The 104,311-nt window shown below is 42.6% G+C and overlaps 10 protein-coding genes, 1 long non-coding RNA gene, 2 other non-coding genes and 1 pseudogene across 19 annotated transcripts; 9 read left to right on the top strand and 5 right to left on the bottom strand.

Annotated features, from left to right (window-relative positions):
• Nucleotides 1–19,422: 19,422 nt before the first annotated feature.
• On the top strand, nucleotides 19,423–21,046 carry LOC133906997 (uncharacterized). Of its 2 annotated transcripts, XR_009907892.1 has the most exons (4): nucleotides 19,423–19,592; nucleotides 19,706–19,838; nucleotides 19,995–20,885; nucleotides 20,973–21,046. It is a non-coding gene; the product is annotated as an uncharacterized LOC133906997 (long non-coding RNA). The 2 variants fall into 2 exon arrangements; XR_009907891.1 differs by lacking the exon at nucleotides 20,973–21,046 and having other exon boundaries at nucleotides 19,995–20,908.
• Nucleotides 21,047–23,221: 2,175 nt separating this feature from the next.
• On the top strand, nucleotides 23,222–25,524 carry LOC133907332 (uncharacterized). Its single transcript, XM_062349350.1, has 2 exons — nucleotides 23,222–24,101; nucleotides 25,317–25,524. Exons 1-2 carry the CDS (start codon nucleotides 23,579–23,581, stop codon nucleotides 25,502–25,504), a joined length of 711 nt encoding a protein of 236 aa, XP_062205334.1. The 5' UTR covers nucleotides 23,222–23,578; the 3' UTR covers nucleotides 25,505–25,524.
• Nucleotides 25,525–27,687: 2,163 nt separating this feature from the next.
• Nucleotides 27,688–29,843, bottom strand: LOC133907330 (haloacid dehalogenase-like hydrolase domain-containing protein Sgpp). Of its 3 annotated transcripts, none has more exons than XM_062349348.1 (5): nucleotides 29,416–29,843; nucleotides 29,192–29,300; nucleotides 28,906–29,060; nucleotides 28,173–28,434; nucleotides 27,688–28,074 (listed from the first exon to the last, which is right to left on the bottom strand). In XM_062349348.1, the coding sequence occupies exons 1-5, from the start codon at nucleotides 29,604–29,606 to the stop codon at nucleotides 27,886–27,888; spliced, it is 906 nt and encodes a 301-aa protein (XP_062205332.1). In that variant the 5' UTR covers nucleotides 29,607–29,843; the 3' UTR covers nucleotides 27,688–27,885. The 3 variants fall into 3 exon arrangements, with proteins under 3 accessions (XP_062205332.1, XP_062205333.1, XP_062205331.1); XM_062349349.1 differs by having other exon boundaries at nucleotides 28,165–28,434; nucleotides 29,192–29,306; nucleotides 29,416–29,838; XM_062349347.1 differs by having other exon boundaries at nucleotides 29,192–29,306; nucleotides 29,416–29,838.
• Nucleotides 29,844–34,711: 4,868 nt separating this feature from the next.
• Nucleotides 34,712–36,993, top strand: LOC133907834 (uncharacterized). The gene is made up of 4 exons (XM_062349928.1): nucleotides 34,712–35,156; nucleotides 35,248–35,301; nucleotides 35,973–36,098; nucleotides 36,671–36,993. The coding sequence occupies exons 1-4, from the start codon at nucleotides 34,782–34,784 to the stop codon at nucleotides 36,839–36,841; spliced, it is 726 nt and encodes a 241-aa protein (XP_062205912.1). The 5' UTR covers nucleotides 34,712–34,781; the 3' UTR covers nucleotides 36,842–36,993.
• A 1,313-nt stretch (nucleotides 36,994–38,306) lies between these two features.
• Nucleotides 38,307–42,865, bottom strand: LOC133907339 (eukaryotic translation initiation factor 3 subunit B-like). Its single transcript, XM_062349361.1, has 11 exons — nucleotides 42,596–42,865; nucleotides 41,661–41,901; nucleotides 41,103–41,249; nucleotides 40,866–40,994; nucleotides 40,624–40,752; nucleotides 40,472–40,555; nucleotides 40,243–40,367; nucleotides 39,951–40,149; nucleotides 39,336–39,868; nucleotides 38,961–39,069; nucleotides 38,307–38,860 (listed from the first exon to the last, which is right to left on the bottom strand). The coding sequence occupies exons 1-11, from the start codon at nucleotides 42,715–42,717 to the stop codon at nucleotides 38,516–38,518; spliced, it is 2,163 nt and encodes a 720-aa protein (XP_062205345.1). The 5' UTR covers nucleotides 42,718–42,865; the 3' UTR covers nucleotides 38,307–38,515.
• Nucleotides 42,866–46,838: 3,973 nt separating this feature from the next.
• On the top strand, nucleotides 46,839–50,048 carry LOC133907975 (uncharacterized; annotated as a pseudogene).
• Nucleotides 50,049–50,709: 661 nt separating this feature from the next.
• LOC133907760 (probable methyltransferase PMT2) lies at nucleotides 50,710–55,220 on the top strand. Its single transcript, XM_062349841.1, has 7 exons — nucleotides 50,710–50,952; nucleotides 52,089–52,734; nucleotides 53,003–53,213; nucleotides 53,307–53,598; nucleotides 54,030–54,395; nucleotides 54,497–54,574; nucleotides 54,660–55,220. The coding sequence occupies exons 2-7, from the start codon at nucleotides 52,093–52,095 to the stop codon at nucleotides 54,886–54,888; spliced, it is 1,818 nt and encodes a 605-aa protein (XP_062205825.1). The 5' UTR covers nucleotides 50,710–50,952; nucleotides 52,089–52,092; the 3' UTR covers nucleotides 54,889–55,220.
• Nucleotides 55,221–58,923: 3,703 nt separating this feature from the next.
• LOC133907761 (tobamovirus multiplication protein 2A) lies at nucleotides 58,924–61,909 on the top strand. Of its 3 annotated transcripts, none has more exons than XM_062349843.1 (7): nucleotides 58,924–59,092; nucleotides 59,227–59,476; nucleotides 59,918–60,017; nucleotides 60,352–60,432; nucleotides 60,534–60,638; nucleotides 61,113–61,325; nucleotides 61,420–61,909. In XM_062349843.1, exons 2-7 carry the CDS (start codon nucleotides 59,244–59,246, stop codon nucleotides 61,525–61,527), a joined length of 840 nt encoding a protein of 279 aa, XP_062205827.1. In that variant the 5' UTR covers nucleotides 58,924–59,092; nucleotides 59,227–59,243; the 3' UTR covers nucleotides 61,528–61,909. The 3 variants fall into 3 exon arrangements, with proteins under 3 accessions (XP_062205827.1, XP_062205826.1, XP_062205828.1); XM_062349842.1 differs by having other exon boundaries at nucleotides 58,925–59,092; nucleotides 59,231–59,476; XM_062349844.1 differs by lacking the exon at nucleotides 58,924–59,092 and adding an exon at nucleotides 59,122–59,141 and having other exon boundaries at nucleotides 59,231–59,476.
• A 1,951-nt stretch (nucleotides 61,910–63,860) lies between these two features.
• LOC133908125 (small nucleolar RNA snoR14) lies at nucleotides 63,861–63,949 on the bottom strand. The gene has a single exon (XR_009908096.1). It is a non-coding gene; the product is annotated as a small nucleolar RNA snoR14 (small nucleolar RNA).
• A 126-nt stretch (nucleotides 63,950–64,075) lies between these two features.
• LOC133908123 (small nucleolar RNA U61) lies at nucleotides 64,076–64,155 on the bottom strand. The gene has a single exon (XR_009908094.1). It is a non-coding gene; the product is annotated as a small nucleolar RNA U61 (small nucleolar RNA).
• An 11,053-nt stretch (nucleotides 64,156–75,208) lies between these two features.
• On the bottom strand, nucleotides 75,209–77,510 carry LOC133907665 (tobamovirus multiplication protein 2B). Its single transcript, XM_062349733.1, has 4 exons — nucleotides 77,298–77,510; nucleotides 76,467–76,532; nucleotides 76,331–76,395; nucleotides 75,209–75,655 (listed from the first exon to the last, which is right to left on the bottom strand). Exons 1-4 carry the CDS (start codon nucleotides 77,430–77,432, stop codon nucleotides 75,523–75,525), a joined length of 399 nt encoding a protein of 132 aa, XP_062205717.1. The 5' UTR covers nucleotides 77,433–77,510; the 3' UTR covers nucleotides 75,209–75,522.
• Nucleotides 77,511–77,558: 48 nt separating this feature from the next.
• Nucleotides 77,559–81,110, top strand: LOC133907973 (uncharacterized; the record flags this gene model as incomplete). Its single annotated transcript, XM_062350116.1, has 6 exons — nucleotides 77,559–77,779; nucleotides 77,884–77,955; nucleotides 79,815–79,931; nucleotides 80,126–80,160; nucleotides 80,524–80,624; nucleotides 80,793–81,110. Coding segments are annotated over 6 exons (633 nt in total), but the record flags the coding sequence as incomplete, so codon positions are not given.
• Nucleotides 81,111–81,954: 844 nt separating this feature from the next.
• LOC133907663 (pyruvate kinase isozyme G, chloroplastic-like) lies at nucleotides 81,955–86,409 on the top strand. The gene is made up of 12 exons (XM_062349731.1): nucleotides 81,955–82,321; nucleotides 82,907–83,173; nucleotides 83,240–83,405; nucleotides 83,717–83,851; nucleotides 83,930–84,040; nucleotides 84,135–84,223; nucleotides 84,591–84,653; nucleotides 84,787–84,962; nucleotides 85,180–85,282; nucleotides 85,484–85,659; nucleotides 85,808–85,916; nucleotides 86,046–86,409. Exons 1-12 carry the CDS (start codon nucleotides 82,121–82,123, stop codon nucleotides 86,157–86,159), a joined length of 1,710 nt encoding a protein of 569 aa, XP_062205715.1. The 5' UTR covers nucleotides 81,955–82,120; the 3' UTR covers nucleotides 86,160–86,409.
• Nucleotides 86,410–90,860: 4,451 nt separating this feature from the next.
• LOC133907664 (serine/threonine-protein kinase BSK2-like) lies at nucleotides 90,861–96,004 on the top strand. 2 transcript variants are annotated; one of them, XR_009908000.1, is made up of 11 exons: nucleotides 90,861–91,086; nucleotides 91,199–91,455; nucleotides 91,547–91,682; nucleotides 91,908–92,041; nucleotides 92,239–92,344; nucleotides 92,678–92,763; nucleotides 93,111–93,299; nucleotides 93,392–93,550; nucleotides 94,736–94,849; nucleotides 95,168–95,474; nucleotides 95,546–96,004. XR_009908000.1 is itself a non-coding variant. In XM_062349732.1 (10 exons), exons 1-10 carry the CDS (start codon nucleotides 91,002–91,004, stop codon nucleotides 95,417–95,419), a joined length of 1,518 nt encoding a protein of 505 aa, XP_062205716.1. In that variant the 5' UTR covers nucleotides 90,861–91,001; the 3' UTR covers nucleotides 95,420–96,004. The 2 variants fall into 2 exon arrangements, 1 of the variants encoding a protein (XP_062205716.1); XM_062349732.1 differs by having other exon boundaries at nucleotides 95,168–96,004.
• Nucleotides 96,005–104,311: the final 8,307 nt, after the last annotated feature.

The raw sequence follows: 104,311 nt of genomic DNA, 5'->3' as shown, positions 1-104,311 counted from the left end.
CGAAAAGAGAGACTTGGCTCTGATACCAATTGAAAGGACAATGATGTCGCCTAGAGGGGGGGGGTGAATAGGCGTTTTTACAAAAATTCAACCCTTTCTACCGTTGGCCTAAACTTGCAGCGGAATATAAACTAACGAGTTTTTCACAAGAGAAAAACCTAAATATGCTAGGCTCAACTAGTGCACAATCACCCTAAAGAAGTGTGGAAATTACAATCCTAAGGTGACAAAAATTACTCAATTCTAGCAAGAGATATGCAATAAAACATAAATTGAAAAAGGCTGAAAATACTGTTCATATGCCTGGAATTACTGTTCACCCCGGAGTCTCCGGTGTAGTCCGGATACTCCGGTGTGTACAGGTCCGGAAACTCCGGTAAAGTCCGGATTCTCCGGTTTCTGTACAGAACAGAGCCCGAAACTGAATAAAATTAATGAGTGGAGAGTTCTAGCTCAAACCAAGTGATGTCGTATGTTCCCGGAGATGATTCCAAGTAGATTCACGAAGAACCTACACTCAAATACACACAAACAAGTAGATCGAGCAATATGCACAAAGATTTGAGCAAGAACATAAAAGTAAGGAAACAATAGAGGAGACACAAAGATTTATTTCCCGAAGTTCGGATTCACCACCGTGAATCCTACGTCTCCGTTGAGGAAGCTCCAACGAGCCGGGTCTCTTTCAACCGCTTTCCTCGATCCACTAGCTTTATCTCTTCCCTTTCGGAGGCGAGATCGACCTTCACAAACTTTCCCGCGGCTCACCACACGCGCGGGAGCTCACCGGGCAACACCTAGCCGGCTAGGAGGCTTCACCTCCAAGAGTAACAAACGCTTCGAGAACTTCTTGTCAAGAACTCAAGTGCTCAAGATTGGATTTTAGCTCACTTGCACTCAATCTTCCAATCTCTCAACCCAACTCACTTTTCTTCTCAAATCACACACTAGAATGGAGTGGGATGGAGTTCTTTTGGCTCTAAAAAGTGTTTCTTTCGTGCCCTTTGCAGCAGCCCCAAAGGATAGGGTGAGTGGGGTATAAATAGCCCACTCCAAACAACTAGCCGTTACTGTTTTTGACAGAACTGGCCGGAGTATCCGGTGAACACCGGAGTATCCGGCCCTAAATCCAAATACGGCGTCAGAACGGTCACAGAATGTGTCAGAACTAGCCGTTACGCTCTTTTCTGGACTTTTACCGGAGTATCCGGCCTACACCGGAGTCTCCGGTCGACACTTAACCCAGAAAACACCCCCGGAGACTTCCCGGAGTCTCCGGCCACTCCAGGTACCGGAGTATCCGGACTTCACCGGAGTATCCGGACTACACCGGAGTCTCCGGCCTTTCCAGGTACCGGAGAATCCGGTCTTCACCGGAGTCTCCGAGTACAGCACAGCTGACCTCCGAAAAACGGCGATAACTTTTGATCCCGGAGTCCGATTTCGACGATTTTGGACTCTATGGAAAGCTTATTCAGAGGGCTACTCATCCCAACTGAATTCATGACCTAAAACACAAAGGATCAAATTAGGAACACTCCAAAACCCATTTTGGACACTTCCCCACTTTCCGCTCCGGACTCTTAACAACAAACTCTCACTTTGGGTTTGGTTGGGAACTCTTGAGCACTGAGACGCGACAATTTGCTCACGTTGCATCCCTCTTAATAGTGCGGCATACCTATACTCAAATTCAAAGATAAAACTCGTTTGAACCACTTTGAGCATTTGAAAACTTTCAAGTACCGCTTCTTTTTCTTTCAAACCTTGAGGGTTACCAACTTCCATATATTCTTCACTCCATCTCTTCTTGATTCTTCATATGATTGATGTGAATCATCCATAGCTTCCCATAGCCTCGTACGGTCCATCGGCGCAAAGCCTTCACTCGCTCTTCACCACCGCCTTGGTCCTTCGGCGCCAAGCCATTTGCTTGCCCTTCACCACGGATAGTCCATCGCAGCCGAGTCTTGCTTGCCCTTCACCGTCTTGCCATAGAAAACCACTTTGTATTCGACATCTTCAATGAATTCACTTTTTCATATATGGAGTCCACTCTTGTTCTTCACTCTTGGCATATATGATTTCAATTCAACTTATTCCTTTTTATGGATCCTAACCCCAACTCACTCTCAAGCACAAAGTACATGGGTTAGTCCATAAAACCTAAATGACAACATTTATACCTTAAGTTACTTGATCACCACAAGTAACTTATTAGCCTTCATGCATATTGTCAATCTTCATATAGAACCTAACCCCACTCATTCTTAAACACATAGCACACGGGTTAGTCCATAAAACTCTATTGACAAGTCATACCTTTAGTTACTTGATCTCCACAAGTAACTTAGCCTTCAAGCTTATTGCTAATCTTATTGAGCTTATTCTTCTTCTCATGAGCATCACTAAAAGCTCATTTACTTTTGATGCAATTCTTTGAACTCATGGCATTTCTCAAAGAATCCATGCTTCATCATTTATGCATCTCCTATGGAATAACCTAATAGCAATTCTCAATATGTTTGTTAGTCCATAGGCATTGTCATCACTCAAGCTTCTTCTTCTTTTTATGAGCATCACCAAGAGCTCATTTATCTAGATGCATATTTCTCCTCCATGCATCACATCCGAGCATCACCTAGAGCTCGTTCATCTCGATGTACTTTCAATCTTCCCATTCACCTAGAGTTCATGCATGTCTCTTCACCTAGGCTTCACCTATTGAACAACCTACTAACAATCTCAACAACATTGTTAGTCCATATGTATTGTCATTAATTACCAAAACCACACATAGGGGCTAGATGCACTTTCAGTCCCATCCCGTGCCATCCGGCCTGTCTCGGGATAACGTCGTAAGGGCCGAGGCGTTCCGTCTGCCGCGTTGCTGTGGCAGGAGAACAAGACAGGACGGGCACACCGGGCCCTCCGCGGCTGCCTGGTAGGCCCTCTCCACGGCGCCCGTTGCCAGTGCATTTATGGTGACGGGTGACCGGGCGTGGGACGTATTTTCCACCCCCGGTCACTTCGCACAGAGGCTATGATGACGCCCATTCCATTTATGGTATCTTGAAACTCGTGCCCTCCTCCTATTCGGGGCTCGCTACTGCCGGTGGGTATTTAAAGTCGCCGGCAGCACGGACAAAGAGAGAGTTTTTTTTCCGGAGGTTTGGAAATCCCTGAGAAAGCTCTCCGAGGTGAAGAAGAGAAGAGAAGATCGAGAGCACCCAAGGCCAGCAGATACACGCAGACTGAAGTACAAGGAGCCCCAGGCTCTAAGATAGAAAAACATCCTTGTAACCAGCAACATCCTTGAGGGACATTCTCAAGGTATTTATAGTATCCACACAGGAGTAGGTTGTTACGCCTCCGTGCGGCCCGAACCTGTCTAAACACCAGCGCATTCACTCCGTTCCGCATTAGATCATTCCACTCCACCGGTTATCGCATTCATACCCATTTATTTCTCCGGCGAACATATTCAGGATCATCCCCCCGGCCGAATCTCTAAAAAGGGGTCCCTAAAGATCCCTGCGACAGGAGTTAACCCTCCGACACATACTGTATATTATAAACCTTGGAGGCCTAGATGCACTTTCAGGCTATAGGACAGTGGCGGCGCACTAGTGGGGATGGTGGTTGGCACAAGGGTGGCAGCTAGCAGGGCTTCATGGTGGCTGGACTTCGTAGCAGCAGGGCTCCGCCCACCTCTTCCATCTGCGTCCCCCTGGTTGATCTCTCCTCTATAGCTTATACAGGCCGGCAATTGGGAAAACCCATGAGAGATATGCACGAGATTGGGTTGGGATTTGATGCGCTAGAGGTAGAGGGGATTTAATTTTCAGGAGTTGTGGATAAAGAGAAGGGGTGCTCGAGTTGTGATCGATGGAGGCGGCTTGACTACTGTGCCTCTCGATTGGAGGAAGACGATAGGCATCGTGGGTTGCTGCAAAGACGATAGGCATCGTGGGTTGTTGCAGAGAGAAAAGAGGAAAAAGAAAACAAGGAGGAGGGCAATGGCCCGTGAAGTGAACTAGCCCAAAGAGCAGAGGGAAGAGCGGTGGCGCATGGGCCGACCTGGGTGGAAAAAAGAATGGGCCCAAGACAGCCCTTTCTCTTTTCTAGCTGCCCCCTTTCTTTTTTTAATTATATATGTATTCTACGCGAATATGTGAATTTCATGTATACTTGCGACAAAACTTCGTCCTATACTAGAAATGTTTCTTCAATGGTCAAGTTTTGGATGCATATGAGCAGTTTGTGGACCATAAAAAAATTGTTCATACATCGTAGACTTGAGTTCAAATCAGATTGGTTCACTGAATCACTGCAGATGTAGATCGGGACTGAGCAGCGTGTGTGTTTGATGGTTTGAGTTTGCGTTGTGCTTTGTATATGTGTGTGTTCTTTTGGGTTTGAATTATCGATTTCCGATCGATAGCGGTATGTTGCTGTTCCGATAACACCGTTTTCGGTTTTCTCGTATTATCGACGTCATATTCGTTTCTGGCATTATCGTTATCGACTTCGTTTCCAAACAAAAATGTGAAGCTAAAAATGGTTTAGGCTATTTCCGATTGTTTTTTAATGTTTTCATCCCTAATTCTAATTCGGGATTCTAGCCTCAAAAGAAAAGGCAAAAACAAATGGTCGTAATATAAAAGTTGATTTTCACAGTCTACAAATCAAGTTGTACTTTAAATTCCACAATTCATAATCTGGTGGGAATGAGCGTACATATATTCTATGGAATGAATTGTATTAGATACTATAAAAGCAGCGCGCCTTACCGGCCAGTCGCAGCGTCCGCGTCGGCCAGAATGTTACTGGTCGCCCGATGCGCATCGTGGGGCTCGTCTTGCGCGCGGCGCGTTCCGCGGCGCGCGCCTGTGCGCCGGGCCTGCGTGTCGGCGGCTGTGTGCGCGCGGGCTCGCCTTGCGCGCGGCGTGCTCCGCAGCGCACGCCTGCGCTGGACCTGCGTGTCGGTGCCTGCTTGGTCGCGACGTTTCCAGAGGTTGTCCGCTCCTGCGCCTCGCGCGTAACGCCGCCCCTCGCCACGCGCCGGTCGGCTATGTCTGGTCCACCGGTTACTTTTTGGTCAAGAGGTCCTGGCAGCCGGTGTGGTGTGTTGCGCCGTGGCTTCGGTATGCGTGTCCTCCGGTGGCCATCTGCCCGGCCGATAGAGTCCAGGCTCCTCCTCCTTGCTCCTTTCTCCTCCCCTTTTCGTTGCCTTGCTGAGCTTACTTTCCTGTGATTGCGGTCTTCCTTGTTTTGGTCAGTGCCTGTTCTTGCGTTTCGGATCTGTTGCGATGGTGATTTTTGCCTTGCTCTGCTCGGTGCCGTGGTGACATCGCGTTGCTTGCTTTTGTTGGCGCTTTTCTTTCTGCTGGGTTTCTTCGCCGGTTGTTTTCAGTATTGCTAGATCCACACGCTCTGGCCTGAGTCACTCTGCCGGTTGCTTTGAGTATTGCTAGATCCATGGCCCTTTCCCTTCCAGGCTTCGGATTTGTTTTCCGTTTAGGTTTGTGCTTTTGTATGGCGATGTGGTCGGCAGATGGCGTGCTTCGTTGTTTTACACCCCCCCTCCTTCGCCTCTACGCAACACTTCCCGACACTTCCTTTTGTTGATTTGCAGTACCTATTGATTGCGTTTTGTTTGTTCGCGTGGTAAAGGCCATAAGCAGCGACCTGGAGCTTTTCCCCTTTCGCTTTCTCCCATGCCATTTGGTGGTTGCGCTCTTGGACGAATTTATTTTGTTTATTTTCACGCTATTTTAGCCATCGCTTTCCATTCCACCCGGAGCTTTTCCCCCTTTTGCTTTCACCCGTGCCATTTTTTCCACCCTTTGCCGCTTTTTGCCTGCACGTGTTCTTTCGATTGCGGATTTCCTCTTCACCCCTTCCCTCCTTTGTCTAAGTGCACGCTTGTTTCTTTCTCATTGTGATCCCATTCATATGCTCTAATGTTGCTTCTTTGTTATTGTTTGTCGGTTCTATGTGAAGCTTTAATTTCCCACGGCTTCACGTTGTTTCTGTGTGCAAGATTGGAGGAGCGAGAGAGGTAAAGAAGAAGAGAATAAAAGGAGATGGAAAAAATGCCGCTAACCAATGAAACACATTTTTGATCCAAATCTTTTTGCTCCTGTCTATATTTGCGTGTCTATTGCAGCCAAGGAGTTTCGAGCGTGACACTACCTCAGTCTGGTGTTGCTCGTGGCTTCTGGTTTGCTTGCTCCCTTTTTTTTTTTATGTTCCTATCATGTTTGATGCTTCAGATCTTTTTTTGAAGAATGCTTGTACTTCTATTTCTTGCAGTTCTTTCCCTTATTTGGAGCGGAGGTAGATTGTTGCAAGATTCAGTGTCTTTCCTGGTAAGTTGTAGGTCCCTCCCCCCCCTCCTTTTTTGTTGCTCTTATGTTAATTGACCCGTGCTTATCTTATATAAAAAAAAATTCCTTGTGTTTCAATTTATGGACAGCATTGTCACCAGCTTTTTTTTGTTCCTGCTGTCCCACCTTAGTCTGATTCACAGCAAGAGCGCTTTTTGATATCATTGATGCAGTGATTTGTACTTATTAAACTGATGGGTGGCCTCTCTTGCATATAGGTTTTTCATCTCTTTCAGGTCATTCAGCTGTTTCACTCGCACCGAGCTCATCACTGAATCGAAAGCATTGCTTTTGGTAAGATATAACCCCCTCTCTCATATTGCTTCTAGGTCATATGTTTGTGCGTATATTATGTGAGGACCAGATTTATTGTACGAGAATTTTTAATCTTCCTATTATGCTGTGCCGCAATTATCTTATGATCTGTTTTTTTACAGTTCCTATTAAAATAAAAAGGATGGGTTTAACAGAATATTGCTTATAATCAATTACTTTACGCATAGAGTTATTAGTTAGATTTATATTATGCTTGTTACATTATGCCATTATGCAGAATGCAGCAACTGATATATTATCCTCTTATTTTTTATTTTTTATTTTCTTTCAGCTCCTTTTCCCTCCTTTTTCCATATTTTCTCCTTCCCTATTTTTACTTCATATTCTGTTCTTTTCCCTTACATGATGGGGCGCTGCCTTTGGCAAGATATAACCCCCTCTGTCCTTCTATTGCTTCCATGTAATATGTTCGTGTGTTTATTATCTGGATACGAAATTGATGTTTAATTTATGTGTAACATTGCTGGCTGTATATTTTTTAGGGAAAAAAACAAGGAAAAAAAACATGCATCATGACATCATGCATTGTATAGCAACCACCGCATTAGTTCCGGACATTATACTGTGCCATATTTTAAATCTTCCTATTATGTTGTGCCGTGATTGCCTCATGATATCTTTTTTACATCTTTTTTTGGGAAAAAAAGGAAAACAAAATATTATTAATAGAATGTGCTTCCCTTTTGTTATTTTCCTTGAATGATTCATACATGCCCTTTTTTTCATTGCTGCTGTCCCACCATAATCTGATTCACAGCGTATTATTAATAGAATGTGCTTCCCTTTTGTTATTTTCCTCGAATGATTCATACATGCCCTTTTTTTCATTGCTGCTGTCCCACCATAATCTGATTCACAGCGAGAGCGCTTTTTGATATCACTGATACACTGATTTGTGCTTATTAAACTGATGGGTGCTCTCTCTTGGATATAGGTTTTTCATCTCTTTCAGGTGATTCAACTGTTTCGCTCGCACCGAGCTGATCACCAAATCGAAAGCATTGGCTTTGGTAAGATATAACCCCCTCTCTCATGTTGTTTCTACATCATATGTTTGTGCGTATATTACACTGATACACTGATTTGTGCTTATTAAACTGATGCGCTCTCTCTCTTGTATATAGGTTTTTCATCTCTTTCAGGTGATTCAACTGTTTCGCTCGCACCGAGCTCATCACCAAATCGAAAGCATTGCTTTTGGTAAGATATAACCCCCTCTCTCATGTTGTTTCTACATCATATGTTTGTGCGTATATTATGTGGGGACGAGATTTGTGTTTAGTTTATGTGTGACATTGTTGGCTGTATTTTAAAAAAAAAGGAAAAAGAAAAAAAACATATCCCCCCTGCATCATGGCACTATGCATTATATAGCAGCCATCACATTAGACCTGGATATTATACTGTGCCAGAATTTTTAGTCTACCTATTATGCTGTGCCGCAGTTCTTTTATGCCCTGTATTTTTACAGCTCCTATTAAAATAAAAAGGATGGATTTAACAGAATGTACCTCGTTTTTCGTTATTTTCCTCGAATGATTCATACATGCTTATAATATACAGGCTTTTTTTTATTTGCCACCTTAACACCTTATGTGTGTCGTTATGAAACATCTTATTTGTCGACTCTATTGCACTATCCATATAAGCATGGTATAGTATCTGACATGCTGCTCCCACCCACCACATTATCACCTATTTTTATTGCTCCTTCGTGTTGAATACAGTATTGTGTATTAAACTGGCAGGGTTTCTCCCTTTGTGTTGTTTGATCCGGAAGAAATTGGTGCCGAACCAAATTTGCTATTTGCGGTAAGATATGTTCCCCTGCTGTCCTTGATTAATTCATTGTTACCCATATTATGAGGTCATTTTACTTTCAATTGCTTTACACATAGAATTATTAGCTGGATTTATATTGTGCCTGTTACATTATGCCATTATGCAGAATGCAGCAACTGATATATTAGCCTCTTATTTTTTGTATTTTTTAATTTCCTTCGCCCTCTTTTCCCTCCTTTTTCCATATTTTCTCCTTTCCTATTTTTACTTCATTTTCTGTTCTTTTCCCTTACATGATGGGGCGCTGCCTTTGGCAAGATATAACCCCTTCTGTCCTTCTATTGCTTCTACGTAATATGTTCGTGCGTGCATTATCTGGGGGCCAAATTGATATTTGATTTATGTGTGATATTGCCGGCTGGTCTCTTTTTTACATCTTTTTTTAAGGGAAAAACCGAAAACAAAATGCTATTAATAGAATGTGCTTCCTTTTTGTTATTTTCCTCGAATGATTCATACATGCCTATAATATATAGATGTTTTTTCAGTTTGCCACCTTATGCGCACCGTTATGAAACGTATTATTTCTTGACTTTATTACGGGAATTGTTTATGCATGGTATAGTATGTAAAACGCTTCTCTCACGTATTGCACCATGTTGTATTTTTATAGGCCCTTCATGTTGAATGCGACGTTGTGTGTTAAACTGATAGGCATTCTTCATTACCATACAGGTTTTTTTTTAAAAAAAAACAGAAAAATAACCTTGCATCATAGCACCATGCATTGTATAGCAACTGGCACATTAATTCCAGTCATTATGCTGTACTATATTTTTAACCTTCCTGTTATGTTGTACCACCATTCCCTTGTGGTCTCTTTTGTTTTACGTTTTTTTTATAAAAAAAAAGAGAAACAAAACGGTGTTAATAGAATGTGCCTGCCTTTTGTTATTTTCCTCAAATGATTCATACATGCCTATAACATGCAGATATTTTTTCAGTCTGTCACCTTATACGTGCCATTACAGGTTTTTACAAATTGAAGCCCTTTGTGTTGTTTCATTCGAAGGAATTGGTACCAAACCAGATTTGCTATTTACGGTAAGATATATTCTCCTTTCTCTCCTTGCTTAATTTATTGTTGCCTGTATTATGAGAGCAACAAAGTTGTTATTATTCTCTTCTCCTACACATAAAGTTATTAATTATATTTATATTATGCTTGTTACAATATGCCATTATGCAGAGTGTAGTAACTGATATATTATCCTTTTGCCTTTTTTATTTTTTTTATTTTCCCCCTCCCCCCCCCCCCTCTTCTTGCTTTCCCGCCCTTTTTCCCCCTATTTTTGTTTCATATTCTGTTATTTTTGCTTGCATGGTGGAAAAAAATAAGCAGCATAACCAGTAGTGACCATATGTTTGTCATTAGGGCCTCCTACATCTCCCTTTTGCAAGCTGCCGCGGCTAGATGTCACTTGCCATACGTTTCACTCCTCTGTGAAATTATGGACGATGGAACCACCCTTTGTGGAGTAGAGATTGAGTTGCCTCTGTTGAGCTTCCAGAATACCCCGCGGCAGCTCTTTTTCTGGTCACCTTGTGAGGCAGAGTGCATGGCTGCTTATGAACAAGCTGCACTACAGGCTATTGTCTGCCTTCAAAGCATATATGGTTTTGTTGTGATTGATTACACTTTTGGAAGCTTAGTTCTATGTAAAAAAAAATGCCCATGTTTTCCCCGCTAGCCCGTATGTCCACCGTGTATGCATGTGCACATTAGGACATTTTATTTCTTAGATCTTGCTAATTCCTATAGTCCCCCGCCCCCCTCCTCTTTTTTTCATGTAAGGAGCTTTCATGGCTAATTTTGTTTATTCAGTTACTCCTTTGAATTGACAGTTTTCTTGATTCATTTCCATAATTGTCTGTATCTTTTCTTTTCTCAACCTTGCACTGTTAATTAATAAGTATATATCAGTATTGCTATGTGCTATTCCCTCCCCCCCCCCCCCTGCCTCAACCCACCAAGAACAAAAAAAAACGAGAGAGACACACAGAGAGAGATTTCTCCCTGTATGATTATCCTAAATAACTTGCTGTTGCCTCTTTTTTTGTTGTTTGTTTTGCTGTCTCATTGATGCTATGTAGACGCATCTTTTACGCATTTGGTAGCTAATGGAGCCACGCTCATCCCAACCGAGTGATGCCAGTGATCCTCTCCCATGTGCATCCATCAACCTTTACCTTTGGTTTTGCATCTATTTATTCTACATTTGATATGTGTCCATTCCAATCTCACCAAGTAGACACCGTTCTATACCTTTCTGCTTCTTCTCCTTGCCCTGCTCTCTACACCTACTATTTTCATATCGCCCAGCGTCTTCATCTACTCACCACACATGCTCTAGAAGTGGAACTCGCAGAAGACAAAGTATGTTTCTTTCCTGACTGTTCCTAAATTTAAAACGCACAGTCCTACAGGACTAAACATCCCTGTTCATTATTTGATAAATAGGAATCCCTGGAGAAGGCGCTGCATATCACTGCCCTTTAACTCTTAGCCCAGCTGAGTGTCGTCGTAAACGGCGCAGATTACTAGATCAGCAAAGACTAAGACTATCAGGTGATTGATACCAACTTATGGCATTGATAATAGGTGCTTCTTACCATTGATAATAATCTTTGCCTGCCCTGTCTAAGCCACGTTTTCCTCCATGCTTTTCTAGGAGCGTTAGATAGTAACAGTTCATCTATAGAATTTGGTCGTTTCAGCCAGGATTATATCGACGCGTTGAAAGGTATGCGTGCTTACATACTACACTAGAATCTCCCATAGTATCGCTACATATTCTAATTCGTTACTGCTCCTCCCTTTTTGCGATTCTTTCGCCTATTCTGTTCCTCTCTCTCCACCTAATGCAAATAAATAATTAGCCACATACAATTATAGTGTTCTTATAACTTAACTAACTATTTTTCCCCCTCTTCCTTCGTGGCTATGGCAAAACCTGTTCCCTATCACAACACACGAAATATTCTAATTCAAACATATCGCTATATAGCTTCTTATCCTCATCGCTCCTACTTTGGGTCACCCGACTATGAGTGCAGATATTGTCATGCTATATTTTGGTTTGGAGAAAGGGTTAAATCTGATTCATCCATTAGAAATAATAGAATTATTTACAATTCTTGATGTAAAGGAGGCAAGATTTCCATACCACCCTTTACAACCCGACCTGAACCCCTCAATACCTTGGCTAAATTCAATAGCGACGCTCATTCCAAGAAATTTATAAAACATATCCGTCAATATAATTGTTTATTCACCTTTACATCAATGGGAGCAAAGATAGACCGATCTATGAATGATGGACGAGGCCCCCCCGTTTTCAAAATCAATGGCCAGGTTCACCACCGCATTGGGTCCTTGCTTCCAGACAATGGAATGCCTCCTAAGTTCATTCAGCTATACATATACGATACTGCTAATGAAATTAAAAACAGGCTGCACGCTTTAGATCCAAACGAAATACCCACAAATCTTTTGGATACAAGAATAATTAAAGATTTAACAGAGATGCTGGATAACCACAACCCATTTGCAAGAAAATTTAGGCTTGCAAGAGATAGACTGAAAGATCATGGCAATGAAGAATTCATCATTAGAATCATAGGCGCGAGGGAAGGTGATCCAGTGCAATACAATTTACCCACGACTGATCAACTTGCCATGCTTGTTGTTGGCGACTTCACATTAGACACATTCAAACGAGACATAGTGATAGAGACACATGCTGGCCAACTTCACCAAATATCTGTGTTACACCCCGCATTCATGGCACTTCAATATCCTCTTCTATTTCCATATGGTGAGCGTGGTTTCCAAGTTGGAATACCCTATAATGATACAGACACAACTCATAACAGAGGCCATACTAAAATGACAATGCAGGACTACTATCGCTATATGTTACACTATAAAAAAGATCAGCCAAATCCCTATCTATGTTACGGGCCTTTATCAAGCCAGGCGAAGATTGATGCTCGCGCTTGCATAGACGAAATAAGGTTGTGGTTCATCCTTCAAAATCAAACTAAGCTTAGAATAGAGAATTTACAAGGTATAGCAGACGCTGTCAGCCGCGGTTGTATAGATGGCAATGAAATCGGCAAAACAGTCTTACCGGCTTCACACACGGGCGGTAGACGATACATGATCCAAAATTACCATGACAGTATAGCGATATGCAGAGTATATGGTCCACCAGACTTCTTTACGACATTTACATGTGATCCCAAGTGGCCAGAAATTACTGAAGTTGTAAGTATCGAGCCAGGACAGAAAGCAACAGATAGAGCTGATATTGTCGTACGAGTATACAACATGAAACTTGAGGAGCTTTTACAGGACATTAAAAATGGTGTAGCCTTTGGGCCCATTGTTGCAAGTATGTCCTTCTATTCAAAATATCTTTTAGCCTCAAGTTTTCCCATAACAAATTAGTTTGCACCGGTGCTAACATTGATTTTCGTTGTTTTATTGTCCCCTTGCCTTCCTGCACACTACATCAGTCCTCCATACCGTCGAGTTCCAAAAGCGTGGCCTCCCTCATGCACACATTATTCTATGGGTTTCCCAAGACACCTCTCAACCAACATCTACATTCATTGACTCATTCATAAGTGCAGAAATTCCTGACCCCAAAATTGATCCTCTAGGATATGCATTAGTCGCTGAGCACATGACACATGGCCCATGTGGTAAAAATTACCGTGATAGCCCCTGCATGAAAAATGGCAAATGTTCCAAAGGGTATCCTAAAGCCTTGCAATCTGAAACTACAGTTGAGTCCAATGGCTTCGCAGCGTACAAAAGATCCATCAATGACAGATACATTCGAAAAGGAAACGCAAAACTAAACAATCAATGGATAGTTCCGTATAATATGTATTTGCTGAAAAAATTCCAGGCCCATATAAATGTAGAATGGTGCAACAAAGGCGTCTTTATCAAGTATCTATTCAAATACATAACAAAAGGTCCAGACTGTGGCAAAGTCTATATCGAGAGAATAAAAAATGGTCATGATGCACCATACGATAATGAAACTCAAACTATAAATGAAGTTAAAGAATATTTAGATTGCCGCTATATCTGTGAACAAGACGCATGTTGGCGCATATTCGGATTTGATATCCATAGACATTTCCCAGCAGTGGAACGACTCCCTGTCCATTTACCACATGAGAATAACATAACATATAACACTGATGCTAACTTATCTGTAATAACTTCGCAAGAATTCCTGCGCAAGACAATGTTAACTGAATGGTTCATCGCTAACCAAATATACCCTCAAGGAAGAAACCTAACATATTGCGAATTCCCTTCAAAGTGGCGATGGGATGAGACTCTACGAAAATGGCAGCCTAGACAAATAGGATCAAAAATAGGCCGTTTATACTATGTGCATCCATCTGTTGGCGAACGTTATTACCTCAGAATGCTACTAATGATAGTTAAAGGTGCACAAAGTTATGATGATGTCAAAACATATAACACTATTACATATCCAACATTTAAAGACGCATGCAACTCTCGTGGCCTACTTGGTAATGATCAAGAATGGTTCAATGCTTTCGACGAAGCAGCAGCTTGGGCTACTTCCACACAACTAAGACAACTATTTGTAACAATGTTGCTTTTTTGTGAGGTGAATGACGAGTATACTTTCTTCGAAAAAGTTTGGCGAACACTAGCTGATGATATCCAATATAGATTTAGACAGGCCATCAACAATCAGAACTACCAAATGCCTGATCCTGATTTACGCAACTATTTGCTAGATGACCTTTCAACCATATTTGCAAAAAATGGAGGTAGAATTAGAGACTACAATTTGCCACAAAGATCAGGAAACTTTGAGGCAACATGCGCCAATCGATTTATAGACGAAGAGTTATCGTACAACACCGAACAACTAATTATCGAATCAGATCACTTGGTTTCAAATCTTAACGATGAGCAACACCATGCCTTCGAACGCATAACCAATGCAGTTCTTAACAATACTCCTGGCTTCTTTTTTGTTTCCGGTTATGGAGGTACTGGTAAAACCTACTTATGGAACGCTATAGTCACACACCTACGAGCACGAAAGAAAATTGTCCTTACTGTTGCTTCCTCTGGAGTTGCATCATTGTTATTGCCAGGTGGAAGAACAGCACATTCTCGATTTAAAATTCCTTGCGACATAGACGAGGCCACTATTTGTGATATCAAACGAGGAACCATGCTCGCTGATCTTATTGAGGCAACTTCATTAATAATTTGGGATGAAGCCCTTATGACACATAGAATGGCATTTGAAACCCTTGATAGAACACTTCGTGATTTATTGTCGTTCCAATCACCGGCAATGGGACATATTCCCTTTGGTGGCAAGAATGTTGTTTTAGGAGGCGATTTTAGGCAAATTCTACCAGTTATTGAGGGTGGTTCCAGAGCTCACATTGTAAATGCGACAATAATAAACTCACCTCTTTGGAATAATATATCTATCTTAACATTAAAGAAAAATATGAGGCTCCTTTCTCCAGGTTTAAATTCACTAGCCCAGCAAGAAATCGCTAATTTCAGCAAATGGGTGCTAGATCTAGGTGAAGGTAAACTAGAAGCAACTGCACATGAAGGTGAATTAGAACCCACGTGGATAAAAATACCTCATGACCTACTGCTCTTCACCAGTGATGACAAAATTGCTTGTTTAGTTGATGCTATATACCCAGATTTAAAAATAAATTTTTCTGATATATCATACCTTCGTGCAAGAGCCATACTAACTCCAACAAACGACTTGGCTGATGAAATAAATACATATATAGTATCTCTTATTCCTGCGAATCAAAAAGAGTATCTTAGTTGTGACAAAATATCAAAAGCGCAAAGTGTCCATCATTCATACGACTTGCTATATCCAATTGAATTTTTAAATTCGTTAAATGGAAATAATTTCCCCCCTCATAGACTGCATCTTAAAAAAGGAGTTCCTATAATGCTACTTCGTAATTTAAACCAATCTGGTGGCTTATGCAATGGAACGCGCTTGATAGTTACAGCTATGGGCGATATGATTATCGAAGCACAAATAATCACAGGCACTCATACATCCCAAATCGTTTATATTCCCCGCATTTGTTTAACACTAAAGAACTCCAAATTACCTTTCATACTTGAACGCCGTCAATTTCCTGTAAAGATATGCTATGCTATGACCATTAATAAAAGCCAAGGGCAGACGCTAGATAAAGTAGGTGTGTATTTAAAGAAACCAGTTTTCAGCCATGGTCAGTTATATGTCGCAGTATCCCGTGTTACCTCAAAAAGTGGCCTCAAATTCTTAATACAAGATGACAACGAAAATTGTGCTGATACAACACGCAACATAGTTTATAAGGAAGTCCTGCAATGTATCGTACCTCCATGTACCTTATCATAGAATTAACATACATTCTCCATAGGAAAACAGAAGAAATAGAAAAACCAGGAGCAAAAAAAGAGAGAGAGAGAGAGACATTACTATCATTCCCATGATACACATCGAAAGAAAAAACCTGTCACGACATGGGAATTCCCTACGTTTATCGTTTACTCCTACGTATTGCAACATCACACACTAAGTATCAATATTACTTTTCCCGTTACAATATTCAGATACCCTATATATGCCTGAACAGTTATTTCTAAAACACAAGGTACAGTTGACTAATTATTTATACAATGATGTTTTCCATCAGTGCCAATTATTTATATCTACTTCATACAGCTGGTTTACATTCATAAACCAATGTAGTACCCCTGGTGTTATCTAATATTTCCAATTGATCTAGAATCTACAGGTTTCCAATATGGCATTTGATTTGCTACCCACACTACACCCAAAATCCAAACACTGGGTTATTTGTGTGCGTGTTTCACGCAAATGGGAGTACCGTGGTGGCACAGATAATGGGCCAATAGCGCACATGGATCTTGTCCTTGCAGATGAAAAGGTATTAAATCGCTTCTCCATGCATCTTGCGCACTATTCTGTCCTACATTTTACTATATCTTCCACTCAAAGTTTCGGTCCATTTTCACACAGTCTAAAATACATGCTTCACCACACAAAACACTGCTCTTCAGCTTAAAAAGACTTATACTGCTTTGCAAATGTACACCTTATTCTTTCACGTATGAAGATGTTAAATCTACTCAATTTTCACACATACTACAAAACACTTGCTTACTTTTTCACTAATCTTCAGTTCCAGAAACACAAAAGCAAATCACATATACTCAAACACGCAGATTTCAGGTAAATACTAAAATTACTTCCACACAAAAACATACCATAGATGCTAAAATATCCAGGTTCAAAACAAATACTAAAATTACTTCGCACATCCACACCTTATCCTTGCACATCCAAATATACAAACACACTTATTTACGTCTTTTGCACGATAGACCATCGTACATCCTAGCATCCCTTCCATCCATATAACTCTTATCGAACTTACACACATAGCTCTAAAATACTTGCTTAATAACGCAAACTACTAGCCGCCAGTTCGAAAAAAACACAGCCACATATCACATAGTCTAAAATATCCACCTCTGAAATAAATATCGATATTACTTTGCAAACATGCACCTTGTTCTTGCACATACAGATACAATAACATGCTTCTTTATATATTTCACACACTGTGTCCTCATGCATCTTAGCATATTAGCCATTCATATAATTCTTATCACATTTCCACACTTAACTCTAAGATACTTGATTCATACTGCAAATCACTAAACTTAACCTTCAAAAACACAGAGCCACATCCCATGTATCGAAATAACAAACTTTCAAATAAATAGTAAACTTACTTTGCAGATATACATCTTCTTTTTCCACAAATAGATATCCTAACATACTACTTTACATCTCTTACACACTATGCTATCATGTATCTTATATATTTTTCACCTATATGATTCCCACCGAATTTGCATACATACCCCTAAAATAGTTGCCTAATGCTCTAAAACACTTACCTTCAGAACACAAATACATATCACATATATTAACACGCTAACTTTGAAGTAACTACTATATCACATAGTCTAAAATATCCACCTCTGAAATAAATATCGATATTACTTTGCAAACATGCACCTTATTCTTGCACATACAGATACAATAACATGCTTCTTTATATATTTCACACGCTGTGTTCTCATGCATCTTAGCATATTAGCCATTCATATAATTCTTATCAGATTTACACATTTAGCCCTAAGATACTTGCTTCATACTGCAAATCACTAAACTTAACCTTGAAAAACACAGAGACACATCCCATGTATCGAAATAACAGATTTCCAAATAAATAGTAAACTTATTTTGCAGATATACATCTTCTTCTTCCACAAATAGATATCCTAACATACTACTTTACATCTCTTACATACTATACTGTCATGTATCTTATATATTTTCTACCCATATGATTCCCACCAGATTTGCATACATAGCTCTAAAATAGTAGCCTAATGCCCTAGAACACTTACCTTCAAAACACAAATACATACCACATATATTAACACGGTAACTTTGAAGTAACTACTATAACTACTTTACAAATATGCGCTTTACTCTTATAAATACACTCGACTTTCAAATAAATACTACAACTGCTTTGCCAACATACACCCTATTCTTATACATACAGATATACTAATACACTCATTTACATCTTCCACCCACTATGCTGTCATGCATTTTGTCGTATTTTCCATCATATGATTCTTACCGAGTTCACCCACGTATCTCCAAAATACTTGCTTGATGATGCAAAACACTAACCTTTAATTTGCAAAACACAAAAGCACAGCACATACACTGAAATAGTCAACTTTCAAATAAATATTAAAATTACTTTGCAAATATACAGTTTGTTGTTGCACATACAGATATCCTACCACATCACTTTATATTTTTTTTACACGCTATACCGTCATGCATCTTACTGTATTATCCATCCATACCACTCTCACCAAATTCATAGACACATCTATAAAATAATTGCTTGATGATTTAAAACACTTACATTGAATCTGAAACTGCAGGGAAATGCCATTTATGCTGAGATACCCAGTTCTGAAATTGACACTAAAAGCCCATTGATTCAGGAGGGGGGCATCTACATCATCAGCCGTTTTAGAGTATCAAAAGCTAAATCCCTCTATAGGCCAGTTGATGAGCATTTCATGATAGAATTTACTTGCTACACAAAAATAACTCCAGCAAAAGACATGCCAGAAACATTTCCAACATACATCTACAAGCTTACACCTTTTATTGATCTTTCAAAACACGCTGGCGAGAATAGAAATTTCCTAGGTTAACACCATTGCACCTTCTAACTCAATAATTATATTTTTCCACTTCTCAACTAGAAGATTAACACGTGCTGATCTAACACTTGCAGATGTCCTTGCCATAATCACCGAAGTTTCTAGCACCCGCTTGGTCCAACTTCCAAATCAACCAACACCAACCCTAAACAGACATCTTGTCCTTAAAGATCTCAGGTAATCAATATATCTCTGCAATATTACATACTGCTATCTACTACACTCCAACAACCAATATTTTTCAATGTTATCTGCTGATGCTCACAATACCTTAACACACATAATACCAATTAAATTTTATACAAACCTGACCATTTTTTACCCATAGCAATCTTCAAGTTAGACTAACTTTATGGGGGCAGCGAGCCACTGAATTTACCATCGATGACATTTACAATGAAGAAGAAGCTAGGCCAATTGTTATACTCATTGTTGGCAGCCTCATGAAAACCTATGCAGGTAATCATAGCCATAGACATAACAACAACAGCTGCTTCATAATCACACATCACCATTTCTAGCTCCTTTATTTAAATAGGTGAAGAATATTTGAGTGGAAACACTGCATGTCGATGGTATTTTAACCCCGCAATTCCAGAGGCTGAAGACTTCTACAACGCGTAAGCACTACTAAGACTCCTCCACACCAACCCATAACATCCATATTTCGCTCTCTATTTCATTTTTTCTTCCATTCTTACTGTATAATTTACTCATCAGCATTCATATGCAGCCTGCACAATCAACGTCTGTCAATCAGACGTGTCACTGTTCCTGCAGAACAAACAGCACCACTGCAAACAGCACTTTCCCTCGAAGACAAGTGTCTCAGCGACTTGGAGAAAATGGACCCATACGACTTCCCGGTATAAAAAACTCATCCTATCATTCCTGGTGCATATTGACCCATTTATTTTCCCAGCCATAATTCTACCCTCTATCTCTGAATAACAAAGTAAAATCAATTATTCTTTAATTATTACCTGCATCTCCTAACAATCGCTATACAAACTCAATAATAGGATGGTGGATGCCGATGTACTGTTACTATAACCCGTGTACTGCTAACCACCCCATGGTGGTTCCCATCATGCAATAGATGCAGCAGAAGTTGCACACCAGATGGTGATGGCTATAAGTGTAACACATGCTCCTGCACAGGCTACCGGTTCAAGTAAAAACTACTTTCTCCTTCCTTACCATACAACTGCAGCTACACTGACTAATACCCCATACAAATTCACTTACACAGATACAAATTGTGCTTCATCGGAAGTGATGGAACTGCCGAAGCTGAAATGATAGCTTTTGGCGATGTTGGTCGCCGTATTGTGGGCAAGCCTGTCCAACAAGTCTTGCGGACATCAAGATTTGCGAATGACACTCCACCAGATATCGCAGCCATTGTATCCTTAAAATTTGTTTTTGCAATCACTTTAACAGAACAAAGCTACTACAACCCTCAAAAAACATATCAAGTCAACTCTGTGATTACTTCCTATGGAAGACAGCACGCACTTCCACATACAAGAGATGAGCAGCATAAACAACCAGAAACTTCCCTCACACCAGTTCATGCACTCACATACCCAACATCTTCAACCAGCCGTGCAACATCCCGCACAGTGACCTCTCCTATAGATCCTTATGCCACTACACCCAATCCTAGCATACCATCTGGATCCAAAAACATCACTCCATCATCAAAACCAGAATTTCAAAAAGCGGCTACCAAAAACATGCCAGCAGATATTGTAAGACTGCTCTCCCCCTTGTAGCCTATTGAATAGCACATAAACACAACCAGCACCTTTATACTGTGACTGCATACCAATATATATTGAATTTATATTGCAGACCCCTCCACCTTCACTGGAGCATGATGAAACACCGTTGAAGAAAACTGAACTCCCGTAACCATCCATCAACATTGCAAACAAAATAAACACTCTTACTATTCCACTATACAGAATAATAAATGATTATCTCTATGACCACAGGCATGATGTTGCTTCATCAAAACAGCCCACTGCTCAAAAGAGATTATTCCAGGATATTATAGATACTGCAAAGGCAAGCATTCATTGTTCTCCTCTTTACATAATCATTTGTGCATATAAGGCATCATCTTACTGACTCAATTTTACACAAATATACTTTTCTATTTATACAGGAGGACACTACCACTCACAAAAAAACCAAAAGCAACTCTCCTGCAACAGCAACCAGTGCATCAGCCAACCTCACGACACAGTATCAGAATAGACTTTCTTCTACCTTACAATTTATATAACACCATTTACAGTCAATTCTAATATTGATATTGTTACACCATTATATATTCACACAGACCTGCTTCCCAACAAAGCACAAGTGGAGCCACAAAAGTGCCTGATCTTAAAACTCCACGTACACAGAAAAACAAATAATGGAGGTAGCTTCAATCATATATTACTTTTCTATCTATTGCCTCTACAACCATAGCAGAAACTTGCTAATTGTTTCCCTCTCTTCTACCTGCAGGCAGCCAAAAAAACTGACCATATTTTGATTTTGGAACACTACTTGCCTTTTGCCACAGGAACGAATCTGATCTTCTCCCCTTTTGTTTTTGTGATCGTGCCTTTTGAAACTGTGATGACCACGCTGTTAGCACACCAGCCACACCTCCAGAAGAAACAACCTGCTCTGCCCTTTTTCTTTTGCTGAAACTTCCTTTTGCAGCTGTAACAGACCTCTTAGCTCATCCCCCTGTACATACAGAAACTATCAGTCCTCTTTCTATAATATTATATGTACATATATATCTGCTAGAAGACCAAACAAATTGAAGGAGCTAATCCTAACCACGTACTACTACTGTACTCTCTTCATACTGCCTGCTGTGAACAAATAAGAATGAAGCTCCCTGATCTTGCTCATGTATAAATCAACAATGTATATATCAGTATCCATCAACATGTAAACTCTAGATAACCAATATATAAACATATTCAGTGGCATCTCTAACGCTGTTACCTATAATTGCTACCTTTCTCTCAATGTAACTTATCACACTTTTAGTTACTTCAGCCAGTTGTTGAATAACCTCGCATGGGTCCACATCTACCTTGCTTTGTGAACTACAAAGCTCCACTGCAGCTCCTCACTTTGCTTTCAAAGAGCTTCATCAAAAGACAAATTTGCATAAAAACATAACAGCATCTTATTCAACACTATCGTAGTATTCATGCAACAATTACAATTTAAAAGAACATCCTGAACCTTCTTATCCTCCTCGCCAAAAAAAATACTCACATTGGTTCCTCCCAATATAATTACTCCTTTTCTTCTCTCTTCATTTCGCAATTAAAACAAAAATAAAAAACTTGCTCCACAAAACATAATTTTACACTTTACAATACTATTATCGTCCGCGCGCAAGGCGCGCGCAATTCACTAGTTATTATAATATGAAGCTAAAACAAACAGGTCCGTGATACGGTAAATCGTAGCAATGGAGAAGAAAGGATGGACTTGAAGAGGAAGATGAAGGGTTTGGGGTGAAGTTTCAGTCAAGTTCAGGGGCTTCCATGGTTAAATAATTTACAGCAGCTTCCATGGTTTTCCCATAATGGAGAGAGTCACATGAGGGTGCAGTGTTCTTGCTTCTGACGAGTACTACCTTCAAGGTTTCGACTCAGTTTCCTCGGCGCGAACACCAAGGCTGATCTCGTTCGATGATCGCATCTAAAGATGGCCAAATGGGCCGTGCTTATTGGGCCGGCCCGAGGCACGGAACTGTAGGCACGGCCCAGGCACGGCCCGGCCCGAGCCGAGATGGGCCGGGCCGGCACGGCACGAGGCCACGGGCCGTGCCTGGGCCGAGCGCGCGGCACGGCGGGCCGGCACGGCACGGCCCGGCTGAGACGGGCCGGCACGGCACGGCCCGGCCCACGGGCGGCACGGGCACGGCACGGCCCGGCACGGTTGGCCCAGGAGGCACGGCCGGGCCGGGCCGGCACGGCACGCGGCGGCCCATCACGGCACGGCACGGCCCACCGTGCCGGCTCGGCACGCGGCGGCCCACGGCACGGCCGGGCCGGCACGGCACGGCACGGCCCACCGCGGGGGGCACGGCCCGGCCGGCACGTGGGGCACGATGGGCCGGCGGGGGCACGCGGGTTAACGGGTTAAACGGGCCGGGAACGGCCCGTTTAACCCGTTAACCCGATATTTTTGAATTTTATAGCCGTTTTGTGACCGTTTGAGCTCCAAAAAATTCGAAAAAAATTGCAAAAATTACCATTTTTCACCTATAAATAGAGGAGCACCTTGCCCTTCCATTCCACACCAGCAACACCATTTTCTCTCTTGTTTCCTCCTCTCATTCTTGTCTCAAAGTTCGTGAGAATTAGCGATAATTTGGCAAAATTAGTTTGAATTATTGCAAAAAAATCCGAGCAATTCCAAAATCGTCATCCTGCTGATTTGCTATCTTGAAGTTGAAGAAATCTTGGTGATTTTTTTGCATCGTTGTTGAGTCTTATTTTATTATTAGTTTTATTATTTGATTATTTCTAACTCTGAATATTTGCAATTTTTGTAGTGTCATTCGACATTGATCATGGATGCCGGTGATCATGATACATCCATAGATCATGATTTTTTTCTCCAAGGACTCACAGGGGACTACGGCCCCTTTGATACTAGTGCTGCAGGTGATGATGGACCCGACGGTGAACCTCCGGTTGGTTCACATCCAGATCCAGGTGATGCAGCAGGAGTGCCATCGTCAGGCTCTACAAGTGCGCACACATTAGCAAGCAGCGGGTCTAAAAGATCAAGAGCCGGTACTTCCGATGTTTGGCAAGACTTTGAAAGGATCTACAAAGAGAAAGATGGGGTAAGTGTCAGGTATGCTAAGTGTTATATTTGTAAAAATGAATTATCTGCAAAGCCCTCGGGTGGAACGGGGCACTTGAAGAGGCACGCCATAAGTTGCAAGCGAAAGAGTGGAGCAGCCATGAAGCAGACGGTGTTGCAGTACAACCCCGACGGCTCTGTTCATCATTGGGAGTACGACTCTGCCAATGCTCGAAAAGAGCTATGTCGCTTCATTGCAAGAGCGGATCTACCACTCAATATCGGTGAGTCTGCTGCATTTGAAGATTACATTAAGCAAGCTCATAATCCTAGGTTCACGCATGTTTCTAGACAGACAACTAGTAGGGATATGGTAAAATACTACAATACGTGTCGTAGCAAACTTAAAGAAATGTTGCAAACATGTACATTTTCAGTTGCTTTGACCTCGGACATATGGGCAGGTAGGGCTAGAGAGGATTATCTTAGTGTGGTTGCTCATTTTGTTAATAATAATTGGGAATTAGAAAAGAGAATAATAGGTTTTCGCTTGATTGACAACGCGCATACCGGTGAAAATATTGCTGAAAAAATATCTCAAGTAGTTGCAGACTTTGGCCTCACGAATAAAATATTTTCTATCACTTTAGATAATGCCGGTGCAAATTCTAGAGCAATGGATATTCTTACTCCGTTGTTTAGTACTTATGCTGAATCTTTCTTGTTACATCAACGTTGTGCTTGTCATATTATCAATCTTATAGTAAAATTCGGTTTGAAGAGGTTATCGCGATACTTAGAAGATTTTCGTACTGCAATATCTTTTGTGAACTCCTCTAACCAACGAATTGCAGCATATAAACAGTATTGTGTTGCAATAGGTGTGCGTCCACGTAAGTTTGCTCTGGACATGCCGGTGAGATGGAACTCTACTTTCTTGATGCTTAAAAATTTGATACCATATAAGAGCACATTTGGTGTGTTTATTCATACACATTACCATCAGCATGGGGGTCAAACTTTACTCACGGAAGCGCATTGGTATGTTGCTGAAAGGATACTGGAGTTTCTTGAATTTTTTTATGATTCAACTGTGAGTTTATCAGGAGTTTATTATCCAACATCTTGTTTAGTAGTGCATAATATTGTTGAAATTGCTACTCATTTAAACAACTATGAAAATGACAATCTTTTAAGAGATTGTGTAGTTCCTATGAAATCTAAATTCTTAAAGTATTGGAAAGAAATTCCTTTGTTATACGCTTTTGCCTTTATTTTAGATCCTAGAGCTAAAATTGCAGCTTTCTGTAGAGTTCTCGCAATTCTAGGTGATGCTCTTGGCCATGATTATTCTAATTATTATACTAATGTTCGTTCTAAGTTATTCGAAGTTTATAGTAAATATGAAACAAAGTATGGCGGAGTTCGCCTGCAACGACCTCCACTAGCACCCACAACAAGTAAGAAGACGACAACGTGGGGAAAAATATTTGGTGCAGGTTCTTCATCAAGAAGTTCAGACTCTTCGTCACGATCGTCTACGGGCACCGGAATTCCAACATCCGGAGGGGAGCTAACTACCTTCATCGACAGTGACGTTATCAGCCACGAACAAGAAAACTTCAACATACTGCAATGGTGGCATGAGCACAAGACGAATTATCCAGTTCTTTCACTGTTAGCGTGAGATTTGTTAACGGTTCCTGTATCTACAGTTTCTTCTGAGGCTGCCTTCAGTCTTACAGGAAGGATAATCGAAGAGAGAAGAACAAATCTGTCAAGTGAGATGGTTGAAATACTCACCATAGTAAAGGATTGGGAACAAGCTGAAGCACGAATGCAACACACTGCAGAAAATACTGAGCTTGAAGAATCATTCCAAAATTTGTATCTAGATGCTGATGAGAACGTGTAATTTTAATTTTTCTGAGCTAGGTTGTACTCTTTTTTCCTTTGCTAGAAAGGTTTTTAATGAGGCAACCTATCAATAAAGCTCATTTTTAGAATTAATCATGTGCCCCTATTATTTCTAAGTTTTTTTATTCATGTTTTTTGTTTATTTTTTTAAAATACCCCCCGCGGCCCCACCCCCACCTACCTCTCCTCTCATCCCTATAAATACCATCTACTCCATCTCAAACTCCACCCTGCCCACCCATCTCTCTTTTCCTATTTGCTAGCCAAGTAGCCAGTATTCACTTCACATCAAGAAACTAATTCCATATTTCAATTCATGGATCAAGGCGTCGAGAACTCAGGTGTATGGTCTCAAGTGTGGCAACATTTTGAAAAGGTCTTCAAAGAAATTAACGGGGAACAGGTAAGATTTGCTAAGTGTAATATATGCAGTATAGAAATAGGTGCCAGATCTTCACATGGAACGGGACACTTGAGGAAGCATATGAAAAATTGCAAGCAAAATTCTGGGGTTTCTAATGAAACCATGTAATTTTCGGAGCATAATCATTGGTTGTACTCTTTTTTCCTTCTAGTAGAAAGGTTTTTAACGAGGCAACCAATCAATAAAGATGTTATGTATTTATTTTCCATATTTTTTATTGTTTTTTTTGATTTTTTAGCTATTATTTTTGATTTTTTTCCTATTTTTTTGAGTGCTGACGGGCCCAACGTGCCTCCACCGTGCCGGCCGGGCCCGTCGTGCCTTCCCGTGCCGACCGGGCCCGTCGTGCCTTCCCGTGCCGACCTGGCCCGTCGTGCCTCCACCGTGCCGATCGGGCCCGTCGTGCCAAACGGGCCTATCGTGCCTCCACCGTGCCGAACGGGCCCATCGTGCCGAACGGGCCCATCGTGCCGGCCGGGCCCATCGTGCCGACCGTGCCGTGGGCCGGCCCGGCACGGCACGGTGACAGTTGGGCCGTGCTGTGGGCCGACGGCTCGGCACGCGGGCCGGCACGGCACGGCCCGTAACAGTAAATGGGCCAATCGGGCCGTGCCGATTTCGGGCCGTGCCGAGATGGGCCCGTGCCGGGCCGGCCCGATTGGCCCATTTGGCCATCTTTAATCGCATCTGATTTGATGCTGTCTGCAGCACGCAAGGAATATACGATGAAGATTGAATATGCGATGGAACTTCTGAACGGTTTCATGGTGTTTGCTGAACCCTTAGCACCGTCGGATCTTAAGTTTATAAATTAATATAAAGTAATTTAAGTATTTATCTTTAGATTAAAATAGAAATAAAATGTCTCCCTCAAACACCCTCTGTGTATCCACAGCTCTAGCTCATAAATTTTTAAAACAAAAAATACCCCGCCTCAAACACCCTCTGTGTATCCACAACTCTAGCTCATGAATTTTTAAACAAAAAATACCCCGTTTTAAAATTTTTTAAAGTTGTAACTCTGTCAAACATATCATGAATACTCACACTGCATTGAGATTAAAGAAATAGACGTTCTAGAGAGATGGCTATTCCAGTTTGCAAGGGGTGGTTTAATGTTCAGTTTAAGATGCTTTTTCCATCCAGAAAATGTAGCAATAAGTGAGTTGAACCTGGCACAAGAAGTTTAGAGATGAAAAGAGAACATTAGGCCCCTGTTTGACCATGCAAATTTTTCGAGATTCTTTCAGGAATTGAGCTATTTCCTGTCCAAACAGGATCTAAATCTTTGGTACCCATAAATCCGTTTAAAGGACATAAACCTTTAACATTAGTACATAAAAAATGGTTGCAATATTAGATGCTATCATATAGAGCAGGCAAGATGTTCTGCACAGATGGCTCACTTCCAATCAGGGATTAAAATTTCGCCAAAGTTTCTGTAAAATTTTATGAATTTCGGTAATTTCGGTGATGAACGAAATATTTTATTTCGAAAATTTCTTTTACTGACATGGAGAACCCATGAAGAAGAGGACGAAAAATGTTTCACGAATTTCGGTCTTTTCGCCGATGAACGAGAAAAATTATAAAACGAAATTGAAATCCCTGCTTCCAATTTCCAACCGGGAAACCAGAGTTATTCTATCGTGCAAGGTAACTGCAGAATCATTCATCTCTGTGAACGAACCGCTGAGTCGCTGACACTGGCAAAGGATATGCCCTTTCTACGTCTGCAACGATCCTGCAGCCGTGGGTTCGAGTTCTTCAAGCACGGACAGCAGCTTTGGATCCTGAAAATCTTTTATCAGCAAGCTCGCTCCTGCATCATTCAGCGCCTTCTCAGGGTTCCTCGTCGTGAGACCAACCACAGGCACGCCTGCAGCCACACCAGCTCGGATCCCCGACGCAGAGTCCTTGACAAATCAAATGAACACATCATTATTGCCATGGCCAGTCCAGTTACTTGTGACAGAAAAGCTTCAGATATTTGTTATGAAAAGAACCTGCATACTTCAAATATGAAGGTGTGCTCAGGCGATGCGTCGATGAGCTGAAGGGCTTTGAGGTAAGGATCAGGGAACGGCTTGGCCCTGTCGCACTCGCTTCCGATGATGAGCGCCGGGAAGAAGTCGGTGAGCCCAAGAAGCGATAGCATGAGCTCGGCGTTGGCCCTTGGAGCGTTTGTCACCGCTGCGCGCTTCAGGTTGCGGTCTTCTACCCATCTGCATAGATCGTGCAGTCCATCCACAGCCTTCAGCTGTCCTGGTGCCAACCTGTGTAGTTTTCAGCTAGAATCAGGTTTTCAGGAACAGGAAGCATCAAATAAGAAAAACATTGAGATCATGTTCAGTACTTTTGCAAGCCAAAGAATATGAATTTGATGCTTGTACAAAAAAAAACGAGAACACTGAGATTGCGCTAAAATACTAGAGATCTGTAAAATGCAATTGAGTTTGTATACTAGGGGTATTCAGATGTGTCAATCTATCTGCTGTACTGTCATGTATTCAGATTTATTTTTCCGAGAGCATATGTGTTCAAATTGACAAGACCAGATTCCTATGGGACAACTAAACCTGTAAATAATCCAGTTCATCACTTGATATGCTCAATCCTCAGTTTTCTCTCAATTTTCAGCACGGAAACTCTACACACACACTTCCATAGTGTAACCACAGTTGAAACAAAATCATGCTATTATGCTACAGTATGAAGGCGGCAATGGGGTAAGGTGAGTGGACTACTTTCTGAACAACGCTTCCTTGTCATCCATGAACTTCATCGCCTTCTCGTGATCCATGTCCGGGAACAGCGCCCTTGCAAGGTCGTCGTTGTGCCCCCCGCTGATGGTGGCGCTGTAGAACTCCTCGGTGATGGGAACGCCATCATTGAAACCAACCTGCCAGATCGGAGACGCTTGTTGAATCAGACACACTGAATCGCTCAAGCTAGCAAGAACAGTTCGTGTGTGGACAGAGATGCAGCGCACGAACAGAAGCCATGGCAGAGAAAGAATTGAGCGGCATGCACCTGCTGCAGGAGTTCGCGGAAGGCGCAGAAGTGGATGGGGTCGGAGTCGCAGAGGGTGCCGTCGATGTCGAACAGGATGGCTTCCAGCGGCGCCAGCTTCGACAGAGAGCTGCCACTTCGGAGTTGAGACAGAGAGAGATCAGCGTCAGCTTCTCCTGTCACAACAAAGGAGGCAGCCACAAACAAAAGGCAGGGAATGAAGCAAGAGTGTTTCTGTGGCTCACCTGCCGGCCGGCATGGCTGCCGGCGCTGGAGTAGCCGCGCTCATCCTCCAAGAAGTGCAGGTGCGCCTCTTCTTCCTCTCCTCTCTTCCGCTGAAGCCTACACTGTCGCTGGCGCTGGCGCTGGTGCTGCTGGTGCGTGAAGATGGCGCTGATATAGAGAGGAGGCGAGGACGAAACACGAAAGGCAGCATATACGCGATGCCGAATTGGATTCGTCCGTCCACCAGCGGGAGGAGAGGGAGACTGGACAACTTCCCCGTGCTCCCTGTTGGACGATGAATGGCTCAGCCAGCGGCGCTCGGAGATGGCTGATGCAAATGGGACGCGTGAGGCTGCGTACGACGACCGCGGAGGCGTTGGCGGCTTGTGCTCCTCTGCCTCCGGCCGGCCTGTGGCTGTAACAAGTGGCAACGGATGGTCTCTCTGCTGCCGCCGCGTTGCATCACGTTTCCTGGGACCAGGGCGACCAAAAGTCAAATGATCCAGCTTCCAAACAATTGCATGCCTGCTCCGGTTCCAGCACGTTCTCAACATGATCTGCTCTGCAGAAAGATCCTGATTAAGTGCGTCGTCGGTTACGTACCTGAGCTAACTTTTAGACTCAACACCGTAGGTAAACAATTTGTCACCGCCAAGCCCTTGAAAATTGTTTTCGTGCAAGAGTTTAGGTCTTTTGGAAATTTGCAAACAAAATCACAGGAAACGACGCAATTCATATAAACGGACACTCATTCAAGAGGAACACACCATAAAAGCAGGATCAATTCTAGAACACATGAAGAACCTCTTAACAAATGTCTCCACATCGAATGACGTCAACATCCAGTCTCAATTATGACACAAGCACAATGGACACTCATTCCGGTGTGACACTCCGAGGGGTTGATTCTTCCAGAATCCATGTCACTCTAGTAAGATGTAGCAGGCGAATTTTGACATTAGTTCTGTTATAGCAAATAAACAAAGTTACAAAATAGTAATTAATGAATTTTATAGAAGTAGTAAAATAAGAATTAGAGTTAATTTATGGCCATCCAAATAAATAGACAACCAAGTGCACTATTTCTCTCCCTCATTCATTTATATTTCTATTTCGATAAGACAATTGCTTGGTGTCCTTTACCGCGTTGCTGACAGAAGCCTCAAGTTATGAAAAAGAATTACATGTAAGATAGTAACATAGTAGAATAACATGTTCACAATATCTAGGCACTAAGATACTAATATAGTAGAATGGTATGTTCACAGTCGAATTGAAGTTTTATCTAGCTCTAAGTGTGATTTTGGTAATTAATGATAATAACTATGGACTAACAATTATGTTGAGAAATATTAATATGTTGTTCCATATGTGATGCGTGGAGAATTAAGTATGGATTTATTGAGGAATGTTATGTGATCAAGAGAAAGACATCAAGATGAATGAGCTCTAGGTGATACTCGGGTAAGTGATGATAATACCTATAAACTAACAATTATATTAAAAATTGTTAGTATGTTGTTCCGTAGAAGATGTATAAGTGATAAATTATGAATTCATTGAGGAATACCATGAGATCAAAGAGATGCATCAAAGTCATTGAGTTTTAGGTGTTGCTCATAAGAAGAGGAAGAAGCTAAAAAAAAGATTGACAGTAAACGTGAAAGCTAGGTCACTTGTGGAGATCAAGTGACTAAATGTATGAGATTGCCAATTGAGCTTTTATAAACTAACCAAATTATTATGTGCTTGAGTGAGTGGGGTTAGATTCTATATGAAGGCAAGTGTTGAATTAAGATATTCAATATACATAATTGGAAGGGCAAGATCAATACAAGCTTAATGGATAACTTGTATGCTTGATGCTTGCAGTTCGTATTTTGGCGGTGAATCGGATGAAGATGATGTGAAAAAGAGAAGTCTTGCATGGTTGGTGCATGGGAAGCAATCAAGTGAACTTCTTCAAGCTTCCAGAAGATCAAGAAAGGATCGTGATGGGAAGTGAGGATGAACATCATCATCAATCGCAAATGAAGAGCTGATGATAAGCCTAGAAAAAGCATCAGGACTCGGATGATGTGTTCGTCAAGTCCGACAGGATGGTTCAAGGCAAAGGTATTACTAGAATATGCTTTTTAGTTTTGTTCAGTCTCAAGGTGCTTGGTGGGAGACCGGATTATATGATTGATAGCCGTACTATCGAGAGGGGCTACCGGATGTGTAGCTCATATGATATCAAGTGCTAATGCCATATGCTCAGTGCATGGTGGGTGTGTGAGTAGGTCTTGCTCAGTGTGTTGAGGGTATCTAAACGGTTGTTTAGATTTAATCTTTTGTGTGGTTGTCACCTTTGTGCTGGGTGTGCCTTTGTCCATTCTTGTGTGATGTTCAGTGGGCCATGTGGTACATAGTTTAATCGTTGGTGATTAAGCTTAGTAAAATGGGGTAGAAATGTCCAAATTGGTTTCGGTAATATTCCTATATTTGCCAATGTGTTTGAGATCAAGCAATCAATTGGGATGCGTAACCTTTTGAATAAGCTTTTCGTAGAGTCCAAGATCACCGAAATCAGACATCAGGTTCAAAAGTTATCGTTATTTTTCGGAGTGTCAGCTGTGCTGATCGGATCTTTCGATGTGAGTATCAGAAGTTCCGATCCAAGTTCTGATGGTTAGATCGGAAGTTCCGATGTGTCGGAACCTTCGGTTTTCAGAAATATGGTGTTCTCGGGTTTGAGTTAGTTTTGGATCAGATATTCCAACCTATATATCGAAAGTTCTTATGTGTGCTTTTTAATAGGTTTGGGTGTGCTCTATGTACCAGATATGACCGTTGGGATTCATAGGACCAGAAGTTCCAATCAGTGTAGAATATGTTCAACAACTAGTTTTTAGAGTTTGAGTATTTATACCCCCTGCCCTCCTTGTGTGGGGCCAAGTCTATGGAGGGGTTCGAAGTTGTTTTGCTGGTGCTTGCAAATGCTTGAGAGGTGTTAGAACTTGATGTTCCACCTTTGAGTACTCTCTTATTCTCTCTTGGGTTGATTTGTGATATCAAAGCCTTTTGTAGCTTAGTGAAGATAGAGAGAGGTGTGAGGTGTGTGGTGCCTTAGTAGCCCACAGTTGGCGTGTTGGTTGCGTGTGTTGAGAACTTAGCTTAGTTTAAAGCATGCATCCGGGAGTTTGTTACTCTTGAAAAACACTGTCTCTTATACGGTTTAGTGGTGGATTACCGGTGATCTTCTCAAGTGAAGATTGTGAGGAGACCCAAAAGTGGTAGCGGAACTCATCATCTCTGGAGTGGATAAAGAGTTGGTCATATTAAAGACGAAGAGTGTATTATGCAACCTTGTGAGGAAAAAGGTTGAAAGAGACTCAACTCAAGTTTGATCAAGCTTCCTCAACGGAGACGTAGTATATCGGTGGATATACGAACATCGGTAACAAATCGTTTGTCTCTGTATCTTTTTACTCTTGGGCATTACATTGATTTAATTGGTTGTATGCTTATATGTATGTACCTTGAATTAATTTTGTGATATTCAATGTAGCTGTTTTTACCTGTATCAAAATATCTGATCAGTAGGATTAGAACATCCGATTGGCCTTGAATCTGAATATCCGATCAGTAGGATCAGAACTTTCGATTGGGGTTTTTTTTTGCATATCTGGATAGAATTGAATAATCTGTATCACCTTAGGATTATAATCTTTTATATTTGTTTAGGGTGATTGTGCACTAGTTGAGCTTAGCATATTTAGTTTTTTCACTTTTGAAAATCCGTTAGTTTATTTCTGCTGTTAGTTTAGGCTAACTATTCAAAAAGGGGACAATTTTTTTAAAACACCTATTTACCCCCTCTAGATGACATCAATGTCGTTTCAAGGATGTAATATACAAAGTATGCTCTAAAATCTGTCCTCGCTTTGGGTAGATCCCCCTATGCGTCCCAAGTCTGGGTGCCCTAGACCCTATTCTCTCACATGGTCTGCTAAGTACGTGAGAGGATTTGGTGGGGCAATTGTCCACAAAGGATGACCACTGGGAGCAGGCATTGCGTACTCATACTATGACAGTTACGTCGGTACGAGAGGTGTGTCGCCTAAGTGGGATTGGCTAATCACGTCGTGCGTACCACCCAAGTGGATGCATGCATCATTGTTGAGGTATAGATTGTGTCACAAGGAGCGCTCGATGAACCCAACCGCATCCTCATCACCCATGTCGGCGAACTCTGCACGTGCATTATGAAGTAATACATGTTAACACAACATGTAACCATGAAGTGCAAAATATATTATTTATGGAATTATCTAGGTAAATGGGAGGGTTGCGTGACGATGAGCCCCAACATCTACGTAAAGGGGAGGGAGCACCATGATGACCCCAACATTTGCGTATAAGGGAGGTAGCCACAACGATAGCCCAAACATCTGTGTAAAGGGGAGGGGCGTGACGATGGGCCACTGACCTCTGTGTAAAAAGTCCTGGAGGAATTGGTGCCGAGCTGTAGAGGCAGCATCTCTCTTTCCTTCCATCCTCTCCAGCAGGGCTTCGCAGATCCCCTATTTCCCTCCCCTCCTCTCCTCTCAGGAAGGGCTTCGCCGCTACCCCTCCTCTCCTTTTCTTTTGTTTCCTTCCTCCCCTCTCCCCTCCTCTTCTTTTCTTTTTCCCTTCATCCCCTCTCCTATACTCTTCTTTTATTTTCTTTTTTCCTTCCTCCCTCCTCTCTCCTCTTCTTTTCTTCTTTTTAGTTCCCCTCTCCTCATCTCTCTACTCTTAGCGAGTCATCTCAGCAAAGGAAAGTGATGTCTTAGCTATCTGGGTGCGCGTGGCTTTTATAGCCTAGTCTCCCGTCCTTCCAATGGGCTAGAGGTACTGCATAGTCGATGTTGCAACAGGGCCTGCCACTTTCTGCTCGTTAGAAGGGCAGGAGATAGGTGGGCGCTACGCAACACTGTGGGGCCTGCCACTCCTTGCCCATTGGAAGGGCAAGAGATTGGTACACTTTGGTGGCATCCGAGGATGCCATGGTAGCATGTCACTGTGACGTCATCCCATCCTTATATTTGGTGGGAAGAAAAATCGCCTAAGCAGAGAGTGATTTTTTATCTTCCCGTCTGTCCAGTGGGTGATTTTTACTTTCCACTCACTGAACTGACAGGAGGAGTCTAGTTTTGTCAAAATTGAAAACGGAATCATAGATTTGCAATTTAGTTTTTTAGGAAATATAAAATAACGCGGCAGAAGAAGTGGGGCTCAATCAGGCCTCGAAAAGTCGACTCGAGCAGAATAGGAGGCCCACGCAGCCCACGAAGCAAGCAAGCAACCCCATCCGCACAAAAATCTCGCGACGACCCCCTCGCACTCTCTCGCACGCGCCGGCATGGCGACTCTCGTGCGGTGGCATCCACCACCACCAACAGCCGCGGCCGCCGCTCCAGCTGCTCGCCCCCTTGTGGGGCCCGCCCGCCGGCGGCCGCGCCGGGCCGCGACGGTGGTCACCCCCCGCGCGTTCGGCCGCGCCGACTTCGACGGCTTCGCGAGGCGCGCGTGGCGGGGCGCCAACGCTGGGGCCGAGCGGCTCGCCTTCGAGGCCCGCCAGGCCGCGCAGCGGCTGGACGGGAGGTTCGCGATCTTGCGGAGGCTCTCCGAAGCCTCCCGCGCCGCCCGGGTGCGCGCCGCGGAGATCGACGCCGAGCTCGGCATCGGGCGGTGGTGGCGCTCCTTCTCTGTCGACTTCTCCCGCAACTGGCCAAGGGTTCCGATTCTCTACACTCCCTCAACATTTCCAGCTATATATTGACCTCCTGTCGCTCTAGGTTCTGATTAATTTGGATTTTGTTGTGCAGTATCGCAGGGAGCTGAATGACTTCATGGCCACTCCTATTGGGAGAACTTTATCTGTGAGTTCACTGATAGCTTAAATTCACTCGGATTAACTTGCTAACGTAGCTGTAGTTTCAGTGATTAACACTAGGTCATACAGATCATAGCTTAGATTCTTGTGGCATTTTGGTGATGTGCTACTGCTTACTAGCTCATTTCATATATCCCATCTGATGATGAATACACCTTTGCTCCGTGATCTAGCTCCTAGGTTTTGATTTAGTTCAGGAATATTTCGTGTTGTTACAACAGTATGTGTGCAATCAAGAACAAGTGGACAACAAATTCGCAGCCTTGCGATGATCAGTTTGATTGAGGGTTACTGGTACCCATCTTTGGGAGCTCTAAATTTCTTTGTATAGTTAGATGCCTGTGTAAATCGCAACATCATCATAAGAAGTATGTTTGATAAAAAGCTGCAAGAAATTTGCCATAACACAGACGTTAACTGTTCTGGGCCTAAAGTCTAGGAAATGGATCCTTGTAACTTTGGTGCGCAAACTCGAGTATTGCTTTAACTAACATATACCAGTACCATTCTGTTTAAGATCAGAATACTATTTATCATAGTGCTATTATGTTTTAAGATTAGAATATTATGTATCATAGTTATACATTTGACAGTTCTGTTACAAACAAAATATGTCATTTTCAGTATCCGATGTTTCTAACTATCCTTTTTATGCAGACACTATTTTTCCTTTGGCTTGCACTGTCAGGGTGGCTATTCAGAATTTTCATTTTCAGTACATTTGTGCTGCCTTTCGCTGCCCCTCTTCTCCTTGGGACCTTTGCTAACAGGGTTGCCATTGAGGTAACAACACACCTGTCTTTCTGAATTTAATCTGTTATTGTGCACTTCTTTCTTCACTGACTCACTTTAAAGGAGTCAGTCGCAGCAGGTTGCATGCGTGATCATGCTTTATATGCTTGCGAAGAAGTGTTAGAAAAATTCTCCAATCATCTTGCATTTTTGTTTCCGTGCTTTAAACTTTTGTTAGCTATTGTGTCTGTACTGACAACATGTGGAGTTAGAGTTTTGACCTACCTCTGAACATACTGATATTTGATTTGGATTTCTCGCTTCCCTGGCACTTAAGAGAGCTGTTGAACTTGAATGCAAATGGGATACCACATTTAGCCATTGGATGTGTAGCATAGAGTTTAATTATGTCGTTGGTCACAGCTCACTCTTAATTTGGGCTTGTTGTATGGTTTTTTTCAATGATTGAAGTAACCATATCTGCATCAACATGACCTTGGCCATTGTTACACAATTGCAGCATGACTATTCATAATGTCCTTGGTAGTAGTCAACTAGAAGCCGAGTATGATTTGAAGATACTAGTTTTCACTAGTTACTGATGTAACTGGTTTCATTTCCAGGGAACATGCCCAGCATGCAAAAGGCGGTTTGTGGGCTACCGTAACCAAGTCATTCGGTGCATGAATTGCCAAAACATTGTATGGCAACCAAATAACAGGTCCTCCGGAGGTGCTAGGAGTTCAAGAAGCTCAGAACCTGATGTAATTGACGTGGAATACGAGGAGAAGTAAGAACATTTTGTCCCACCCTGCATTGCACATCAAGGTGTTAGACTCAGGCTGCACACTTGTGAGCTGTTTGTAGATTTGGCTCCTTCGGTATCTGTGCTGTACATTATGTGTTCTTTATTTGGAATAAAACAAAATTTTGGTGTTGCACGTTATGAGATGATGTTTGCCTGTTTGGCATGTGGTGCCTTTCTACTTTACATTCTAGCGTAACCACAATTCTTGTTGTAGCATTGATGTTGAATTGTCGAATTGTAATTGTAATTGTAAAGTATGCAAGTATCACTTGAGTAACCATACTTAGAAGAAACTCTGTACACACACACAAAAAAAATCAGCAGAACACCAATTTGCACACCATGTTGATGTTGTTGATCAAAAGTTAAAACCAGGACAGTCTTTCACATGAAACGAATGAAGTGGTTTGGGTTTCAGCTCTTACCAGTTATCATCGATTGCCAAACATAAGATAGTTTATCTGGTCGATGCCGATATCAGCAATGGGCTCGATTGGCTTCTCTGCTCCCGTCCCACGAGCTGACGGCGTCGAGCGTTCCCGGGCATATCCGCATATTCATCTGAGATAGTAAGAAGGAACGGGGCACGTCTCGTCAGTGAGAAGCATCAGAGGCGAGGAGGAGCGACGGCGCCGCCAGCGCCCAGCACCTACGTCGCAGCGTTCTCAGTCTCTCAACCAGCGTTCACAAATTCGATAGATCCTGAAAACCACTGGTCGGTAACAATACAGTAATTTAGCGGAATGCGGTAGAATCTAGTTGAATTTTGTCAAACATTTTAATATTTTTGAATTATGAATTTAAGTTTGATCGATAACTACTCGATTTCTAAATACGGTGCAGATCGAATTAATCGGTAACCACGATAATCAAACAGTTACCGTCCTATTTTCGAACCCTGCTCTCAACCCGTGGGGTGCACTACTCTACTAACTCAGTAGAGCGAATCCGTCGTGAATTCGTGAAGAAAATGTGCCGTGCAGGCTGACTTGCTCGGGTAGTAGGCGATGCCGAGGGAACGCAGCCACGGCGCCGGCGCGTACGCCCACGGCGGCGATGGATCCCGCAAAGCCGTACGCCTCCGAGGACCCGTCGCGAGCGGAGCCGGGAGAGGCTGTGGGAATGGATGGGACCGGGACGGAGAAGGCGGCGACCCAACTGAAGATATCTACTAAATACAACTGTAATACAGGGGTGTTCTTTATAAGAGAGAAAACCGAGTAATTTTGGAATCCAACAACTAGCATTTCTTTGCATGTGACTTGTGTTTTAGATGGAACGATCAATCAATTTCAACACTAAATTCCATCTGAAGTACGGTTGCCTGGGACCTCCGGGCCACTTGGCTTTGATAAAACTCCGTCAAATTCACAGGTTTGACAACTTTATAATCTACCACCGTGTACCTGAACTGTGACCAAACACATTGGCACCTGAATGGAGTACTCTAATTGGCAGAACCAGACTAAGATAAGTATTCCAGCAGCAAAATTTGATATCTGAATACATGATCCTAAAATTTAAGGAGAAGTACAATCAACCAGTAGAACCATCAGCAAATTGTGCGCTTGATCACTAGACCTATTATGCAAAGCAACGGCGATTAACTTAAACACGATGGCAAACCAAGAAAAACTCAGCAGATACTATCATATGCCTTTCACTCCTGGTCCAGGTCGAATGCAAGAACTTCTTCAGTGACATCCACCACCTCCTCAACCTCAACCTCCTTGGCCTCGTACTCTTCCTCCTCGTCGCTGGCCTCCCCATCTCTGAGCTCCATCCTGTATGCTCGCTCCTCCTCATGCATCTGCTTCCACTTGGCGACCCATGCGTCCCATTCTTCTTGGAGCTGCGTCCGCCTCTTGCGCTCCTGCTCGCTCAGCTGGTTGAACGCATCCTGATCCTCTTGTTCGTACTTCTTGCTGTACTTCTTAAGGTTCCTCGAGATCTCCTCTTCCTTCTCAGGAGTCAGCAGCGATGGCGGTCTCGGGCGCCATATGAACTGTACCATTCAGTTCACGCAAAAGACAAAACGTTAAAACAAAGGGCAATCATATAGCATGGAAACATGTCCAAAAGAGCAAGTGAGATTGAACATTTACCTGATAGAAATGATCCTTCGACACCTTGTAAAGGTGCTTGCCATTGAAGGACCATATTTGAAAACCATTCTCCATCTCATGGACTGAGGTAACAGCAGTCGCAAGATATCTGAACGAAAACAGTTGCAAAATCATTTCAGATACATTAAATTACAAGGGATTACAGGTACCGAAGACACGGTATAATTATTGACTGTTTTGCCTAAATTAGAATTTCATGCATATAATGCTAAGGTGCAAGGTTTTTTGAGTTAACAAAAACATTTAATGATTTCTCCATGCCTAAGACTTGATTTTACCAATTTGACATAATTATAGTAACACCAGTGTCACTAAGTCGAATCAACAAATTTCTAAACCCAGTGATTGGCTCACCTTCCAGTAGGATCCCACATGATGTCAGTCGCCATAAAATGCTCTCCTGTTGCCATGGTCTCAAGCTCATCAACATTGTAGAACTCCAACTGTCCGTTGAAACCCTTCAACCCAGCAAGGACAATGAAACGCCCAGCAGGAGACCAGTACAATGCATTAGCTTGCTTGGACTTGAGAGTTGTGAGCTTGGACACACGGCTAGTGTTATTGGCTGTTCGCATGGTGTAGAAGCTAACATCAGGCCTAGGGCCATCACCATGAATGACAGCAAAGCGATGGCCTTTAGGCTCCCAGGCAAATGCAATGATCTTGTCATTCTTGTTCTCAAGTTCAAGGACCTCAATTGGGATGTCTCTTTCCTTTATTCTAAACAGCTCAAACCCAGTGTAGGTGCTCTTCTTTGTTTTTGTGTATCTATCAACCTGGACGGCAAGATATTCGCCACCGTTCTGCCAGTACATCTTGCAATCACTGACACTGAAAAGGTTTTTCTGCCGCACCTCCTCCTTGCCAGGAATTTGCACAAGACTCACCTTTTCAATAGAAAGAAAAAGTTTAGCCTTCCCCATTAAATATTGAACAAACATCGTAAAAGAAGTTCAGATTTCTGCTCACCCTTGCAGGCTGATTTCCGCCACCCATTTCAGGAACAAACAGGGATATAATAGGATCAGTGGGAGACCAGCTGAAGTCCACTACATTTTCTATCTTCAAGGACTTCTTATCAAGAAGGGAGAATGTATCAGTTTCATAGACAGATATAACATTCTTCCCAAGCCTCGCAAAATATTTATCATCCTTTCCACCGCCCCACCTTTGAGCACATAAAAATATAGTAAGCGTCACTCTGGGACAACTTAACAAAACATTGTGCACTAATTAACAAATGCAACACTGGCGTTTTCACCTGAAGATAGGCCATGAAACACCAGAAACGCCAGTATTCCCGCCAGTAGTAAATTCATCAGCACTTCCCTTAAAATCTCGCATCACTTTCCCAGTCCTTATATCAAAGATATTTAGGACAACCCTCTACAAGATTAAGAATGGAAGTCAGAAAAGGAAAAACTATTTCCTCGGAAAGAAAATGAAAGGAAAGCTATGAGCAGAGAAATAAATCTGTGACAGTTTCTTACATGTGTGTCTCTAGGGTTGCTGGGCTCATGGCTACTGTATGTGATCAAATACCTCTCACCAGGAGAGAAGTCAATCATTTTCACCTGTTACGAGCCACCGTCAGCGAGGGCATTAAATACTGGGTAGAATTTAGCGTGGTACAAACCAGTACCTGCGGATGAGCGAAACGCATTAAGCGCTCAAAGCCATCTTCACCGCCCCACACCTGCGCTCCCTGCCGATGAACTGTTGCCAGGTATGTTCCAAGAGGGGACCATTGAATGAAACTATCCGTCCAGTACTGACAAGAAAATGAAGTAAAAGGATAAGTACATACATGGGACTTGTTTCTAGTTAGGGAACTTTTTTTTTAATCAACTGTAGCAAGAAGTAAATGCAAGAAAATACAAGTACCTGCTTTTGATACACAAGCTCAGGTGTCAACTTCCTTGCATCATTCCAGTAAACTTCTGTGACTGTACCAGCACGGATGACAAATTGATCTCGCGCCTTCTCGTCAGTTAGCCACTTCAGAAGATTTTCCTGCGGCGCAAAGATGCGATATTAAAATATTAAGCAAGGCTGCATGACAAATCTTTTAAGCATTAAAAAGAAGTAGGCTTCCAGGGAGTAGAGAGGAAAAAGACTTACTCCGGGAGTGTATGGCTTAATTTCAGCAGGCGTCCATGTATCAGGAACTTTCATGTACTTATCAAAGTCATCAAACATATTAACTGCGAAGACGTGAGACTTGTCGAGTTTGTACCCATTGGTTTTCTCCCTGGCAAGTTCAGCTTCCTGGCAAGATGTAAAACAAAGATACATATCATTTAACTGCTATGAAGAAGACTTTTTTCTCTTTCAATCGTCTAAAATGGGCAAGAATAATTTGATGGAAATCAAAATGATTATAGAGGGAGGTAAAACAAACATGATGGTGGAAAAATAACGTTGTTCCAGTTATCATAACATTTTCTTAAATGTTTGTTTATACAGTATTCCAAAAGCATATGCACTGCATCCCAAAATGCAGGCAGTGTGAAAATGTTCCAATATGAAAATTATTCACTTGTATGTTTGGATAAAACAACCCTCACTAAGGCATCACTCAAACTATACAAATGGCAGCTAGGGCCTATGGATGAGTTGCAAAGGCAACAAAATCAAGCTATTGCTTCATTGAACTGCAACAGACAACAAGCAAACTACCTGAGGGGTATTATACTCAATGAAGCAGTAGCCATATGTCTTCTTCGTCTCTGGGTTTACAGGCATCCAAAGACCATTTTCTTTTATCACACCAATCTGGCTGTAGATCTTGCGTATGACGTTCTCAAGCTTCTCAAACTTTTCTGGAGGAACAACCGGCAGATTGTCCACGGCAATAATGTTGGATAAACCCATTTCAAGTTCTGGAGGTTCCTCATCCCGAAGTACCTCCTCGTCATCACTGTGTAAATTTATGATCAATCAGCAACAGAAAAGGCAAATCAAAGTCCGCAGACTTAGTTTCATGGTGTGGTACCAAATAAACATAGTATCCTAACAAGATTGATATTACTTTCATTGACTGCCAATCTGATTAACCTTTACGTAACTAGCGTACTATTTCATGGACTATGCTAGACTCCACAAAACGAGTAGCGTATAACTATAGTAGCACTGTATTAAACCAGAAGAGACCAATACATCTGCCCAAACCAATAGTCCAGCACAAATGTTTGCGGATGTGCACAATAAATTAACACTACATTGTTAGACACGGTACTAGATTCTTTTTCTGTTAGGCACACTCAATCACGTCAAATGAGACAGGTGGACAATTAACACCACAAAACATATAAATCTACAACAGATTTTGCTACTGCAACACAACTAACACACAAGTGCTAGTCCAACTGCGCCAAGAACAGATCAATCCCGCCGGTTAAGCTAAGAAAAAAAACTCAAATCTAGCCATCAACTACCACTGGAACCTACGACATAAACACAGTAATATTGCACGAAATCTACAATTCCAACCGCAGAGGCTTGCATCTAGATGAAACAAAATTAGAGCAACCAAGGCGGACAAATACTACAAGCGCGACGAGCTAGTGTTTGGGACAGATTCGGAGGCAGCGTGAGGAGGCGCGTGAGGTTACCTGAGGATACCGAAGTCCTCGCCGGCGGGGAGGGTGATAGAGTCCAGATCGACGGAGGAGAGGTCCACTCCGAGCTCCCGCGCCCGCGCCTCGATGCCTTCCATGGAGATTGCAAGCGCCATCTTCTCCTACATACACCTCAAATCCTCCGCGAGAACGAGAGGGGGGATGCCCTACTGCCCGCGCGGTGTGGCGGCGGTGAGGGGAGAAGCGGCGGCGCGCGAGGAGGCGAGGGTAGGATCGATGGAGCTGGGGTTTTGGTTGGAATCGCGACTCCTCTATTCTTATGACTCTAAACTGGCAGGTGGGCCCGAGAGAGGATCTCTCATTCTTGAGAAAGTTCAATAAAACCCCTTCTAGTTTTGCATTTTGCAAGTTATAAATTCGTGAAACCACTCCTATCCTCTTCCAAAAATACAATGGCTTAGAATCCGTTATATCTTCCTCTTACTCTACTCTTATCTAATAAAATTCTTTAAATTTAAATAATATATTTATTTTTTCATTCACTCTCATCCTACAGCATTCTCATCTTGCTACTAGCTACATATATGAGACACATCTTACTAATTAATATAAATAAAAATAGAAGTGAACTAGTAGATAATCTTTTTTTTCGAATCTCATCTGAAATCAAAGTATAGCATCGCTCCCGACATATTCAATCGATAACGCTCTTATATCATATTCATATATCTATACCTTAAATTTATGTTTAACATTACCGTATCTTATATTTATATTTTAATTGCAACGCACGGGTACTTATCTATTCTAGTTCTATGAATGTCCTTCAATAGTCCTCTTTGTTTGAAAATAGGAACATTGCATTCATTCGATAACGCTCTCATATCATATTCATATATCTATACTTAAATTTATGTTTAACATTACCGTATCTTATATTTATATTTTAATTGTAACGCACGGGTACTTATCTATTCTAGTTCTATGAATGTCCTTCAATAGCCCTCTTTGTTTGAAAATAGGAACATTGCATGCATAAGAGTGAAGATTTGAAATCAGTCGATGCATGCACCTGGAATCAAATGAGTTCAAGCCTAGGATGTATGAAATGTGGCCGAAGCGGCCAAGACATTGCTAGACGTCTTTGTACGCAAGAACAATGACTTTGTGGCTTTGCTGCAAGTTAGCATGAGAACATCTCGATTATGACCGTGGAAGAGCTTTTGTTGGTGGTGTAATTGCCCTTTAATCACGTCTAATATTTTACTGCCCGTTGATTCTGTCCTTTCAATGCAAATCGTGATGCCTACATTGTGTTGCATTTTGTTTGTTTTTTTTAAGGATATAGTGTTGCATTTGATGTTATATTCACTCTATTCGGTTGCATAGTGATATAAAGGGAAATGCAACATCCAAAGTCATTGTCGATCCGTAATCTCTTACTAGTCTCAAACTCGTCGCATTCTCGGCTTCCCAGGCTATCCACGTCGACTATTGATTCTGAGCTGTCCGATTAGATCACCAACAGGTTAGCATCGTCCGATATGGTGTGTGCGCCCCGCAGCGTCTCGTAGGCTTTGTGGCATCGGGTATCTTTCTCCGCTTGCTCCGCCGTTTTCCTCCCTCCACCAATCTTCCCCGATCTTGTGCCTCCTCCTCATGGCGTCCGTGGGCTCTGTCCCCGCCTACGACCTCCACATTGCCTCCGCTGCATACACGCGACTCGACAGGTCGCTGCCTCCGTGCCGCCCACCCCGTCCTCCCACGACACGCCACTGCCGGATCGATCCTTGCATGGTCCTCTCCCCCTCGTCATCGTCTCCCTCTCGTTGTTCTTGGCCCAGTCGTTGGCCTCTTCCTCACCCGGCACATGGAGAGGCGGTAGCCATGCCCCTCCAAGCGACGGAGCTCTAGTCTTTGAGCTGTGATGCTGTGGGGAGGTGGCCGTCGTAGTGCTGCGAACAAAGGGCTCCGCTCGCGCAGAGGGCCGTGCCGCATGCTACGCCAGCCGACGAATCCAGAAGATGCTGCTCTACGGTGGTTGTGTGGCTTCAATCAGATGTGGTTCCTTCCTTCTCATTACCATCAATTCATTTTTTTTCCTTTCAAAAATAAATTTATCCCCCACTAAGAATTTCTACTCTAATCCAATATTCCCGTTTTATGTCTGATGTTGTGCATATTTTAAATAGAGTCCGCTTTAATCACAAGATGCGTTCTGATAATCCGTGTCATGTCAATGAATTTTGACCGAGTCTTGCAGTATTGTTATGGTCAGGTTTACCCGAGGAGATCTTCTGCTATATTCTGATTTGTTCTGATCACGCCGGAGGAGGAGCACTACAGGCGATGGCGAAGCAATTGCAAGGGTATGTGATGCTGATGCTTGTCTTTGCCATAGGCAATGTGCTAGGTCATGAATCAACAACAACAGCACTCAACAAGGTAAGCCGTAAGCATTCATTAGACCTGGCGATTATTCCATCAAGTTTCTCAGATTAACTAATTTAGAGTTGCTATTTGCCTGCATATTATAATTGTGCTCACGGTCTATCAGGTGTATCATATTAGTGGTGCTCTTAAAGAATAATCACCAATACCTCTGCTCTAGCTTAATCTGGAGATTCATTCTTGAGTCAATGGATGGAACTGCCGCATTGGGCCTTGATTTGAGTTTTTGTGACACATGTTTTTCTCATGGTACCAATATGGGATAAGAGGTAATTTAATTGTTCAGATACTTCAAACAACTACAGATGCTACTGCATCAAATAGTTTCAGATTATTTACCAATCATGATGTTCGATAGGCTCTTAATCAAATGCGAATTTATCTACCAATGCTTTACACTTCTGTCTTGTTGCCTTACATATATCTCAGATTGGGTATTTTTTGTATTCCTATTGGCAGTTGGCAATTGACACTTTTGATAAGGATATTTCTTATCATGTCATTTTTATTTATGATTGATGATTGGACTGTCTTTTCTGTTTTTGATGAGTATGGAGGAACAAGTTATTAGTCGGGCACATCGAATGGGTGCTACTCGTCCAATACATATCGAAACTTTGGCTATGCATGGTACCATCGAAGAGCAAATTCTTAAACTTCTACAGGTTTGTGTGCATAACATGTTCATAACATTTTGATGCAAAAATATGTTCAATCCTGTGTGTTTTAAGTATTTGCTTTGCTTGCAGAAAAATGGTGAATGAAGGAACAAACAGCGCTGACAATGAAGGAGGCCGGTTTTATAGGAGTTTTCATGATTTTGCTGAAAACAGCTATCTGTCACAACTCAGCGTTGTGTAGACTGGATTTAACACATCACTTCTGTGACAGACAAAAGATCTCTTTGTATATTAATCGAATTGTTTTAGACAGAGTAGTTAGTGAATTGAATATGGTATATGTTGATAAGGGCTAGAATATTGGTAATACAAAAATGCATGGGGCCAACTCATTATACAGAACTTTATAGACTAAAATTGATTTTTTCTTTTTGTGTTCTTTTCTAGTATATGTTTAGTGTGGAGATCTTATCGACGTTCAGCTTTGTGTAGACTGGATCTAACACATCACTTTTGTAGCCTTGTGTAGACTTGATATTTTGGCTGCGGTAGTGTTTGATAGCATATTGTATGCAAGTGTAAATCCAAGCTCTTATATATCTATTTAAGCAACGAGTTAATATTGCACGTCAACGGCGTGCAACTTTTCTAGTTCACTCTATCCGGTTGTCTTTCACTGGTTTCTTTCATGATCTGCCTTACTGCTTGTCTCTAACTATGTCAACTAAACATCCTCATCCTGCACACCGCTTGCCCCTAACTACTTTTAACGAAACACCTCAATCTTGCACATCGCTTACAATGATACTCCTAAATTCTATATTCAATAGTCGAGAAAACTCTTCCCATCTTAACCTAAATATCATCTTCGTCAATGTTACCGGCAAAGGGTGGTGAGAGCAGCTGAAGTTGGAGGTGGCGTGGACGTGAATGTCTCCATCCCAAAATACCCGTACACTTCTCTAAACAAAATTCCTCATCCGTTTGCAAATAATTGTCTTTTATTATTTAAATTTTGACTGACAATATTTGTTATAATATTTAGTTAAGTAAAGCAGAAAAGATATCGTTAGATTTGTTATAAAAAAAATATCAAACTGCATATGCGAAAACAAATCCCAATCGGCTGGTCAATTCGAAATCCCAAATCCAGCGACGTTCCCTACTCCGCAAACCACCCCAAAATCTCCACACTCGACCCGTCCATGGCGCCGGTGCGCCTCGTGGCGGAGCTGATCCCCGGCGTCAGGTTCCGCCCGGACGGGGTCGACGTCCGCGCTGCGCGCCCGGAGGCGCTGCCCCACCTCGGCGGCGTAGCGGCGAGGCGTGGGGGTACTTCTTCACCACGCAGCGCCCCTCCTCGGCGGACGGTCTCTGGCGCGTGGAGGGCGGCGGGAGCGGTACGGCGGCGGTGTCGGCGATGCGGTCGCGTTCCACGACGACGGCGAGGTGCGGACGAAGGAGTTCCGCCTCAACGAGGGCGCCGCCGCCTTCCGCGGCGTCGAGGGCGTCTACACGAACCTGGTGGTGCGGAAGGTCTACAATGAGGTTCCCGGCAGCGACAACGACGAAGCCTCCGCCGCCGAGGCTGTCGGCGCCAACCCTAACCCCAACCCGGTCGTCGCCAAGGTTACCCAAAGTTAGAACCATGTTGCCTTCCACTTACTTCATGATATCTGCATGTATTTCGTCATCTCTATTTGCCTTAAATTCGTCGATAGACGATTTCGAAATCACTTGTTGGTGGTGGTGGCGTGAGTAGCAAATCATTGCTTGTCTACGTTTGGTGATTGTTGTGACTAAAATGATGGCTCGAGGTGGAGGGAGTACTACACCATCTAATAAGGTTCAATAGTTAGTAACTGCTTGCTAGCCAATATCACCAAATCATCTCCAGCATATATTTTTGATGCCAAATATGTTGCGTGGAAATTTATAATTTCTGAATTGCATTCTGAGATTTGGTGCACCCTACTTATGAAGGAACTGGAAGCCTAGCGACTTAGTTGCTTTTGGAGTCCTTAGGCCCCACTCGTGTGTTTAACTGGTAATTGGTATGGTCGAGGTGTTATTTACACATATTGGGCTGTTTATTGAACTGTGGAGGATGTTTCTATTAATATTCTGTACTATGTTGTCCTATTGACAATCCTGTCCTCTAGTTCTTTCTCCATGTAGCATGTATTGAACTATTTTCTTTTGTAAGTGTGTATGGTCTACAATTATTCTTTAAGCACCCAATTGATGTGTCGATTCCGCTATTAGTTCCCTCAATTTGTGTTTTGTTGGGGACTCTTGAAATTTTGCAGTCCCAAAAAAAAAACTTTTTAGCCATTTCACTTTGTGTGGTGACTTATGTCCTGTACCCCCATCAAGTAGCTGTTTCTGTAAGGCTAGCGTACTAGGGCCTGTTTGGATCACCACGTCTAACCTTAGGCAACCACAGTTTTAGTAGTCAGTGTTTGGTTGATGTCACACTTTAGTCTGCCTAACTCCTTAGCCTCTTGGTCCACTTGTCATAGACTCAAGTTTCTTGCCTAACTTTGCCTGAGGTTAGGTAGCCATTTTTCTTGCCACAAAAGTGTGGCAATACTAAGGTTAGCCATCTTAGTCAAGAATATGTGGCAAAATTAGTTGCCAACCAAATGTAAAGTTTTGGTTAGTGCATGATCATGCTATATGTCAGATATCCCATGTGTTTGGTCTCTCCAGGATATAATGTGGGCATTGACTTCATCATGTATGTAAGAAGGATAAAGATAACTAAAATTTGGCCATACTGTTTTACTTTTTCCTGCTGCCTTTAGAGGTCCTTGGTGCAAAATCTCCTCTATCACACATTATATGCAACATGTTTTCAACTGATATTGCCAGAACCATGCATTTATGTTTCGTTTTTGTGTCAGGTAGGCTTTATGTGTAAATTTTGAGGTTTGTTGTTAGCGCAAGTTGTTTAATCTGAATAACATACTAACGAGTTTTTTTCCTGTATCACACAATTGTGCCCCTACTTGTCACAGGGAAATTTTCTTGCGAAGGGATAATCAAGCGCAAATTTGACATGGAACCCAACAAAGAAATCCTTGCAGACTATGGAAAGTTATGGCGTGGGAGGACTAGGAAGTCCATGATTAAAACAAGAAAAGTGCAGGTGACGGATTTTATGATCATTGTTTACCTCTGGTGCGTCTATTTCTTAAGTGTTTCTGTATAAGTTGACCTTTTCTTCTTCACTGCTTGTAGGTACTTGAGAATGACCATGGAAGGAGTATGGGATCCATGCTTGGCATGGTTGGCCTGGCACCTTAAGGTTCAGAGGTAGTTGTTCTTTCTCAGCATATATGAAGCTATCCCCCCATTGTCCAATGCCTTGTTGCCTAGGCTGGTAGTATAAATACAATGGATGCTTTTTTCTGAAGTCATAATTTCTGTCTCGTGTCTAACGTATTTCTATGCTCAACACATAACTATTCTGGAAAAAAAAACATTTCCAGAATGCACATTAGTTAGCTCTTCTGGCAAAAACATTGCACTATCCACATTCTTTGAGTCGATCTTTCTTGTGAAAACATCCATTAGATTGTCTCATGACCATGCAAATAAGGTCTCAATACTTCTGATTTTATTGTTTCTCAGGAGAACATGGAACCAATACCAGCAAAAGCTTCTGATGTGAAAAGAACAAAAATGGGTCGCAGGGAGCTGGAAAATATCACATTCAAGCATTTTGAGAGGCACCCAAATCGGCCATTGAAGCAGCTAACACAAGAACCTGACCAACTTGAGGTATTTTGCTAACCTTTCCCAATTCTTCTCAAGGGAAGCATGGTTTCTTACTACAGTTACTGCCTTTCTGATGTCCAAGCCATTGGTTACCAATGGTCTGCCCTTGATTCTGTGCAGCAATTCCTGAAGGAGATACAGAATGATATGTGTGTCTACAACAAGGGAGGACCAAATCAGGGGAATGCCTGAGCAAGAGCCTGAATACAAGAAGTGTACATAGCAAAACTATGATCCCCGATGTGCTGAAGCTATACTGTACCTGAGCTAGAAGAAGCGTCAATCTTTTACGTACACTGCGCTATACTATACCTGAGCTAGAAGAACTTGTTGCCCTGATGTGCTGAAGATGTTCTCGAGCTTCGACCAACAGGAACTCCAAGCTGTTAGTTGCTGCATACAAGTAATCGCAGATGCTTCATCTGGTTGTCACTTAACGTACTTTGATTCATGACCCGATGCATCTTTTATGCCACTGGTAGCCATATCAAAGACCGAGTTTCGGCATGGGTTGTATCTCACTAGAAGTGAGGATTGACATTGTATGTATGTTAGCTGTTTTGGGCAAACTGGCATCGTAATTTGATAGCCATGATCATTTGAACGCAATATGAAATCCCCAGCTTCTCTTGCGCGCCTAGTAGTGTGTGTCAGTAATGTGATACTGTGCTAGAGTTATACTAAAACTTTTTTACAAGAGTGAAACTTCTGGAGTAACTGTTGATCTCTGAACATATATATTCGATTGCCAGGTGAACGTTACTGTTATGAACGAAGACCAGAACGGGCAAATCATAGTTCATTGACAGACGAACTGGTGCATGCGCAAAAGGGTGAGTTGAGAAGGTGCAGTGCCGGCAAGGCAAAGTTCAGGCTTCAGAGATGTGCGCTTTGCTGCAGTCTGGGCTCGCTGAAGAAACCGGTGCTGATGAAGGGGAGGCGAGGGAGCAGAAAGCAGATCTCTGGAAGAAGAGAATGGAATACTCGGTCAGCTGAGGCTCGGTCTGGAGTGCCGCTGTCAGAGGAGGACACCGGTGCATCCAACTCCAACCAATTCCAAATCTTGGACACCACCACACGTTGCTACAAGAGAGATCGACTTTTTTATAACGATGACACTTATGTTAATGAGATATGAAACTATCTAAGTTAATATTTATAGGTCAGAACAACGGCAAATAAACGAAGTTACTTCTTGATGGTTGAAAAAATCAATTGGCTCGGCTTTCTAATTCTCGCCCGACATATCTTTCCTCGGCAAAAGCACTTGTTGCCGCGCCGACGTCCCCCTCCCTTGCCCTTTCCGTCTTGCCCTTGTCTCGGAAGGGGAGCACGACTCGATGACGCCGCTGCAGCGAGCGATAACAAGTCAAAGCAGCAGCGGCGACCAAGCCCACCCAACTCCCAACCCAACCCCCGCTCCCGCCTGCCTCCACCCGGGTTAGAGGAGCGGCGATCCCGGCGGGCCGCAGCTGTGCCGCCTCCGTCGCGGCGAGCTCGAAGCTAACCCCTCCCGCGCCCCCTGCAGGGACAGAGGTTTGCTTCCTCCGAGCCTATCCTCAGCCCGCGCAGTTTGAATTCGATCCGGTTCGTTCCGCCAGCTCCTCGTTTGGAGCTCTGCTAGCGAGCTAGCTAGCACGGGCCTTGCCTCGGCGATTCACCTTGTTTTGGTTCTGTTGTTGCTTTGATCTGCTGCTGTGAAATCGCGGGAATGCAGTAGTCGCTTAGGCATTGCTGTGGTTGAGAACTAACTGTTGCGCTGTTGCCTTGTGTTGGAATCGATCCCCAGCCAAACAAGTATCCGCGATTTGGTGTATGTTTTCCTCCGATTCAAATTGCGCTGACCATCAATGGGTAGACTAGTTCGTGCTTTGCGAAAAGCTTCAGGGTGGACTGCTTGCTTCAGGACTAAACAAATCAGTTATGGATCTGAAATGGTTAGGCGTAGTCACATGATTGATGTTGATGCGCATGGCAAAGCGCCAAACATGGTGCTTAGAGCTAGTGTGCTGGCTGGGTAGATTATCAATTATCGTTACCCCAGGAAGCTTCTCTCTCGGAACTTGAGCATACATGGGACTCAGCATCTCAATTTATCACCTGATAATATGCATTCGATAGTACAATATTCTAATTCACTACTTTATTGGCATACCGATTCTGTTGGAACATGACTACAAGAGCATAGTCAAAGGGATCACGCCTCACCTAAAAATCAGATCTAGTACTTAGTTCATGCTTCATTTGATTCATCTGTCAATTGTGTTTTTGAAATCTCCTTCATAAGATGTCTCCTTCATAAGATTCCTGTAATAATATTCCTGTATACCACAAATGCCCAGTTTTCATTTGAATTGAATACTTAATAATATTCCTGTAATAATTTCAGATTCATGAGGGGCTCAAGCTATTGCCTGATAATATTACCGTTTGACACTACTAATCTAGTTCACCAATTTATTATTAGGCTCATTCTGTTGGAACAAGAGCAAAGTCAGAGGGATCACACCTCACCAAAAATTTCAGATGTAGTAGCTAGTTCATGTTCCATTTGATTGATCTGGCGTTTGTGTATTTGACATCATATTTATTTTTATGTGGATATATTGTTCATAAGATCACCTTATACCGCAAATGTTGTGATTTTAATGATTTTCCTGTGATAATTTCAGATTCATGAGGGGCTCAAGAATGAATCTAGGCGATCGTAGAACGCGGAACACGATGATGATAGTAATTGTGATGGGTTTGTGCTGCTTCTTTTACATACTAGGCGCTTGGCAGAAAAGTGGGACAGGAAGGGGTGATAGTATAGCTCTGAGGGTTAACCAAGAAACAGACTGTACAATCTTGCCAAATTTGCACTTTGAGACCCATCATAGCATAAATGGTGTCAATCCATTGATCATGACCAATAAAGTGATTGAACCATGCCGCGTCCGATACAGGGACTACACTCCTTGTCAAGACCAGAACCGAGCAATGACCTTTCCTAGAGAAAATATGGCCTACAGAGAAAGGCATTGTCCTGCAGAGAATGAGAAACTGCACTGTCTAATCCCAGCACCGAAAGGCTACGTGACCCCTTTCCCTTGGCCCAAGAGCCGTGACTATGTTCCATATGCCAATGCTCCGTATAAGAGTCTGACAGTCGAGAAAGCTGTTCAGAACTGGATCCAATTTCAGGGAGATGTGTTCAAATTTCCAGGAGGAGGGACGATGTTTCCCAACGGGGCGAAAGCTTACATTGATGAACTTGCATCCATCATCCCTCTTGCTGATGGTACCATCAGAACTGCACTTGATACTGGATGTGGGGTATGTCCTCTAACCAGAGCTTGTTATCATTTGCCCCCTTGAAGATGAGTTAATATTTAGCTGGTACTTTTGATCCCTCTTGTGTTCTCCTCTTAGTTGTGTTTTTGCTTATATGCTGTACTTCATAGTTCCAAGGCAATTAGATGTTACTCTTCTTAGCATGACTTCTCTGCATTTTAACATAAATTTACCTTCATGTCTTGAACCCCCCACCCCACCCCACACACACCCCTTCATATCTGCGAGTAACATTTCTGACCACGTGTAGGTTGCAAGCTTCGGAGCTTACCTAATGGATAGAAATATATTAACCATGTCATTTGCACCCCGAGACTCACACAAAGCTCAGGTTCAATTTGCTTTGGAGCGAGGTGTTCCTGCAGTAATTGGAGTACTTGGAACTATAAAGCTCCCGTACCCCTCTAGGTCTTTTGATATGGCCCATTGCTCACGCTGCTTAATCTCTTGGGAGTCAAATGGTGAGTAGTGTCAACTTTTCATAGAGAGTGCAGTGCTTGTGTCAACCTTTTCGTTTATATATATAATGACCTATAGAATTTGTCTTCCTGCAGATGGGATGTACATGATGGAAGTAGACCGGGTTCTGAGGCCTGGGGGTTATTGGATACTATCTGGACCTCCCATCAATTGGGCGAAATACTACCAAACATGGAAAAGGTCTAAACAAGATGCCAAGGAACATCAAAGTAGAATTGAAAACATTGCTGAAATGCTTTGCTGGGATAAAATCTACGAGAAGGGGGATACTGCTATTTGGCAGAAAAAAGCAAACTCACATTCGTGTCATCAAAACAATGGTCATGCTAGCAAGATGTGCAACGTTCAAGATGCAGATAATGTCTGGTATGTTCTCTATTTATACACAGTTATGCACTCTTTATCTAATAACTAGCTTTTATATGCATCTTTGCAACCTCTATTGTCATGTGAACTCTACTAAGCCATAATCATACACACTTACAAAATCCTCGTTAGAAAATTGATAAATATAACGTTTTCTCAGAAAGCATAAATATAACAGTTATTAACATTTCAACACATCAAAAGATTATAGGATCAAGAATTGATTGCTCTTCTATTGGGTTAGCTGAGATGAGTATTGATTGCATATGATATTACAGCCATTACTACTTATATATGCAAATATTCTCTTCACAGTGGAAGCGACCCGTGTTACTTTTCTGGCAATCACTTCTAGCTTTGACAGTCTGCTCAGTTTTCTGTCCTCTCATTACATCAGCTTTTAATTGTTTTTTATGTATGGTTTATTATAGGTATAAGAAAATGGAATCTTGTATAACACCTACCGGAGAGGCAGCACAGTTAAAGAAGTTTCCAGAGAGACTATCTGTCATCCCTCCCAGAATTCTGGAGGGCCATGCACCTGGTGTTACAGAAGAAGTCTATGAGGAGGATAATAAGCTGTGGAAGAAGCATGTCAATACTTACAAGAGGGTGAACAAGCTGATAGGTTCTTCAAGGTATAGGAATATTATGGACATGAATGCGGGCCTTGGAAGTTTCGCTGCAGCGCTTGATTCTCCCAGGTCCTGGGTAATGAACGTTGTGCCCACTATATCTGAGAGGAACACTCTCAGTATCATCTATGAGCGAGGTCTGATTGGCATATACCATGATTGGTGAGTCTTGTTGCTACCTCTGTTCGGGCATTCACTGTCAAATGAGATGCTGATGTGTGGAAACTGATCCTGTATTTTTCACGATGTTGCGCTGTTGGCAGGTGTGAAGCCTTCTCTACATACCCTAGGACATACGATCTGATACATGCCAATGGCATCTTCAGTTTATATCAGAACAAGTAGGAAATCTCTGTTCTTTCTCCCCTCTTGGTAATACAAAATTGCTTCATACCTTCCATAATACAAGTGCGTCGAAATTGGCAGGTGTGACGCTGAAGACATTCTTCTGGAGATGGATAGGATTTTACGGCCCGAGGGTGCAGTCATACTGCGGGACACTGTTGATGTACTGAACAAGGTTAGAAGCACAGTGGCCGGGATGCGGTGGAAATCCAAGTTACTTGATCACGAAGACGGCCCTCACGTTCCTGAGAAAATTTTGATTTCAGTGAAAGAATATTGGGCTGGCAGCGGAGAAGAGAACAGTTCGTAGATACAGAACCATGGGGACACTTGATAACAGCATCTTTCCCTGTGATGTGAAACCCTGGTGCTGTTTTGTCAGTGAATAGATTTTGTTCATACTTCATAGATACAGTGCAGACTTCATCATTCGCAAGATCCCATAGACAAACACCCCTGGTGCTGTTTTGTCCTAGATACTTGTTGTGCATATACAATAAATACCAGAGCATTGAGCAAACATTGGTGATTTGCCAATACATTCTGTAGGTAAAAGTACAATGCTTGGCTGGCTACTGACTAGCCTGTGCGGATATTCATTCTACAGATCTACCGTACAGAGGGACTTTATTGATTTTGTCATTGCACTGTGCACACCATCTGCTGATCATGAAATCATGCGGCCTCTTCATACGTACTATTTTTATCTCATCTGCACAATCTTCATTGGAGGTCTTCTTCATACGTACTATCTTTCTGCATGAGCCGTGAGCTGCTATTTCTGGTTGAGCTGATGAGATTTATTGTCACTTTCACTTGTCTGTCCCTGCTGTCGAACGTATCCTGTGAAAATGCTGCCTCAAAATTCGGAATTCCTTGAAATTTAGATGATTCCTCAAGATTGCCAGCTACGTGGGGTTGATAATGACATACTTCGCCCCCGAGCAAAATTTCACAATCAAACTCAATCCCGTTGACTGTGAAGATGTCTTGAACTAAACTCTGGATAACATTGGCTTAGCTGTGCAGATGCACTAGCCTGCAGGCAGAAGTAGTTGTTCCTTGCTTTGTAACTGAATTTGGAGAGTAAGACGGAGTCAGTCTGATGTATGTATGTCCCATTGTCCGTCCTCTCCTGTACCTCTCGGATGTCACAAAACATGTGGCTTTTTCAGCACACATTTTTCACTTGCTGTGATTTCTGTGATCGGTCCATGGTTGTACTCCCTCCATTTGAAAATATAAGACGGGGTTTGACTTGGCAGTGTCCTCTAAACTGATCTTTGATTGTTAATTTCTGTTACAGTACAATGTTTAAACAATAAAATCATAATCACTGAAAAGAACTTTCAAGTACAAATCCAATTATATCATTTTTGCATCACAAAGTTTACGTATAGTTTGACTAATTATTGGTAGAAGTTTCCAAAGTTTAAACCTTGGAATATGTGCGCTCCTTACAAAAAAAATGGAAGGAGTACTAGTCCTGGAGATGAGCTGCTTTTGTTAGGTCGAAATTTGCTGTGGCAGTGAATGGGCAATACAATACAAGCTCTGCATTATATCATGCTTTATGATTCTGTGGTGAATATAGTGGATTTTAGCGGGGCTAATCAAACCTCAAGACCTGCATCCTGACCACGCCCTCCTACGCCGTTACGAAGGTTTGACCTACCGCAAAGTTCAGAACGAGCATGAAGGTTTTATGTTGGAGAAGATGCAGTAATATAAATTCCAGTGGTTTTAAGTAACCTCACCTTTTCCCCGCTCGTTCTTGACGCATCGGCATCATCTTCGACATACTCAACGCCACAAACAGCGGCGTTATTTGCCTAGAGCGTGTTTGGCATTCTGTTCTGCTTGTACTTATATTTTTGTGGAGAAGATCGTCTGCTTATCTGTATATATTGTTACTTCCTATATTTATGGATAATTATAGGGTTTGAGTCTAATTTGGGGAAGCAGCTTGATCTGACGGATGAGGCAAGCAGCGTAGGATGGCTGGTGGGCCAGTACCGATGGCAGGGGAGGCAAGAACGCCATATTAGCGTGGTGGTGGATGGCAATAGCAGATTTAGCGGTCGGAGCACAGTCGGAGATGAGCGGAGAAGGGTGGCAGGCGGGGGCGAGCTATGGCATCGGAGCTATAGCGCGAGCGAGACTGTGGGCAAAGGTTGTGAGCTGTTGGATGCGTAACGGTCGTCTAAACTTTTTTAAAACTAGACACATGTCTTTTAACATCCGCCGTATAATATAGGTTTCCGCCGATGTATCCCACCGGCCTGCAGCGCCATGAGCCTTGTGGCAGCTTGTTCCGTTTCCATGGAACAATAACTTGCAACATATTATGCTTCAGAGATTGTGTGTTGCAGGTGCCAATAGCAGAATAAGACAGCTAGTAATATTCTGCATGATTAATATCGAATAAAATCCCAGTTGAATTGCATGGATACGGGTGCGTATGTATCTGTCACTCCATGTGCTAAATAATGCTAATTCCTGTGTTGCCGCAGCTCCCAAAAAAGAAAGAAAGAAAGAGATCATGTGATGCTGAGTATGTGTTGCATGTTATTGTTACTGCTTGATCACGGATAATATTTGGATCTTAGCGAAAAGAGTATTTAATTTATTGGGTAGGCAGCGAAAAAGAGAAGGGTTTGCAACCTGAACATTATCTGTAGGTTCGTTGTTTATGATTTGACTGTAGCTAGTGAAGCCTCCAGGAAGGCCGTACCGATAAGAACGACAACAGCCAGCAGCGCTATCCCCATCTGGAAAACAAGTGAAGCACCAAATAACTGATGACTGTGTGTGTGAGGTTGACTGACGCGCGCTGTCGTCGATCATTTCGCCGCAAATAGTGACTCTGCATGGATGCAGGGAGAGCGCTAGCGGCGGTGGAGGCGGCCCGTAACCCGGCCATGCACAAGCGCCAACAGATGCATGTCGTCCACCTCAAGTGTCATGATCATCCAGCTGCCTTAGCTTGTGTTTGGTTGGCCCTCCAAGACCGATCCTGCATGACAAGATGTGATACATGAGTTTGGTTAGTTAGAGGGATCATCATCGTTCAAGATGAGATCTCTTACAGATTTTAGACCTATTCTCATTAAATATTGAACCGGCTCGTATCAAATTATCCTATCCAGTCATATCTCATCTAAGACAATCACATCATATTCATCTAAGACAATCACATTATATATTTAGTTGGCCGCCTAGGACCGATCCTACATGATAAAACGTGATATATGGGTATAAAGTTAGTTAGATGGTCCACGTTCAGAATGATATCTCGTATAAGATCCTAGACATATTCTCTTTAAATACTAATCCGGCTCGTACCAAATTATTAAAGTCATCCCGTTTAATAACATCTCATCTAAGACAATCGCATCCCATTCAATTTCGTTTAACCAACTAAACACTAACTAACTTCCACTACAGAATCATACCCATAAATGACATGCTGAAATATGTATGTAAACTTCTGAATTGTACTCTCGATCATTTGGTATAGAATAAGATATCTAATATATCCTACTCGTATATAGTACATGCATGGGTGATGAGATAAAATAAGTGAAATGGCCTAGGTGGATTGCATGGCTTCCTGTGTGTAAGTGTGTATTTATTACCATGTGTGTACCTAAATCCTAGGATGTCAGATCAGGCTGTGTAACATGGTATTGTTTCCATGAATCAAACGAATCGCACCAAGAACGTGCAGCATAAAAAGCGAGAGAGAGAGAGAATCATCTCGGTGTACTAGGATACGACGAATCGAGATTACAGTACGTTCCTTGTATTGTATCCGAGTTTGAGAGCCAAAAAAAAAGCTGCAAAAAGCCAACAAGAGGCCGTCAGGTCCAGGCTGAACTGAACATAACAAGCCGGGGTGCAGTTCCGACCGCCAGCATGCGTGGAATTTTTAGAATTCGGACTTTTTAAAAAACTTTTTTTACATATAGATTTATAGAAAATAATATCAAAAAATAGATTTTTTAAGCACCATAATATTCAGGGGTCGTGGTTGAATACGACAACGTGATAACAATTGACACTGTAGTAACTACAACATGCATCTTTTAAGTCTAAAATAAAAAAATAATAGTACGGTGTCAAATGTCACAACTCCGTTTTATTCAACCACGGGGTTAAATATTATGCCAGGGTGCAAAAAGATTACTTTTTAAAAATTATTTTCACAAAAATCTATTGATAGAATATATAAAAAAAGATGAAGATGTAAAAATTCCCCTGCGCATAATATCCTCTGCTCTGCTGTGAACTGAGCAGCGCACCCCGACTGCCGTCAGCACGGCTGCCGACGCCATAAAAATACTACCCGCGACCAAAATTCCGACCGATCCCCGCCGTCCATCGCGGCCGCCGACGGCTCCCCTCCCTTCCACCGCCTCCTTCCCCCAAACCACCCGAATAGTTTAATCCACGCGCAAAAACCGAAAAAGAATTATAAACCGAAGAACAGACAGCAGCAGAAGCAGCGCCAGGTAATCACCTCCTCTTCTCCTTCTTCCCTCCTCATCCGCCGCGATTCGGGTGGGATTCGTTGGAAATCGCCTAAAAACCGGGGCTTTTTTTGTCCTAAGATTGGTTCTGATTGGTTTGATCGATTGATCGGAAGACAGGGAGGAGGGGGAGATGGCGGCGTGCCGGGGGTTCTTCGAGTGCCTGCTAAAGCTGCTCAACTTTTTCCTCGCCGTCGCTGGCCTCGCCATGGTCGGATACGGGATCTACCTGCTCGTCGAGTGGATGAAGATATCCGGCGCGGGCGGGGAGTCGCCGGCGCCGACGGAGGTGCTCATCTTCGCCCGCCCGTTGATGGGGGCCGTCGCCCTCGGTGACGGGTTCCTCGACAACCTACCCAAAGCATGGTGAGAGGGTTGCGTCTGATGCATGCCTTTTTTTGTTTTTGTTTTTGTTGGCGTCTGATGAATTGAGGTTACTGTTGGTTTTGCCCCTACAAATGATAAGGATCGAGAGGAATTGGAAGGTTTGTTTAGTAGGGGCGGCAATTAGGATTGCAAATAGAAGAAGTGTTACTCTGATTTTCGGTATCACGGATGATCGAGATGCGTAGGTGAATTATGCCATGATAGCCAAAATTCGCAACTGCAAATTGCTGTCTGGTGAATTATACGTTGCATGCCTTTAGATTGATGAATCTGGGAGGCAGGGGATAAATTCTGTGTGGATTAGATTCGTTCCAACTGGAACCATGAACTCTTTAGTTTGGGAATCATCAGTTTGTTCTTTGCTTATTTTTACTGCCAAGACGACTGTGTTTGACATCGAATCACCTCTGCTTCCTACAGGTTTATTTATCTGTTCATTGGTATGGGTGCTATCGTCTTCCTTGTGTCTCTGTTTGGCTGCATCGGAGCAGGGGCAAGAAACACCTGCTGCTTGTGTTTCGTATCCTGTTGTTGTGTTTCTTAACTCATCACTGTGTTCTCCATTCTGAAAAAGATGATGTTTGCTATGCACAAGACACTAAAAGAACACTTGGAATTATGTTTGATGTCAAATTCCGCATGGGCTATTAGACACTGAACATGCTAAACCAACAAATCTTTTATCTCTGTGCACTACTCTGAACAACAATCTTATAAAACAGCAGTAGCAGTAGGTAACAAGCTATTGATTATTTCTGCAGCCCCAAGATGTTTCATCGAAGGCAGTAACTTGCCTGTGTTTGGTGATAACAATCAATACTTCAATATGCTTGTTTCCTTTGACTTTAAAAAAGTATGCTTTCTTGGTCATATTGTTGATCCTTGCTGAGGCGGGAGCTGCTGCATTCATTTTCTTTGACCATAGCTGGAAAGATGTGAGTCTTCTGCTTGGTGCTAGTTTGCGAACTACTACTACTATGTAGATGTCTTATCGTTTCCTTGATTTACTATAGTTATCCATAAACTTCTTTTGCAGGTAATTCCAGTGGACAAGACACATAACTTTGATGTTATGTATGACTTTCTGAAGGAAAACTGGGAGATTGCAAGATGGGTTGCTCTTGGTGTTCTCATATTTGAGGTAGGGGGATGAAACGATAATCTTACATCTTTTGATCTTTATACTCGAAACAATCGTAATGCGTCCTTTATTTTTCCAATGCTACTAGGTATTTATTTCATGATTAATACTTCATAAGTTGTGGTCCTATATTCATGCCAACGCTTTCCAACTCTAAACCCCATCCACCCTTCCTAATTTCTCATCCCGTAAATTTTATTCACCCTGGTATGAGAGCATGGTAAGTCTTTTGATGTATGGATGTCTGTCTAATGCAGATTTTGTTCTGCTATTGTGTCTGTTGTAACCAAGCACATTATGAACAAAATATAGCTAATTTGACATTCAGCATGATACCTAATGAGCTGGACTGGAGGCTGATGATGATTTAATTCTGCATTCCTTTCGAAAAGCGTCTGTTTTTTCCTTCTAGTTGTAGTTTTTCTAGTACAGGTTGTATGCAGACAAGGTGAACTAATACTGACTGATATGCAGGCATTGCTTTTTCTGTTAGCTCTGGTTGTAAGGGCAATGAACAAACCCGCTGAGTATGACAGTGATGATGAAATCATTGCAATTGGCCGCACCCCTAGCATCCGGCAGCCATTGATCCATTCCCAAAATGTTCCTGCCACTGGCGTTCCCGTCCCAACACTTGATCAACGTGCAAGCAGAATTGATGTGTGGAGCCAAAGGATGCGAGAGAAGGTACATTACTTGATGGTTCGTTTTCAGCAGCATTGACCAATATGTTATCCTTCGTCTCCTCTCTTGATAATCATTATATTTGTGCCTAATGCAGTATGGTCTGGACACAAGCCACTACACGTACAACCCTTCAGATCCAAGCAGGTACCAACAAAATGGTGCACCTCCGGCTGAGGAAAGGAGTCGTTGCACAATAATGTGAAAAATTCGCCATGAAGTTCTCCCAGACTATGGATTTTATTTGAATGAGGGCTGTCTCAGCTTGTGTGGTTTGGCCGTACACGTGTTGTTCAGAGTGGTGTATGGAATAGAGAGTCGCTACCTTAACCTCTACCCTGCCTGATGTCTTCTCTACAAATGCTCTATGCACTTGTAATTTTCTTGTGAATGAAGAACAGTTAGCCATTGATATCTTATTTCATTTTGCATTCATCGGGGTGTTTTCATTTCCTCTGTAATCTCCCTTCTACGTTCAGTTCCTAGTGTCGAGCAGCTCTGTTTAATTCTACGCTGTACTCGTGTTTGTAAGATTTGGTTGTGCTGTGAAGTAAGATGAGTTAGTAGAATCAGTTTTGCTGTGAATATATCGTTGGAATCTTGTTCTTGGAAATTCGGTTCTCATTGTCATTCAGCTGTGAATGTATCATAGAATATGTTCCATCTTTTCCGGATAGCAAGTTAGCTGTCTTTCTCTTCCTGTGGAGGTCATCTTTTTCCTAATTACTTATTATAAAGCCGAGTGACACATTATCCCAGATGTTTAGTGCCGACCAATAAGTATCCATTGAGCCATACAATCTGTATACTGTACTACTAGAAAGTCGCTCTTGTAGGAACAATGAATGTTCCAGCTAACCTCCTCATGTCTGACTGCATATACATGGCATCGAGCCTCATCATTTGATTCACCACATTTCTCACTGTTCTTTTTAGGCAAAATTTCAGTTGCTGTCTTATCATTTCGCACAGTGAGACAGCAATGAAGAAGTTAAATATGGAACGATATTAAAGGAACACTTGTTACCCTTCAGCTGCTCTCGGTCCTAGAGAGCATAGAACTTCCTGCTCACCGAATGTGAGGCGCTCGTTCAATTGTTCCCAACCTTTGAGACACTGCGCTCGTTGGCATTGCAGTCGTTGATGTCTTAAGCTGCCACGAAATTAAATGTTTCAGTCTGCTTGATCATTTTCTTCAGAGAGAGAAGCCAGAATTTTCTTTTTCTGATGTTTTCCGTACTGTGACTAAAGGAATTTGGTTCCAAACAGTAAGCATAAGTATTCGTTCCTTATATAACAGTTTTGAAGTTGCCCCACGACCTCGACGCCATGCATGGTTGCCGGCGACGAGCCACCCACTTCTCGCTGCTCTCGGTTTGTGTGGATGATATGCTTTCGCCGCCGCCGAGCGTCTGAACAGGGAGGCAAAGAGATCGACGACGCACAGATGCGAGGTAATGCCGCCTTTGCATACCACCACTGCAGTTCGACGGAGGTTCTGCATCCTGCTTCTTCATGGACAAGAACGCAGACCGCCCGGCTGCTGCTGCTCCCCGTACGCCTACCATACCCATGCCACTAGTTACCGACCAAATTTAAATTTAAATTTAAAAAAAATCAAAAATTGATAAAATTCAATTAGTTTCCCGAATTCCTGTACAATTACCGCAGTTACCACCGCCGAACGGTTTTAGAAGGTAAAACGCATTTGTACCCATGGATCAGAATCTGACACGTCCTAATGACCTAGGCCGTAGTTCTACAGGGCCACATGCACCTAAATCTTCTTTTCCTTTAGGGTAGGAGTGTGAGTATTTCAGTGATGTATTTCGCATTACTTGTGTATGGTACTGGAGAATGAATGAACTCAATACGTCGCATTGGCTTGAGTATGCACTGCATTAACTTGCCGGATTTAGGTACGCAATTCCTCTGAGCTTGTTTTCAAGCCAAAAGGAAGACATCTAAGCTTGAACCTTTCACTATAGGGAAGGATGTACAGGAGAGCAAGCCCAATCGGTGAGGTGAGGTCTTCGCAATTTGACACCACACGCGAGCCCGCTGAGGCCATACATATAGTTTAGTGTTCCTGCAGCTGTGCCATACTCTGTTTTCTTCATTGCTAATCTTGCCTACATCGGTGGGCTGAATTTGTTGGCTCTGCTGGGTTTTAGGCTTAGTTAGATTCCTAAATGGTATGTGGATCTGTTTGACTTACCACAGTAAATTACCGTCATCAAAAGTTGTGATTAATTTCAGTGAGCCAGCCTACTCGTCCATGACTTTGGCTCCCACCGTGCAAAAAGGTTTAATTCTGCTTGCAACTACATATGTTCTTAAAAATCTGATTTTCTTTGCTGCAGTGTTTGTACTGAAACAAAAAAAAAGGATTTCATTCCAAACACAACGTCTCACCGCACAGCACCATTCATTGGATTGAAATAATGAGTGCGTAAGAATCCAAAACCCAAAGAAACAAAGAAAATACGCCGTGGTCGAATCGAACAATACAGACGAGCAAGTAGAGTGGTAGCAGATGCGATCAGAGCCTGTCGGGATGTATGAGGAGTCATCACTTTGTGACATCAGGGGATTGACAGACTTTCATACATGCATCATCACCTCGCATCAGCACATACCACGCCCGAAAACAAGTTTACCAGCAAAGAAGAAAACCTAATCAGCAGCAGAAGCAAGGGGGTGGGGGCAAAAGCGAGGAGCTAATTCTAGATCTGAAGGGAGGAGGAGAACAGTGGCTCAGAACTTCTTAGAGGATTTGTGCTACCGACATCGGCGGACGCCTCCGGCACACGGATTTCTTTCCTCATCGCCACCACACATCACCTAGCTAAATCAAGACGAAGGCCAAAAAATAAAACAAGCAACGAAAAGCAGGAGGGCGAGGAGAAAAAAGCAACGAAGTCACTTAGGGAGCTTGAGCAATTGCGTGAGAGACGGCGGTGGAGCTTGATGCGTGGCTGCGCCTTCGTTTTATAGACCAGAGCGGTGGGAAACCAAACCCTAGAGCTAGAGAACATGGGCTTGAAGGCCTGGGCCCAAGGTGGATCGGGCCCATCTCCATCTCCATCTCCACCTTCATCATCATCATCTCCGGCGCCTTGATGACCTTTGATAAATGTTTCGCTTTCATTTGATGAGTGCATCTGAGCTTATCGGCATTCGATGCTAGAGAAATGCAAAATCGCATCCGCTTGTTTTCTGATTCGCCTACAAAGCTGGTGGTCCGGAGCTGCTTCTTCTCAGACGCACGCAGCCAACCAAAACGCATGGGGCTGCTTCTTCCTTGATGCCACCCATTCCCATGGCCAATTTTACTCTTCTTCTAGCTATCATCATCATCCAATTTTACTCTTCCTCTTGGCTGTGTGCATCTTAGTTACGCAGAGATTGGGAGTATACTCTTTTGAGATTGCATCAAGATGTGAAGAAAAGAGTTAATAAAGCTTTCGTTATCCAAAAAAGTCTTGCCTACTCTTGACATGGATGGTCATCGTCATCCATTTTCGTTATCAGTGGATCAGAGAACTAACGAGCAGGGTGGAGAGTAGCTTTTATAGACGTAAAGGCCCGTACTTGTATCGTTGGTCCCTACTGTTGAATTCACACAATAACAAAGATTTGTTTGTCAGAGCTCACATATCAACTCACATATCAGCTCCTATAGTGAAATCGGTGGGAACTTTGCTAAACATCAGTTTGCAATTTTCAGTTTCCGTAGTGATTCCTTGAAATAACTAGATGCTGAGAGTTAAAAAAACAGCTTCTTCTGATTCATTTTCCTCACAGCACTTCTCTCATAGAGTTTATCTTAGATAATCACTGAAGAATTACTTTCAGCTACATAATTATTTTCTCTAAAGAATTACTTCCCACATAGAATTTGTATCATGGAAAGCTTTACCAAACAGGCCCCAACAAATCTCTCTAGCTTCCGCGTGGATCTCAAAATAAGTAATCTTCCAATTGATGTCCTTTTTGCATCTTAATTTAGTTCAAGGTTGGGGAGCAATGCCCTTAGCCCTTACTGTATATGAACCCTAAACACACCTCTCAAATAAGTTCGGGTATGAATCCATGACAGCGCACCAAAGAAGATTAGATTATTCAATGCAGTAACACTAGACATTGTGCAGATGACATCCACAGGGGTCATGAAATGGAGCATATGTGATTCAGAAATATATAACATGCCATGTCCTTATCCATTTCCAAGTATATATTCTGTATACTGAAAGCAAACTTAATCAACTGTTCTCCATTCATGGTTTTAATCAGGAGACTATTGAGTATAGGCACAATGTTCAAAGTTTTGGAAATTGTATAAGCACATCTCAGCTGCAGACTACTGAGTATTGACCTTGTCACTGTACTTGATCAAGTTCTTTGTAACAAATCTGTTGCATTTGTGCAGCCCTTTTCTAAAAGGCTGAAGATGCTTCACTCTGAAATAAGATTCCTCACCCGTTCTTCGGATACTTGCGTACAATCAAAATTTTCAGAACGGCCTCCTGGTTGGTTAGGTTATAGCCGACGTTCAATCTTCCAAAAGACCCTCCTTTCTATTCATCAGCCTAGTAGGATTGTGTTTTTTTATCAACCTCCTCCAGCCTACCTTATTATGGAGCATCAGATACTGTGCAGAAGTTCAGGCCGCTCACATTCAGATTTTACTATTTTCATTTTTATTAAAAATCTACCAAATGACAGTTTGTTTACTTAATCTCTTCAGTACCCAAAATCAGTTCCTTTTTTTGTGTCATGAAGGCCATATCTTTTGCTAGAGAACATGGCAGGTTCATATCTCTTTAGGATGCAACGAGGCCCAATGCCTTGAATGCCACTCTTGCTAATATCAGCCTAGCTGTGCAGATGCAGTACCTTCCAGACAGAAGTGTTTCTTGCCGTGCAACTGAATTTTGGAGAGTGAGGCTGTGGGGTATATATGTGCCTTGGTCCTTCTCCTGTACCCCTCAGATAAAAACATGGTAGTTTTTACCACACATTTTCACTTGCTGTGATTTCTGTGATCAGTATGGTCTCAAATATCAAATTTCCGATTGCTGTGTAATCTGCATTATGGTTTGGATTTAATACCAAACTGCAAAGTGGAACTGGATAAAATCGACGAAACCAGTGGTTCTCTCATGGGTTTTTGTGAGGACTAACTCTAGGTTCAACATAAGGTACAAAGTAACTGACATTATCAGTTTCTTTGTCTTCCATCCTCACAAAAGAAAAAAAAATGTTCCTTTGTCTTCCAACTTTCATTTTACTGCATTCCGTTGCCCATGCCCCCTAGAATTGCATCTGATAAATGTCTGCCCTAAAAACATAACTATAGTTCAAATTCGTCTTTTACTTGCAACCTGTATCATATATATCAGGACCTCATTGTTGAAATTTAGCGTGCGCACGCTCACACATCATTGTGTGATATCGGTGCTATGAATTTCTCAGTGTAGAGCAGCACGTTGATTTTCATCGATCTCTATGGAAATCGCAACAGTAAATATGGTTTGATTTCTACTCAGGAGTGTCTTGATGCTTCAAAATGCATGGCCAATCTGAACTCTGAACCTGCAAAAAAAACTCTGCCTTTGCTGCTCTCGAACTCTCATAAGTTTTTTTTTTAACAGTAGAATCTATTTCCACGATCTTCTTTTGAAAGCAAGGTTGAGCGAGTTCGCTCTGTGCGTGCCCGCTTCGTATATACCCGTGCGAGTGTTTGGGCTTGAACGCGGACTGGCTCGAGCGCTCGCGCCATGCCCTTACCAACCGGGCTAGCGTCTGGATGTTGCTCTAGTGTGCATCTACGGCGTTGCAAGCTTGAATCAGGAGACAGGATCCGCCGGCGAAGATGAAGAGGGCTGCTCTCTTATGTCTGAACCATCACCCACTTCGATCCTGTGTTGCAAGCTTGAATCATGAGACAAGACGCGCCAGCAAAGACGAAGAAGGCGGGGGGCATGAGCCGACAACCCCGCGCCACGCATCTCCCAAATTGGCCGGCCCAGCCATCTCCCCGGCCCCCACGGACACTATGCCCAGATTAGAGCCAGCTCTTCTTGAAGGAAGCAGTGACGAGGTTTCTGGCGCCCTCGACCAGTGGGCTCACTGCCGAGCTCGGACGCCGCGTGCATCGCGCTCCGACGGTCCGCCAGACCTGGGCCTCCGGCATGGCGCCATCTAGCTCCTGAGCCTGCCTAAAGTCTTTCAGAAGAGTCCCAGAGTGTAACCCACGCCCGATCTGGGCCGCACGAGTCCGATCCAACGGCTGAAAGGGACCCATGGGTGGTACGTATTTCAAATACTGTCCAGCCCTGGTCATGGCAAGGACGCCTTCTCTGATGCCATGGCTCGCAGGAGCGCCGCTATACGACAAAACAACTCTGATTTTATCACGGCGGGCCTCAACTTTCATCTCGATATCGTTTCACCTCACGCGCATGATCCCTAAAAGACAAACCCGTCTCGCGTCATTGTTGCTAGGCTCATCGCATATCCCCGACTTTCCCTAAACACGACCATCTGTTGTGACCGCCGTAGAGCGCATGTCAAGGAGACAAAAATCTTGCCATGTGATTCAAACGGACCACCATCTCTCGTAGCGAGATCCGTAGACCCTAAGACGTCGAACAAGCACCACAGCCACGTGAACCCTCTCTGTACCCCTGGCCACGTGAACTCAACGCAACGGGAGCAGCACGGTTGAATCGCTGCTTGTATTGCAGTGTTCGATCGGCCTGAACGAACCATCAGATGATGGGCGTAAAACTTCTCTACTGATTCAATTAATCTCTCATAGACAAGCGTGGCAACCAACTACAAAAACAGATGAATACACACACACACACAAAAGTGCTTCTCAATCTCCGCTGCGATGCAGTGGCGTTTGGTTTGAGGAATCGTCCGATTTGTCATGCGATGATCCATCATGAAATCAATCCTCATATCGGGGTACTTCTTCCCTTGTGTCTTCCATTCCGAAAATACGGAGATCTCTACATCGCCTACTTGAGAGGTTGAACGGGACAGTAGAAGAACGGAAGAAGCAACTGTGGTAATTTGCTGATCCACCACCTGGACCACGGTGTTTTAAACTTCTTCAGGTTTCCCTCTTCTTCAGCACAAGGCAGCGAAACCAAGTCTTCGACAAGAGCTAGCTGACATATATATTGTGAAGAAAGTCATTTGGTGATTAAGATGACACAGTTCATCACTTCTAAGGAAAAATAGCACTTGTGAGGCTCCACGCACCATAGAATTTGCAGACGAAAATAACCTTCCAATCGATTCCTTTTCGCAGCTTTCATTTCAGTTTTGGGGAAAATTAGTGCTAGCCTCTGACTGTGAGCCCTACACACATATCTCAACCAAGTTCATTCTGTAAACGGGACACCAAAAAGATTAGATAACCCCTTAGAAAAAGATATTTATGATTGTGCTGGTGATGTTGGCATGGTTCGTAATTTGGATTTTCTTTATTCTTAAAATTAAATAACATGTGCTGTCCTCCTTAAACCATTTCAAAGTACCTAGATTTTTTTACCGAACAACGCATGCAAAATAATTCATGTTTTGGCTGAAATGTGATCGAAATGTCCTTCACTAATATGTATTGGTAATATCATGTGAAGGATGTGGTAGAGTCAATAAGGTTAGTTATTTTTCTTCAATATGATTAGTTTGGGAAAACTAACTCAGGATAAGGAAAGGTGCCATGTATCTGGAATCATTCCCCCCCCCCAGAAGTATCTGGTATTTTTTTTCAATAAATATAACATAATTTTTTGTCAGGTGGAAAATGCTATGGGTACGACCCGGCCTTACTGCCCATTGTTACAACCAAGTGTTGCTACAGTATCTAATTTTAGAACGGAAATATTTTCGTATAATAGTCTAGTTTCTACGGAAAAAATTGAGGGCAATCCAATAGTCATTTTTTTTACGTCGCTTTTTAGTGACGCGATAGTTGTCTATTCTGAACTGAATTTCATGAATAAATTGAATATTTGATTAGGATGATTTAAATTTTAAATTTAGTTTTGACAATTATCACTCTATCTTATTGGGTAATTTGCGCATATTCGATCATACAAATCAGACATGGAATGGTGCGACTTTATATACCCCTGACACTTACACGATAGGGGTCTAGTTGTTTCAGATTTAGATTATGTAAAGTAACTTTTGGATTGTGGAATGTGAAAAGTATTGTGAAAAGTTGAAGGATCAAAAGCTAATGATTATTTGGCTACCTCGATTATGAGATGGTTAGATAGCAGTTTATGTTTTGCAATGTCTATAATATCTTTAGCTTTTGTAGTATATATTTCTCCTGTTTTGCAATGTCTGGATCGTACGAGTGCACTAAAAAAGAGAAGCTATGATTTTTTATGGCGGTGATCGTAATTCATGTGTTTTCAAACCAGCATCCTCGAGAAAAAAAGTATTTGTTTTTCTTTCTTATCACATCTCCTCTACACGTGTATTGTCGGGATATTTGTATGCTATGGAAGTGTTTGCCTCATGCAAAAACTAACCTTACAAAGATTTAGCTGCTAACTTTTTTAAATTTTGGCAAAGACTATTTCTTCTTATCATATCATAATTTGAGCAGGAGAAAAAATAAGTATTCTTGCCATTCCAATCCCATTCAATGTGCGCCACTCCACATAGCTTCGGCAGCTGCCATCGCCATCGTGCTGGGCGAGGACCTCCTCCGCGAGGTCTTCACCTGCCTCCCCTGCCCCTCCACCGTTGCAGCTCCCGACGGCGACTTTGCCCTCTCCTTCCTCCCCTGCAGTGGTGGGCTGGGTGACACCACGTGGTAGCTCCTGGACTATAGCAACGGCCACGTCCTTCTAAGAACATGGTGTGAGAAGCCGTCCAGATAATATTCTATTTAATTATTAATTTAACCATTTTGTGTAATCATGACTACACGATTAACCAGAATATCATCCTAATAGTTCCGATATATGTTTTGTATCTAAGATCAGAACACACACCTTTACAACAAGCATATCATTACAAGATATAATAAAGAGTGATTAATTAAATTAAGTTAAAAATCTTTAAGTAGATTAACTTTACAACAAAAACATAAATCGAACATTGTTAGAGTAGCTATGCAGCGAAAAGAGTTACATAACGGTAAAATGGGTAGCGCAATTACGCTAAGACGCCACCTCAAAATAACAACAGTTAAGTAGAATGACATTACTCCCGTCCGTCGCCAACATCGGCGGATGTAAAATAACTAAAAACTAAACCTTTCTCACCTGAAAAGCAAATGAAGCATGTGAGTACGAAGATACTCACAAACTTAATCCATAATGGATACTTATAAATAGCCTGACTCGAAGGAGAATGCAATTTAGATAATTAGTAAGGACTCGGCCATAAGGTTAAGTGGATTTCGTATACCAGAGCAATTTCGACTTAAGTGTAAGCATCTACACCTAACCATAAATTTTTTTTATCCTGAGATCATTACCATACCATAATTATAACTTGAACCATATCAAAACTTTAACAACATCACCATACATTTTTCAACATACCATCACAGTCACAACCAGAACTCTACGATTGATGCAAATGGATAGAAGTGTGTTCATAACCGAGAGCGCGACAATTCGAATTATTTTACACCCTGCAGGGGTACTCCATTACCCACATGACTTGAGGACCATACGACTTGCGTGGCCATACAGGTCCACAAAAGGGGTACTCATGTCAACATTTTCCAAATAAGCCTCAACATTTTGAACATGAGTCTCGGCATACGAGGGTCATCTAGAACTACTCCCAGTGTAAACTAGATACCCCTTCTAAACCTATTATGCCGACTGTCGGTATATCAGGAATCGGGGGTCCCTGAGTCCCGAGGCCAGGCCAGCCGTCCGCCACGTGTCACCATCCCGCGAGGTCCCTCCTGCGGGATGAGGAAAATCTAAGTTTCGGGAGAAGGTGCTCGGGGCCACAGTCTCTGGTCCCCGAGCAACCAGTTCCCCGATGACCCGCAGAGTCCAAGTACCGAGAAGAAAGTGCTCGGGGAGGTGTCCGGTCACCCCCGAGCACCCTAGTCCCCCGACGATCAGAAGAGCTAAGTTCCGGGAGAGAGCGCTCGGGGGGCTGCATGCGGCAGCCCCCGAGCGCCCGGTTCCCCGAGGGTCAGTGCAAAAGTGCTCAGGAGAGAGTGCTCGGGGTTGCACGTGGCAGCCCCCGAGCACTCGGTTCCCCGAAGGTTCGTGCGAGAGTGCTCGGGAGAGAGTGCTCGGGGAGGTAAACAGTGCCCCCGAGCGCCCGGTACCCCGAGGGCAAGGGTAGGCATTCTCGGGAGAGGGTGCTCGGGGAGGTGAACAGTACCCCCGAGCACTCGGTGCCCTGACGACCCAGAAGGGCCCCTGAGGGGCCCGCCGATGAGGTGTCAACCAGTTAGAGGTCCGAGGCCGCATTTAATAGGCGTGCGCGGCCTGACATCCCTAACTGCTCCCGCTGCAGTGTCAGTCCCTGCCATGCTTTGGCACAGAGGCGTGGGGCCATTAATTGCACGGGTCCCGTCTCGTATCATCCGGTGTGTCTCGGGATAACATCGCTAGGATCAAGGTGTTCCGCCTGCCGCCCTGCCGTGGTAGAGGAACAAGACAGGGCGGGCACGCCGGGTGCCTATGTGGTTACCCGGTGGGCCCTCTCAACGGCGCCCGTCGCCAGGGCGTCCACAGTGACGAGTGACCGAACGCACGCCGCGCTTTTCCACCGCCCCATTAATTTCACCCAGAGGAAATGATGACGCCTTTTTCAGTCATGGCGTCTTGGAACTTGTACCCCTTCCTTCCCGTTTGGGGTATGTCGTGGCCGGCGAGTGCATAAAAGAGTCGGCACACCGGAGGAATAAAGGGGACACCCAGACGAAGAAGACGAACCACCCAACGAACTAAGCCAACAGACGAAGACATTGCAAGTAAGCCTGAGCAGAGCTCCTGCCGAAGAACAAGGAGCCTCAAGCTCTTAGTTAGACACTATATTCTTGTAACCAGATATATCCTTGAGGGACCCCCCCTCATGATAAGTTATTGCATCCATACAGGAGTAAGGTATTACGCCCCCGTGCGGCCCGAACCTGTCTAAACTCCGGTGCATTTACTTCCCTTTGTACTAGGTCGATCATCCCTCACCACCGGCCGTTGCATTTACTTCCACTTCCATTTATTTCTCCGACGAACTTATTCAGGATCATCCCCCGGCCGAATCTCTAAAAATGGGTCTCTCAGGATCCCTGCGACAGGAGTTAATCCTCTGACACCGACAATACCCGAGACTAGCACGTCAAAAAATCATAGCTACATAAAGTATTCGGCTCATCCATCCCATATATAAATACGCGGTAAGTACAGACAAGTGCTAAATCCAACTACAACAATGGATAGTGTTTAATCAATTCGAGCGGGCCTATAACATTCGAAACTCCCTTCTACAGTCATCCATATTGCCGCCTGAATCTCGGCTCATCCTTACTGACTTACACCATCATCCATCATTATTATTTTTGTGATATAAAGTAAGTCATAAGCTCATGAACTATCACGTCCCAAATTCTATAATCGTGCGATTAAGCTTAATCATGTGTCATTAGTGTCATAATTAAATTCGAGGAGAATTATTTTTTGCATATTAAAGCAATTCGTTTTGGGTCAATTGGATGAGAAAAACTAATCTGAGAGAGAAAAAAAATAAAAATTATATTAGAAATACCCCTTTTCTCCAACACATGAGCCCCACAAGTGGCCCCACCACCCCAACCACTCAAATAGGCAGCCCCACCTGCCCTCTCTCTCTCCTCTCTCACTCCCCACGCCCCCACCCGTGCAGCACACAGCAGCTGCAGCTGCTGCCCCTCTCACTCCCCTCTCAAGCTCTCTCACTCTCCCGGAACATTCAGGTCAACTCGAATCATCCAGATTGACTTAAAAACCAAAATTAAGCATCCCTGATGGAGCTAAACTTGAAGACTCCGGTAACCCAGAGTATCCAGGTCAGCTCGAAACATCCAAGCACAAACAAAGACGTAGAACTTTCCAGTATTCGTGGGTGATTGTGTCTCTTATTTTTACTCTAAATGGGTACTTTAAGCACTGAAACATCTTCAAATCAATCTAAACGTATCTCTCTTAATAGTACGGCACACATAAACTCAAATTTTAAAATAAAAAAAATTTAAATCTATTGAGTAACTACATGTCGCATCTATTTTCTTTTCGAGGGACGCCAACGCTTTTTAACATCTTTAATGAGACTAATACATATTCATAATCTTATTAAATTTATTAATCTATTAATTATTTATCATCAATTATCTAAAACCCACGTAAAAAATATAGATCCATTTTCAGTAACAGACCTAGGGTGGAAGAGATATTAGACGGTTCTAGAGCATTTGGAGAGACAAGTAGCGGCGTTCAGTGAGGAAAACATGACGCTCACGGCTATACAGTCACACAGGACCCACCCGTCATACACACATATATGCCGAGACAACTTCTTTGGCTCTGTCGTCCCGGCTGCTGCTATCGTGCACGGAGCCACCTCGTCCCGGCTCCGAGCTTCTCGACTGCTGCTGTCATGCACGGATGCGGAGAAATTGAAAACGAAACATCATTTCTCGTCGGCCAATAAGCCGCTGCTCATGTGCCTAAGAGTACAAACTCGTCTCTTCGCTAGCTTCTTCCCAAATGCCTCCCATTCCCGGTCATATATTACTATCCTCGTCGATAATTTGTAGCTGGGAGGAGCAACGAATCCAGGGAAGAATCGGCAGGAAATCGGTCGTCGATAATTTGTTGCTGGGAGGAGCAACGAATCCAGGGAAGAATAAGCAGGAAATCGGAGGGACTTAGGAAGAAACAAGAGTCAGATGACGAGGAAGAATGGAGAGGTAGGCAGCTGAATAGTTTGTTCGTCTCCATTGTTCAAACCTTCTGAGTACAAGCTCACTCTTATAGTCCTTAGTCCACCCCCCTTCACTGTCTCTATGACATCAGGGCCCACTCAACAGTAGCTGGACATTACTCCCCCCTTTTGAATAAATAATGTCATCATAAAACTGAAGAAGTCTTGGTGAGGTATCATAGTTGATCTTCCAGCTGATACACGCATGGATCCTAAAGCTTTCAGACCTTGTAAACTGAAAGCTAGAGCCACGAGGATCCCACGGCGCACGCCTTATCAACATCCCACTTGGTGAATGCCCAGCCATTGTAATCACTGCCAAATGCACTCTGTTGTTCAGTGTCCTCCATCAAATTGCTTCCAGTATGTGATAGCAAACTAATTAGTGCACCGTTTACCTTCCTGTTGCTTCCAACCTCCCTAATGTGCTCACAGAACACGGGAAAACTTCTTGTGATAGCAACAGATGAGTGATTACCAGCGGAACTGGAAGAGACTAGATGAATAAAGTGATTATCTTCAGAACTGGAGCACTCAAGCATGATGCTCTTGCTGTCCAAAGGCAGTACTTGTTGCTCATACTTCTAAACATCAATGTACCACAACCGAAAATTTGGGCTGCTGATCCAACATGCTATACCAACATGCTATGGCCTGAACCGGCTGACTCAAAAGCTTCTCATTCGTTTTCAGAAAATTGCCATTGTCCGTGTGCAGGTGCTCATCATTGCCGACCGATTCTTCCTTGCAAGTTGCAATCTAGCAGTCCAAGTTTCATCAATTTGCCACCAATCCCTTAAGCCTGTTGGAACGCAGGGAAGGCATTTGCCTCGCATCACGTGATGTACATGTACTAGAACTTTGGAGAGAAGTGCCACCGTAACATTTCTTTGCATTCTTCTTCTAAAAGGGGACCTTAATTTCTACCTTAATTTCTGCTAAAACCAATCAATACAATTACAAGAAAAGAACATTGTTACAGACCCGGAAAGCGCAGCAGTTAATAGGCATGCTTGCCTTATGATACAGGTTCCAGGCACTCATAACATGGCGCCTGAAGAGTTACAGCAATCCCCAACCACATCGTGCAGATGTTGAACAAACAGTAAGAAACAATGGATCCTTTTGCTTGCTATTGGAAAGCCACCTCCTGAACCACCGTACATACACTTCTTCAGCACAAGAAAGCGAAAACCAAGTCTTCCATTAGGTCTTGGCGAACACGTCACTCAACCCTGAGTTCTTCAGGTTCGGTATTCTTTTGATCTTTCTTCAGTTGAGAGGAAGGCACGATGGATCTCAACTGAGTGTTCTCCATGTTTGACAACAGTTGTGTGACAGTCTTAATTTGAGAGGCGCTGCATAGTGCATAGTTTTTGTTCAATTATAAATAGGAGTTTATCAGCGGTGATATTAAGGGAAAAAAAACTTCAACCTAGTTGGTTGGAATCTATACAACCTAGTTGGTTGGAATCTATACAACCTAGTTGGTGATAATGAAGAAAAAATTCTGCTTTGTAGTGTAGGCTTGGGATTGATGGATGTTCAAAGAACCATTATGTGTGTTACAGAAATGTACAACCTGGATTTTAGTTTCCTGAGGGATGTGTTCTAGACCAGTGTGTTTTTGTGCGAAGTGGTCATTTAGGAAATTAACCTTCTTGTTTGCAAATAAATTGATTGCTGAGCCTGTCTTGCAGCATTTTGTTTCAAAAAAACTGGTAAAGCATTGAGAAATAAGGATCATCTGCCCTTTTCATTTTTACCCTCAAGGCTATATCATGATCATTCAGCTTCTAGGGGCATGAATTGGAACTTGTATTGCTATGAGTTGACATTGGCAAAAGTGAAGTGATCCCTTTCTGGCCGAACAAAGATGAAGAAAATCAACTTCAGCCTAGTTGGTTAGAATCTGTACAGGACAAACTATGGCTACAAAAAGCCCCAAGTCTAAGTTTTAGAGAAAAAATGTAAAATTTCTAATGAGCAGAAAATGAATAATATGCATATGGCATAAACTGGGGGAAGCTCACCTTTGCAAACTCCTGTCCATATAAGCATCCAAGGAAGAAATTACTTGAGGTAGTTGGTGTAGCACCTAGAACATGACACAAATGTTAGTAGCTACTTTATGACAAGTGGTTTGACATCCAATGCTACACTTCTTACCTGCTCTGTGTTCTTTGCAAAAGATGCTTTTGCCAAGAGGTTCTTGGGAAGTTTTGCCAAGTGAATCTGAGACCACAAGTACACTGTTAACTGGTGATCATCCTGGTTGAGAAACTCGTTGCTTGTACTTGATAGAAATGATAACATCATAACAACCCAATGTATTTGTGCTATGGGAGCAGTCTCATAAACTTATTAATTGACGGAAACTACAGCAGTTCATTGAACTACCTGAACCTTTATTGATTTAAGACAAATTTACATAGGAAACATTACACGGGGAATGAGGGACAGACAGGTTTGAAGCAAAACAAAACTATAAGACGACTATAAACTTCTTAACACTCCTGAGATCAGTGATTGACATGTTGGTAGTTGTAGCCTGAAAGAAATTAGTGAACCATCTATCACTGTAATACCATGCTGCATCTGCACGGATACTTCAGAGCAGCGTTTTGAATGTTCCTCGATGCCAATCAAAGCACACGCTACTCATTTGATGCCAGTCGAATGTAAAAATTTCTAGATTATGTAGTATGATGCAGAATAGTAACATTCAACCACAATGGCATAAATTTAAGAATTGGACAATCGGTCCACACTCAATGCCTAAGTGCAAGCAAGTTCGACAATGAGCAAATCCATAATAAGATTCCTAACCTTGTTGGCTCTAAAGAGATACGTCATGCAGAAATTAGCCCATATTTTTAGCCAAATTTGCGCAAACTTGGTGAAGTGTTTGCTTCTGATCACCAAACGGATGTAAAATCATGCATACAATCAGAACAGACAAGAACAGGGAGGAGGAGGAGATGGGGACAGGGGGCAGGCCTGCGCGGGGGAGGACTCTTCCATAAGCTGGAGAAGGTTGGAGGTGGACTGCACCGCCTGCGCTATCTGCTCCGCCACCACCGTCTTCGCTCCTCCTCCTCCTCCTCGCCCTCCGCCGCCGGCTGCCGTAGCCATCCCCACCGCGTCGTCTTCGCAGCTTGCTCGAAACACGCAGGAACAACCGGGTCCCGTCCAGAAAAAAAAAAGAACAAGAAGCCGTGTGTAACCCCAGGCCCAGCCCAATGAACAGAAACATGGCCCAATTCGCTCCAAGCGAGGACCCGTTCGAATTTCACAACAATTTACAAGGTCTCGGATGCAAAAGCTCCCGATCCCTCTAGAATCTACATCAATAGGATCACCGAGGAACCGACCTGCCGGCGAAGCGGGAGGGAGGCGATGGCGGCGGCGGCGCTGCTGAAGTCGCTGCGGAGCGAGGCCGTCTCCAGCGGCCCCAGGCTCAGGCACCTCCCGTCGCTCAGGTACACGCCGGCTTCCTGCTGGACCGAGGAATCGCAAGTTGTTGCTGTTGTTCTTCTCCTGTGCTTGCGGATGCTTGATTTGATTGGGATGCGGGTGTGAGCAGGAGGACCTTCTCGCTGTACGACCAGATCAACCTCATCGACAGCGTCCCCGAAGACCAGCTACGTTTCCAAACGTATGTAACCTCTCCTTGCATCCATGGGGGCGAGGGGTGCTCCCTTTCTCCTAGCTTTAGGATACGAATGTGTGTTTGCTTGTATGCAATTCTGATTTCTAATTTAGGCTTGGAATTGAGGGATGATGGAAGAATCGTTATGCGTGTTGTGAAAGTGGACGAATTGGGTTTAATTTTCTGAGGGATGTGTTGAGACCAACATGTGATGTAAGCCAGATGCTCGAAAATTGTTCTTTCTGTTCGCAAATAGATGACCATGAACTTATGATGGACCATTTTTAAAAACTGGTGAAGATTCGAGACGCGAGGGTCATCCGTCCTTTTCGTTTTTATCCTCAAGACCTGTTTCCTTATTCTTCATCTTCTAGGGACATGAATTGGAGCTTGTATTGTTATGAACATTGTCAATAACTGGCATCCACAAAAGTGAACTGATCCCTTTCTGGCTGAACAAAGAGTATAACAACATGCATGCGCAGATATTTTTCCTGTTGTTGTCCTCTCCTTTTTCTTTGCTAGGAAATTTTTTCTTTATTGTGTGTATATTCTCTTCTAATCACAAATTTTGTGTTTGATGATCTTTTGTTCGCCAATGAATGGCAGTGAGCCTGTGATGGACCCTATTTTAAAACTAGTATTGATTTGAGACATGAGGGTCATCTATCCTTTTTCATTTTATCTCCAAAGCCAATGTCATTATCCTTTAGTTTCTTGGGACATGAAATGGAACTGATTGTTATGTACATTGCCGATAACTAACTTCCACAAAGTGAACTGATCCCTTCCGAGGCGAACAAAGAGGAAGCCACATGTATGGCCAAATATTATTTGTTGTTGTTTTCTCCTCTCTTTTTTTCTCTTCTAATAACAGATTCACAAGAATTATCTAGCATACAGTAGAACTGGGAGGGCACACTTGCTGATGTTTTGTTTTACCTTTTGTTTTGTTCATGTTGGTCTTGGAATTGAGTCACCTAACATGTCCAAAGTTGCCTCTTTCTCTATGGTGATGATTCAACCTTGTTCTATTTCTGCATATGTTTATTTGGTGCAAAAAATCATCATTATGTCTGGAATACGTTTGACTCACTAATATGCTTATTTGCCTTGATTGGTGTTGGCCTGTTGGGAGAATTAGATAAACCGTCTAGCAATTTGGAGATTGTTTGGTGGGTTAGCCCTAGTTATTGCTTTCTATAAAAGCTGGGCGTGATCCCTTTCTCTATTCAATGGTGGGTTGGGTACTGCATACCTCAGAGATTTGAATGAATCTACCTTTGAGAATCTTTATTGTAATAATGTTGTGATAAGTGAAGGCCTGCATAGTCTGTTCAATGTTGAATCGCCTGCATAGTCTGTTCAATGTTGAATCTGTTTTCCTTGTTAAGCTGCTGGCTCTTGAGATAATCATTTTTTAAGACATTCAATGTGCGAGACTGAGAGGATCATTGTATGGAACTGTTTTTAGTTTCAACAAGACATTGGTCTGGCTGTTCTTCTAAAAAAATCATTTGCCGCTACAGGCATCATTGGTGTGTGGGACAAAATGTACTGAATTTCTCATACTCTCCATTCCCTTTGATAATTTTGGTGCTTTTTCCTTGTAAACAATCCGTCAGCCTCACTGATACGCAATTCTCAAGAGTAACAAAACGAGAAAAACTATTGACCATGATGTGTTTGAATTCCGTGGTACCTTGGAGGCTTAGAATTCTCATAATATGGTCTCACCATTGTTATTTTTTTAATTGAAGAAAATTCAGTAAGCTGTATCATTTAGTTCTGTACCTCTGTTTGAACTTGTACATACTCCTACTAATATTCTATCAAGTGTCTCAAGTGTGTTATTTTGTTTGTAGGTATGATGACACTGGATTCAAGATTAACAACATAAAGTACGAAGGCAGCTTGCTGATAGTAGAAAACAGGATCATGACATGGGCACCCAAAACTTTTGCGGAGATAACTGCTGAAAGGTAGGGTTCACGCTTGAAGCTCAGAGGTTGGTGGCACTGTTGCATGCTCCATTGTATATATATGAATCTTAATGCTTTGATATTTTGAAATTCGTGCATTATGTGACTGTTATGTTTTGTTTGTGCTTGTGGTGTTCGTTGTAGTCCTGTTTATATGTTATTTACTGACACTTTTTCTTGCTTCAATAATGCAGTTTATCGATCTTCAAAGTTGTGCACCCTATCGCAGGTAATTTTGTCTTTGCAAATACTTGATTACCTTCAGGCATTTTTTTGTGTGCCAATGTCAGCATCCAATTTTTTACATGGCCATTATTACTTTTTTTTCTTTTATGGACCAATGGCCGTGGTGCAGTTCTACTGGAAAGCTAAAAAACATGCATGATTTTGCATGGTAGGTTATTTCATGTCTACGTTTGTTAAGTCAATGGGCAGTTCTTAGTTGTGCATGATGCTGATGTGCAAACATTTTCTCATTGGTCGGGCTCAAGATATTGCTCCAATCTTGTTTTCCTGTATTGTTTTATTTTTCATCCTCCTCATTGGTACAAATAGTGACGCGTCACACCATTTCTTATGTCATCTTCTCCAGAGATCTTGATTCTTGGTTGTGGAAGACACATTCAGCCGGTCAGTCCCGAGCTGCGGAAGTTCATTCGGTCAACTGGAATGAAACTGGAAGCAGTCGATTCGGTATGTATTTTAATGAACAGATAGATGGCCCTTTTTGCAATATGTTATCATCCTTTTCTTTTCTTGATGCTTTAAAAAAAAGAAAAAGAAAAACAAAGCTTAAAATTCCAATAGGAAGGAAACTTTTGCTGCCCCTCTGCATATAGCTAATGCTTCCATTGTTTGCAGAGGAACGCGGTTTCGACCTATAATATTCTGAATGAAGAGGGCAGACCGGTGGCAGCTGCGGTTCTTCCACACGGAGTCACTTGTTAATGTTTTACTACCTTGTAGGCAGTGATCATGAGTTTTATCTTTTTTCGAATCGATACCAGAATGAGCTGAAATGTCGTGTGTATGTGCGGAAAATCTGTTACATCGACAATATTGTCTAGGAAACGCCACCTTGGTTTCGTCAGTCGCATGTTCGCTTGCTGTAATCGCGGGCAAACAAAAGATTCACACATCTAGTATACACCAAAATAGGGATGGTGCCTGTCGTTTTTCTTTGTTTTGTTGGAGTCGGCCTTGGAAGTCCTGGCTCATGTCATGTCTTGGACGGTGGCGGCCGCCACATTGTCCGTTTTCATTTCCGGCGTTCCGTTTTTCTTTCTTTCGGTCTAGAAAATGTAAAAAATGAAAATGATTAGGGGGTTTTTCGACCGTTTTCGTTTATGTTCATCATAACATATTAGGCATTCTGGGCGCGTGGCATGGACTTGAGAAGAGAAGATATTTAGTGGCACACTCTTTCCCCCGCTTGTACTAATAGGGGCAGCGACCAGCGTGACGATCGGGTCCTGGTTTAAGACTGTCCAACGGTTTTTTTTCAGGTCTAAAATTCTTTTACGACATGATTTTTTTTTTAACGTTCTAACGATTTTTTTTTCACGGTTCTTGTCGTGAAGGGATTCTCAGGGTTATTTTCTCTAAGTTAGGATTATCTTTTTTTCCTTCGTGATTTCCCTCAAAGAAAAGCTGTTAGAGATAAAGAGGAAATAAAGGAAATAAAAATGGGGAAAGAAATCGAGAAGGGAACGAAATGAAGAAAATATTATTGGAAATAGTCTAACGCCGAGACAAACTGCAACCATGCCCGCCTCGCCATCTCCGTCCCCACATGTCAGTCAGTCCCCGGGCTCTCCTCCTCGTGCGCTCCGTCGAACCTAGCGATAAACGCCCCCTGCAGTCTCTGACATATGGGCCGCAACAGAACTGAGGGCCCACCTGTAACTAGTTTCGTGCCAGGCTAACAGCGCCTTCCAAAGCTCCGGTCCTCTCGGGCGTTGCAGCCGAGGACTGGACTGGACTGGACTGGAGGCATCGTGTGGACCGCGCCCGCACACCGGGCCTCATTCCCCCCTGCGGCGTTTAAAGACGCGGCCCAGGGACACCTCGCCTCCACCCTCGCCGGACGGAAACCCTCGCGGCCAAGAGCTCTCTCGCGTAGCCCCCACGAGCCGTGGTGCTCGTATATTCCTCCTATCTCGAGCGCAGCGCCACGCGCGGGGCACCTAATGGCGGCGGCGGCGGAGATCGGGGGGTTTGCGGCGGCGAGGATAGCAGCGCCGGCGCTCAGGCCGGCTCCTCCCGCCCCCGCGGCGGTGGCGCCCCTGCAGCCGAGGAGGGCGGTGGCGGCGCGGTCGCTGCGGACGACCGCCTCCGAGACGGTGACGGTGGATCTCGCCGGCGCGACCAACGGCGCGGTGCGTGCTCTGGTGAGTGACGCACTTCCTTTTCCTCGCACACTTCGGCCTTGCAGTGGATTCGTAACTGTGCACCTGTTATAGTGCTCGGCGATTGGATCCTGAGCGCTGGGATTCGCCGTTAGTGATTGTACGGTAGTCGTCTCTGCAAGCTCGGTATTGAATAGTGATTGATAATCTGATCCCGAGTACCAGGTTTTGTTTGGGGCTCCGGTGTGATTTGCTCCAGCTTCATGCATCGGCATGGATATTATGCTTGTCATTTGAATAGTGAAAAGAGCTGCAGCAATAGCGTATTAGATATACGAGCTTCCGCTACGAAAATGCTCATTTCCAGCATATTTTATCTAGAGAACTTTTTTTTTTTCATTTTACTTGGTCTGAATTGGTGCCCGTACTTGCTCCACGATGTGGATTACTTAACTCCAAACAGTCGATTTCAGATTTCAACGCGATCTCTATACTTGTCTGAAGTTTCTGATCAATATGTAGCTTATTATTTTTTAAAAGTTACTTTTGAATATCATCAACGGAAGGATAATTAATCACTTAGAGTGGTTACTTCATGTGGTGACAGATTTGTCATTGCCAATGCAGATGAATAAGGAGGCTACTACTACTGAAATCACCTCGCAGGCGGTTGCTGCAAATTCTCGGAGGAAGACAAAGATAGTATGCACCATAGGCCCCTCGACCAACACTCGTGAGATGATTTGGAAGCTTGCAGAGACTGGAATGAATGTTGCACGGCTAAATATGTCCCATGGTGACCACCAGTCACACCAGAAGGTGATTGATTTGGTGAAGGAGTATAATGCACAGAACACCGATGGCAATGTTATCGCCATCATGCTGGACACCAAGGTATGCTGAATACATTCTATTTGAGTGTTACTGCCAAATGAGTTCTTCTGATTGGATTTTATGCAGGGTCCGGAAGTTAGAAGTGGGGATGTTCCAGAGCCAATCATGCTCAATGAAGGTCAAGAGTTCAACTTCACGATTAAAAGAGGGGTGAGCACTGAAGACACTGTCAGCGTGAATTATGATGACTTCATAAATGATGTTGAAGCTGGTGACATACTGTTAGTGGATGGTGAGATCTCTCAATCTTCAAATTATATTTTGAATGGCCCTGGATGATTAGTTCCTTGTTGAAGCAAGTTCTTGTTAATGCCATGGCAGTTATTTATTCAAATTTTCCCTACAACTATGTTTCTAGCGCAATATACTTTTTTCATTCTTTCAGTAATTTGATTGTTGATTTTGTAATACTGCAGTCCTATTATGTACATTACCAGATTCTTTGGATGTCTCCTTCCATGAGTTAATTCACTTGTTTGCAATTAACATCATATGATATAACATTACAATTTCTAATCCATCATCGTACTTTTCATGCTACAGGAGGAATGATGTCGCTTGCTGTGAAGTCTAAAACGGCTGATACAGTCAAGTGCGAAGTAGTTGATGGTGGGGAATTGAAATCAAGGCGCCACCTAAATGTCCGTGGAAAGAGTGCTACTTTGCCATCTATTACTGGTTAGTTTGTTTCTGCGCTGACAAGTCTAGCTGCCACATAGTTGCATCCAGAATCCTGACGTGCTTCTGTCCCAACAGAGAAGGATTGGGAAGACATAAAATTTGGCGTCGAAAATGGTGTTGATTTCTATGCTGTTTCCTTTGTGAAGGATGCCAAAGTTATTCATGAACTAAAGGACTACCTTAAAAGTAAGGCTCTCTGTCATCAATGGAAGCCCTGGTTATCTATGTTGGGAAATGAGAACTTAGTTGATATTTTTTTTGTGTGTCTTTTCATATCCAGGCGCTAACGCAGATATACGTGTCATTCCAAAAATTGAAAGTGCGGATTCGATACCAAATCTCCAGTCCATTATTGCTGCTTCAGATGGGGTAAGGCCATGGGCATCCACTGTGACAATCTTTTAATACTAAAAAAGAAGTAAACTAATAGCAAGCGAAAGGAGTTGTACTATGTCAAAATGTAATATTATTTTGATAGTTGTCATGATCTCATGATAAGCAAATGAAGAACTCTGTGTTGAGGAATGAGGAGCTTTCTTGGATCTTAGACCACACTGTTTTTGTCCTTCTTGAGAGTTACTTGTATGTAGCATAAAAAGCACTACTCTTCTCTGGCTTGATGTAAACTGTATGTGATACATGCTGGTCTTATTTACAGGTCTAGGTCTGATTAAAAAAAACATCTTCATGACCTTTTAGTTAATGCTAGATTCTGAACTTCTTGAAATCTTTATAGGCAATGGTGGCTCGAGGAGACCTTGGTGCTGAACTTCCAATTGAGGATGTTCCTTTGCTGCAGGTGAGATTACATGGAATGTATAGTTTTAGGAGGGCCAAATCTGTCATTTATTCCTGTATTTGGTAAAGAATCTTGTGTGTGAATGCAACCAAGTAGCAACACCATATAAATTGCAACTGTTTTACCTTTTCAGGCAGAGATTGTCAGAACATGCCGACGCATGGAGAAACCAGTCATTGTTGCTACAAATATGTTGGAAAGCATGATAAACCATCCCACTCCAACTAGGGCAGAAGTTTCTGATATAGCAATTGCGGTCCGGGAAGGTGCTGATGCCATTATGCTATCTGGTGAAACTGCTCATGGAAAGTAAGGTTTCAACATATCTTGGAGTTTTAATTGCTCTTTTTAGTTGTATTCCTTGTTGTACCATGCAGGCAATTCATTTCTTCAAGAGTTATTTTGTTAAGCCCTTTTAGAGGGCGCATAAAATCTTGCCTATTGTCTGGTTGCTCCATTAGCCTGTTCGTACAGTATTTTGTAAATTGACTTACCTTGGTTGGTTCGTGCATATTTTGATGTTTAGGTACCCGCTGAAGGCAGTCAAGGTGATGCACACTGTGGCACTTAGAACAGAATCCAGCCTTTATAACTCAACTACCTCTCCCAGTCTTGTTGCACCTACACAGGTATGGTCCTTCTCTATTTCCCATCCTTTTCACACCTTCAAATTCACCACATGGTGGCATCTGCATTATTCACTGTTCTGTCCAGACACGGCTAGCTTCCTTTTTCTTAGGGCAAAGGCACCATCTGCTTTTGTTATTTTATTTTTTAAAATATATACTTTTTTATCTTTTGTTTTCTTATGACTTACTATTCTTTTGTAGGTTCTGCTCAACGAGGAATTTTCCCCAAGCCAGCTAAGTAACATGTTCGGATCTCATGCAACAATGATGGCGAACACTCTGGGTACCCCGATTATTGTATTTACACAGACGGGCTCCATGGCTGTCCTTCTGAGCCACTACCGCCCCGCGTCTACAATATTTGCATTTACAAATGAGTAAGTTGTTTTGTGATGCTTTCCTTCAAGAGACCAACTTTGGAGCATGCTGTGCATCAATTGCAATAGACAGCCTTCATCAATTAAATGATCAAAAGGAGTAAAGATGCCCTGGAGTACTGACAATAAGAGGAAACTGTTGTTTCAGGGAACGAGTGAAGCAACGGCTGGCACTCTACCAGGGCGTCGTCCCTATTTATATGCAATTCTCTGACGACGCAGAAGAAACTCTCTCCAGAGCAATTAGCAGCTTGCTGGTAAGGCCATTTGCTTGGCACTGCCGTTTCTTCGTTAATGATTTATTCAGAAAGTCATGTTCTATCCTTAATTAAATTTATCTCCTTTCTTCGATTTCTTTTCTGATTCATGGTTTGAATGTTAAACAGAAAGCGCAATATGTGAAGGAGGGGGACTACGTCACCCTTGTTCAGAGCGGAGTGACTTCAATCTGGAGAGAGGAATCTACTCACCACATTCAAGTGAGGAAAGTTCAGGGATGACGTGCTTTCAACCTAGAGAGAGGAATCTGCTCACCACATTCAACTATTCAAGCGAGGAAAGTTGAGGGCTGGCTGACGTGCCAGTTGGCATTGGTCCTTGGTGAAATTTTGATAGCGCCCAAAAGTGTTATCACCATACTACGAGTACGAGTAGTTTAAATTTTTTACGAGGGGATTGCTAAAGTTATATTTCGTGTCGAATTTACATGTAAACTCTGAAATTTAACTCGGTATTCATTCATTTTCAACATTTTTTTTGTTTACTTTTGATTGTTCTAGGTACTCCTTTACTGTACTTTTCTTTGTGTGAATCTTGCTGTAGTTTCTTCTCCTTGAAAAGAAGTTACCAAGGGATGTTTAAAAGGAAGAAGTTAATAGGGAGGTAAATCTGGAAAATATACCCCCTTTTTTTTTACTCCAAGAACTGGTTTTTTTAACTCCGAGAACTGTTCACTAGGAGTTAAGTGTTACCATCATATCATGCATGATCCATAACGCTTTTCTGCCGAGACAGGATGCCGTGGTCATTGTTATGGCATGAAACTTGTTCTTTGGCCTTTGTTGCGCATCATGTCAAGCTGATCGGATCGCCATAGTATAGCGGATGTGGTGTCCCAGCTGATAGGGCAACGGACCCACCTTCTGCAATTCATATCGTCATGAGACATGATGGTTCTTTTGGAGCAAATAAGTGGCGCGACACATGATACTGTAGTGGCTGCTAGGTTCACACGATCACATAGGATCCCCTGCAACTTGAGCCTTGAGTTTCTTCTGAAGAAAGAAGTACAAATGAATGATGGTTTTTTTTTTCTGGTTTGCGTACAAATGAAATTAGCCAAACATAATCAAAGTAAAGCCTAGTTTATTAGGCCTAGGCGATTCCTAACGGTATTTGATTTGGTGGCCTATGAGTCGGAATCACTCAAGGGAACCATATGAATCAGACGAGAGAGCAGGCTATGCCTACCCAGTGTTAGATTAGAGTAGTGTGGACACCAAGTTGACTTGTATGTGGCACGGCAGGCGGTAGGGCCCACGTTAGTGGCGTCACATCGTCGCCTGACTGGTGGGCCCGGATAGGCTGCCAGACTGAGTGGAGACGGGGCCCGGCAGTGGGGTGGGGCCAGCCGGAACAGCAAACCCCGTGCTGGCCCATGCCATTGCCATCGGCAGAGGCTGTACTAGTCATGGAGGCGATCACCATTCCCATTCTGGCTGCATGCTGCTGCTGTCATGCGCGCTCGCTCGTGTGCACGCTTGGTTTTTTATTACAGTTTTTGTTACGAAAGGATTTTTAAGGTTATTCTTTCAGGACGAGATTTTCTCTTCTTTTCCTTCACGATTCCTCTCGAAGATAATCGAAGATAGATGAAAATAAAGGGAATAAAAACAGAAAAGGGAACTAGAAAGAAAACAAAATGAAGAGAAAATGGTTGGGATAGTCGTAGCTTATCTTACTACATACTTTCTATTAGGGGTGAAAACGGCTTAGAATCCGTCCGAACAGGGTTCTACTGTATTTGAAATCATATTTTTTTTTATCGAAAATATATTCAAATATGGATAGTTCGGATACAAATATGATCACGAATAATATACAAAACGAATACAAAATGAATATGAATCGAAAATAAATATGACCGACGAATATTTACCGGAACATGAAAGACTACTCAAATTATATATAAGATCATAATAAAAATAAAGAACATATTCATACTAGAAAGTTATTGCGTAATAGCTGAGATAATATAGTCCATACACTTAGTCACTTGAATAAAAACAACATAACTTAGTTCATCACAACTTCATAAGTTTACACATTATGCTTGATACAAGTTTACACAGACATAATACTTAAATTGAGTACATATATTTAAACTCAGTTAATCATAAACTCATAAAGCTAGTAAAAGACTAAATATAATATATATATATATATATATATATATATATATAAATGGCAAGAAGGATCTTCTTCAAGCGAGCCTACCGCCGTATGGATAGCGCCCTAACACCACCGTCGAGTAGGATGGAAACCAGTAGACAACCATGTCTATGCCTTTGATTAGCGTCCTGTATGATGGCTAGCGATTGAGATAGAAGCATCTTATTTAAAAAAGTAAATATGTTGTCCTTCCAACAGACATTTAAACATTAAAAAATATTTCGTTCTCTTGCTCTCAAAATTTAAAACACTATAAAAAAGATCATAAAAACTTTTGAATAATTTTGGTGATATAGAGGATACTATAAGTTAATCCTCAAAACAATTTTCATGATTATTTCAATAATATTTTGAATTATTTTAGCATTAGAATGTTGTTTTAGCGCTAAGTTTAAGATAATATCCAAACTCAGGTAGTCCAGATATCTGATACCAATGCCGATTCCATCGGAAATTGCTACGCCGATTCCAAAAAAATAATATCCAATACCGATTATGAGCCAAATAAGGTGCCAATCCAAAAAACTATATGTTTCTGGTTCTGACCCGGATCGATCGGAAACTATCCGAGCCGTTTTCACCACTACTTTCTACGATCTCAAATATAAGTTAATTTAGATTTATCCTAAGTTAAATATTATTAGCTTTATCATTAATAGTCAACAAAAATTATAGATTGACAATATAAGTTTGACGGAAATAGATTCATTATAAAAAATATTTTCATAATATATCTCTTTTTATTTGAAATTATATAATTTTATAAATATTATTAGTTAAAATACTATATTAAAGAATATGTCAATATTATAATAGACTTATATTTAAGATCAGATGAGTAGTAGAAAAAGGTGAAGTAGGCCAGAAGGGTTACAACTTTTGTATTGCATCATGATAAAAAAAAACCATAAAAGAAAAATGTGTATCTCGATGTTGCTTGTTTTGGCTGCTCCGAGAATTTTCAGTTATAACTAAAAGTACACTTGAGACAAAAAATTAATGAGTTGAGAGGGTCATATAGGACATCGAGTTACATGATATCTGATATATTAAATGTAACAATTTTAAAAGTTAAACAACAGCAGGAAAATTGAACAGATTGATTTATTACCTCAAAAGATTGAGATTGCAACTTGGGATGATGTCGCGACAACCTAGGAGCCTTAGCACGAGGAGGCTTCGAGTGTGGAGGGCATAGCCGCCACACCAGCTGGTTGATGATTGGGATGTTTTGAGAGCATACGATGAAGCCTCAAACACACAGACAGTTATGGAAATTGAACAAGTTACCATGTCTCTGACTTCTCCATATTTTCTAGATTAATCATAAACAATACTTTCATAATATATCTTTTTCTATTTAAAATAATATATTTTATAGATATTATTAATAAAAGTACTATATTGAAGACCGTGTCAATACATAAAAGACTTACATTTAGGATCACGGGAGTAGTAGAAAAAGATGGAGTAGGTAGCGAGGGTTACAACTTTTGTATTGCATCATGGATAAAAACCATAAAAGGAAAATGTGTACCCCGATGTTGCCACTCCGAGAATTTTTAATTATAACTTAAAATACACCTAAAATAAAAAATATTGACTTGAGAGGGTCATATAAAAATATCGACTTACACATATCCGATATATTAATGTAACAATTTTAAAAGTTAAACATCATCAGGATAATTCAACATATTAATTTAAGAGTATACTATAGGAGAACTCAAAAGATTGATATTGCAACTTGAGGTCATGACCATCGTGGTGACGATGTCGTGACCTACGAGCCTTATGACGAAGAGGCTTCGAGTGTAGAGGGCATAGCCGCCACACCAGCTCGTTGATGATTGGGATGTTTTGAGAGCATATGATGAAGCCTCAAACACGAAGACAACTATGGAAATTGAACAAGTTATCATGCCTCTGACTTCTCCATATCTTTTAGACTTCTTCCCTTGGGCGGTTGACTTTTGTGCAATTACTAAGTTGGCAAGGCGTTTAAAACCCAAGACAATCAAAGCCTTTGCCATTCATTGAAACTCGAAAGTCCAAAAAGTAAGCATGTGGCTCGTTATCTCTCCTCCCTCCGCGGTTTGCGTTGGAAATGGAGGAAGTGATGATGGGTCTAGTTGTTTAAGAAATGGAAGCAACAAATACAATTGCCGACATCACATGTACTCTTAAGTAGGTACCAAAATAATATCATACTATTTCATTATTTTATAGTTAAACATAAGTATTAAGGTAAAAGATAAAATAATAATCTTATTCTCTTTTAATACCTTTCATTGCATGTGAATTAGATTTATATAAGAAGAAAGTTACTTAATAGAGAGATAAGACTAAAGAATTGAGCTAAAGTTATCTCAAAATTATAGAACAAAGTATATTTTAAATATTATAAAAGAGACTAAAATATTATCTATTTTCAAATAAAGAGAATATCTTTCAAGTTTTAACATGAGACCAAAACAGCTGCCTGTCATCCCCTTCGTATCTCTGATTTTTCACGAAAAAGGGTTCAATTTACGTGGAAAACAAAACAAAACAACCTTAAATTATGCGAATTGTAAATAAAAAAAGGAAAGGTGCACGATATCGTTTCAAAAAAAAAAAAAAACGGAGGTGGGAAAACGTGCATGGTGTTGCGGGCGCACCAACCGGATCCCCCACCCCACCTCTGCGCGCTTCTCTCGGAGCCCTGCCTGCCTCCCCCCACCTCACTCTCTCACTCTGCTCGCCTCCCTCCCTCCCTCCCTCCCTCCCTCTCTGCTTCGCTTCACACTCCTCCACGCTGAGTTCGCTTGAGCTGAGAGAGTGCACTCGCATACCACCGACCATATAAGGTATCAGCTTCGCTAAGCAAAGCTCAGATCTCCACTCCATCCATGGGGTGCTTCCAGTCCAAGGTGGCGGGGCCGCTGCCGCCCAAGGACGCCGCCGCGCTCCCCGCCGACAACCCCGCAGATCCCGGTAAGCGAGCCAGCAGCCATTGCCTAAACCCTAACCCCCTTCCCCAACCGCGCGCGTCGAATCCGTCTAATCGAATGCATGCGCTCGGGCTTTGTCTGCCACTGAATCACAGAGGCGGCGAAAGGCGGCGCGGACGGGGGAGGCGACGCCGACGACAAGGAGGCGGCGAAGCGGGCGGTGCCGGCGTTCAGGGAGTTCGCGCTGGCCGAGCTGCGCGCCGCCACCAAGGGCTTCAGCGCCGACCTCATCGTCTCCGAGAGCGGCGAGAAGGCGCCCAACGTCGTCTACCGCGGCCGCCTCGACGGCGGGCGGCTCATAGCCGTCAAGCGCTTCTCGCGCCTCTCCTGGCCCGACCCGCAGCAGTTCCTCGTATGGTTTGCATTGATTGCTTGCTTCGTTTGATTTGACCCCCTTCCGGATCTCGCAATGTGATGCAATGTTGCTGCTGTCGTGGTTGCAGGCGGATGCAGCGGGGGTGGGGAAGGTGCGGCACAAGCGCCTCGTCAACCTCATTGGCTGCTGCGCCGAGGGTGACGAGAGGCTGCTCGTCGCCGAGTACATGCCCAACGACACCCTCTCCAAGCATCTCTTCCACTGTACGTGCTCACCGCCACGCCTCTCTCCCTTTCCCTCCGTATCCATATCCACTTCCATGCATACTGCTGTAACGGCCTGTTGTCGTCTGTGGTGACGTACTTGGATCATCAAGCCACCAACTGTGAATCTTCCCTGAATTAACTCAACAGCGTAGTGCACCTTTTGTCCTTCACCATTGCTGCATTTGACTCGGTGGACTTCCTTTTTTTATCCTTTTGGTACAGGGGATAAGCAGCCATTACCATGGGAAATGCGGTTGAGGGTTGCATATTACATTGCGCAAGCACTAGACCACTGCAATGCGGAGAACAGGAAAATCTACCATGACTTGAATGCTTATAGAGTACTTTTTGATGAGGTATATATATGCAAGTTTGCTAGCAGCTTCGATTCTATAAACATTTTTTTCTGCTGACTTTTGCATTGTAGCTTCTTTTGCCACTCTTTGAACATCAAATTTTACTCAGTAAAGTTTACTTCGTGAAATTTGTACTGACCTCTGTAGCTGCCTACGGAATTTTTCACCTGTTGTAACTAATTTCTCTTTCCTATCAGGAAGGTGATCCTCGCTTGTCAAGTTTTGGACTAATGAAGAACAGCCGTGATGGAAAAAGTTATAGTACCAACCTGGCTTACACTCCACCAGAGTTTCTACGAACCGGTAAGAACTAGCTTTGTCCTTACTAGTTACTGTCACATTCATGATTAGTTGATACTGTGGTGGTGCCCTGTGCAGATCAACATGTGAACTTATTATAAGCTTAATTGTTATATGTTAGCTGATTTGTCGTGTCTATGAAATTAAGTTATGAACCTCTAGTGAGCTATGTTTCTCTTGAGAATACACTTGTAAAATTTCTTGTTTCCAGAGTGTGACTAAATACAGACCTTTTGGGTCACAGCTGTTTGCAGCTTTATATTCTTTGATCCCTACTATTTACAGTAGCTATTTTAGACCACACTGAATAATCTGTGCTTCAATCTTGAATGGCAGGCAGAGTAATCCCCGAGAGTGTGTTATATAGCTACGGAACTGTGCTGTTGGATCTTTTGAGCGGGAAACACATTCCTCCTAGTCATGTATGCTTCATTTGAAACTTCGCTTCTTTTTTTTTTTTTTTGTCAAGAAGAGTATGTTTATGGAATATCTGTTAGCAATTCCCTTTCATCACATTGCTTGTTGGTAAAACGTTTGCATTCATGGGCTGCTTTGAGCTTTGAACCAAGACTCATAGCTATTGCTAGGTACTAGATTTCCATTATATGAGATGAGCACAACACCACCTTTTCTTGACTATTTCACTAACCAAGTGCACTCATATAACAGAACATAATGATAGAGAGCTTATGCTAGACGTTGTATTGGTATATACCAATGTTGTTATATTAATGAATTTATCATTTTATTTGGTTTGTTGGAACTCCAGGCACTAGATTTGATAAGAGGAAAGAATATACTGTTGCTGATGGATTCCTCCTTAGAAGGGCAGTATGCTAACGAAGATGCTTCGAAACTGGTTGATCTTGCATCAAAGTGTTTGCAGTTTGAAGCTAGGGACAGGCCAAACATAAAGTATCTCTTGTCTTCTGTTGGGCCTCTTCAGAAGCAAAAAGAGGTAAATAGGTAGCGCTTTTTCTCCCAAGTGTCTCCCCCCCCCCTCTCTCATTGCCTCCAGTAACATTGTCCATGGTATGAATCCTAATTTAGGTAGCATCGCATGTGTTAATGGGCATAACAAAAGCCACGTCAGTATTGCCAACTATTCTTTCGCCACTTGGGAAGGCCTGCGCCGGTATGGATCTTACAGCAGTGCATGATATTTTGCTCAAAACAGGTTATAAAGATGATGAAGGTGCAGAAAATGAGGTAACTTGCAATCAATTTTAGTTCCCCCTCTTATATCCTTGGTCTCCTGATCCACTTTGCTTTTAGTGTCCTCTTGACTCAATTGATAATTTGTTCATCAAGTTTCTTTTAATCTTTTTTCTCGTTGTCAAGCTTCCTGTTCCTTCCAATCAGAGCTTTGTACATTGCATGGTTAGAATGAAGAAGAAATTTTGAAGGCACGCCATGTGCTTGTAGAGCGTAAATTATGTATCTGCGATGCTTTCTCTTGGCTATTGGAGAAGGTGACTTGGAAAAAATATATTGTTGCTTGTTTTAGTCCAAAAGGCAAATATTTTTGTGTGGAATAACCATGAATTTTATCAGTGTTTAATTTAGGAGATTGTACTGTTTGCTAGACTTTTTAGACTCCCTTTTCGCATTTTATTGTGTGTGCAGAATACAATATGTACTTTAATATCTCATTCTTCGTGTTTGCAAAAACAACAACAATAACAACAACAACCTTTGTCCCAAGCAAGTTGGGGTTGGCTAAAGATGAAACTCACAAGATCCAACTAAAAAGATGATGTGAAAACAATAATGATAATAAAGGTACTAGTAATAGTAACAAAATAAAAGTAATAACAATATAAGGAGATTGATGCATAAGTTATGATTCTGGCATGTGGATTGCTAACTTTCACGTGTTTCTATCCATTGATAGTTCTTTGAGGATATTCCATTTTTTCAAATCTCTCTTTACAGAGTCCTTCCATGTTAAGTTTGGTTGATCATTGCCTCTTTTCACATTATTAGCGCGCCTCAGTATTCCGCTATGCACAGGTGACTCTAGAGGCCTCCGTTGGATATGTTCAAACCATCTCAACCGATGTTGTACAAGCTTTTCTTCAATTGGCGCTACCCTTATCCTATCATATATATTATTATTTTGGATTCGATCCTTCCTTGTATAGCCATAAATCCATCGTAACATACACATCTCTGCTACACTTAACTGTTGGACATGTCGTCTTTTAGTTGACCAACATTCGGCGCCATACAACATCGGTAAGTTTTATATGACGGCGATTTGACCTGTGATGTTGTATGGCGCCGAATGTTGCACTTGCTCAATATTTATAAATTATGAAGTCATGTGTTTTTGCTTTCATAAGATAAACCAATTTTATCTGGTGCATGTCTCTGCTGCTGTAAAAACTGAAGTTATCCTTTCAAGAATGGACCCAGCAAGTGCAAGAGATGCTGAACACAAAGAAGTTTGGTGATATTGCATTTAGAGACAAGGATTTCAAGACTGCAATCGACTACTACTCAAAGGTATCTAAATCCCTGTTCTCTTCATTTCTGGTTAACTATGCTAGCAGACTATCACAATGTCCATCTGCTTTATGATATTTTGGACTCCATGCAAATTATGGTGGAGCTCTAATACAGAAAGAACCATCTCATGTAATTGCCAAACTGGTCAACAATTCAATATTCCTAAGTGGTCTGGCCCTCAGCCTGTTAGCTCAAGTGCTTAGCCCCCCCACATATGACATGGATTTTACTTCCTCACTCTTGTACAATGCTTCTTATACATGCTTCTGAATCTGTATCTCCTGAAATATGACTAGCCCGTTTGCTGTGATGCAGCTGGTTGCGATGATTCAATCACCTTCAGCTACAGTTTTTGCCAGGCGCAGTTTTTCCTACTTGATGAATGAGCAAGCAGAGCTTGCTCTCCGGGACGCAATGCAGGCCCAGGTCTGCATGCCCGAGTGGCCTACAGCCTTCTACCTCCAAGCCCTTGCTCTCTCAAAGCTCGGCATGGAAACCGACGCACAGGACATGCTCAATGACGGTGCCACGTTTGACGCCAAGAAGCAAAACAGCTGGCGTAGTTAGGGACCATGGTCGCGGCTTCCCTACACCGTTGCCTTTTGAAAGAAAAGTTACAATGGTGAGTGTCCAAATTGTTCGTTCGACAAAAAATGTCCAAATTGTTCACTGGGTCGCCTGTTGCACTGCTAGGAGTGGGATTGAAATGCACTGTTTTATCGTGCAATCTCCGCCCGGGTGCCGATAGTGAGTGGCATTGTGCCGATAGTGAGTGGCATTGTTGTGACCTGGAATGGAAGATAAAAGCAGGGGCATGCGGATTCTCTTGAGTTGCACTTTGTTCCGCGAGTGGTGTCAGCAGGATGTGCCGGTCTTCGCAATTGTAGTGCTCCTCTGCAGAGGACTGTTGTAATTAAGAGGATGCTTTCTAACGATTTCTTCTCCTTTTCGTTTCTATTGGAATCTTAATTTGGGCCCCAGAGGACATTGAGTGGTGTGGAAAAAGGCGGGTTCCCTGTGATTAGCCAAGGAGAATAAACTGGAGCCATCTAAATTCTATTCGATTCTACCATATTTTTATGGGCAGCTATTTATTTCCCCGTCAACAGTTATGATATGTTGTTTGTTTATTGATGGAGCGAACCAATTCGGTCACCAGTTATTTGCATAACGTGGTTTGATGAGCTGTTTTTGGTTTCGAAACAGCAGATATGTGCATGCATAATTTGACCTGATATTTGGAGCGCTGATTACCGTAAATAATTTGCATACTATTTTGTCTGCCAGTAGCATATGAAGATCATATTTTTTTTTTACAAAAAAGAAGTCATATTGAGTTCGTAAGTTGTTTCTGCAAATTTTCGTCAATTTATGGTGAATTTCCATACAAGAATCACTCAGAAATTGCAATGGAATCACTTGAAATTTTGTTACTTACTATAAAAAGTTCCTTAGGTCATCTCCAGCAACTACCTCAAAATTTCGTACTCTATAACACTATTACCGTATCCACTATCACTATTACAGCACTATCTTTTTCAACCATCTTCAACAGATACTCTATAAATCTAACCTTATCTTCTCTCTCTTTTATTAAATTGTTTTCCTTTTAACCGATCCGTTAACTCCCACGTCAAAAGTCATCTTCCCCTGCAGCCCCCGTCCATCCCCATCCTCGTTCACTCCGCCGCCGCCGTCATGTCACGCCGCAACGCCGGGTCCGCACGACAAGAAGGTCACCTCCAAACTTCTCCAGACCTCCTGCAGTCCCCCCGTCCCTCCCCAAACTTGCTGCTTCACTTCGCCGCCGCCGCCATGTCTCGCCGCAACGCCGGGTCCGCGCGAGAAGAATCACCTCCAAGCTTCGCCAGACCTCCCGCTCCGCCGCGAAGATGTACAAGATCGACTTCCACCTCGCTTGCTTCGTCGCTGGGATCATGTCCGACGCCTGCTTCCATCGAGCAATCACTCCCTCTGCGACACCAGGCCGGGCTACACCCAGTTCGGCGGTGGGGGTGCGACGGATTCACCCAGTTCGGCGGCGACCATGGCCGGGATGCGGACGGCGACCATGACCAGCTTCCCGATGGGGTACTCGGACATCCCGAGCCCGAGCGCCACGGCGGCGGCGTCGTCCGACAGAAGAAGATAGGCGTCCTGCGAGCTCGGTAGCGGCGTCCTGCGGGTGACAATACAGTGTTGCGGTTCCTGCGTAGCGTCCGCAAAATAGCCGACTCTCTCTCCTCGCTTTGCCGGCGCCGTATCACTGTATCGGTGGATAACGGCTCCGCTGGAGAAGAGTTTTTGCGCTACAGTAGTCGGCAAAACACTGTAGCGGTGGATACCGGCTCCGTTGCAGATCCTGCTGGAGTTGGCCTTACGGGGAAAGTAAACTATTCGTCGCCACTTGCCCAGAAAAAGTACAAGAAAAGGGTCAGAAAAATAAAGTGATTGGGAGAGATGCATGGGTTCACGGAAAATAATCATATGATATCTGATATTATGTATTTAGGGTTAGATCTAATTTATAGTGTGATATATGGTAAAAAAATATCATAAAATTTATAAAAAAGTAAAAAAGCATATATGATGAAATAAGAAATAATATAAATTATCACGTGTCACGTTATGAATTATGTCTTAACCCTAAACCTAGATTATTTCCCGGATTCCCGTCGCCTCCCAATTCAACTCCATGGGTCCTGCATGACTTGGAGCATTATATTTTATTTGTTTTGTACTTTTGTGTGCACTAACTGGCATCCAAACAACAAAGAATACATTTCCATTTCAGAAAGGGTTGCTTGCCGAAAGTGTAACAGAAGAAAGTGGCCTACCCTGTCTTCAAAACCCCTAAAAGACCTTTTCCCTTGCCATTTGGCTGCTCATCTTAGTTGGTCTATTCTTCCAGGATATGTAACTTTCAGCAGGCTTGTTCAACCGACCATCAGTGGCTGGCCCAAGGCTTTATACCCTATGAGACGTACCGATTCTAGCTTACATTTGTAAATGTGTGTCGTTTATAACCTTTTTTTCTTGGAAACCTATTTACAAATAACGCATGCATTTGATAGAACACATTTTAATTCCCACAAAATCAAAACAAAACCCTACGCTTTAAACCGGGCATACGCTGCTATTGGCGAGGTGATGTCAGCTGGGACGCGAGCTGGTTTGAAACGCATAGCTGGTTCACTTTCAAGTTAGCTAGAAAACGAAATTGTCCCCTACATTCATCATACACATCAAATACCCATTAAGGCCAAATATGTTCCGGCTAGACATATATAAAGTTTAACAGGCTACTAGTAAAAAAAATTCTTCAACCTGTGGCAGTGCACCACCCAAACTACATGTAGCTTCGCCTTTAATATGGAGACGTGATATACTGAGTCTAACCGGCAACATTCAGCGACCTTAGGAGCATAGATGTACATAGATTATTATCCATGACACCATTTCTTTGCAAAAAAATCACCTATTTTCAGGGACGGATTCAACAGGGCAGCAGGGGGGCTCGAGCCCCCCTACATGGCTGGCGCACTTGAGCAGTTGAGCGCCCCCCTCCACCACCCCAAGGCTCCAAGATGGCTAGCCCCCGCTGAGCCTGAGCGGCGCCGGCGAATAAATCCGACGGACAACTGTCAAGCTGGAATCTGGAGGAGCAGCTCCTCCTATAATTTTGGTCTGCGTCCACCCTGCCTATTTTAGATCACGACTACTGATGTCCGCGGCAAGTTTTACGTGCATGATTTCTCCCGATGCCCTCCATTCAAAAAACTCTCGGTCATTTCCTTATTAGCGACAAACCTACATTCACATGCCAACACCACGTGCACATTTTCAATCATCATCTCACTCCGTTCAAACATATTTCAACCTGTATGTTGAGACTGCATGGAGTGTGGATTACAAGGCTAATAAGGAGACGAAACTGAGGCGAGGAGCGAGGGAGTTGTATATATATAGAAGGAGAAGTTAGGGTGAGTGCTAGGTTAGTAACGTGCAAGAAAAGATAGTGTTGACAGATGACAACAGTTGTAGTTAAAAAAAGAGGAGCCAGGAGGTAGATGTTAATATTGATAACAAATAGCGAACGGGAAGGAGTTAGTGACAAAGCTCAATGATAGAGTTGAGTCTGCTAGGATGCGTCGCATCCTCTTTTTATCTCTAATGAATGTCCTGGGTAAAAAGAAAAATTGACAACAAATAAAGGGCACATGTCTTCGTGACCACGCAAGTGCAGTGTGCAGCTTGAGATGCTTTCCATCATGATTGGTTGACGTCGACAGTGCATTGTTGCTAGAAGTTTTTTGGAGTCGATGCAGAAGGTCTAAACTATCCTTTGAAAATCAATGCCCAAATGCTATCCATAGTTCCATACTTAAGACAGGTTTTGCACGGAAGAAACGAAGGTAGACAAATATCGAGCAGCTCTTTGCTGTGCCAGGTGAAGTTGAAGTAACAACCATAGTCGATCGTCGATTATGGTTGGTATACGTGCTCTCGTTGATTAAGGATACGTGCTCTGGTATACATCCCAGAGTCTTGGTATACGTGCTCTCGTTGATTAAGGATGGCCCAAGAAAAGTGGAAATGCTGCTCATCTTGTATGATCATCGGTGTTGTGATTTGCGTGTGTGAAATGTTGCTTGCCTGGTCAGTGCAGTACGTAGGTCGCCAGCTGCCTTCACGCCCAATTTGATGTTGAATTGTCGACGGGTGAATATAATGTTTACCTTAACTGATTGTCTGAGTGTCTACAAGATCTACTAATACATACATATAATTTAAAAAACTATCAGTTATAATCTGCTAGGTAGATCAGTTAAAATTATGTGTCTAGAAATATATAATTTCAAAATGAGAAGATAACAAGTTACGTTTTAGATTGTACTATGATTACAATCGTATTCTTTAGATTGTATATTATTAGGCAAAGAATTTGTTAGGAGCTATGTTCATCTATAGTGTAATTACAACTCAATTTTTTTTATTTATGTCTGATTATAACTCTCTGTCTCGCGAATTGTAACTTTATTATTATTTTATTATAACTAGAGATGACACAACAGTAACTAAAGTTGAGCATAGGAATATATATACACACGATAAGTCTAAAATGCGCATATACGTAGAGCACACTCAAGCTATGCATAAGCCAAGGTGCATGCATTTGCGGTCCTTTTCCATCTCAGAGTTCATCACACACACACAATTCATCTTGTGCTTCACTGAACACCGGGTCATCAACTCCTTGTGTTTCCGAAACGTCATTCACGCACCCACTGTTTAACATACTCCGAAATCACTGTCAGGAATTAACCTTCGACACCGACATTCATACATGCACGTAGAACAAAATAACAACAAGAGAAAAAATTAATCACATGTTAAAATATCAATCCTCACATAGTATGTCGCAGCTAGAGTTACAATTTATCACGACTCAAACAGATCACATACATCAACAACGGCTAGCAGTAGTAACTCAATTCAAAAAATTCATAAAATTATGACCTACAAAACAATTACATTGAGATCTCCCTTTTAACTATATGCTTCCTGCCTACTCATACATACAAATTTTCTCCCAAAATCGCCAATAATACCTAACCCTAACAAATCAAAATGCAACTACCACTAGTTTGCATCACAAACCCACATCAATTTTACGAAATAGTCATAAAAAACCGAACAAAAATATATCATTAATCGATTACAAAAGCATCGAATACCGACGTTAAACACCCTCACCCAAAAAAACCTAGGTACCAAATCAAAATCGCACCGAATGAAAGAATGAGGGGTTGCGGGTGCCTTCACCGGTTGATGAGGTTGACGAGAAGCAGCTGTGCATGGTGACAACGGTGGTGCCGGGGGTAGAGAAGATGGTGTCGCCCCTTACATTAATTTGCACTGCGGAATCCACGAACCCACATGAATCCCCACCGCCAAATCCCGATGCGCGAGCACTAGATCTGATGGGAGACGGAGAGGGTAGCGAGGAGGCAGTATAGCGATGAGTTGGGCGATAGCTTGCGACGGTGACGAGCTGAAAAGGCAGTATGACGATTCTGAGGGGTGATGGAGTTAGCGAGAGTGAAAATGGATGAGCGAATCAGGTACGGTTACGGGAGATGAAAAAAGGGCACGGTTACCAACCGTCTAGCGAGATATTGGTGTGCCGTGAAAAAAACTGGCTTGCTGGTTTGGCTAGGCACAACTTGAATTAGAGTTAAGCCTAGGTATATAACAGATATACAATAAGTATATATATTGACATCCGGGTGTTCTGGTCATTGGTTTTCCAGTTCCGGAATATGTGTTTTCCTGTTTTGTAATAGGGATTTTATGGTTTTCAATTTTGTTCTGGTCGTTGGTTTTCCGGTTCCAGAATAAGTGTTTTACTGTTTTGTAATAGGGATTTTACAGTCTTTAGTTTTCTATTTTATAATATGTGATTCCTGGTTGGTTGGTTTTTGGGTTTTAGAATAATGATTTTCCTATTTTTCTCATGTTGGATTGGTCGACGCGTTAAATAACATGGCGCTATATATATATACTACTCTGTACTCTCAGAGTACATACTCTCAGTTTGATCCATAATTGGTCATGCTATAACTGAAATATATACTATTTTTTAGATATATATACTACTTTTTAAGATATATCTACTCTTTTCTAAAAGACTTTATACTCCCTTGTATTGGGAGTAGTCATATACATCTACTACGTAACTCTTCTTCGTATATGTTGATCTATCGTTTCCCACACTAGTCTTGCATAACTGAAATGAAGTCGTAGATGTGCTGTCGTTTCTTGTCCTTGATCAAATCCTCCTAATTGCATAACAGCATGAACCACAGCAGCTAGATAGAAATTAAGGTGAAAAGGGTTAGAGGCTTGCGACTGTGAACCCTTGCTTTAGCTCATCAGTAATGGGCAGCTGCTGCCTTGAGGGCACGCCCATGTCGATGTGGACGGACGGATGGATGCCGTCACGGCTGCTCGTCGCCGCTCGATGCCCGCGTCTACGCATCACATCCGAGGACAGCTAGTATAACAGTGATAGATATTACTGGGTTCATCAAGAACATTCACCTTACTGCACTTTTAGTACCTTAATTTCGCTACGATACAATTGGTGCAACCAACAACAATGAACAGAAAACGTGTATACACATGAGGCCGAGACAAACGTGCGAAAATGACATGACAATACAGAGACAGGAGTAGTTTGGAAGCATGCAGCAGGTGAGGCGACGACGACATGGCCGTCACTGTGACAGTAACCTAGAGGAATGTGATTCCACGGGCCGATGCCTCCCTCAACGGCTGAACGACGATCCCATTCTTCTCCTCCGTCGCCATCGCCGGCGACTTATGTAGCCACCCACAGACCATCTCCAACAAATCCGCGACCAGTTGCCATCCGAAACAGGGACACGCACCACATGCGCGCCAACACAACTAGCCAGCAATTAACACGCCTGTGACTCACTGACAGCTCTAAATATTTTGTGCCACGAGTAGTTGTGCCATTGTGTGTCACATCTAGTTTTAAAGAAGATAAATCAGATGTATTTTACATGTATATTAGGATCAAGTTTTTCATACATATAACGATATTATTAGTGATAACATAAACTGTGTCTTAACAATGATAATATTCCTTACAAAAGGACCCGAAAGTTTGAAAGAAAACACTAAGAAATTTTTAAACGGCAGCAGAATTCCTATCCATCCACATGCGTTGTCCGGGAGAAACACCAGCCTAGGATATGACCTTCAAACGACGCATTCTTCCTTCTAGAATTCAGCATCATCGTCCGAAAAATCCTCGAAAGCTTCACCTTCTGAGCAGCATCCAGAAGTTGAGAGAAGGCAAGCGTGAGTACACAGAGTACTCAGCAAATAGGGGAAAAGTATGACATGCAGGCTATTGACAAGAAAAAATTTGATTTGGGGATTACTGCGACTATGCCCAACTAAACAAAACTCAAATAACCTAGCAACCTATTTACTAGATTAAATTTCAACAAATAAAGAACATAGCTCATCGGATTCCATCCGACTACCAGACTCATCAGATATCCCATATCCGGCTACCGACTCATCGGGAGTACCACCACCTGACTACCCAAACCAACCCTTAGTATTCTCATCTAATCATGAAGAAGTCCAAGCCGCTCTTGACCGTGAGCACGGCTGATCGATTAGTTTTATTACTCTGCAGAGTTTGCACACTTTTACCCATGAGTCGTGATTCCTGTTTTGCTTTACACTTCCGGAGTGTAGAGCCGGTGTCTCACTACAAGGCCATTACAAAGTATCTCCACATCTATAAACACCCACTAAGGTTTCACCGCTAACAGGGATTACATCCACTGCAGAGGCCCCCTCTTGTGCCACTTAACCGACCATTGGTGCGTACAGAATATGAAGGGCACTAATTACTTAGCCGGACCATACCCATATAGGCCTCATGGTTGTGCTGTTATGCCGGGTTACAGGCTTCAAGAACCGGTCCTTAGGATCCTACATAAGAACGTACATAATCCCTACTATGTAGCTCCACCTCATACCAGACATATAGTTGGGATCCCTAGTTCAAGTTACTACAAGATTTCCATTCCCTAAAAACTTGTTTCATAGACATTAGTCAAAATTCATAGTTATTTCAATCCCTGACTGCACTAGCATGACTGCCCTTTTCATGTCCCAAGATCCAAAAGAGGCTACAAGGAATGGTCACACAAATTCTATTAAAAACCCTATTTATGGGATTTCATAATTGAACAAGCATGCAGCTAAGGAAAATAAAACTATAATATCCTATAATGGCATCAAAGTGGTCAAGAACACTTGCCTTCAAAAATAGGCTGCTCGAAGTCTTCAAAAGCTTGGTCCTGAACACTGATACTCTGCTCGTCTCCTAAAGCCAAAGCACACACCGGAAAGCAACAAACAAACAGCTAAGTACAGCACACCAAATAGGGGCAAATAACTCTAAAAAGGTTATTAAAGGAAAGCACACGCTGCTACGATCTCGGGAGCGCGAAAATCACCTAAATCGGAGCTCGTATGAAAAAGTTACGCTAGTTTTACTCTACAGGGGCTTTTCTGAAAGGTTGCAGGGACTAAGTTGTGAATACAGAAGGTTCTAGGGGCTTATGTGCAAAGTTCAAGGCCTATCTGCAATTATCCTAAAGTTCAGGGGCCTAAATGCATAAAATAGAACTATCTAAGGGCTTTTTATGAAAACAGTAAAGTCTAAGGATTTATCTGCAAGTTTACCTAATTTCAGAGAATAACTTGATTTATTCTTATATTGAAAACCCTATTTATTGTGCAATACTGACGTCACTGGTTGACTGGGCTCCAAGGCTGACGTGGCTTGCCACGTAGGACAGCCCACGTGGCGCGCTGACGTGGCTCGGCTTGCTGACTGTATTA

The sequence above is a fragment of the Phragmites australis genome, chromosome 24 (assembly GCF_958298935.1).
Source record: "Phragmites australis chromosome 24, lpPhrAust1.1, whole genome shotgun sequence".
Classification (NCBI taxonomy): domain Eukaryota; kingdom Viridiplantae; phylum Streptophyta; class Magnoliopsida; order Poales; family Poaceae; genus Phragmites; species Phragmites australis.
The sequence above is the reverse complement of the archived record's forward strand: the minus strand, read 5'-3'. Positions and strand labels throughout refer to the sequence as shown.

What these genes read in the sequence shown, in the direction of transcription:
- LOC133907332 (XM_062349350.1), top strand. Translation starts at nt 23,579, where the DNA reads ATGGATGCCGGTGATCATGATACATCCATAGATCATGATTTTTTTCTC. An exon ending in GGATCTACCACTCAATATCG is followed by an intron (nt 24,102 to 25,316) that starts GTGAGTCTGCTG and finishes TATTTGGTGCAG; the next exon opens with GTTCTTCATCAAGAAGTTCA.
- LOC133907330 (XM_062349347.1), bottom strand. Translation starts at nt 29,606, where the DNA reads ATGCTGCCTTTCGTGTTTCGTCCTCGCCTCCTCTCTATATCAGCGCCA. An exon ending in GCAGCCATGCCGGCCGGCAG is followed by an intron (nt 29,307 to 29,415) that starts GTGAGCCACAGA and finishes TCAACTCCGAAG; the next exon opens with TGGCAGCTCTCTGTCGAAGC. An exon ending in AGCACACCTTCATATTTGAA is followed by an intron (nt 28,075 to 28,172) that starts GTATGCAGGTTC and finishes TGATTTGTCAAG; the next exon opens with GACTCTGCGTCGGGGATCCG.
- LOC133907834 (XM_062349928.1), top strand. Translation starts at nt 34,782, where the DNA reads ATGGCGACTCTCGTGCGGTGGCATCCACCACCACCAACAGCCGCGGCC. An exon ending in TCTCCCGCAACTGGCCAAGG is followed by an intron (nt 35,157 to 35,247) that starts GTTCCGATTCTC and finishes TTTGTTGTGCAG; the next exon opens with TATCGCAGGGAGCTGAATGA. An exon ending in CTATTGGGAGAACTTTATCT is followed by an intron (nt 35,302 to 35,972) that starts GTGAGTTCACTG and finishes CTTTTTATGCAG; the next exon opens with ACACTATTTTTCCTTTGGCT.
- LOC133907339 (XM_062349361.1), bottom strand. Translation starts at nt 42,717, where the DNA reads ATGGCGCTTGCAATCTCCATGGAAGGCATCGAGGCGCGGGCGCGGGAG. An exon ending in GAGGACTTCGGTATCCTCAG is followed by an intron (nt 41,902 to 42,595) that starts GTAACCTCACGC and finishes AAATTTACACAG; the next exon opens with TGATGACGAGGAGGTACTTC. An exon ending in GTTTCATGGCCTATCTTCAG is followed by an intron (nt 40,150 to 40,242) that starts GTGAAAACGCCA and finishes ATGTGCTCAAAG; the next exon opens with GTGGGGCGGTGGAAAGGATG.
- LOC133907760 (XM_062349841.1), top strand. Translation starts at nt 52,093, where the DNA reads ATGAGGGGCTCAAGAATGAATCTAGGCGATCGTAGAACGCGGAACACG. An exon ending in AATCTCTTGGGAGTCAAATG is followed by an intron (nt 53,214 to 53,306) that starts GTGAGTAGTGTC and finishes GTCTTCCTGCAG; the next exon opens with ATGGGATGTACATGATGGAA. An exon ending in CAAGATGCAGATAATGTCTG is followed by an intron (nt 53,599 to 54,029) that starts GTATGTTCTCTA and finishes GGTTTATTATAG; the next exon opens with GTATAAGAAAATGGAATCTT.
- LOC133907761 (XM_062349843.1), top strand. Translation starts at nt 59,244, where the DNA reads ATGGCGGCGTGCCGGGGGTTCTTCGAGTGCCTGCTAAAGCTGCTCAAC. An exon ending in TTGACCATAGCTGGAAAGAT is followed by an intron (nt 60,433 to 60,533) that starts GTGAGTCTTCTG and finishes CTTCTTTTGCAG; the next exon opens with GTAATTCCAGTGGACAAGAC. An exon ending in TTGGTGTTCTCATATTTGAG is followed by an intron (nt 60,639 to 61,112) that starts GTAGGGGGATGA and finishes ACTGATATGCAG; the next exon opens with GCATTGCTTTTTCTGTTAGC.
- LOC133907665 (XM_062349733.1), bottom strand. Translation starts at nt 77,432, where the DNA reads ATGGCTACGGCAGCCGGCGGCGGAGGGCGAGGAGGAGGAGGAGGAGCG. An exon ending in AAGAGTCCTCCCCCGCGCAG is followed by an intron (nt 76,533 to 77,297) that starts GCCTGCCCCCTG and finishes TTGTGGTCTCAG; the next exon opens with ATTCACTTGGCAAAACTTCC. An exon ending in TTGCAAAGAACACAGAGCAG is followed by an intron (nt 76,396 to 76,466) that starts GTAAGAAGTGTA and finishes GTCATGTTCTAG; the next exon opens with GTGCTACACCAACTACCTCA.
- LOC133907663 (XM_062349731.1), top strand. Translation starts at nt 82,121, where the DNA reads ATGGCGGCGGCGGCGGAGATCGGGGGGTTTGCGGCGGCGAGGATAGCA. An exon ending in TTATTGCTGCTTCAGATGGG is followed by an intron (nt 84,224 to 84,590) that starts GTAAGGCCATGG and finishes AAATCTTTATAG; the next exon opens with GCAATGGTGGCTCGAGGAGA. An exon ending in ATATTTGCATTTACAAATGA is followed by an intron (nt 85,660 to 85,807) that starts GTAAGTTGTTTT and finishes CTGTTGTTTCAG; the next exon opens with GGAACGAGTGAAGCAACGGC.
- LOC133907664 (XM_062349732.1), top strand. Translation starts at nt 91,002, where the DNA reads ATGGGGTGCTTCCAGTCCAAGGTGGCGGGGCCGCTGCCGCCCAAGGAC. An exon ending in CCGACCCGCAGCAGTTCCTC is followed by an intron (nt 91,456 to 91,546) that starts GTATGGTTTGCA and finishes TCGTGGTTGCAG; the next exon opens with GCGGATGCAGCGGGGGTGGG. An exon ending in CAATCGACTACTACTCAAAG is followed by an intron (nt 94,850 to 95,167) that starts GTATCTAAATCC and finishes GCTGTGATGCAG; the next exon opens with CTGGTTGCGATGATTCAATC.